Here is a 133231-nt window from a genome sequence, read left to right on the forward strand (position 1 = left end):
CATCATGCATTTACAGTTTTGAGGGGGGAAAAAAAACTCAGCCAGCTTTAATTAGATAAACTCACCTCCAAAGGTGCTTTGCCTTGATATCTAGTCACGTGATCCATTGCCGTAAATGAGAAAAGAAGTCCTACTGGGGTTGACATGCTTTTTTTCTTAAAGGGATAGTATTTTAGGTTTGCAGGCCATGTCTGTATCACAGATACATAATTCTGCTGTTTCAGTACGAAAGTAGCCATAGACAACCCACAACTGAACATGCATGGCTATGTTCCATCATCAAAAAAGGAAAAAGCTGTAACTTGGCAATCTCAGATGTAGTAGGTTGCCTCTTAGAAGTTCTGAAGACCAGAAAAACAAGAGGTGAGAAGACACCCATTAAGTTTCCAGACTACCATCAGAAAAACAAATACTTGGATTTATCACAATATCAAGTCACCTAGGGAGAGGAGACTTTATTTGCATAGACTCAAAGTGAGGCTAAGTACAGCCGACTCCATCCATTTTTCTAACTTGCACCCTGCCTATTCCCACTGAGACTACCTTGCCCTGTAGAACCAAATATATACACGTTTAGTATTTGTTTCATCTTTTTCTACCCACAGTGGGTTTAATGGGCTAGTCATGTGTGCCTTGAAGTCTGTTGTGGCAAGGGCAGAGAACCTAAGGCCCCCAGCTGAAAGCTCGATGCAGAGAACTTTACTGATGGCCTAGGGATTCCTCCATAAGACAAGATTTACATGTGGAACATGGGAGCTGGCTTCAGGAGGACCACAGAGCGGATGACAGTTCTAAGTCTCAGTCTTTGAGAGGACGCTTTCTTGACACTTAAAGCTGGTGAGACCTGAGATCTAGATCCCCGTGACCTGCAGTTCTGACATGCTGACAGGTCCTCAAAGAGCAGAGGAATACAAAGAATGGTTGTAATTAGCATTTATTGTGACAAAAAGGGCTTTGCAGACTAGGCTCTTTAACTCAGTTTACCCAAGCTCAAAGCTAATTAGAGTCAAGATTTCAAAGATCTGGCTTTGAAGACATCTATTAAATTCTGCTGTCGCTGTGATCTAATAAGGATTTCACCCTCATAGATCTGAGTGCCTACTCTGGAAGTGAGCTGGGTTATGAAAGAGAAATAGTCTTTCTCTGACCTCCAGGACATCATGTAAATTGAAAAGAAAACTTGTCCCTGATATCTGTATTTACAGGGAAAATAGTTCCAGACTAAGAAAGAGAGTTGACACTACCATTGAAATGGTTTCTTGTCCTGCTCCACAGCCTGACTTCAAAACAGAGCTCCTCTGACAAACCTTTAAATAGACTCACCAAGAATAAGAAGGGCTCAAGTAACATCAGAAATGAAAGGGACGACATTACAACTGCACCTCAGATACACAAAGGAGCCTAAGAGAGTACCACAATGAATTAGATGCCAATAACTCAATAAATTCCCAGAAACATACAACCTTCCAGGACTGAATCATGAAAAAAACAGGAAATGTGAATGGTCTAATCACTAGTAAGGACCAGGTAGCTTCACTGATGAATTCTACCAAGCGTTCAAAGTGGAATTAACACCAATCCTTCTCAAACTCTTCCAGAAATAGAAAAGGAACACTTCCAAACTCATTTTACAAGGCCAGCATTACTCTCATACCAAAACCGGACAGCAACAGGTCAATATTCCTGACAAACATACAGGCGAAAATCCTCAACAAAGGATCAGCAGACTGAAATCAACAACACATTAAAAGGTTCACACACCAGGATCAAGTGGAATTTAGTACAAGGATTTAAGAATGGTTCCATATCCACAGATCAATGTTATATTCCACGTTAACAAGATGAAAGATTTAATCATCTTAACAGATACAGAAAGCATTAGACAAAGTTCAATCAATGTTCACTTGTGATAAATGGTTATAGAGGAAACGTACCTCAACATGAAAGCCATAGATGAGAAGTCCACAGCTAACATCTTACTCAACAATGAAAACTTGAAAGCTTTGAGCAGGACAAGAAACAACTGACCAGGGTTCAATCCCTGATTAGGGAACTAATAAGACCCTGCAAGCTGCACAACACAGCCAAAAATAAGAAGACAAGGATGTTAGAGAATCCCTGTGCACTGCTGGTGAGAATGTAAACTGGAATAGCCACTGTGGAAAACAGTATGGAGGCCCCTCAAAAAACTAGAACCATATGATCCAGCAATTCCACTTGTGGGTATTTATCTGGACCAAAAAACCCACTAATCTGAAATCCCATATTCACTGCAGCATTATTTATAATAGTCAAGATACAGAAACAGCCTATGTATTATTTACAACAGCCAAGATACAGAAACAACCTAAGTATCCATCAATGGATGCATGGATAAAGAAGATGTATATATATATACAATACTATTCTGCCATAAAAATGAATGAATCTTGCTACTTGAGGCAATATGCATAGACCCTGAGGGCATTAAGTAAGACAGAGAACGACAAATACTTTACGATCTCACTAATATGTGGAATTTTAAAAATAATAATGAACAATTACAACAGGAAAGAAAACCAAGCTTATCGCTATGGAGAACAGATACGGTGGTTGCCAGAGGTGGGGTCTGGGGAGTAGGACATACAGGTGAAAGGGGGTCCAACGGTACCAACTTCTAGTTATAAAACAAGCCATGGGGGTGTAACGTAGAGCATAGTGACTATAGTTAGCAATACTGTGTCCCATACTTGAAATTTGCTAAGAGTACATGCTAAACGTCCTCATCATAAGGAAAAAAATACTTTTGTAACTATGTATGGCAATGTATAACTAACATAATGACCAAACCTAATTGACCAAGAGAAAATGGGACAAAACCTTTAGCCAAAACCTATAAAACGGTAAGTACCTGGGACAGGGTAAAGCTGCCAGTGGTAGAGGCTCAACTTATCTCCAAAGGCAGAAAAAAATCTGCACACTATATAACTGAAAGGTATAAATAAATACCAGTTTGCAGGTATAATTACCAAAACCTAGTAGAAGCTTCTTTATATGATTGCTAAAGAGTTCCAGAAAAACATCTATTTCTGCTTTATTGACTATGCCAAAAAGCCTTTGACTGTGTGGATCACAATAAACTGTGGAAAATTCTAAAAGAGATGGGAACACCAGACCACCTGACCTGCCTCTTGAGAAACCTATATGCAGGTCAGGAAGCAACAGTTAGAACTGGACATGGAACAACAGACTGGTTCCAAATAGGAAAAGGAGTACATCAAGGACGTATATGGTCACCCTGCTTATTTAACTTATATGCAGATACATCATGAGAAACGCTGGACTGGAAGAAACACCAGCTGGAATCGATTGCCGCGAGAAATATCAATAACCTCAGCTATGCAGATGACACCACCCTTATGGCAGAAAGTGAAGAGGAGCTAAAAAGCCTCTTGATGAAAGTGAAAGAGGAGAGTGAAAAAGTTGGCATAAAGCTCAACATTCAGAAAACGAAGATCATGGCATCCGGTCCCATCACTTCATGGCAAATAGATGGGGAAACAGTGGAAACAGTGTCAGACTTTATTTTTGGGGGCTCCAAAATCACTGCAGATGGTGACTGCACCCATGAAATTAAAAGACGCTTACTCCTTGTTAGAAAAGTTATGACCAACCTAGACAGCACATTGAAAAGCAGAGACATTACTTTGCCAACAAAGGCCCATCTAGTCAAGGCTATGGTTTTTCCTGTGGTCATGTATGGATGTGAGAGTTGGACTGTGAAGAAGGCTGAGCGCCGAAGAATTGATGCTTTTGAACTGTGGTGTTGGAGAAGACTCTTGAGAGTCCCTTGGACTGCAAGGAGATCCAACCAGTCCATTCTGAAGGAGATCAACCCTGGGATTTCTTTGGAAGGAATGATGCTAAAGCTGAAACTCCAGTACTTTGGCCACCTCATGCGAAGAGCTGACTCACTGGAAAGGACTCTGATGCTGGGAGGGTTGGGGGCAGGAGAAGGGGACGACAGAGGATGAGATGGCTGCATGGCATCACCAACTCGATGGACGTGAGTTTGAGTGAAGTCTGGGAGTTGGTGATGGACAGGGAGGCCTGGCATGCTGCAATTCATGGGGTCACAAAGAGTCAGACACGACTGAGCGACTGAACTGAACTGAACTGAAAGTATTGTTCTCAGCCCGTGCTGGAAAACATTTTAATGGACTCTAGGCTGGCAGGCCCCAGACACAAGTCCAAGTCTTCCCTCCAGAGGGTCTCTATTACCCACAAAAGTTGGTGCGTGGGAGAGCCCAGCACAGGGGCGGAGCTGCTCTTTCAGCAGCTGCTTCAGGCCAAGATCTTGGCTTGGCTTCTGAGGCACCTGTTGTCCAAATCAAGACCATCAGACGCTACTCCTTTGCCTCGTCCTAATGCTAGGAAAGCAGCTCAGAAATGCAGCCACTTCTGTTTAAGTCCTGAAGAAAAGTGGCTTCCCTGTGTCTTTTTCTTCCCCAGGTCTCCTGTGTTTCCCAGCTCCTCCAAGATCGCGTGAGTAGCAACTTTATTAGACCTGACATCAACACAAGAACTTGGATCCTTTCAGCAGTCTGGAATGAGGGGCCACTTACTGAGTCATCTATCAGGCAGCCTTCAGCCAGTGACTGCACTTTTATGGATGATTCCACAGAGAATGAAGCCTGAGATGCTGAGTCTGGTCTTCTGTACAGCAGGGGAACACAAAAACAGGGCCTCGGTCACCCTGCCCCCTTCCTCCCTGTATTGCCACTTAGGGCCCTGGTGAAGGGTTCAGCCGGGGGTGAACACTGACTTTACAAGGAGAGGCAGGAAGCCTTGCAGAACAGCCCCATTCCTTCTCCAAGCTGCCCAACTGGCTGTTTCCAGACACGATGAAATGTTTAGTCCCACAGACATTATGCCCCCCAGCTCAGAGAGCTGAAGACATGCCCCAGTCCCCAGAGAGACTGCTATCTGGGGTGAGAATTCACACACATGACAGCACCGGACGAGAACAAAGGCCAGGGCCCCCAGATGACACCCACACATCACCCTCTGGTCTGGATCGCTCAGCACCTACAGGAGTGTGACAGCGTGGGCAGCCCTGGTCCCTGCAGCTCTGAGCCTTGTGGGTCTAACTTGTCAGAGCAGATAGACCGCTCTGCCATTATATTTACGGGTGGCACATGGAAAGGCACTGAGTGCAGATTTTTTGGTCTGTTAATTGCCCTGGATCTTGAGTGTTTTGCCTTCCTTAAGCATGAGGTTAAAAAACAAAAACAAAAAATTTCACTTTGAAAAAAATGTCCCGCTTGGAAATTACATCCTAGGTGATGCTTCTTCGATGAATGTCTGTGTCAACATGATATGTAAATACCCTGGCCCAGTAGTAAAGCAGCCATACCACCCCTATAGGAAGAAGAATTTGGAAAACAGGACCACCTTACACTACATCAGACTTTGCAGGGTGTAGAGTACCTTGACCTTCATTATCTTATTTGGTCCTCATGAGTCTGATGAAGAAAGCAAACATGATGCCCTCTCCACTTTACAGGGGGGAAAACCGCTGATCCAGGGCAATTGCTACGGTAAATTTTAACTCTGCCCCTGCCAAAGATGAACTCAGGACCCACTGAGAATTATTTAGCACTCTGTAAGCTCCTTTCTCATAACAGGCAAGACAGCAAGAGTGACGCCAATATAACTACTGAAAGAAAGGCTTGAGAAACCAGTGGCTCTTACGTAGAAAATTTTCCCGTAAATCATGAATTCTACCAGGTAACTCCGACTCATCCTTAAAAATCTTAGCTCTAAATCACTCCCTCTAGGAAGCCTTCTCTAAAAGCTTAAGTAATAAACTCTCACAGTGCTCTGTATTTCATCTTTGTGACACTTGCTGGTTTTCATTACACATGGAAACTGAAGTAAACCAGTTTTGGTGAAGACAGGACCACGGTGTTCTTTCTCACCATAATCGACACAGTCCTAACATCCTTGGGTAATTTAAAGTACTTGTTGAATAAAAGAAGTTAAAATACTCGGTGTTCTACTCAAGTTTCTTTTTGTGTGAAGAACAGAAAGAACTAATCAAAATAAAAAGTTACTGAAAATATAAAAAAAGGATCGTTGTAAGAAGATAGGCATCACAGAACCCAACAGTAAAACAGACACACTCATTCCTCAACTATGATTACAATTAGTTCTGTTTGTGGAAAAAGAAAGAAAAAGGAGGGAGGGAGGGAAATAGGAGGGGGAGGATGGAAGAGAGGGAGGAAACTATCATAATTCACATTTTAATAAGCAGAAATCCTAACTGTATTTCTAATAATATTAAAGTAACCTTAAATATTAAGTTAGAATAGTATTGATCATATGCATTAAAGTTACAATACTGTAAATAACTGTGGGAACCAAACAGTTGATAGTACCAGTAACATCAGCATTTGTCACTTGGCAAATTTTTCAAAACTAGGCAAAATTAGGAATGTGTAGAACTCACCTTGGTTTTGTTTTTCCAAAAAATAACACAAATTTTTAAGGAAACTTATTGCAATGCAAAGACCTAAAATATGAACATCTGTAGTGATGTCACCGCTCCTGTTCCTAATAGTGGTGTTAATAATTTGCGTCCTCTCTTTCTTGCCTGGTCAGTATGGTTAGAGAATTATCACCTCTACTGATCTCTTAAGAACATACTTCTGGTTTCGCTGATTTTGTTTGTTTTCTGTTTCATTTGTTACACTCTTTATCACTTCCTTTCTTCTGCTTTTCTTTTTCTTTAAGAGGAGGCTGAGGTCATGCATTTGAGCCCTTTCATCTTTTCTAAAAGGCATTTAGTACCATTAATTTCCCTCTGTTTCTACTCTTGACCCCACTGTAGAAATGGGCACATGAGTACAGAGCTCATGTCAACAAAGATAATTCCTTTCTGAGGGAAGAGGGTACCAGGAGAAATTCAACAGCTAACAAATATCAAGTAGGTTCTGAATTTACTCTCTTCACCTTCCAGAGGCCACACAGACTCTCCTCTTGGCTTCTTGTTTCTCCATTCTCCTGCTTTCTCTGCAGTCTCTCTCTGCTTCTGACACAAGGCTCAATGGTGGTTTCAGTCCCCTGGCTTATCAATACCATCACAGACTAACTACAACTCCTCTGTTTCTTTATTTAGAATTTTAAGACAGGTAATTGATCAACAGTCTTGTATCCAGGGCTAACTAAAATCCAACTAGCCATGCATGGTTGGGGCACAGGGTAACACTATACAAAGAACTATCCTTTCCAGGGCTAAGTGAGGCAAGACAGGAGTCTCTTTGCAGGCTGGCCATTACTCTCAGTGTGGAAGTAATTTGTTTAAAGACAACTGTGCACCTGGATATATCCCTTCAATCGATGAAATACTCTGCAGAGCTCTAAGATTTACACTTAGTATTTGAAAAAAACATGGGGTGCTTGTTAAAGTAGGAGATTCTCAGGGCTTAGTATTAGCTTTGGGGTAGGGTATAGAAAAGTCTGCCTTTTAAAAATCAGCACCTATAGGTAGTCTATAAAAAAACGAGCAATAACCTCATTTTTGTCTTGAAATCTCATCTAACAGATCTTAAACACTCAGTTCAGTTAGTCAGTTCAGTCGCTCAGTCGTGTCCGACTCTTTGCAACCCCATGAATCGCAGCACACCAGGCCTCCCTGTTCATCACCATCTCCCGGAGTTCACTCAGACTCACATCCATCGAATCCATGATGCCATCCAGCCATCTCATCCTCGGTCGTCCCTTTCTCCTACTGCCCCCAATCCCTCCCAGCATCAGAGTCTTTTCCAATGAGTCAGCTCTTCACACGAGGTGGCCAAAGTACTGGAGTTTCAGCTTCAGCATCATTTCCTCCAAAGAAATCCCAGGGCTGATCTCCTTCAGAATGGACTGGTTGGATCTCCTTGCAGTCCAAGGGACTCTCAAGAGTCTTCTCCAACACCACAGTTCGAAAGCATCAATTCTTCGGCGCTCAGCCTTCTTCACTGTCCAGCTCTCACATTCATACATGACCACAGGAAAAACCATAGCCTTGACTAGATGGACCTTAGTCGGCAAAGTAATGTCCCTGCTTTTCAATATACTATCTAGGTTGGTCATAACTTTTCTTCCAAGGAGTAAGCGTCTTAATTTCATGGCTGCAATCACCATCTGCGGTGATTTTGGAGCCCCAAAAAATAAAGTCTGACACTGTTTTCACTGTTTCCCCGTCTATTTGCCATGAAGTGATGGGACCGGATGCCATGATCTTCGTTTTCTGAATGTTGAGCTTTAAGCCAACTTTTTCACTCTCCTCTTTCACTTTCATCAAGAGGCTTTTTAGCTCCTCTTCACTTTCTGCCATAAGGGTAGTGTCATCTGCATATCTGAGGTTATTGAACACTACTTGGAACATTTTCCTTGGGCGATCACACATGCATGAAAAAGATGTGAATTCAAGCTGTCACCTCCCAGCCCATAATTCAAGGATTCTAACTTTTGCCAAGACACCTCAGGGTGCTGCTCCAGAATGACTAGAACTTTAGCAAATTTTCTGTCATTTGAAAATCAGAACTCTGGTTCAGAGTCCCATAGAACTCCAGAGGAAAGGAACGGCACAGGGTTTAATCAATCTCCTGTGTCGACACTGGGTGGCTAAAGCAAGGGGAGGGTACACACGCCAGGCCACAAGCAGACCTGTGGCTGCTGAAGACAGAGGAGCATCCACGGTAAGCCTCGTTGCCTAGAAAGATCAAAACCAACTCTCCTGGATAAAGGGACTCCCTCCCAGACACAAAGCCCAAACCCAACTTCTTTTAAGTTTACAAAGGGTCCTGATACTTTCTGTTTGTGTGCAAACGTTTAAAAATGCCAATACTCACCTTTCTCAGAAAGAGGAAGAGGAGCTTTCTGAGTTTAACTGCCACCAAGTGAGTCACAAGTGCCTTGGGAAACTAATACGAAGATTAGAAGGTCTGTCATCTACCTGGTCAGCCTCACCTTATAGAATTAGAGAAAGATCTGCCAAAAAACAAACCTGAAATGAAACCCCGAACTTACCAACCTCTAAAAATCCAAAAACCAGGAAAAATTTAAAAACCAAAAAAATCCTACAGATAGAATTAATACATTCAACTGACAGCTATTTAATCTGCCCACTTCTTTCCACCACCACCCCTTGGCCCATTTCTCACCCCTTCCTTATACAAACCTGTTTTCTTAATTAAGGAAGCAGTGATTCACACCAGGCAAATGTACACTTTCAAGAATTTGCATACTTAGTTTCCCGTGTTTCTTTGGAGAGGCTCCTCCTTGATGAGGGAGCAAAACTCCAGCCTTCACAAGCATTTAGTGGTTCCTGGGAACTGTGACTTCTTGAAGCTATTCCTCTAGTGGATCCAGGGAATTATCTTACTAATTGCAGTGAGAACATGAGGTTCAGTTACCTACCCTGTCAGCTTCTTGCACGCAACAGAACCTGTAAATGAAAACACAGGTAGGCATCTCCTTCTCTGTAACTTAGTATAACCACGTAAATGGAAAGCTAAGTGAACAACAACAAAAGGACGATAAAGCGCTCTGACACCAAGCCTGTCACCTTCCATTTCCCACAGATCCCAACTCTACTAACAGGCCTGATTTCAGCTGAACTGCCCACTACCGGCATTCTGATGGGCCCTTATCAGGCAGCTTTACTGAAAAACAGGGTAGCCCTTACAGGGAAAGCTGGTGCACAGGAAGGGTCACCTTTCATTCGCTCACAGAGTGGCCATGGGCAAGCTGCTGGACTTCGATGGGTTTCTGTCTCCTCATCTGTAAAATGAGAGTGTTGACAATACCTACTTCATGGGGAGAAACTGAGTTAATACATATTAAACTTGTTAGAATAATGCCTAGAACATCGTAAGCACTATGTCTGAATTTGCTATTACAGTACGGAAGGTCCCCAACTTAACAATAGTTTGACTAGCGGTTTCTTGACTACGATAGAGTGAAAGTGGTATGCGTTCACTAGAAAATGTACTTGGGATTTTGAATTGTGATCTTTTCCCAGGCTAGTGATTTTTTTTTGTTTGTTTATGAAGGTAAACAACCAATATACTTACAACATTCTGGGGAGAAAAAAAAACATTCCGTACCCAGCCATTCTGTTTTCCGCTTTCAGGAGAGTATTCAATAAATTACATGAGATATTCAACACTTAACACACTTTGTGTCAGATGACCTTGCCTGACTGGAGGCTAATGCATGTGTTCCGGGCAGGTTTCAGGTAGGCTAAGCAGAACTAGGATGTTTGGGAGAGGATGTGTATGAACGCATTTTTGACTTACTATGTATTTCCAACTTATGACGGGTTTATCAGAACATAACCCCACGGTCAATCAATGAAAATCTGTATATGGGGCTTCCCTGATGGCTCAGTGGTGAAGAATCCACCTGAAAATGCAGAAGACTCGGGTTTGATCCCTGATCTGGGAAGATCCCACATCCCACGAAGCAGCTAAGCCCACGTGCCGCAACTATTCAGCCTGTGCTCCAGAGCCCAGGAGCTGCGACTACCGAAGCCTGTGCCCCCTGCCTCCTGTGCCCCACAGCAAGAGAAGCCACTGCAATGAGGAAGCCAGACCCCACAGCTGGTGAGCAGCTCCTGCTCAGCACAACTAGAGAAGAGCCTGTGCAGCAACGAAGACCCAGTGCAGCCAAAAATAAACAAAAATTATGTATATGAAATATATATATACACACACATATATAAAAGATCTGTATATAGACTCCTCCTTTCATTCAAACACTCAAAAACAGAAAAATTCCTAATTAGGATCACATGACAAAGTCCCAAAACAATGTACAAATCCTTGAGAAGTAACTTTGCAACATAGGAATATTCATTTAATTATCAACTGATGACAAATTCCTTGGGCAAGAAGCTAACTCCCTTAAAGGGATAAAGATTCCCAGACATTCCCAACGGCACCTTGGGTAGTAACCCAGGCCGAACTTCTAAACTAGATTCTTCAGGTTATTTTTGTGAAAAAGACCTATACTGAGCCATCATTTCTATCATAATATTTTCACTTGCGAAGCAGGTATGGCACTTAAATGTTTTCCCCTTCACCAACTGGTACAGCTTTGCACCTACTTCCCCACCTCCTCTAGGGGTCTGTGCAGTAGTAAAATCACCTGTCTCCACCAGGCTTGGAAGCCTATGAAGAGTAGCAGTTGTGCACCCAATCCCGTGAGAGACAGTCACAGTGACTCAAAAAGCAGAGATAATGTAACGTTGAAAGTGGTCTATTTTAAGAGTGAGAGGGGATTTCCCTGGTGGTCCAGTGGTTAGGAATCCACCTGCCAATTCAAGGGACACGGGTTGGGGCCCTGGTCTGGGAAGACTCCACATGCTGGGGGACAACTAAGCCTGTGTGCCCCAGCTACGGAGCCCATGCACTGCCACCACTGGAGTCCACGCTCTGCAACAAGGGGCACCACCACGACGGGAAGCCCACGCGCCACAGCTAGAGAAGGCCTGCACACAGCAGCAAGGCCCATGCAGCCAGCAGTGGGGGGTCTCAGGGAAGGGACGGGTGGAGAAGGGGAAGATGTGCTAGGGAAGGGACAATGTTTTCCCTTGGTAGTGGTCACAGGGCAGCCACTTTATAATGAGTCTTTATTCATCTGCTTCATACACTTGTATGTATACCCTTCATACTCTTCTAAACATATGTATATTTCACTGTTTCAGGAACGTGGGCAGACACTCACCTCCAGTTATCTTCCCCAGATGCTAAGGCAAAGGCAAAGTGACATTTGGAAGAACAAATGTGAACCATACAAACCTACTGAAAATTGTCACATTTCAGCCCCTGTCCACAATTATCTTCAAAAGCAGTTCCTCCCACTCCCATGACCTTCTTTTCTTTTATCCAGCATATTACCATAAATAAAAACACACAAACATCAACTAACAACTTCAACTTTTAATGATGGAAACAATTTGCCATTCCAGAAACAATTTTAGGGAAAAAAAACTCTTCCCCATAAAAATAAACTTAAACTCATGAAAATTATAAATATTATAATTTTTTTTACTTCTGTGATTTAAAATGCTCCCCTGCAATACCACCCCTTCATTTAACCTCGTTCCTGTACCATCACATACTGAAGAGAAAACAGTATTACAGCAAAGCTTAGATAGTTAAATTTAACATAAGAATTTGTACAATAATTTTTAAAAATCTTTTGGCCTCGGTGGCCTCTTACACATTAAAAATGCTGCAGTCACCAGTGTTCAGGAGAGACCATTGGTCTTCAAGAATCATGAACCGACAGGACTTCAACACAGTAAGTTTTCCAAATTGAAACCTGTAGTGCATGTGACAATGAGCGAGGTCCTGGATCACACAGACGAGGATGCCTAATTCAGACAGTCTACTTCAAGTAAAAAAAAAAAAAAAAAAACTTTCACAGATACCCATCAGGTACTACTTTAAGGTTCGAACAGTGTCAATCTGAGAAACAAAGGTTTCACAAAATATGAGCTTACTGGGGTGGGTAATTAAAAGACCAGGTGGTTGATAACAGTACACTCACACCTAAGCCATAGTCTGAAGAGTAAAACCAGTATAAAAATCATGAAGGCATTCCCTGAACAATGAAGGTAAAGTATTGGTTGACAATGTCACTAAAACCTCACTGAGGCACTAAAAGGAACTTACATGCAAAATTAAACAAGATGTGCCATACATATTTTATAGCTAGTTCTACTTTTTGGGGTTTCTTTCCAACTTTCCTTAAAAAGCTTAGGAAGATATGATTGTCTCGGTAATGTGTGTGGCATAGCAGAAGCAACACATCTGCCTCCAACAAGACAGGCGTTCTCTGAAAAGTCAGAAGAGCCACCAAGAAGGGGACAGAAACGCAATTTTTAAAAAAGGCACAGTTCACTTAGGAGGCAAAGAACTGAAGCACCTTGGAATTTCAAAAAGACTCCATTAGGTGTCACCAAAGTGTTAACAATTCCTTGGGAATTTATAAACACTATCTAGACTGCACAGACTGCAAGGCCCCTCTAGGAGCACAACACACCTTTCCTGCTGGCTTCAGACTAACCACTGCGCAAAATGAGACTATCTAACCTGGCTGAGGGAAGGCTCCTATTGCACATGCACTTCTTTGGTCTGCAGCAGCATGCACTTTTGTTAAAAGGCTAAGAACCCGCTCCTCTGTGGTCCGCTGGGAGTGGACGCGGGGGGGCCCCTCCCCCACTTTACAGTCACTTTGGAACTGAGGATCTGATGGTCCCGTCCTGTGCCTCCTTAATCCACACCCCTGTTCTACATCAAGTCTACTTCAATTTATAAGACAAAGGGAGAAGGGAGAGCAGTGAGGGGAGCGAAGGAGGAAGAAGGGAGGGGAAGATTAAAGGGAAAGGAGGGAGTGATTGTCAAAAGAGTGCTGAGAGCTCCTCACTCTACAAAAGTCCCGGGGGCGGGGGGTGGGGGGGAGGGGTTGGGTTGGAGGGTACACTGCCTCCTCCAGAAACTCCTTTTCCACTTTGAAAAACAACCTCAGGGGGAAACTGTAACTTCACAGGGGTCATAGCTGATGCTCACCACCCAGAGAAGCTGTACCACTCAGACCTTCCGCTCCGGGAGGGCGGGGAGGGCGGGGAGGGCGCTGATTCACCAAGATGGGGCTCCTCCTGCCTCCCCTGGTCCGCGGCAGTCAGTTCCTCCTCTGCGCCTAGCTCCTACTTTCTTTGGTTTCCGTGCCCACATTTTACTCACCAGGAAATCAAGCAGTATGACAATGGAGTTAATGTCTCTAAACTGAAAGCTTTTAACCCCTTAACAAGCAAGTTCACCTCCTTCTCTACCATCCACTTACCCAAACCTCCTTCCAGTTAGCACTCTCCACCTCCACCCTCCACCTTCTTCCATACTTCCTCTTTTCTCTCTTTACCAGACTCCTCCAAAATCCTTCACCAGCTCCTCAGCATCCCTAGCTTCCTGTGCCCTTCAATTCACATGAATTGTTTCCTCTGACATTAAAAACAAAACAAAAAAAACCCAGTAACAGACAGGTAGTTTCAACATAAGACAAGTATTCAGAAAGAGTCCTTGTTAAGCTTTTAAAAAATCATTTGCACAACCTTAAGCTTAACATCATCATATATTTAACTAAAAGAAAATAAGGAAAAATAAAAAACCTCAAAGTCCATGCTTCAAAGCACTCTAGAATGCTCCAGATGAGACCACAGGTTCACAGCTTGCCAAGAGGTAACACCGTGGTGCTGTTAACAGAACAAGCTTGCAGAATCCCTGACAGAGGACGCCCAAGCTGCAGGATGCTGCGTGACCAGTTTGGGGGAACTAGATCTAGAGATTTGTAAAGAGGAAAGGCCCTAGCATCATAGGGCAAGAAAACCGCCCTCCGACAAGAGAGACCCTGGCCGCCGGTGCACACGCAGGTCCCGTGCCGTCCCTGAGGGGCAGGGAGCCCCACACTTTACCCCGGTTTCCACGCCTGGCTGAGGGCTTCTTCCAGCTTGTGTCTGTAGGCCGCGTAGCGCTCCTTCAGGTTCTGTAACTGCTCGTCTTCTTCCTTGTCCAAGATCCTCAAGAAATTCTGTAGCTCTGGCAGGCTGAAGGCTTCCCACTGTGAGGGAACACAAAAATGAAAAATGCCAGGTGTTTATTAATTCAAGACTTAGGAACAAGGAGGGCGGGGAGCACAGGGGGCTGACTGCCTTCCCCTCCTGACTCACACTGCCCAACGCTGCCCGGCCTTCTCAGAAGTCCTGGTGGACGAGAGCTGAGCCTCCTGACGAGCCTTACATCCCTACCTCAGCTCACTCCCACTCCCCGCTGCTGCCCTCCTCCCAGCGTCCTCCGAAAGGGCTCTAAGAGCAAACACCTACCTCCATTAGACACTAACCCACAGAAGCATGAAACGCAACTCCACACTCCCTCCACCCTCCTTCTCCGTGGGGTCCTTGTCATCACTGCCTTCTTCCCCAGTTCCCACTGTCAATGTCACCCCCTCCTATCCACCACCACCCTCCCCTCCAACCCTGGGATAGCCTCCTAGCTCCACTTTCCCATTCTCTAATCTGTTCCCCCAAACAGCCAGCCTGAATACTCTCTCTAGAACGCCAATCTAGGCATGACCCTCCATGTCTGGAGTTATTCAATGGCTTCCCGTGGTTGTTTCTGCTATGTCTGAAAGACCCTCCCCTCTCCAGTCCCATCTCTGTCCCTGTGCCCCTCACTCATTACCCTGTGTGGCTTTGCACATGCTCTCCCCTCCTCCACTCTGCCTGGCAAACTCCTCCTCAACCTTCAAGTCCCAGATTCAACGCCACTCTCTCTAAGAAGCCTTCCATGATTTCCTCCCTTTCTCTGTCAGTCAGGATTATGTCTTTTAGAAACTTTCACTGAGCACTGGAAGCCTTGATCACTGCCTGATCACAAAGATCTAAACAGTGTTATAATTATTTGCTTAGCATTTCTCTTGTCTGCACTGCATCTGCTGTGCTTCCAACTACGTGGGCTTTGTCTTTGGCCGTTGAGCTTCTGACTTCATTTTCCCTAATAGCACCTGGTATTTGGCAGGCACAAAATGTTCATGGTATTTAAAAAAAAAAAAAAATTGTTTTTAAGAAGTAAATATCAAGAAGGGTATGTGGCATCACCTGGGAGGTTTCTTTCCAAACTACATGTCCTCCCCTCCCAAAAGGAGGCCCTCAGTCCTGGGCTGAGCACCACTATCTCGGCCAAGAGCAAGGTCTGATGGGGGACTCCCGGGGCACGTGGGGTAGGGAAAAACAGGATAACCTATCACAAGTGCAGAGAGAGGAGACAGAATAAAATCACCAAGCGGACTGATGATTGAAAGAGATTGGCTCTTGGAGACTGATTGAGCTAGTTACTAAAGAAAATGAGAAGTGAAGCAGGAGAACAGAACTGTCTACATTAGAATACTCTGTTAATTTGAAAATTAACAATTTATTTTTCACATAAGTTCTCCAAAATAAAGAGAGTATAAAATAGCATCTCCCCCCCACTCTCTGACACCTATGGAAAGTTTCTTCTCTCAATTCATTTAACCTCAAAAGACTTGAGACACAAGCATACCATAGAGAGGTCAGAAAAGCAATCTGGAACATTAGAACACAACGTAAAGTGAATTTCAAATCTAAGCCAACATAATTCCCTCCCAGACAATGCAGCTCCAATTACACTAACTAAACTATGTGCAACACTCAGAAACCAGCACCGAGAAAGGTAAGATGCGGACAAGGCTATGCTGATATGTCTGACTTGGGTTTGCAGAGGGTAGACTATCGTGTGCCAACCAATACCTCAAATTTTAGGCTTTTGTAACCAAGCTCTCTCTTCAAAATGAGAGTGGATTTTAAAGATTTCAAAACATAAAGATCAAAAGAAACTTCCAAAATGTCCCAAATCACTGTCTTCCTGAAACTCCCCTAAATAAAGTTCCAATTTACACTGACATATAAACATGCTCCTTACCAAGCATGTTTACATACATTTCTAATTTGTGACTCAAAACCACCTTTTCAAGTCCCACTTTACAGATTTTAAAACTGAAGACTGAAAAGAGGAGATTTACCCAAGGTTGTACTCCTAATCTGGTAAAAGGAATGGCAGGAAGCAGGGTCTTGGTTTTTTAACTTTTAACCTAGAACTATTCTCACTGCATCACAAAATGTTCTACATGGACAATTCATGCCATTTCCAATTCTAGACGAAAGGCTGAGACCCAGAGCTTGAGAGATGTACTCATCTGACACTTGATCTAGAAGGACAGTCTGAAGTGCCTTTTCCCTCAACTGAACTGACCTAAATACAATCCTTCTTGGAGAGAAAATGGCAAATAATGCATGTATAGACATAAATCCTTAAATCATCTGGGCAAAGAGGAAAGGAAGAGTCTAGAAAGTTTAATGGTTTTCATAGTAAAGAGACTGTGTTTCCCTTTATCCCCTTTAGAGCAAAGGAGCCTGGAGACTCTGATTACCAGCAAACATACGGAGAGTGTCGACTTCCAAAGCTCAGCTGGATTAGAGTAATTTGGAGGTGGAAGGGGTGAAAATGAGACTGGATGGTGATCAGGTTTTAAAAAAAGTGTATATCCTTCCACCTCTGAAAATTACAGACCAAAATAATGAGTGTTACAAGAAAATTATATTGTAGACTAACTCTGGGTTCATTTCTGACAATTCAAAAACACCCTGCCTCCACAGGACCACCTCTCCTCCCATGACAGGCAGACACACACAGACACACACATTCCCCCTCCCCTCCCCACCCCTCCTCCTCCGCAGTCAGTGGTAGAGTCACCAGACCAGAGCGATAAAACAGGACCAGCTGGTCTGCAGAGTTTAAAGCAAGAATGAACAATCACTTACCTCTCCAATTTCATGTTCGCGAAGAACAAAACTGAGTGTGTCTGTTCTGGGACCTGCTACCAAACGCAGGTAGAGTGGATGTTCCCGGTCCGAGAGCTTGCAGGCGTAGACTGGTGAGAACGAGAGGCATGTCACAAGCACAACACAACATCATTGCCCTCCCCACCCCCAGATCAACGCAACAGTGTGATCACCTCAGCCACCTGGGCACCACCCTCCTCATCTTGTCACCAATAAACAGCCCACAGTGGAATGAATTCTATACGATTTCCATTCTATCTGCATAATGTAAACTGGGCCTTGATTTAAAAAGGAAATAATTCTTGAGAATGAATTTAAATGAGTATCACTCTCAAAATGGGCTTATAATTAATCCCACTCCTCCTTTTAGAAAGCAAGATAAACTTTAAAAAGGATCTGTAATCCCTCCAACAATAAAAATATACCTTCCCAAGAACATGAAATCAGAACTCTAGAAGCAAATCTTCCTACAGATTAATTTAGAATCAGCAGGCACAAACAAAGCAGTCTGTCTGAATGCTAGCTCTGCATACACACACACACACACTCTCTCTCTCTCTCTCTCTCTCTGCTTTGTAGAGTTGAAAGATTTGCCATGTGGGTACTAAGTTGGTAGGATGCTATTACTGTTAGATTATGCAGCTAAAGACCAGGTAGGGCAGGCAAAGAAGGTGGCAAGACAAAATGCCACCTGAATTGATCTGTTTTATTTTCTCCTTTCCGGATACCACTGCATTATACATCATATATACATCTTCCCTGGAGATGTAAACTTCCCCCACTGCTGAGGGCCTGTGGCCTCTGAAGGATGGGAACCTCGGCCTATTCATCCCTGTATTCTGCAGGCTCAGCCCACAGTATGTGTTGAAGAAAGGTGAGCATACTCAGCATCTAGCTGGGTTTCATCCCTAGGCAACCAAGGGACTTTCCCATCATGCCAAGGTGAGTGGATTTTCGGCCACAGCTGCTATAGGCTCAACTCAGAAAAACTAGGGAAAGCATAAATGTTCACATATATACGCCATTTTCAAATCAGTACTTAGTGAATCACTAAACCCCTGCTGTCCACCATCAGTATCAATTTCTGTTCAGTGATGACCTGATCTGGAATATCTTATTCTGTTTCATGCAGTAATTTAAGATTCTTTTTAATCCACTGACTGTGGGTATTAAGTTCAGACAGGTAGACCTCAGATCAAAATGTTATTCATCCACTGCATGAGCCCCTGGGGGGGTGGGCAGGGTGCCAACCCATCCCAGGGTCACACCTTGCATGAGACAGGCTAAGGGAAAAGGAGAGCCTAGGACTGTGCCATTGACAGAAGCCTGCAAGTTCACCAATCACATCCAATGTCAATGTGCTACTGAAAACGTCAGCACAAAGGCATTCTTCTTTGTGCTGGGTGGGGTGGTAGGGGCAAGGAGGAGGGTGAAAGTGAAAGTGAAAGTAAAGTCGCTTAGTCGTGTCTGACTCTTTGCGACCCCATGGACTGTAGCCTACCAGACTCCTCAGTCCATGGGATTTTCCAGGCAAGAATACTGGAGTGGGTTTCCTTCTCCAGGGGATCTTTCCGACCCAGGGATCAAACCCAGGTCTCCCACATTGTAGGCAGATGCTTTACCATCTGAGCTACCGGGAAAGCCCAGGAGGAGGGAGGCTATCCCATAAATCCTCCATAAATACCCATCACATAATTCACATACAAATACCTCGGGGCTCGCAGACCGAGAGCTGTCGACCTGAAAAACACGGACAGCCAGGACGCATTCACCATTTATTTCAGAATATGTCCCTGGGCTCTGACATAACTGATACAGGTACATCCACCAGTCTTCCATGAATAAAGTCAAAAGACAGAAACAAAAGCAGGGACCATTTTCATTTCAAGCATGGTACCTTGATCTTCCCTGTGACACCGCTTATAAAGTGCAAACTTGGTAGGGCTCTCGGTCACAAGAAACTTCTTAAGCAGAGCCTCTATCACTTCGCCAACCGTGTTTGTGCTGCTGATGTGAAGGGTGTTCATACAGCCATTGCTACTGGGAGCGGGTTTTCCAGCAGCCTGGGAAGGTTTGCATAGTTCCATCTGTACTTTAATGAAGCCAGTGTAAATCCCATTTGAATTCTGAGGCAGGAAGAAGAACACACACATGAGCTGGGCATTTTAGGGAAGGAGCGTATCAAGACAACAACAGAAAAGGAAGGTGAAACACTCCCTCTCTTGTTCTCTTCTTTTATGGCTTTGCGGCAGAGGCTCACTCAAGACGGCCCCTCAGGAGATGACCTCGGAAAGGTTAACACACTCCAGCGAAGTGCTTCTCAGGCAAGGTCTGCAGGGCAGATGTGGGGACCAAAGCCTGCAAAGCTGCATGTGAAAGGTCGGGGCCCACGGGTGAGCCTCCCATCCCCTGGCACAGATGCTGGCCAAACCACAGGGCTTGTTAAAGCTTGGGGCCATGTGCAGGCTAACTGCTCAAAGGAAACAACATCTCCAACTGATGACCAGCTATTACACAAAAAGGAAAGTCACAATTAGGACTCTGAAATACTCAAATAACAAGAAGCAGACGGGAAGAAAACAAGCTATTTTCATTCCTAGTGGCTCCTATGTACCAGCTATTATCAATTTTGCATAAACTATTTTATATAGCGTAGGATTTCCCACTAAGCATGGGATACACAATGAGGCACTTCAGACACCTCAAGCAGCAATATTTTTACAACAAATTCAAGTTACAATGTAAACCACAGACATTATGATACAAACACTTGTGTTTCCTTTTGTTTTTTTGTTTGGCCAGGCCACGCAGCATGCAGGATCCTAATATCCTAACCAGGGCCTCCTGTAGTAGAAACGTGGAGTCCTAACCACTGGACCACAGGTGGTAGAATAACAGGTGGTGTCTTAACTGGCGGTAGAATATTTTAGTTGCTACAAATAGTTATAATGGTCTGGTCTTCACTTTTAACTTCTAGTATATTCAGAAAAAAACAAATATTGTAATGGTTTATTTAAATGAGCCTTCAGGTTAAGTTATATATAAATGACAGTTAACACAGAACATGAAAAATCTCCTTTATGGGCCATTGTTTTTCTTCCTTTCCACAAGATCAATTTATAATACTAATTCACTCATTTGTGGAAAGTATTATACAACATTTCACTTTTTCTTTTTAATCTTTGAAATGACATGGAAATTTGATCTGTTTTAATCTCCAAGGAGGAGAGAATGTTCTGCTTTGATAAAAACCATGTTTGAAAAAGAAGTAAGACTGGGAATAAAGAAAAATAATCTTGAGATTATCTGCTGTCTCCCTTTTTGGGCGGAATCCCACCAGACAGGAATCCTTTCTCACAAGCGTTTTTTTAAAAGCTCCTCCCCAAGGATCACAGAATTCAGTCGGACCTGTTCTAACCAGGTCGCCCTATCCTTTGCAGAGCTCTATCAGTTCAGGGTCGCTAGACGGCCAGGCAGGGCTTCAGGGCCCTGGACACTGGCACCGAGGCGTGGCAGGTGCCTTGAGGAAGGCCATCAAGTGGTAGGGGAAGGCCAGACCAGCAAGAGGAACCCGCAGAGGGCTCTGCTATTGTCTTCCCTTCCTGTGTCACCAAGCCTGGGCTTCTCTCTCCTATACCCTCGCTCCCCACTGAGCTTCAAACAGCTCCGGCACAAAGTTGCAGAAAACACAAAGTTGAAACAACAGTGTAGGAAGCTGAGTATTATTAATACACGCTCCGTCTTACACCCACAACCAGCTGAGAAAACTCCGAGCTCAATTATATCCCAATCCGTGGTGACAAAATTCTTTTCCTGACACTTCCAGATTTATTTGCATAAGGTAAAACTTATCTAAGGCCTTGTTAGAATCTGAGTCACCACCCCTGTGTTAAACAGGCAAGGATTACACTCAATGCTAAGAACCCTTTGGAGGTCATAACATCTTTCAAAATAAAATTTTAGGACTTGTTGACTGATTTTGAGATAAAGCAATTTCAAAATACAGCTTTCATTTGAAAGATGCAGAAATATCTGGTTTTCCAGTTCTATATACCTTAATCTTTAAATTTCTGCAAGCGTGATTCAGACATTTTAAAACATACAGACAGTGGTACCAACAACTTATAATTGTCCTTTGACACTTTCAAGCTAAACAGTATTATTAGCATGGGTGCTCACCAAGGTCATCTTCAACTTGTCTGTGACTGCTAAGTTGTATTTATGAACTTTCTCTTTGATTTCCTCTTTGCTGAGGTAATTGTGGGTTTCCTTCTCTTTCTCCACATCCTAGAAGAAAAATAAGCCAAACCATCCATGAGCAATCACAGGAAAAAATGCAGAAAAGCCAGGATTCTTTTCACATGCCACATAACAATAACTATGAGCACTTTACCTTCGCACACACACACACACACACACACACACATGCACACACGCACACAAACACACATCCTATGAACTTTACAATTTTTATAGCTTTACAGTCTTTATCAGCAAAAGGTATGGTAGTTAGTAAGTGTTAAACTGGCACTAATCACTGACCTGTCAAATTCAACACAACTGCCAGAAGGTAATTTAATCTTCCGTAGGAAGATACAAGTAGCCAGACTTCCTGGACCCACCCACTCTCAACCCCCACTCCTCCAGTCTCTCCCCCCACACTCTGGAGGGGAGGATTTTAGTGAAGTCCTCTCTTGACTGTGAAAATTTCACTAACTGTTTTGTCTATAGAGCTCAACCAGTGCATGATGTCATGTGACAGCTGATGTCAATCACCGATGGCCACACTCCAGAGTACTGGGGCCCCTGAAACCAGGCATGCCAGGCACCTGACTTAAACGGCATTTGCTTCTCCCAACAACCTAACCAAGCAGGCATTTTAACTTCCGTTTCTAGATGAGATCAAGTTCTAAGACATAAACTAATCTACCAATAAAAACTGCTCTGTAGAAGTGTTGGCACTTACCTGAAAACCTGATCCCAAAGCCCACCCACCCTCAGTAACTCCAAGTACTTCCACCCGGGGTCCTCATTTAATCTTCGTCAGCATCCCCATGTTACAAAAACACTGAGGCTAACAGAGGTCAAGTGGCTTGCCAGGGACAACCCAACTGGTTAAGAGACCAAGCTCGATTCTAATCCGGGTCCTCATGCTGTTTCCACTAAACTGAACAGGCCCCCACCATTCCTGTGTGGGAGTTTGCAAACTTAAAGAAAGGGCGCATAATCAGATTCAAGCCTGGGAAATAAACTCAAAAAAGAGAAGGGTCCTAATAACCTTCAAGATAGAGAGAAGATCTGATGATTTAATAACCCCCTAAATAAAACCTTTAAAAAGTACCTCTTTTCCAGCCAGATACATCACCCCATCCTTGCAGCTGCAGGCTATCCGAGTAGGCATTTGCGCCCAACAGGCACTGTGAGCTAGTGTGATAAACACACCCCCACCAGCGAGGAAAGAACTTTAAGGGCATCAAATCCATTCAGGTCTCAAGTTCCTTGACTGGAGACCCAGAGAGAGTTGTGCTGACTATAAGTCATCTCAGGAACTTTTCGATTCCAGTGCTGTCCTAGTGAGGTCTGACAGGTCAGTGCTGGGAGGCCAGCGTGGTCACTGCCCAGCTTTGGAAGCAAACCTCAAGTCCCTTGGGGAGCATTCTATCTGCCAGTGTCAAGTCCCAGAGCAATCTTATTTTTGGTGTCAATGGTTAGGGAAGGAAAAAGCTGTAGATTAAAGTAACTTTTCAGGCGCTTCAGTGACTATTTCCAAAGAAATTTAAAACATGTCTCTCACATCTCTTTGCCTGACCTGCTCTTTCCAGTCCACAATTAGCCAGCTACAGGTCATGGCTGAAGCAGAAAATGAGTCTTCCAGCATTCATTATTCACTATGAACTACCCAAAGACTCTTCAAAGCATACCCTAAAAAGTATACAATAAGAGGGGGAAGGATAAACTAGGAATTTGGGATTAACAGATACACACTAATAAATATTAAAGATAAACACCAAGGATCTACTGTATAGTAGAGGGAACTATATTCAATATCTTCCAACAATTTATAATGGAAAAGAACCTGAAAAAGAATCTATCTATTTGAAACAGAACCACTTTGCTGTATACCTGAAACACAGTAAATCAACTACACCTCAATTGAGGAAAAAAAAAAAAAAAAATTATGAGATACAATACATGATACTTCCCTGGAGGTCCAGTGGTTAAGACTGCGTTTCCACTGCTGGGGACGAGCATTCAATCCCGGGTTGGGAATCCCAACTAAGATCCCACATGCCACACACTGCGGCCAAAAATTAAATTAAACAAAATATATGTATGTAACATTTTTAAAATAAAAGTATACAATAAGAGACTTTCCGTTTCATGGGTATGGGATGTGATGCTGGCAGGGCAAAGGGTGCTGGGAAAGCGCCCCATTCCAACCAGACTTGGGACTAGGCCAGGTCACCAAAGCTAATGGTGTGCCCTGGGCTACTAACCTGAGTCTGCTCTCTCATTTCCTATCAAATAAGAAATGATACTGGAGTAGACGTCTCCAAAGTGTTTCCCAGCTTTCTGTTTGCAAAAATGTGCTTCCACTAGTGTGACCAATGAGACAGGATGGCTCCACTCAAGGAATCAAGGAAACCAAAGGCTCACCATTAAAAATACACACAAATAGTGAACTGTCTGAATACTGGAGCATACATGTGATCTAGGGGCTTACTGCATGAAGAAAGGAGAAAAGGAGAGAAAGGCTGGGGGAGTGCACAGAGCGACGGGCAGGTGCTCAGACCATTTCGGTCAGTCCTTGGTCACAGGTTTTGCTGATGACACTGGACTTGGCACCCACCTTGAGGCCCCCTCGGGTCAGCATTCCCAGGAGCTTTAGTCAAAGGAGCAGGCCAGTCTGGGAAGAGAAACTTGACCCGGGTCGTCCACACATGCATAACTGAGACATGCCTGTGTAAACCACTTAGCCGACTTTCTCAGAGATTAAAAACCTAGCAAACATAGGAAGCAACAACAGAAAAGAGCTGGATCCAAAGGTCTTCAAGATCTCTTCCAAACCTAAAATCTCATTATTAAAAGATCAACTGCAAAGCAAATCCCAGAGAAGCAACTAAACCCTCAAGGGCTGTGAGCTTGTATTTTCTTTAAATACCTATATATACTTATAAATCAAGTATAATTGATTTACAATATTATAACAGTTTAAGGTATATAACATAGTAGGCTTCCCAGGTGGTGATAGTGGTAAAGAACCCGCCTGCTAATGCAGGAGACACAGAAGACTCAGGTTCAATCCCTGGTTCAGGAAGATCCCCTAGAGGGGGGCATGGCAAGCCACTCCAATATTCTTGCCTGGAGAATCCCTTGGACAGAGGAGCCTGGCAGGCTACAGTTTATAGGGTCGCAGAGTTGGACACGACTAAAGTGACTTTGACATGTAACATCCTGTTTGTTTCAAGTGTAAAACATAATCACTTTATATGTACATAAAAATGGTCACCAAAATAAGTTTAGTTTACATTCATCACCACCCATAGTTTTTTTTTTCCTTCTGATAAGAGTCTAAGATCTACACTCTTCTGTGATCTTGCATTTTTCAGTCAACTGAGGTAGCAACTGTTCACCAAGGCCTACTCATGCAGCAAGTATTTTCTGAACAGAAGCTGTGGGCCAGACCTTGCCCCATGAGGGAACGTCACACAGCACCTCCATCTTCATGTGAGTGAGGAATGCCAGAGAAAAAAGACTTCCAGGAGGTTAGCTAAGCTCAGTTCCTCCGAGTAAAGGAGTCTGGCAGCAAAGGGAAAGGCCTAGGAGCTGCCTGTGAGGCCCTGGATTGGAGGACACTGGTTTCTCTTAGTGTCGGAACTGGGGAAAGTCTCCTGATTAGGGAAACGTCTAGATTATTTAACCCTTTAAAAGAGGACACCCTCGCCCTTCTTCTCAAACCAGGAAGAATTCTCCTGCCTGTCCTCCTAGCACAATGCATGCCTATGGGCTTCCCGGGTGGTTCAGATGGTAAAGAATCTGCCTGCGATGCAGAAGACCTAGGTTTGATCCCTGGTTCGGGAAGATCCCCTGGAGGAGGGCATGGCAACCCACTCCAGTATTTTTGCCTGGAGAATCCCATGGACAGAGAAGCCTGACAGGCTACAGTCCATGGGGTCTCAAAGAGTCAGACATGACTAAGCTATTAACACTACTACTATACTAGCAGAACAGAACCCAGAAGGGAAAAAGTAGATTTCATGAGTACAAAGGTGATAGCAAGGAGAGGGTTAAAAAAAAAAAAAAAAACGTGGCGGGCGTGGAGCAGAGAGCATGGAGCATAAACATTCATCTGTAATTGCATGGCGAGGAGGAAATGGCATGGTCGCAGGAGTCTGTGAACGCATCCGCTATTGTTCTTGGCAGCTGAGGAGGGTATGGCGCCACGCCTGAGAGTGTCTGTTTGGGAAGTTAGTTACCAGTCATCTTTTTTATAAGCCACTTTTCTTTTTACATTCCCCAAACCCTCCAGTTTCTCAGAGGGTGAGCTCTTCCATGCAAAACTATAAACCTTAGACTCTTTGCTCATATTTACACCTAGCAATCTCTGGACAGCTGCTCTTGGGTTTGCCTCAGTTCCTGGGTGAGGTCACACTGCTGTTTTTACACCGACCTTTCAAAAGGGGCACGCCCTACCTCCCAGACACACAGGAATCCCAGGCAGCGTGGCTCAGACGGTGTGAAGGCAGTGTGGCCCAGCTCCAGGTTGGAGGGGCTCACAACCCAACTGTCCAAGAATATACAGACCCTTGCAAACCTGGACACTGCTTATACCCTTCCTGTCATATTTTTTGTCTAATTCTGAAATCATATCACAATTAAAGTTTTATCTTCCAGTTTTATTGAGATATAATTGACAACAGCACTGTATAAAATACAGCATAATTTCTTGAGTTAAAAATATAACAATTAAAAAAAATCCTAAACAAAGTATAAAGCATCTGAGAATAACTACGAGGAGGGAGCAGGGAGAAAGGGAGAGAGGTGGGAGGGCAGAGGGAGGGAGCAGGAGAGAAGATGAATATGGCCCTACTGCTCCTTCTGTTTCAGCCTAGTGAAGGCAGGTGGTCTAAGGCTTAGGCATACTTAGGTCTGAATCATGGCTCTGCCACATTCTAGCTGCGGGACCAAAGGTGAGTTATTTAACCTGAGTCTCAGTTTTCTCATCTTTTAAAAATGTACAGAACAATATGAACTTTATACAACTGTTTTGAAAATAACAGTCGTGTCTGACTCTTTGTGACCCATGAGCAATACAACCCATTATTCAATAACTACTTATTACATGCCTTCTGGTGCCCAGCTGTGTACCAAGCACTTAAAACTGGCAGAGACCACTCTGGTCCCAGCCCTTCTGCCTTTTCTTGGTTCTCAGCCTAGTCATGACTTCCCTGGTGGCTCAGACAGTAAAGTGTCTGTCTACAATGCGAGAGACCCAGGTTTGATCCCTGGGTTGGGAAGATCCGCTGGAGAAGGAAATGGCAATCCACTCCAGTACTATTGCCTGGAAAATCCCATGGACAGAGGAGCCTGGTAGGCTACAGCCCATGGGGTCGCAAAGAGTCGGACACGACTGAGCGACTTCATTCATTCTTTCAGCCTAGTCGAGTCTGTCTTACTCCCTGCCCCATCCCCTTGCATGTGTGGCATTGTTTTATTTGCATCACAGACTTCTCCAAGAAACAACTGACTCTAAAAATTGCAAATAGCCCAGATTCCTAGGTTGAGTGGAGGACAATACATATCGGCATCATGCCAAGACAGGAGTAAAGAGCGTCATCACCTCCCCACTGGTGGTCCTGTGGCTCTCATGGGGAGCAGCTCTGACTCCTGACCAGTCTGGGGACCAGCCTCCCTCAGTGGAGGAGGATAAACTTATCAAGTCAACAGGTGCCTTCTCTAAGTGAGGTTCCATTCCAAACTCATAAATTCCTACTTTTCATCTCCTCTCCAGCTGAAGAAACAGGCAGTGACCTACTGATGTCCCTAGAAGACTGGGATGCTGGGTACAATTACAGCTGGAACAGGTGCCAGCCTTGTATTGCGCAGGGCATAAAACACCAAGCGCCCTCCTTCCTGAGACTACACTTCCCTGGACCAGTTGGCCATGCTGCAAATGGAATTCACAGATAGCTTGAGAGAAACGTAGTCTAGGTAAAGACTTCACACGTCTTCCTTCCAGGTTCTGTTCCAACAAAGACATCATATAAAGTATTGTGGACCTAAGCAAAATAGAAAAGTCTCCTCCAGGAGAGATTCTTCTACTGCAATCAAGGAGGAACCTATAAGCAATCCAAAGCAGGTCTGCACATAAAAGCACAGGATGAAGCAGTGATTTCCAGGAACTAGTGAGCAAGCCGTTTGCAGGGCTCAGAAGACACTTTGAGCAAGTCAGATGCGATGCTCCTGAGCTGTATTTTAAAGCATCAGATTAGCAGGTAGGAAAACAGTGTCCCGAGATGTCCTTTACATGTGCAAAGCGGAAACCCTGTGATGAATACAGAAACGCTGTCACACAAAGCTAAGCCTGCAAAGTCCCAAGAGGGTCAATTCAGGAGCCGCAGGAGCCTCAGGTTCGATCCCTGGGTCCAGAAGATCCCCTGCAGGAGGAAATGGCAACCCACTCCAGTACTCTTGCCTGGAAGGTCCCATGGACAGAGGACCCTGGCAGGCTACAGTCCAAAGGGTCGCCAAGAGTCGGACACGACTGAGCAGACACACAAAATGCCTTGCTCAATCCTGATGAGTGCTCACAAGAAAGTCCATGGGGGACAGTCAACATCTGTCAGACATTCCTCGCTTGCGGTACCACACCTCTAAGTGTTCAAGTAGGTAAAGGTGTTGTGGGAACTCAGAAAGTTCCATCCAACAGCATGATCTGAAATGATGGAAATGTTCTATATCTGCATTGTCCAAAACAGAACAAGCCACACATGGCACCTGAGAGTTTGAAATGGGGAACTGAGTTTTAAATTTTATTTCATTTTAAATAGTTTAAGTGTACACAGTCTCAGGCAGCTAGGGGAACTCCAGTGGACAGTGGGAAGCTGAACTGCAACGTGGGCAGGTGTAATGAACGAGGGAGGAAAACCCACAAGAAAGCAAAGCAAAATACATTACAGTAAAAAGACAATTGTTCTGGAATAGTGGAAGTGTTACTCAGCTGTGTCCAACTCTTTGTGACCCCATGGACTGTAGTCCACCAAGCTCGTCTGGCCATGGGATTTCCCAGGCAAGAACACTGGAGAGGGTAGCCATTCCCTTCTCCAGGAAATCTTCCCAAACCAGGGATCAAACCCGCGTCTCCTGCACTGCAGGCAGATTCCGGAGTAAGGAAGAGTCTATTCCCGAAGGAAAGAACCAGAACACTTGTTTCTGGAAGGTTGGGTGCTGCTGTTTTTTATTTTCTGTTTGTCTGTTTTGTTTATTTGGGTTTTTTGGCCATGTGACAGGGCATGCGGGATCTTAGTTCCTAGCTCCCCGAACAGGGATGGAACCTGTACCGCCTGCATTGGAAGCACAGAGTCTTAAGCACTGGAGTACCAGGGAAGTCCCAGGTGCTGTTCTGACCTTGAAAGCACAGCGTGATGCTTGCTGCCTCATTCTCACGGCACCAGGGTTGACTGGTGCCACGTCAACAGACGTCTGGCCATGGCTCACTGCTTCATTCTGGCCCCTCTCAGGTTGTATCCCCTACCACACAGGAAGATGTTTTTCTTTGTTTAGTGGCAGGATATAGAGCTAGGACTCTATTTCCATTTATATGAGGATTCAGGGACTCATCTTGCCCAAATTTAGCTTCTAGGCAACTCTTCTATGCAGCCGTCTGTTTGCCGCTCCAACAGCAAAGAAGAAGGAAGCGGGGATGTAACAGCCCCCTCAACTCCCTTGGTTCAAGAGATGCATCACTACTGTCTTAAGGCGGGAAAACTAAATGGACCAAATGGAGGGCAGCTGAGGGTGCAAGGGCAACGCACAAAACACTGTCAAACAGCACTGCTAATCCTCCAGGATGTCAGCAAGGGCCGTCCCCCACCTCCTCCTCTACTCCCCCTCACTGATTCCCAAAGAACTTCAGGATGCTGAAGTCTCTGAGAAGCCCTGCAGGTGCGAAACCAGCATATGTACACACACAGCATGGAGACTTGAAGAGAACAGATCTTTAATAATGTTTTAAGTGTGACGTTCACTAATTATGAACAAATGGGTACATTATACAGGAACAGACATTTCTTTTCCCATCCATTATTCACTTAGCGACTAGATTGTGTATTCATCAGAGGGTATCAGCATACCCAAACCACATCTGTTGAACTCGATATTTCAAACAACCTCTTTGTCCCCAAGGCTATTTGTTTTTGTTTTTTGTTTTTTCCAAGGCTACTTGTTAAACAACAACAAAGAGTACAGCAGAAGGGAATCTAGAGGTATTTTAGAGGACTTCTGGAAAAAAAAAAGAGGGGGGTGGCAAAAACAGAACTGGGCAGCAGCCTTATAAGGATGCAATACTGTACTAGCTTCTCTCACACACTTGTAGAAGACAGACATGGATAGAGCAAGGTGTGCCATCTATAGGCCAGCCTCACCCCTAACCACGACACCACCCTCCCCGCCCCCGACTCCCAACATTCACCCTGTGACCCTCCGGATCAAGGCCACCCCACCCAGGAAGCCATTCTAACCACTGCAGCCTCAGGAACCCTGGCACCACCCCATCAATTCGGATTTCTCATCACAGCACCTTCTCTGGTTTGGTGTTTCCTGTATTTCACTCTTGCCTCCCAACAACTCATGTTTTTAAATCTTTTGCTCCCGGAGCTGTCACGAGCCGGATGCTGAGCACCAAGGAGGAGGCTCCCTCCCTTTTCAGCTGATTCTGTCTGGTCCCAGAGCCCACAGCTACAAGACCACATTTAAAACCCACTCTCTTTTGTACATCTTATCAATCTGCATCAAGTTTTGTTTGCTTCTCAAAATGGAATGCATCTGCACGGGCACACAAAAGGCCTTTCTGGTACCAGTCTGATACGCTTCTGTTATCCATCTGTACCATCAAAGAAAACAGTCCTTCAAAGCATGCCCCTCCAATACCCCTGATCACCCGGGGCAGGGTGAGCAGCCCCAGCCCAGCGTGTTAATAAGATTAATTGCAGTTGTGATACACATTAAAAGCATTTCATCTGGGCCTTCCATGACCTCGCTCCTTCAACCGCCCCCCACTCAGTTACCAGCCTGCCATACCCTATATGGTTGTGCTTTTAAAACCGGGTCGCGTGCCAATCGTCAAACAGTCACTCATTTGTTTGGAGCCAGAAAACAAACTTGGAGGTGGACCAGTCTCCCCAGCGTGCCCCAGCTGGAGGTCTCAACCTCAAGGCATACCAGATTACACGGTGTACTTAAAAAAATCCCAGTTTGACATGTTTTCAAAGGGAGTCAATTAAGATGCTATCCCTTTCTGAAAGGTGATACATTTCACAACTGGCTTAACTTTCTTTAAATTCTAAGGCAACAAAGAAAGGAGATTATGAGAGGCCTCAGGGCCAAGCACAACCAAATCCCACTAATCAGCTGTGATCATTAAAAAAGAATGTGGCCCTAGATGAGCCAGCACTCCTGCCCTGGCCCAATCCACTGGGAAGCCCATTTCGCTGAGGTCTCTATCAGAACGGACTCAGGTTTCCAAAAGAAGGCATGGCCTCAAAAACTCAGTTTCCTTGATTAAGAGGGCACTGGATCATGGTCCCTTTCAGCAGTAACTTTTCTAAGATTTTGTACCATCTACTGCTGCTAAGTCGCTTCAGTCGTGTCCGACCCTCAGCGACCCCATGGACTACAGCCTACCAGGCTCCTCCGTCCAGGGGATTTTCCAGGCAAGAGTACTGGAGTGGGGTGCCATCGCCTTCCACCACCCTAATCAAATACAATGCTTACAAAGTCCACTGGGCAGTAGGAAAATTAATGGGAAAAATACATATCAGAGGTGACCAAGAAACCAAGAGGGAAAAGAGACAAGACGCTACAATGGGGAACGTGACACAGCATCAGCCCTAAATTTTAGATTAAAACCTGTCACTGCTCACGGCTCTAGAGGTCGTCTGACAGCCATCCATCTCCTTCAACAGCAATTACAGCTGTGGCCACAGTCCCCTGATTGAGATTACCCCAAGGATACTACAGACTCAAAGGTCAGAGTTTGGAGGTCAGGTCTGGTGACCACCGTACCCTTGATGAAACCTTTGAACCCTGGCAATAAGGGGAGATTCCGGAGAAAGGAAATGAGCAGGCTCATTTGGAGGGGCACCAGACAGGAAGCACAAAGGAACATGGCAGGAGGCAGGCGGAGCCCATCTGGGAACCTCCAGGCTCCAGCTCCGCCAACAGCAGGAGTCAGAAAGCCAGGGGCAGAGACTGCAAACCAATGGGGCTGTCACCCTGAAAACAAATTTCAGCTGCCAGCTCAAAGCAAATCTGAACAGAAGACGGAGAGTCCCAAGCAAATAAGAAATGTCTGTAGACAAGCACTCCAAGGAAAACTGTCAGAAGCAAGCTTGGTATCTTCTTCCCTGCCAATTATCGTAAGGAGTCTAAGCTGCCGTCACACTATAACAGGATTAAAAGCAACTTAGGTTCTCCATTTTCAGGTGACATAGAGCTTAAAAATGTAGATGACGACACCTTCTTCAAGTTGATAATGTCCAGTGAGACAGTCACATACAGCTCCTGGAAGGCGTGGATTTGTACATCTTCAGTTTTTACTTGGTGCAGCCTTGCTAATGCACCAGTTAAAAACATGTTTGCATAGCTTGCTCTCAACCAACTGAGGTGCAGAGATGGCACCACAGGTGTAGGGAGAGAACTGGCAGTCTTCCAAGTCACATGTCCAGACTGAACATTTTTTTTTGCGGGTGTTGGGGAGGTGAGGACCCTGCCTTGTGGTATAAGAAGCATGTGGGATCTTAGTTACCTGACCAGCGACTGAACCTGTGTCCCTTGCAATGGAAGTGCAGAGTCTTAACCACTGCACACTGCACCACCAGGGAATTCCCCAGACTCTGAACAATTGTTTAACATTCAAGTGGAAAGTCTGAAGGAGCCCATGAGGAGTTAAGCTGTTTTGTATCACCCATGCTCCTATTAATTCAATCCACTGCCTTGGCCTGAAGTCTCCTCCCCTCCATGCTCCACTGCACTCAAGATGGTTCTTCTGATTAAGCTTCTTCATAGCCCTTAAAAGGCATGGCTGAAGTACCAAATGTACAAGGCCTCATTCTTCTCTGTCTGTGTATTCTTCACTAGCCCTCCACTTTCAGAAGGAGAATGATCTGTGCAGAAAATGGGCATATGAAGAACATTTACAGATTCCTCCAGTACTCTGGAGGAATTAAAAGAAAAGTTACAGCAATTGATACAAAAATCTGGGAGATAAGGGCCTTGAAGAGTCTCACATAAGCCATCCTTTTTTAAATTTACTCACTGATGTTTTGGCTGTGCTGGGTTCTCGTTACCGTGTGCAGGCTTTCTCCAGCTGCGGTGCTCAGGTTTCTCACTGCGGTAGCTTCTCTTGTTTTGGAGCATGGGCTCTGGAGTGTGGGCCCAGTAGTTGCAGCCCATGGGTTTACGTGCCCTGAGGCATGCGGCATCTGCCCAGACCAGGGATCAAACCCACGGTCCCCATTTGCAGGAGGATTCTTAACCACTGGGCCGCCAGTGAAGTTCCTACAATTTCTAAAGATACTATTTTGCACGGGATTTGCTCCTTGCCCTCCTGCTTGGTTATGGATAAGCTGAGGAACAGGAAAGTCATCACGAGAACCTTAAGGCTTGGGGTGAGTTGGGAGTCACCAACAGAAAGACCAGAAGGGGAGAGACTAGGAAGGCAGACCCCCTGCCAGGAGAACAGGCAAGGGCCTGGTGACCCTGGCCCATGCCTCCCACCCCACGAGCCCAGCCAGGGATCCCAGACACCCTGTTCTGAGGGTTCAGGCAGTGCTGAAACAAACACTTTAACTTTATACTGAGAGTGTGGAAGTCACTCAGTCGTGTCCGACTCTTTGTACATGGAATTCTCCAGGCCAGAATACTGGAGTGGGTTAGACTTTCCCTTCTCCAGGGCATCTTCCCCACCCAGGAATCAAACCGGGGTCTCTTGTGTTACAGGTGGATTCTTCACCAACTGACCTATCAGGGAAGCCCTTATACTGAGAACAGGAAGAAAAATCTTATCAATAAACCTCCCCCATTTTGCTTCCCTATTCTCTCTGTTCTTATTCCAAAACCAGACGGGCAAAATTAGCCAACCTGAAGGCTGCTGGAGGTGGTGGCAGCTGCATCACCCAGGTCAGACCCCCCCCACCACCACACCCTTCACACCCGACTCAGAACTCATTTATAACAACTTGTTTTGAGGAATCATTCTTATCCCTATTCTGCAAATAGGAAAATGGAGGTTCCGAAGAATTCACATGGCGAGGGCATGCAGTTCGTGCAGGGGCTGAGGTCACAGTAGGTCTGTCTGACTCAAAGCCCATTCAGCCAAGAAAGGAGGAGAAGGAAGGAAGGGACCGTGGAGGAGGTGAAAGCTCGTCGACAGACCATCAGGTCTGTGCATCGCTAGCTTCCAGAGGGTGAGGCGGTTGATACACAACCTATTTTGGAGGGTGAGGTACTAACACAACTAGCAATTACCAGGGGCACTGGTCACCGGGCTGAGTCTACAGAGAATTAGTTAAAAATCACAAACTATATGCCCAGTGTTAGGGAAATGGCTCAATGCACTCATATACCTTAAGAGTGGACCATACAGACGCTCTTAACATGATGCTTACAGAGAGATATTAATGGGAGACAAACAAAACAAAAAGTCAGGAGAAACTGCACATCCAGCGTAACAAACCATGTGCCTGAAGACAAGAAGGAAATATTTCAAAATGTTAAGTGTTTATGTTTGATTGGTAAGATCTGAGGCTTTAATTCTCTTTCCATACAAAATTTTGACAAAATTTTCAAAAACTTCTCTGGTCTGTATGACTGTTAACTGGGGTGCAAAGTGTGCTGAAAATGTTAGCTGGTCCGTCGTGTCTGACTCTTTGTGACCCCATGGACTGTAGCCCGTCAGGCTCCTCCGTCCACGGGATTCTTCCAGGGGTGGAGGTGGGGAATAAAATCTAGGGAGGGGAAAAAAAAAAGATGTCCACGTATTTAAAAAAAATTTAAAACAGGCAAGGAAACAGTCAGCACAAAGTAGTCCAGCACCCTGGCAGAGTAACTGAACAAACTTTGATGTGCCGGCCACCCCCGACAGGCGAGCCACCCCCGGGAAACGACTCTGACAGTGAGAAGAAGCACGAAAGCAGCCGAGCTCACGCCTGCAGCCAAACGCATTAACAGAGGTCAACGTACGGAAGCTGCCAGAAGAGAGCGGACTAGAGATCTAGGTGATAAAGAAGGCTTCTTCTAGCGACTAAACAACAACCACCACCTGCTATCCCAAGGACTGACCAAAGCAAAGGAAAAGTCGCTTTTTAAACATCACCCTATTCGTGGACCAATTTATAAATAAAAGCTACACGCCGGTCACCCTGGAAACTTGAATAGCCGTTGGCAGTGGGGGGTAATTTACAAGCAACTTGGATTTTCTTTGTTGTGCAGGAATGTTTCTGTCACTTCCAAGACCAGAGGGCTCACACACCCTCCGGCTCCGCTTTCCTCCCTGTGAGCACAGGAAGTCCAAGGCCTGGAGGAAGCGCCCTCCCGCCCCACCTTTCCTCAGTGCTAGAGGTCAGCAGCCTGGCCGGGCAGCCACCCCCACACCCGGAGCCAGATGGGGGAGGCAAGGGCGGGTGGAGGTGCTGCTCAGCTAGGAGGTGTGGACTACAAAGTAAAAGGCTTGATTTGAAGGGGAAGACAGAAGAGAAACTGAATTTAATCAATGTGTTGGCATTAGGGGTCTGAAACAAACATGTGGATCAAAGTTGTGTGGACCTCACTAAACTGAAGATCTGGACAGGAAGCAAATAGCAGACACTCAAAGTGGAGGGTCAATGCCAGTATTCAACACAGGATATGGGCCGGCTTAGAGCTGCATCCCTGTGCCCACGTGGGGCACTGCCTGAAACAACAGTGTCCCAGAGGGCACAGGGAACTGCTTCATCCGATGCGTCTAAGGAAACGTGAAGACAGAAACCACACCACACCACAATGTACAAGCTCTGGGCCAGATCCCTGGCACGAAGATTGCTTCACCTTTGCACCCCTTCACTTGGGCCACTGGTGTGTGCATCACCCCCTACCCCACCCCCAACACCGAACAAAACAAAACTCTTCAAACTGCTACTTAAAGAAAGTCCTAGAAAAGAAACGTGAATATTTAGATTTGAAAGACGTTAGCAGAACGCCCTGGAGGTCCAGTGGTTAGGACTCCACGCTTTCACTGCTAAGGGTCCGGGTCCAATCCCCGGTTGGGGAACTAACATCCCACAAGCCATGTGGTGCAGCCAAAATAAATACGCTGGCTTCCCAAAGTTAAACAGGCCACTTTCAATTCCTGACTATATATAAAGTAAATTCTAGGTATGAAGCAAGTTTTTCTAGGGTGAGTAGGACATGTACATTTCTTTCAATTTAGGACATAGGGAAGTTAGGGACAATTTTTATTTTCCTTCTAAAACATCAAAATCCCCTAACCACCAAGTTTTCTGAGGCTCCACGCCAGATTTTAAAAAGAAAAAAAAAGAACTAGAGGATTGATAAATGACCCAGTCTTGCAGGCTGACGCGTGTGATGCTCATTTAAAGAAACAGAACACTGGCTAGCTTACTTAATACGGGTTAGAGCTCATGTAACCCTAAAAAGCCCTGAGGCAGAAAGTTTAACCCCACTGTACAGATGCGTAGACCCAGGCAAAGGTCACAGAGGTAGCATGTGAACACAAATCCTGGCCAGTTCCCAAACCATGTTCTTTCTATGCGTACCAAATGACCTCCAGAGTCCAGGAGAAAAATCTGTTGCCAACTAGCTGGGTGACTTTAAGAAAGTACATAACCTTTCTGGGTGTCATTTTCTTATCATTTAAAAGGGAGAGAAGGCATCCTCTCTCTACCCCAGGGAGCAGTGGGTCTGGAAGGAGAAAGTGGGGATGTGTGCACAGTCAGCCCCTAGCATCCTGCTCTGACCCTGTAGGGGGGTCTTCACCAGCTCAGCACAGGGAGTCAGCCTCAGGAAGGCCCCTTGCCCACAGGGATAAGCTACATTCTCCGTATCAGCTCCAAACCAGCAGTGAAGTAAATTTTGGTCTCTATCCTCCTCAATCCAGTCTTCTCAACTGATTTAGAACTCAATGGCTTTGCAGCCAATTAAGCCGACTGTGCTCTTTTCCCCATGGGGGCCCAGTGTGCAATGGCTGCAAATAGCAGGCTCCTTGGTAGTGTATGCAACCTGTTGCCTGTACAGGTTGCCCTAAGGGACCTTGGAGACAACTCTTCCTAGTGGGCATTCATGACTGGCCTGCTGTTTCCCAATCTAGACTCCAGACAGGTATGCGTGGTGCCTTTGGAAAGCCCCAGGGCACAGTGGCCAGGGTCCACATTGGCCAGGTCATAATGTCCATCCGCACCAAGCTGCAGAACAAGGAACATGTGATTGAAGCCCTCCGCCGGGCCAAGTTCAAGTTCCCTGGCCGCCAGAAGATCCACATCTCTAAGAAGTGGGGATTTACCAAATTCAACGCGGATGAATTTGAGAACATGGTGGCAGAAAAGCGACTCATCCCAGATGGCTGTGGGGTCAAATACATCCCTAATTGTGGTCCCCTGGACAAATGGCGGGCCCTGCACTCATGAGCATCAGCGCTGTCCCCTCCTTAATCTTGCTCACCAATAAATGCTATTTCCTGTCAAAAAAAAAAAAAAAAAAAGAACTCAATGGGATGAAGTCTGGTCCTCTAAAATGGGAACATGTCTAAGACAGAAATTCTATTGGCCTAAAATAGAAGTTATAACCCCCTTGTCTCAAGGAACTGTGCTGCGCTTAGTCACTGGCGTGACTGACTCTTTGCGACCCCACAGGCTATAGCCCTTTTCATACTGTTCATGGCGTTCTCAGTATGCAAAGGGCTATAATCCATGAGATTGTAAAGAGTTCGACACAAATCTCACTGTCTCATTGGGAGGACTGATGCTGAAGCTGAAACTTCAATACTCTGGCCACCTGATGTGAAGAACTGAATCATTGCCAAAGACCCTGATGCTGGGAAAGATTGAAGGCAGGAGGAGAAGGGGACATCAGAGGATGAGATGGTTGGATGGCATCACCAACTCGATGGACATGAGTTTGAGTAAACTCCAGGAGTTGGTGACAGACAGGGAAGCATGTCTTGCTGCTGTCCACGGGGTCACAAAGATTCAGATACAACTGAGCGACTGAACTGAACTGGACTACAGCCCACCAGGCTCCTCTGTCTGTGGGGATTTTCTCCAGGCATGAATACTGGAGTGGGTTGCCATGCCCTTCTCCAGGGGATCTTCCCAACCCAGGGATTGAACCCAGGTCTCCCGCATTGCTTCCCTGGTGGCTCAGAGGTTAAAGCGCCTGCCTGCAATGCGGGAGACCTGGGTTCGATCCCTGGGTTGGGAAGATCCCCTGGAGAAGGAAATGGCAACCCACTCCAGTATTCTTGCCTGGAGAATCCCATGGACAGAGGAGCCTGGTGGGCTACAGTCCACGGGGTCGCAAACAGTCGGATACGACTGAGCGACTTCACTCACTCACTCCTGCATTGCAGGCAGATTCTCAGATTCTTTACCATCTGAGCCACCAGGGAAGCCTCTCAAGGAACTAGTGATAGATAGAAAATACACACATATCCCACACGCCAACTAAAAAACATTTCCAGATACTTAGCAAATGGAATCTGTTTAGTAAGTACACATATTTTCATAAAAATAAATGTCATTTCCCAATCAAAGCAGGTAAATGGTATTTTTGAAAGCACATTGTTTTAAAAACAAAACACACCTTACTACTGTCCAAAGCCATCTAGAGGGCTCAGGCAGAGGAGGAGGGGCAAGCAGTAGCTGTCTCTGCCACACCCCTCTTCCAGGCACAGGGCTTCTCCCACCACATCCTGACCTTGTCAACACTTCTGAGCCACTCCCATTTCAACTAGTTTCTCTCCCACTCTCTTTTCTGTCCCCACTTCCTTCTGGATAAGACTCTTTGTCAAGACTGCCAACAAATACTTTCCTTTCTATATGCTTAGCCAATGAACCAATTTTAGCATTCAACAAATATATGTTCAGCACCTAAATATTTGAGAGCCAACTGGTGGCTCAGACAGTAAAGAATCTGCCTGCAATGCAAGAGACCTGGGTTCAATCCCTGAGTTGGGGAAGATCCCCTGAGAAGGGAATAGCTACCCACTCCAATATTCTTGCCTGGAGAATTCCATCGACAGAGGAGCCTGGTGGGCTTCTGACCATGGGTCACAAAGAATTAGACATGACTGAGCGACTAACACTTTCACTAAATATTTAACCAACAGCTGTGTGAGGCACTGATGACAGTGGGCAGAGCACAGGGTGTGCCCTTCAGGGCAGGTTGGGACATGAAAAGTGGTACTAGTGGAGGTTACAGTGTCAGAGCGGTCAGAAACGAGTGCAGCAGAGAAAAATCTCAGGAGGGCTTCCTGGAGGAGGTGAGATCTAAGCCAGAACCTGCCTCAGGTGTTTGTAAATTCTGCTTCCCCATCAAAACTGTTATGGAGAGCTCTTAAAACCAGGGACGAGGAGCTGGAGAATCTACTGGAAGGCTTTGGAAAACCAGAGCGCCCAGCTCAAATCAGCTAATTTTAGACAAAGAAAAAATACATTAGCATGCTGCTAAAGAGTATTTTTAGAGTCTATTTCAGTTAACTACTCTGATTTCTCAGTAGTTAGGGAAAGAAGAAAAATAGATTTCAAATTTGTAACAAGTAAAAAGTTGTTTTCCCTTTTGGGTCCCATTTCTTTCATCCTAAAACAGAAAATACACAATCGACATTAGGCATTCTGTAACTAATTCCATTCAATGCCTGAATACCGTAATCATGTTCTTAGTACTTGGGGAAGAAAGTTGACTACGGCCTGAATTTTCTCACTGCATATCTTGTAAAACACATATGAACAATAGGCAATCAATCTGGACAAATTGCTAAGTTTTCCTTCCATTCTCAATACCACCCAACAAGGGGCATTTAAATGCATTTCAAAACCTGAGAGCAGCTGTAGGTTTACCGTAGGCTCTTAAAACTTAAAAACTAGTCCAGCCTAAGACTAAACCAAATTCCAAAGTTAAGGATGGGACGTTCCAGAAAGCTCAGCTTTCATGATGCACAATGGCACCTGCTCATTTTCTGCACAAATACTTGGGGTTTTCAGCTGTATCACCCAGTGCCCTGCAGCTCCTTCTTCAGATCTGTTACTTTAATAACTCAGCCTCACTTCCCTGAAAACAACCCCCAAGAACTAGACAGATTTCCCCCTCATCCTTGCATTTCTGCAGGTCCGCAAGTCTGCAAGGGAAAAGTAACCGACTTTCAGGTGGCCACTGCTATTCTTACTAGTTCAGCATTTTTCCCATTCCTCCAACAGAGATTAATGAAAGCCAGCACTGTGCAAGGTGCTTGGGGGAAGATTCAAAGACCTGAAGGAGCTCAGTGTGGGGGAAGGGACAGAGGTGGCTGGCTGTGCAGGCTGGTTTCTCTGTAATGAATTCCCACTTGGCAAATACTGTGCAGCTACATGTTCAGGTACTGGTTCTGGTGCAGGCTCTGCCCTCTGAGAGTTTAATCTCACCCCTCTGTGTAGGGAGCGAGTTTCACTTTTTGCAGAATCATCTCTAAACTGCAGACATGATGACATCCTACCCCTTCATACTTAAGCATGAATCTCTCAAGAATAAGGCCATTCTGCTGCATAATCAAAACATCCTTATTATCATACCTAAGAAAATCAATAATTTCATATAGTTATCCAGTATCAAGTCCATATTCAGAGTTCCTTATTTGTCCCACAAATATCATTTATAGCTGTTTTTGATCCAATCAAGGTTCTTATCTTGGGTTTATCACGTCCATTTGGACTTATTTTCATAACACTCTGAGATCAATACAACTTCTCTGCAAATTCACTAAACTGCCGGCATCCAAACAGAGAAATAAGCACAAATATAAGCATAAGGGGAGAATTCCACATTCTAGAACTTTGTATTTTTCATTGTGGAGCTGGAGTATGGAGGGTATTAAGAGTTCTAAATTTAATGACAGGCAACTGCTGATTCACCACAAATTCCCAGCTGCCTGGTTAGCCTCAGCATCAGAAATCCCACAGGAAGACAGAAAGTGACAGAAATCACGCACCTTTCAGGGCTTCCCTGGTGGCTCAGCAGGAAGGAACCCACCTGCTAATGCAGGTTCGATCCCCCCATCCGGATGATGCCAAGGAGCAACTGAGTACCACAACTATTGAGACTGTGTTCTAGAGCCTGGGAGCTGCAACTACTGAAGTCTGAGAGCTCTCGAGTCCATGCTCGGAAACAAAAGAGGCCACCACAACGAGAAGCCTAATCACCATAACTAGAGATTACCCTCTATCAACTAGAGGAAAAGGCTGCAGAGTAACAAAGACCCAGCACAGCCAAAAATAAAAGAATAAAAGTTAGAAAAAAGAAGTAAAGCACAGTTCAGCTTCATCACCAGGCACCCTGGGCAGACCTATCTATTGTGGTTTTCCAACCTATTTCCTTCCCTGCAAAACAGAAGTTTCAGGCTGGACTCTCATTCCAGCGGGAACTGAGAGTAATCAGCAGTAATCCAGTTATTTCTCAGGTGAACAGATCCGTTGACAGCAAAGTAAAGTTACACACTTCTGGGAATTTTCAGGAAGGCAATGTCAATACACCAAACCTTTAGGATTCCATTCATTCGGATTTCAAAGGGCCAGTACTTATGTGTGAAATGAACAGTGGTTCCATGTTACAGCCACAGGAGGTCTGGGCTTCTACCCTGCAAAAGGCTGAATTGCTTCAAAATGCTATCTTATGTAAGCAATCTCCCAAGACTTTTCAACTCAAATGTTATCTTAATCAATAAAAAGTGATCTTTTAAGGTAACATTTTTCTTTCCTTACTTTCTAAATCTCTTAATCTCACAAAACCTCAGTTTCTTGTCAGCAAAATGAACATAATACAAATACTTGCTCTCAAGTAGTCCCTGTTCAGAGTAACCAAAACAACACACACAAAAGCACCTTATAATGATGGCCGTTACCATCATTATTATTACTATTATTACTAGTTAGTGCTTAATTATTACATTAAGTGAAAATCTAACACGAAGAAGTAATGTCTGTCAATCAGGCGGTCTGACTGGGGCTTTCAAAATCAATATTTTAATTGATCCCCTGGCCAGGGAACTAGATCCTACAGCTAGGAGTTCGCATCCCACAACTAAAGATCACAGATTCTAAGTGCTGCAAGTAAGACCCAGCACTTGGAATCTGTTTAAGACACTTAAACATTTTTTAAAAACCCGTTAGCATCTACTTTGTACCAAACACATATAGATGCCATTTAATCACCATAACGACAACTCTGTGAGATAATAATTTCACATGTAAGAAAACTGAGATGCAGAGACTAATCTGCCCAAATCGTTTCATTACTGGTTGAAAGAAGAGCTGATATTCTAACCCAGATCCATGCAAATTCTACACTTTCCACAAAACTTCGTTGCTTTTCTGATTTTAGAAGATCGTTTAGTCCACAAAATACCTTAACCAACAGCAACCCCTGTTCCTTTTAATTCTGGATCTCTGATTTTTTAAGCAGGGGTGGTTTCTGGTATTTTCTAGTGGAGGCCTACTTGTTTTACTTTTTGGTCGCGCTGGGTCTTGCTGCACTTGGGCGTTCTCTAGCTGCGCGCAGGCGTCTCACTGCAGCGGCTCCTCTTCCTGCAGAACACGGGCTCTAGGGTGCGTGGACGTCAGTAGCTGCAGCTCGCAGGGTCTCGGGCACAGGTTCAGCAGTGGTGGGGCACGGGTTTAATTCAGGTCCAGCAGTTGTGGGGCACGGGTTTAATTGCTTCCGGACCAGAGAGCGAACCTGTTTTCCCCTGCATTGGCAGGCCGATTTTTATCCACTGCATCACCAGGGAAGTCTGGTGGTTTAGTTGCTAAGTTGTGTCCGACTCTTGTGACCCCATGGATTGCAGCCCACCAGGCACTTCTGTCCATGAGATTTTCCAGGCAAGAATATTGGAGTGGGTTGCCATTTTCTTCTCCAGGGGAACTTCCCAACTCAGGGATCGAACCCAGTCTCCTGTATTGCACACAGATTCTTTACCGACTGAGGTACCAGGGAAGCCCAGAGAGGCCTGAGCCCTACTATTAAAGTGTTTTGGTGACCACTGTTAATACTGAGGTACTCACACTGCACAGAAAATTCAAATAATTAGGAGTAGCCATCAATAAATTTTCTGAAGTATAACTTTTAAAACCAGTAATGGAATCCATATTCCTTAAACTAAAAAGCATCACTGAGAGAGAAGTAATGAGAAATTGCAGGTACAAACCACATTGAACAAGCTTGCACTTTGGAATGGAGTTCCGTAGTTTCTAAGACCCACACTCAGCCACTAAATAAGATATGGCCAGGGTTTAGGAAAGCTTTTTTTTATTTTCATCAATCAGCACACACCACATCTTTAGCAGATTCTTATCCTCTTCCCTTTATCCATGTACATTTTTAGAGACCTGATTATTCTTTGAAGAGCTTCTTCCTTTTGCCTGTTGACTGAGTAGATTATCACACAAGGCGGCCTATATGCTAACTGTAGTTCCTTCCTTAAAACCTTCTTTCTCCAAAATGGCCTCAAGGGATGAAAGGAGGAGAAGGACAGAATATGCAGTATGTGAAAAAGAGAAGTGCCAGTGTGGGAAAGATTGGGGGGCGGGGGGCAGTGTGCCAACATTACGTCTCTGCTCCAAATCTGGCACTTACGTCATTACTGCTTCTGGCACTGGGCACTTTTTCCAAGAAAGTGGCCCCTCCAGTTTCTATTTAAAACTTTGAGTTTTATAACAGAAACACACACACACACACACACACACACACACACACACACACACACACACACACACACACACCTACCTCTCAAACTCCAAACCTTGTTGTGGAGCCCTCATTTCCAGCCAGGCAATATCCAGAACCTACATGCTCCCAGAAACAGCATTCCAGGGACAGAGAGGAAGTCCTACTCAACAGAGGGGTGAGTACTTGCCCCCAGCTGGAGCATAAAGATGCATTACAAGGCTTCCCTGGTGTCTCATCGGTAAAGAACCTGCCTGCCAATACAGGAGACCCCAGTTGGATCCTTGATCCTGGAAGATCCCACATGCCAGTGAACAACTAAGCCTGTGTGCCAAAACTATAGAGCCTGTGCTCCGCAACAAGAGAAGCCCTTGCAACGCAACTAGAAAGCAGCTCCTGCTCCAACTAGAGAAAAGCCACACAGCAACCAAGACCACCCAGCAGAGCCAAATACACATAAATAAAATACGTAAAAGAAAAAATTTTAAAGACTCATTACATAGTGAAATTATACATAGCTACGTTACAAGCTAAATAAGTCAATGTTCCTTCTCTACCAGTGTATACACACACACCCCCCCCCATATCTCCCTTTCCATGCTTTCCTCCTTAGCGCTTCAGTTCAGTCGCTCAGTCATGTCCGACTCTGCGACCCCATGAATCGCAGCACGCCAGGCCTCCCTGTCCATCACCAACTTACCACTATTTAAAATACCATATATTTAGTCCTTATCTATTACTGTCTCCTGGGTCGGTAAGTTTCCCTGGAAGAGGGCATGGCAACCTACTCCAGTATTCTTACCTGGAGAATTCCATGGACAGAGGAGCCTGGCGGGTTACAGTTTATAGTGTCGCAAAGAGTCAGACACGACTGAAGCAATTTAGCACCTCCCCCACAAAAATCTGAGCTCCCTGAAGAAAAAGATTTTTCTGTTGTGGGATCCATTCCTAAGGTGGTACTCAGTAAACATTTGTGAATGAAAGAAACAAAAAGGTTTTGGTGGGCATAATATCCATGGAAAGAATTCTGAGAACTTGCTATGTACCAGATAAATCAGATAATCTGACCTGAAAAATTTTGTTACCACCGTGGAGGAAGAAATTTCTCTGCCATATCAGTAAACAAAGTATGCTGTGGCCAGCCACCCCCCAGTGGTGGACCCTGAGGGGACACAGGACGAGAAAGAATAGGACACTGGTTCTAGCATCCTATTCATATTTGATATGCTAAGGTGCATATCAAGGGAAAGATGTCAGCGAGCCCAGACTCTTCCATCTTCTCACACATCGAAAAGTGCTAAATTCATTAACCTGAGGTTTCTGGTTTTCTTAACTAACAGTAATCTTTTTTTATTTTTATTTATTTTTGGCCGTGGTGAGTCTTCATTGCTGCACACACATTTTCTCTAGTTGCGGCGAGCGAGGGCTACCCTCTAGCTGCAGTGCGCAGCTTATTAAGGCGGCTTCTCTTATTGCAGCTTGTGGGTGCTAAAGCATAGGTTCAGTAGTTGTGCAGAGACTTAGTTGTTCCACAGCATGTGGGGTCTTGGATTGAACCTGTGTCCCATGCACTGGAAGGTGGGTTCTTAAAATACTGGAACAAGGAAAGTCTCAAGAGTAATCTTTTGGTATTCTGACTACTTGGGGTTTGTTTTTTTTCCTTTGCAAAAACCTCCTATATATTCTGGTCCCTCCCTTACCTCTCCAGAGCAGTCCCGCAGGCCTATTCTGAGAGACTGCCTCCCAGGCTTAAGTCCTCAGAATACCACCAAATAAAAGATAATTCTCAACTTTCAGGTTGTGCCATTTTTTCAGTCGCAGCTACAGTTCTACAGAGAGGGCTTCCTTGGTGGTTCCGATGGTAAAGAATCTGCCTGCAATGCAGGAGACCCAGGTTCCATCGCTGCGTCAGGAAGATCCCCTGGAGAAGGGAATGGCAACCTACTCTGGTATTCTTGCCTGTAAATTCCATAGACAGAGGAGCCTGGTGAGCTACAGTCCACAGGGTCGCAAAGAGTTGGACACGACTGAATGATTCTCACACCATACACAGTTCAACTGAGAAGTGGGGCAGAGTGTGGACCCAGTGTCTCCTGCACAAGGGGTCTTTTTCCTCAGCAAGATCCGTTCTGATCGTCAAGCCTCAGTCTCAGAGACAAGCCCTAGTGACTCGTGTTCACAAGTATGGGGCCACCAAGGATGTTCCATTAACCAGTTTACAGATTTCAGCGTTTAACATGAAAGACAGGAAGTGGATGTGGGGAGAAAGCCAGGTGATTGCCTTCCAAGTCCTCCCAATGCAAGAGACCAGAGTGGAGGCAGAAAGGACAGCTGTGTCCTTGACAAGCCCTCCATGAAGGAGATTCCAAACCAGAAAGATCTGCTGGGATGAGAAAAAGGCAAGTCAGCAGAAACACAGATTGCTCAAAATAAAGTCAATCGTTTCCCTGAAAGGGATAGGTTTTCCCGAAATTTCTCTAACTTTTCTAATTTTTTCTACTTCCAAGTTGTCTGCATTGAGTATATGTTATTTTAGTCACTGGGGAAAATCTATTGTAAGAAGAAATTCCCTAGCCTTTATGAGGAAAAACAAATGATAATGTCACCACCTATTTTTTAAATATACATATATTTGTGACCTACTCCTTAAAGATCAAGAAAGTAGAATAATGACAAAGTATTAGCCTTTGTCCCCCAGAGCTGACAGCACCAAGCCAGGTTCAGGCAGCAGTTTTCTCATACTATAGGCCAACACAAACTCTTCAGTATTCACAGCTTTAAACAAAAGGAGATAGCATTTTATTAGTTTCCTTTAAAATGCCTATTACAGGGACCTCCCTGCTGGTTCAAGGGTTAAGACTTCACCTGCCAATGCAGGGGACAGAGTTTCAATCCCTGCTCAGGGAGCCAAGACGCCACACGCCTGGGGGCCAATAAAACATAAAACAGAAGCAATACTGTAACAAATTCAATAAAAACTTTAAAAAATGGTTCACATTTTTTAAAATAAAAAAAATTAAGAAAAATTAAATTAAAGTGAAGATGTCAAAGTGTCAGTCGCTTAGTCCTGTCCAACTCTTTGTGACCCCGTGGACCATAGCCTGCCAGGCTCTACTGCCCATGGAATTTTCCAGGCCAGAACACTGAAGTGGGTTGCCATTTCCTTCTCCATGGGAACTTCCTGACTCAGGGATTGAACCTGGGCCTCCAGCATTGCAGGCAGATTCTTTACCCTCTGAGCTACCAGGGATAAATTCCAAAAATGCCTATTACAATGACTTTTAAATGTAACTGGTTAACAAGAATGGAATGTGAGCATGTAGAAAGAAAGAGGTATCACTAATCTAATTATTTTCTAGTTTTCTTTTTCTGGGGAAAAAAAAAAAAAAAAGCAGAGGACTTGTTTCCAGCCACATTAGGCTAATAATTCTTAGTATTTGATTTTTCTAAACTTCCTTTTAAATTTTGTTATACTCTGAATTGTTGCAAACCACTCCCTCACCCTGCCACGTGTACACAGTGGAAAACTGACAGGAAAGTAAAAGACTATGAGTTACTTTTATTGTGAAATTCACAAACAAATCTCAAATCAAAACCAGGTACGCTAAGGAATTTGAGGTCAGCAGATGCAAAGTGGTAGACATAGAATGGATAAGCAACAAGGTCCTACTGTACAGCACAGGGAACTATGTTCACTCTTCTGTGGTAAACCACAATGGATAGGAATATTAAAAAGAATGGCTGTACATGAATAAGTGAACCACTTGGCTGTACAACAGAAATTAACACAACATTGTAAATCAACTATGCTTCAATAAAAAAAGTTTTTGAGAAAAAAAATACGTTATTCCACAAAAACAGATTCCCTCCCTTATCCCAAAGCCAACTCTCTCGAGTGTGCTCAGGACACACCTCAGAACTGAGCACAACAGCTAGGAAGCCAGATCATTCCAGCTTATCCACTTTCGACTTTTTCCTTAGTAAGAGCATGACCACACTGCAGATTTAACTTAGGAGGAAATTAATCTTATCAGGAAGTTACTTAGTATCTCAAACTGTTACAAAAATATCACATCCTTGCCCCACTTCACCTCTACTCCACCTCCTCCCTAGTAAAGAATCTATTTAACAGATGAGGGCTGCCTCTGCAACCTCTCTCTAAAAACATTAAATGTGTTTTGAAAGTGGATTTTCCTAGCTAGAGGTTGTGGTCCCTGACCCACCTGACTTTCACACATCTCCTCTTGTTTAATTTGTCCTTAATAAATTAATTGTCAGTTACTTATATACTGTTCTGTACTAGACTGACTGCATCTTCCCAAGGTTCCGATGTTGAAGTCCTAATCTCCAAAGTCATGCTATTAGGAGGTAGAGTGCTGGAGAAGTTGTTGGTTAATCATGAGGGTGGAGCCCTCATGAATGGGATCAGTGCCCTTATAAAAGAGACCCCTAGACAGCTCCCTCACCCCTTCTGCAAACACCAGGAAGTGGGCTCCACCAGACACCGAATTTGCTGGCACCTCGATCTTGGACTTCCAAGCCTCCAGAACTGTGAGAAATAAACTTCTGTGGCTTATACATCACCCAGTCAACAGTATTTTGTTATAGCACGTGAACAGACTAAGACACCCTGTAAAAATGACCTGCTTCATATTTGTACTTTAGTCTCCTCCACAGCTCCTTAAGAACTTAGCTGTGTCTTTCTTCTGCTGCCTCAGGAAACAGTAGCCATGAAATAGATTGTCTCATCCCTATCCTGGTGGCTCTTCTAGCACCATAAGGAATTCGTTCTTCCGTAAAGAAATTTTTAAGTGATAGACAAAGTCATTTTACTCTTCTTGGGAAACACTGCTTTTTCAAAGAGTTCATCTGCAAGTATCAACTTTCAGTCACATGGTGATTTTACTACTTTAAATTAGGTTTCTGGACATCTCACTGTCACTCCCACCCATCCTATCCCCCCGCCCAAGTAACACCTCAATAGTGCCACCGACACTTCAAACCAATGAGCACAACACAATGTCACGATCTCTTTTGGAAAAAAGCAAATGCATCTCTCCCAACCTCCTACATTATAAATGCCTCTTTCCCCAGTGCCCAGCCCAGTTTCTGGAACACAGGCAATGCTCCATGAGTGACTGGTGGAAGGACGGGAAAGAAGGTGGAGCAGGTAAGAGGCCTCACTAAGCACTCTGGCTGTCTCTCATACACACACACACACACACACACACACACACACACACGACAGCAGCAGAAGCAAGGCCACCAAAAGAGGTGTCCAGTCTAGTAAAGAATCCAAATACCCTGTCCCCTTTTTCCTCTAAGTAATTTTACGTTTTTTTTTTTTTTTTTATTGTGGTAGACATAACATTGAACTCATAACATTATAACATTTTTTTTTGGTAGGTAGGCAGGGAGCTGTGCGGCATGCAGAATCTTAGTTCCCTGACCAGAGATCAAACCCATGGCCCCTGCATTGGAAGTGTGGAGTCTTAATCACTGGACCACCAGGGAAGTTTCCATTCTAACCATTTTTAAACGGTCAGTGGAGTTAAGCACATTCACATTGTTGTGTAACCATCATCACCATCCATCTCCACAATTTCTTCATCTTGAAACTCCGTACCTAGTAAACACTAACTCCCCAGACCCTGGCAACCCCTGTTCTACTTGCTGTGTCTATGAATTTCACAACTCTAGGTACCTCATGGAGGTGGAGTCACATTGTATTTGACCTTCTGTGACTGGCATATTTCATTTAGTGTTGTTTAGTTGCTAAATCATGTCCAACTCATGGGGCAACCTCATGAACTGCAGCATGCCAGGCTTCCCTGTCCTTCACTATCTCCCAGAGTTTGCTCAAACTCATGTCCATTGAGTTGGTGATGCTATCTAACCATTTCATTCTCTGCTGCCCCCTTCTCCTCTTGCCCTCAACCAAACCCAGCATCAGGGTCTTTTCCAATGAGCCAGCTTTTCACATCAAATGGCTAAAGTATTGGAGCTTCAGCATCAGTCTTCCCAATGAATATTCAGAAATGATTTCCTTTAGGATTGACTGTTTGATCTTCTTGCTGTCCAAAGGACTCTCAAGAGTCTTCTCCAACACCACAGTTCAAAAGCATCGATTCTTCAGTGTTCAGCCTTCTTTATGGTCCAACTCTCACATCCATACATGACTACTGGAAAAACCATAGCTTTGACTTTGGACCTTAGTCAGCAAAGTGATGTCTCTGCTTTTTATTTTTAATATGCTGTCTAGCTTTGTCATAGTTTTTCTTCTAAGGAGCAAAAGTCTTTTCATTTCATGGCTGCAATCACCATCCACAGTGACTTTGGAGCCCAATAAAATAAAATAAAATCTGTCCCTGATTGCACTTTTTCCCCATGTATTTGCCATGAAGGGATGAGACCGGATGCCATGATCTTAGTTTTCCGAATGCTGAATTTTAAGCCAGCTTTTTCACTCTTCTTTCACCTTCATCAAGAGGCTCTTCAGTTCCTGTTCACTTTCTGCCGTGAGGGCGATGTCATCTGTGTACCTGAGGCTGTTGATATCTCCACCGGTAATCAGGGTTCCTCCATGTTGTTGCCTGTGCCACAATCTCACTTTTACTTTGCACTACTACTTAGTTGACAGCCTAGCTTTGTCCACAAATTATGGGACCAAGTTTCAGGAAATCTCAGATTTCCCGGGGAGCAGACAGGCCCATTCTCTGGTCAGTTTTTGCCCAAGTGGGCCTTCGGCCTGGTTTTCCTTATCTCTGGGCTCACAGCCTCAAAGCTTGTGTAAACAACTTTCCCTGTACAGGTCTGGGGCCACTCACTCACATGTCCCCATCACAGAAGGGAAGAGTGTTTGGTCTTCTTTATCTTTCATTTCAACTACTTTCAGAGAGATGGAGAATGGAAAAAGGAAAGCAGGAAGTCAAAGGCAATTCTGGAATCTTCACTGTGAATTCATTAATAAGATCTTTTTCAAAAACACCCTTATTAAGATATAACTCACATACCATAAAATTCATCCATTTGAAGCACACAAGTCAATGATGTTAGTATAGTCACAAGGCTGTACAACCATCCCCAGGTTCCAGATTTACAGCTTCACCAACCCTAACAGAAACCCTGTACCCGTTAGAGCCGTACCTTACTCCTTACGGTCTTAAACTCTGTACCTAGTTGTTAGTCTTATATCCCTTCCACATCTCCCAAACTACTCAGCAGGTACTTGAAATTCCCATAAATACTAATCTATGACCATATATATGTATATCACCATTAACCTCAAAAATAACTTCCTCCAGTAACACTGTCAGAAATTTTGTTGCTAGACATATCCCAAGATCTCTCCCCCCACCTGCCCACTAACTTGAGATTCTAGTTAAGAATAAAGGAATTTATAATTCTTAAAAAGTATGTTCCTAAGGAAGAAACTTTTGTCTTGTTTATAATTAAATAATTTTAAAGCAGTAACAGGTGGCATTAGTGGTAAAGAATCTGCCTACCAGTGCAGAGATGCAAGAGATGTGGGTTCGATTCCTGGGTCAGGAAGATCCCCTGAAGTAGGAAATGGCAACCCCTCCAGTATTCTTGTCTGGAAAATTCCACAAACAGAGGAGGCTTGTGGGCTACAGTCCACGGGGTGGCGAAGAATCGGACACAACTGAGCACATGCAAAGCACTAACAGTGGCTAAGATGAGCACTGCAGGAGAGGCTTCTCCTCTGCGGAACACCCGGGGTTCTTCTCCGGCCCTGCCTCACCAGCACAGCGGAAGGCTAGATACGCGTCTGTTCTGTGGAGAATCCAGCCTCTTCCCATCAACAACGATACCGGCTATGAAATGACACTTCGGTTAGTCATGTGCTTTAAAACTCTGATGCTACATCCTCTTAAATAAAACAGGATCAATATCACAGCTTTAAAAAAAGGCAAATTGCGTACTCATAATTACAGATGAACTAAATACTAAATAAAAACCTTGTGAGCATTTTGTGAATTTCAAAACCTTCTGTGATCTACAACTGAGTTGCTTAGAGGAAAGCACGGGCTTTCTCTGTGAACCAGTTTTGAATTTAAAATCCCCTCACCTTCATTTTTCTTGGGACCTGATTTCTCCTAGGACAGGTATGGTGTGTCATTTGCTCTTGACAGTCAATAAGTCATAGCATACAAGAAATGTTTTAAAATAGCCGTCACTGAAGTTAATGCTCTAACAAAGGAGACCATGACGTTTACTGAAATCATTTACTTGGAAATAAGAGAAGGCAATCTCAGTAAATTCATTCCGGGTGGAATATAGCATGTTAATTAAAAACTAGTCAGATTGGGACTTCCCTGGTGATCCAGTGGTTAAGAATACCCCTGCCAATGCAGGGGACATGGGTTCGATCCCTGGTTGACGAAGATCCCCCTTGCCCCCGGGGCTACTGAGCCCGTGTGCCACAACTTCGGAGCTGGTGCTCTAGAGCGTGAGTGCCACAACTACTGAGACCGCCTCACACAACTACTGAAGCCTTCGTGCCCTAGGGCTTGTGCTTCACAACAAGAGAAGCCACCACAGTGAGAAGCCCACGCACGGCAACTAAAGAAAGCCGGAGCGCAGCAACGAAGACCCAGCGCAACCATAAAAAACAATCTATTGTAATTCTATGTACTAGCAATAAAAAAAAATTAGACTATTGGCAAGATCCACCTGTGCCAAGGTAGAAATGACTCTTCCCAGAGCTACCAACCGGACAAGGCAATGGCACCCCACTCCAGTACTCTTGCCTGGAGAATCCCAGGGACAGGGGAGCCTGGTGGGCTGCAGTCCATGGGGTCACACAGAGTCAGACACGACTGAGCGACTTAGCAGCAGCAGTGCTACAACTGATAGAGGAAAAACTGCCATCTGTCAACGGAGCAGGCAGATCCTTTCCCCAAAGGAACTTGCTCATGATCCAGAAAAGCAGCCCCACTGACAACCGCCCTCTACCAACCTGATGATGCCTGGGTCAACCTGAGCCGGGGTCCACAGTCATCCTCTCAGACATCACTCCACAGGCATGCTACTGGGGGTCGCTGAAGATGCCAGACTTCAAAGACAGGAGAGTTATATACTGAAGTTCTCCAAGCACCACATAATTCAATAAAGTAACTATGTGATCCCTATGGTCACCTTGATATAATTCCATCATACATTCATCAGGCCCTCTCCTGGAGTAAAAGGCAGCAAAGGGCTAAGTGAAGAGCATAAAGGCCTCATTCACCTCAGTACTGGATGGGCCCTGAATCTGAGGGCCGCTCAAGCACTGGCCCAGGCAAAATAAACTAATGTTTTCTCTAAAAATGAACATAAAGCCGATAAATTATGGGATGTATGTTTTAAAAACAGTCTGAGCACCTGCCATGAAGAAAAACACTATGCTATATATACAGCAACAGTGAAAGACGAGCGTATTAGTAGCTCAGTGGTGTCTGACTCTTGGCAACCCCACGGACTATAGCTCTCCAGGCTCCTCTGTCCATGGGATTCTCCAAGCAAGAATACTGGAGTGGGTAGCCATTCCCTTTTCCAGGGGATCTTCCTGACCCAGGAAATGACCTCGTGTTTCCTGCACAGCATCAACTCAATGGACATGAGTTTGAGCAAACTCCAGGAGGTACTGAATGACAGGGAAGCCTGGCGTGCTGCAGTCCATGGAGTCCCAGAGCCGGACAGGACTGAGTGGCTGAACAGCTCTTGCACTGCCGCAGATTCTTTACCATCTAAGCCACCAGGGAAGTCCCAGTGAAAGATACAGAAGTTTTAAAATATAGGTTTAAAAATGGACAGCGTCTTTAAAGAAGTCACAAATAGGGTTCTATAAAGCAAAATAAAAATACACTATTCAGAAAGTTACATTATTCAGGAAATTGTAAGGTTACAATGTTTATTCTGCTTATTCCTCTAATTTATAGCTAACATACCACCCTTCCTCATCTCTATTCAATAAGTGAAGAAAAGGAAATTGGTGATATGCTGAAAAGCCTGCTAATCTTTTATCTAATCAACTAGGTTTTTTGTAGCAATCTTCAAAACTACTGCCTTTGCACTTCCAATAATTCAAAGCAAGAATGTTTAGTAATTTATACATAATAATCACATCTGAGCAGACAGGCCCATCTCTCTGGTCAGTTTTTGCCTGAGTGGCCCGACACGGCATGGCTTAGTTTCACTGAGTTAGACAAGGCTGTGGTCCGTGTGAGAAGGGGACGACAGAGGATGAGATGGCTGGATGGCATCACTGACTCGATGGATGTGAGTCTGAGTGAACTCCAGGAGCTGGTGATGGACAGGGAGGCCTGGCGTGCTGTGATTCATGGGGTCGCAAAGAGTCGGACACGACTGAGCGACTGAACTGAATCACATCTATGATTAAACATTACATGGTACCTTAAAAATATCCCTCAATATATGCATCCTAAGGCACCATGGTCATTATTATTGCCTCTCCAAATATCCTGGGTTTTCAATTAGGTAAGCTGCTGCCAAAGCTCCTGACATTTAGTTAGCAGTTTAAAAAAATAAAATAAAATTGAAGGGGCATCAGAGAGAGGCACAGTCTGTCAAAAGACTGCTTTTTCTATTATTAGATTTCAGTGTCTGAAATGCAATAACATATCCTTAGTAAGTTAGCTCTGTATATGGTTACAGGGCACTTTCTAGTGCCAACCTGAAATGTATTTATATCAAATGCAGCCAGGCATATATAGCAAATACCTCTGGGACACTATTCTAAAAGCAAGTAAGAAATCAGTGTCAACAGCAGTAGAAGCAGAAGACCTAGCCATGTAAACAATCTTATACACCCAAGTCATAAAGTTTGCAGAACAGTATGACTAAAAGTAAACACCCAGTGCAGGGACTTTCCAATGCTCATAATACATTTGAAGCAGGGGTGTAAGAATCTATATAAAACACCTTCAACAGAAAATCTCTCTAGTGCAACTGCTTCTTTAAGATGCAGGAAAAGACTACCCCTCCACCCAACTCCTCTCTAGTAAACATCTCCTGGGGTGTAAAGGCCATGTTTTTGTTTTTTTTTTTTTAATGTGAACATCCCGAGGACAACGTATTAGTCAGTATTGATTAAATATTAGAATTTTATCTGTCAACTGCTAACTGAACTTACTAAGCGGGTCATGAGATAAAGACACCCAGGAGAGGCTTCCGTGGCCTGGCCTTGAGGCCTGCCTACTCTTCCACTGGGAGAGGATCACATTTGCTTACCAAACTGGCAAAATAACAGCTGGGAAGGTGGGCCAGCTAACACAGTTAAGGTCCACAGGCTCAAAGAGCAGGATGAGTCCAAGATGAAATCAAAGGTGTATTTAAGGTCTATACTTGGGGTCCCTCCATTCCTTCTCAAAAAAAATTGCAGAAGTGTTTTCTCTATTTAACAAGACAGGAATGAACAGTCCCACTCTATCTTGTGCAGGTCAAAATGCCTGGATGTGGGGAGGTCTTATTTGAAAAGCAATAGTGGATTTCCCAGGTGGTCCAATGCTTAAGACTTTGCCTTCCAATGTAGAGGGTGCAAGTTTGATCCCTGGTTGGGGAGCTAAGATCCCCCATGCTTCTACGCCAAAAAAACAAAATACAAAACAGAAGCCATCTTGTAACAAATCCAATAAAGATCTTTAAAATGATCCACAGCCAAAAAAGGAAAAAATTTTTTTAGAAAAGAAAAGCAATAGTGACAATAAGGAAGAGTTCAAAGAAGATCATAACAAAGGCTCTGAAAATGATACGAGGGTACACTGGAGGTGTTTCATCTGGGGAAAAGAAAAACTGGGTAAATGTGAAAACTGGCTTTAAAACCATAAAGAGTCAGCACCAGCCCTGTGCTCCCTGCAAGGAAGGCCCACCCTGGGAAAGCTATACAAGGAGACACTTTGGCTTACTTCACCAAAAAGCTTTTCTGATCCTCGAAATTGTCCAAAAATGGCAGCCTGGGAAGTTGGCAAGCTCTTGGCTCTGGAAATCTTTGAGCAGGAACAATGTGCCCACTTTGGAAACAAGACCTTTTTGGAGATGTTTAACGCTGCTCCCTTGACCATCAAAACAGGAAACTCTTGTCTGACTCTCCTCCCCTGAGATGTGAGTGGGTCCTAGAAGCGTCCCCATTTTCCTCACTGACACTAAACTGCAGGATGGGGAGGGAAAATGCATTAGAATAAGCAGAGGCTCCTATTAAAACCCATCCCAGAATCCATCCAATCAGAAACTCCAAGGTCGGTCCAGGCCTGTGTATCTTGAAGAGTTTTTATAAGCAATTCTGGTTAACTCCACTCCTCCAGGGAGGGACTTCCCAGGTGGTGCTAGTGGTAAAGAACCCACCTTCCAATGCAGGAGACATACGAGATGCTGGTTGGATCCCTGGGTCAGGAACATCCCCTGGAGGAGGGCATGGCAGCCCACTCCAATATTCTTACTTGGAGAATCCCATGGACAGAGGAGCCTGGCAGGTTACAGTCTATAGGGTCGCAAAGAGTCAGACACAACTGAAGACACTAGGGAGCTAGCCAGAGGCCTCCACCCACTCGCACAGCTCCTATAACCAGTTCGTGTCAGTTTCCTCCAGCCCAGGCCGCCCTGCTGACCTCCATCCCACATGGCCAACATCCTGTTGTCAACTTTTCAGAGGCTTCTCCCCCTCCACCTGCTGCCACAGTGCTGCCCAGTTCATTTTCCCAAAGCAGGAAAACACCTCGAAAAGCTTCATAGCCAGACATTTAAGAGCCTCCTTGACCTGATCAGGATCTGGTGGAGCCACGGCTCGCCAAGCATACGCCTGACACATACCTCATGTCCCACCAAACATGAGTATCTGCAACTTGGAGGCGGGAGAGCACAGATTCCATCCCATCGTCCCTGGCCCAGCCTCTAGTGCCCACAAGTCCAAAGTCCAGTCGCTTCAAAGCACAGGGCAGATATCTCCTGCACAAAGCCTGTACCTCGACAGCCACAGCTCTTCACTCATGTCATGCGCTTTCTAGCTCACGCCAGCCATGTGCATCTCTCATCGTGGGGACCACATACAGCACTGCGGAAGACTGACTGGACCCGATTCCCATTCACTGTCTTCTATATATTCCTCAGAGGGCCAAAAAACAATCCTGGGGGAAAACAAATATGGGCTTCATTCACTTTTTGCCAGTATGGGGATGAGGAGGAGAAGTTCAATTAAAAAGAAACAATTAGTAAATCATAACTATGTAGAGATCTATCACTTACTTAATGATTAAAAACTAGTAATGATAAGAAGGGAGCCTAATTTTGCTCTTTGTCAGCTAGACAGACTTGAAATTTCAGCTTCTTACTACTGGATAAACCTGGGTAAACTCCTTAACCTCTCAGGGCTTTAGTTTCCTCATCTGTAAAATGGGAACAATAACAGGAACTATACGTCACTGGGCTGTGATAAAGGATAAAGAAGCTAGGGAATATAAATCACTCAGCACAGGGCCTAGCCTAGAGGAGGCCCTCAATGAAAGCTGTAATAAGTGTTATTAGATCAACAAAATGTACTCAGACATTGTTCTTCCTGGGTCTCTCGCTCCATTTCAAGGGAAGAAATATGTGCCAGAGAAGGGAAAAATCAAACACTGATTCCTTCTGAAGTATAAGGTTTCTTAGAGACATTTTTGGAGATTTTTAAAAAATATTTCAATATGAAAACCAGAGAGGAAATGATAAGTCTCTTATCCTGAAAAAAATATAAGCATAATTGGGCTAGAATTTTGACAAAGTTGGCATAAATAAAAAGTGGATGGGTGGGGTCCAACCAACTATTTTTCAGTCACCATTGAAATAACCACTATGTCTGAAAAAGTTGCTGAGCAAGATTTTATGGCTGATTGTATATTGTTCATTTATCTTCATCCTATCCAAGCTGCAGCAATCAACATTCTCCCAAGCTCCCTCCTTAAAGATGCAGCAAAAATTCAAATGTCTACAAAAAAAAAAACAAAACCAACTGTTGGCAAGGAAATGCAGCAAAGGGAATTCCCACGTGTTGCTGGCAGGCATGTGCATTGGTCTAATCACACCGGAGCACATCTCCTAAAGCCAAACACTAACCCCACGTTGTAGCAGTTCTACTCCTAGGTATATACCCAAAAGAAATGAGGATGTATGTCCATCAAAAGATAGGCGCTACAATAATGTGCATCAAAGAAGCTGAAAACACAATCCCAATGTTCGTCAGGAAAACGGGTACCCTATGGCATATTCATCCAATGGAGTAACACACAGCAACGAGTTGCAGACACATGCAACAACGTGGATCAATGGCATGACACTGTACGGAGCAGAAGGCTGCACAGCGAGTGCACGGCTTCATTCATACGAAGCTGAAGATGAGGCAACGTTAATTTACAGTGATAAAAGTCCGAACAGCCGTTTTAGCCAAGGGGTAAGGCGCTTACTGACTGGCAATAGACACAAAGGAATCTCCTGGGGCAGCAGAATGTACTGTATTGATTTGGGTGATGGTGGTGGGGAGAGAAAGGGGCAGAGAGAGCACTACTCGCTAAACTGTACCTTTACAACTTTATGCCAGCTATGTCTCCATTTTTAACATTTAGCTATCTACACAAGTACAGATGAAGCTTCTGTGTCTGAAGACACAATATACTCCATTCTTAACCTCAGGAATAAAATCTTTTTTTGATAGATGGCAGGAGAGAGGATTAGTAATAAAAAGTGTTACTTTAAAAAATAGAAAATATCCCAAAAGTACATAAACACTTTCAAGATGAACATATTTTCTAAGAAAGGATAAATCCTTCCCTAATGTACTCCCTCCTATAAGTGAAGATGATAACCATAACACTCTTAGGATTACATATAGGGTGATAATGGTTAACTGATAATACAAGCACCCAATACAGTGCCTTTTCTTACTAATTCACTCATTCAGTACATATTCATTAATACAGTACACAGTATTTGTCACTTAATGATTATTTGCCTAAATTATTTGTCCATTACTGTCACTCCTTTTTGGCCCAACCCACAAAAATTCTCAACCCAGTGAGAGTTCAATATTTGTTGAATAAACTCACAGAAGCTCTCTCAAAGCATGCAACCCATCAATAATTCCACCTGAATCCATAAGAAAATACCCAAGTTGTGTGGGCCTTGCTTCTCATGCCAGCATCTACACAAGCCTCCAGGGGTTCCGAGGTATGCCAGAAAGTCGAAACAAATATGGCACATATGCCAGAGGCAATGTGACTTAAAATGGAAAAGAAAAGGTATTGATGTTTAAACAGGTTATTAAGGGATTTCCCTGGCAGTCCAGTGGTTAGAACTCCGTGCTTCCGCTGCAGAGGACATGGGTTCCATCTCCACTCAGGGAATTAGGATCCACGAGCCCCCAGGGAAGCCAAATAAAGAAATAAAAATGTATTTTAAAAAATAATAAACAGGTATTACAAAAACTACATTTGCTAAAATAAAACATGACTCTGCTGAGAAACGTTTCTGTTTCACTCTATCTTTACTTTAGTAACAGCTTTAACAACATGGGCACAGGGACTAGAGACCATTCTTCGCTCTCTTTGTTGTTGTTGCTGTTCAGTTGCAAAGTCATGTCTGACTCTTTAGGATCCCATGGACTGCACACCAGGCTCCTCTGTCCTTCACTATCTCGAAGAGTTTGCTCAACTGAGTCGGTGATACTATCTAACCATCTCATCCTCTGCTGCCCTCTTCTCCTTTTGCCTCCCAGCATGAGGGTCTTTTTCTCCAAAGAGTCGGCTCTTCTACCTTACTCTAATCAAAGTACACCTGGCCTTTTATGCAATTTCAACTGATGTCAGTTTCCGCTGTTTCCTTGAATTATAAACACCACTCCATCTCCCTTACAAACTCTGCAGACCAAAATATTTATTTTCAGCAATGTAGACAAGCAAAATCAAAAGAACAGGAAACTATAGTTAAGAAAAACAAAATACCACAATAAGATTAACAAACTATACACAATCTTAAGTATACCCTTAAGGAAGTTGCCTTTGTATGAAAACGTGTTTTTGACACAACTGTAGGCACGCCACAATGAACCTTAACTTTATTTAAACAATTAGTCAATCAAGGGGAACAAATGAAACTCTGAGATCAAGTGAAAAATAAAACTGTCCTTTTTAGATTAACTTGCCAGTAACCTCTGGTTATTTTTATCCAAAGACTCCGGAATAAAATTTGCATGCAATTTTTTTTTTCTATTACAAAAGAAAAACAGGGTAATTATAGGAGGGAAAAAAAGGACAGAAGCAAAATGAGACTTTTCCAATCACCCAGAGGAGATAGAGTCTGCCAGTGAAAATCTTTTCCATTTTAAAAAATTCCGTGAGTATCTGGGTATTGAATAGTTTAACAATAGCTAATGTTTGTTGGTCAAAGGGTACAAAGTTATAGTTATGCAGGATGAGTAAGTCTAGAGAGCTAATGTACAGCATGACTACAGTTAATAATACTGTCCTGAATACAGGAAATCTGCTAAAAATAGATTTCAGGTCCTCTCACATCACACACCAAAAAAATGGTACCTATGTGAGGAAAGCATGTTAATTAGCTTAACTGAGTAACCATTTCACTATGCATATGAAATCATTATAGTGTATGCCTTATATAGAATCTTTGTTTTTAAAACAAGAATATATATATACCCCTGGAGAAGAAGGAAATGGCAACCCAATCCAGTATTCTTGCCTGGAAAATGCCACAAACAGAGGAAACTGGCAGGCTACAGTCTATGGGGTTGCAAAAGAGTTGGACATGACTTAGTGATTAAAAACAACAAATACCCATATACATGTACACACTCACACATTTTATTTTTATATGAAAATAAAATAGCTAATGTATTTCACACGCTAGTAAAGTAATGCTCAAAATTCTCCAAGCCAGGCTTCAGCAATACATGAACCATGAACTTCCAGATGTTCAAGCTGGTTTTAGAAAAGGCAGAGGAACCAGAGATCAAATTGCCAACATCCGCTGGATCATCAATAAAGCAAGAGAGTTCCAGAAAAACATCTATTTCTGCTTTATTGACTATGCCAAAGCCTTTGACTGTGTGGATCACAATAAACAGTGGAAAATTCTGAAAGAGATGGGAATATCAGACCACCTGACCTGCCTCTTGAGAAATATGTATGGAGGTCAGGAAGCAAGTTAGAACTGGACATGGAACAGCAGACTGGGAAAAGGAGTGCATCAAGGCTGTATATCGTCACCCTGCTTATTTAACTTCTATGCAGAGCACATCACGAGAAACGCTGGGCTGGAGGAAGCACAAGCTGGAATCAAGATTGCCGGGAGAAATATCAAACACCTCAGATATGCAAATGATACCACCCTTATGGCAGAAAGTGAAGAGGAACTAAAGAGCCTCTTGATGAAAGTGAAAGAGGAGAGTGAAAAACTTGTCTTAAAGCTCAACATTCAGAAAACGAAGATCATGGCATCTGGTCCTATCACTTCATGGCAAATAGGTGGGGAAACAGTGGAAACAGTGTCAGACTATTTTGGGGGGCTCCAAAATCACTGCAGATGGTGATTGCAGCCATGAAATTAAAAGATGCTTATTCCTTGGAAGGAAAGTTATGACCAACCTAGATAGCATATTCAAAAGCAGAGACGTTACTTTGCCAACAAAGGTCCGTCTAGTCAAGGCTGTGGTTTTTCCAGTGGTCATGTATGGATATGAGAGCTGGACTGTGAAGAAAGCTGAGCACCGAAGAATTGATGCTTTTGAAGTGTGGTGTTGGAGAAGACTCTTGAGAGTCCCTTGGACTGCAAGGAGATGCAACCAGTCCATTCTAAAGGAGATCAGTCCTGCGTGTTCTTTGGAAGGACTGATGCTAAAGCTGAAACTCCAGTACTTTGGCTACCTCGTGCGAAGAGTTGACTCACTAGAAAAGACTTTGATGCTGGGAGGGATTGGGGGCAGGAGGAGAAGGGGACGACAGAGGATGAGATGGCTGGATGGCATCACTGACTCAATGGACGTGAGTGTGTGTGAACTCTGGGAGTTGGTGATGGACAGGGAGGCCTGGCGTGCTGCAATTCATGGGGTCGCAAAGAGTTGGACACGACTGAGCAACTGAACTGAACTGAGTATTTACTATGAACCAGTCTAGGCGGGCTTCCCTGCTGGCTCAGATGGTAAAGAATCTGCCTGCAATGCAGGAGACCTGGATTCAATCCTTGGATCAAGAAGACCCCTGGAGAAGGAAATGGCTACCCACTCCAGTATTCTTGCCTGGAGAATCCCATGGAGAGAGGAACCTGGCATACTGCTGTCCATGGGGTCTCACGCAGAGTCAGACATGACTAAGCGACTTTCACTTCACTTGACTTCAGGCACAGTCCACTGTTTTAACTTCTTTGATATCCAAAATAACCCAAAGAAAGCTGTTAACTGTTACAATGATGAATTTCACTGACTACATGACAATATGAATGCACTAATCACTTAAATGTATGCCTGAAGGGGATTAAAATGGTAAATTTTATGCTATGTATATTTTCCAATTCAAAAAATTTTTTAAAAGAAACTTGCCCAAGGTCACACAGCTCTAAGTAACAACACTAAAATTAGAATTTATACAGTCCAGATCCAGAACCTGTACTTTTAATCACTATACAAATAATTTTAAATAGTTGAATGTTAGTATACCTGAGAGGTTTGGTGTTGGGCCTTTAAGTTGTGTCCAAATTTTTCACTATTAAAAACAAGACTGTGATGGGACTTCTTGTAAGAGATCTTTCCACAGGTTTGTTGTTTTGTTTTTTGGGGTTTTTGTTTTTATTTTTGTTTTTGTTTTTAGGATAAACTTTAGTGTAAGTACTAGGTCAGAGGATAAAGCAAACAATTTAAATAACCAAGTCAGTTGATCAACTTACAAGGAAACCTCAAAAGGTAATTTGCAACAAATAATTATAATTAGATGGTTCCAAGTATAGGAATAAGAATCAGTATGTACTTTATATGACTAAAGAAATGCAGGTATTCAAGAACAGATGAACTTGAATACCCCTTGGAGTCAGTTACTTCTCAAATCCAGTATCAACAACTGCACAGTCACAGGACCCCACATCCACAGGGTTTCCCATTTGCTGTCACTCACTTGAAAGTTCCAAGTCCAAACCAGCAAGAGACAGTGGAGGCGAATATAAACGGCTCTCAAAAGACTCAGATGAAATCAGTCAAAATTTACATTAAATCCATAAATACAAAGTTTACCCTTCATTTCTTCATCACAAAAATAACAGACCATCCATGTTGCTCAAAAGGTTGCTGTCAATAAGGACACATCACAACTTGTGGCCAAGAGTCATGAGAAGCACCTCTCTTATTGATTCCTGCCAGAAGAAATAAATATTTGGAGAAACAACTAAACCATAACAGGAAATGGTTTTAGGATCTTATTGAAAAGAGTTACAAAAAAGTTTTAAAAAATAAGACATGGAAGGACTTCTCTGGTGGTCCAGTGGCTGAGACTCCGCACTTCCAGTGCAGGGAAAGCGAGTCCGATCTCTGGTCGGGAAATGAAGATCCCACATGTTGTGTAGCGCAGCCAAAAATAAAAACTTTTTTTTTTTTTTTTAAAAAGTGGAAGAAAACATGAAGGAAGTGATATTATCAGCCTAAAGCCATTCCAATGGGTATCTTGTAAGCCACAAATTCCACGTAGGCAGCTTGAGCAGGAAGAGGATGATAAGAAAACAGAACCCTCTTTCACCCAAAGAGAGCACACCAGGTCATTTCAGAGAGATTCTGTCATGACTTAGGCCATTCTTCATAATTCAGGCACCTGCTCCCTTCTACCTGATCACCCTGAGAGATAACAAGGATTTAAAAAGAGATTTTCAGGACAGCACGGTGACACTAGTTAATACTGTACTGTATACCTGAAAGTTGCTAAGAGAATGAATCTTAACTTCTCATTGCAAGGGGGAAAAAAAATTCTGTAACTATGTTTGGTGAAAAATGTTAACCAGACTACTGTGGTGGTCATTTTGTAATATATACAGATATTGAATCATGATGTTTGGACACTGAAACTAATATAATGTTGCATGTGAATTATGCCTCAATAGGATGTTTTTAAAGAGATTTTCAAGTAAACTGAAGAAAATTTAAACACCACCAAAAAACGTTATTTTCTATTCAAACGTCTCCCCTGTCCTGTCAAGTCACATTCACTCTAACTTCAGATGAGTATGTACTGGTAATCAAAGAATTAGAGTTGAAATTTTTCTTTTTTTTAAAAATAGATCCTAGGTGAAGATATGCAACCATGCATTATTCAATTAAATGGAACTTTACATAAATCACCAATAAATTAATGCATAGTAAATACTACCTATTCTGTACTCTTTTCCCCAAACCACAAGTTTCAGAGGCTCATTAAGATTATTTTTAAAAATCACTACACAAGTTAAAAAGAGATAATGTTTTAATCCTCAAGCTTCCACTTCAAAGAAGGGACTAAGGAACGAACGCAAAGGACACAAAGATGCGTTCCCTTCCCTGTAACTAAGCAGGTCCACTCCTGAGATTACAACCTACAGAAAGTCTCACGCACATGAAAGGAGACACGTAAAAATGTGCATTGCAATGTCATTTGTATTAGAGAAAAATGGGAGGAAATCATAATTAAATGTCCATCAACAGGGAAATGGATACACTATGGTGTGTCGAGCAGTTAAAAAGAATTAACTAGAGCCGAAAAAATTCTCAAAAACAAGGCAGAACAATAGAAGTGAGCGACGGACAAAAACAGGCGCTATGACACCACTGCTACAATCTTTAAAAACACGTGAAATAACACTACTGATGATGAGTATTTACACAGACACCCATGGAAAAAATACAGAATACATGGGTGGCAATAATTAAGGGAAAAAAAAACTGGAGAGAAACGAAGGGAGCGAGAAAATGAGGCCAGAAGTGAGACCAAGACACAGGCTTCAATTCTCATCTGCAATGTCTTATCTTTTAGGATGGATGGCAATTACAAAGGTATTCATATTCCTTTTATATAATTACTGTATCCAGAATTATTTTACAATAGTAAAAAGAAAAACATGCTTTCCTAGCATTCTTACCTGCGTCAAGAAATTCACATGTACTTTGACAATATAACAATTAAAAAATAATTTCCTTTTGTACTATAACCCTGGATTCTCTGGCAGAAATATCTGATTTAACAATTATGGAAAAAAGAGTGGGAAGAAACATCCCCATTTAAGACTGATTCTCTGCAATGTTTCTAGACAGTGCTCACTATACACCTACCCCCAGAGATAACCTCTATTAGAGGCACAAGGGTATTTCTGAAAATAAGTCTATAAAACTCATTATGCTTTGGAGACAATGTAAACCTTTTCAAAATGCACACCACTGCTTTTTCTTCAGAAAAATAAAAGACACACCCACTCCATCACTGCTGCTGCTAAGTCACTTCAGTCGTGTCCAACTCTGTGCGACCCCATAGACAGCAGCCCACCAGGCTCCCCCGTCCCTGGGATTCTCAGGGCAAGAACACTGGAGTGGGTTGCCATTTCCTTCTCCAATGCATGAAAGTGAAAAGTGAAAGGGAAGTCGCTCAGTTGTGTCCGACTTAGCGACCCCATGGACTGCAGCCTACCAGGCTCCTCCGTCCATGGGATTTTCCAGGCAAGAGTACTGCTTAAGCTTTTATCTTTCCAACACCCAAATCCAAATAAACGTTTACAACCTTCAGGAGTATTCTTAATTAGGTCTGCCCTTTTCTCTGTTCTGCCTCCTGGCACCCCCATACTTATCAAAAGTTTCACACATGAATAGATCAGGACTAGTATTATAACATGTTTATTTTAAATGTCTCCTCAATGTATCTGGGCTTCCCAGGTGGCTCAATGGGTAAAGAATCCGCCTAAGCAGGAGATGAGAGTTTGATTCCTGGATCAGGAAGATCCCCTGGAGGAGGGCATGGCAATCCACTCCAATATTCTTGCCTGGAGAATCCCATGGAGAGAGGAGCCTGGCATGCCACAGTCCATAGGGCTGCAAAGAATCAAGACACAACTGAAGCAACTGAGCACACACAAAATGCATTTATTTTAATCCCCTCTCCTCTATTATACTCGCTTATACAGCTGCTGTTACTGTTCACAAACTGCATCCTATTACGTAGATCTCCCCATGCAATCCCAGAGTTCCTTACAGGGAGGGAGCAGGACTCCTTCATAATGACCCAGTTACATACAGTACTAAGCTCTAAGCATGGTCTGTTCTCAGTAATCCTTACTGCAAACATCGGAGCAATCTCAGTGTGCCAATAAGGGCGAGTGGCTGACTTTAACACTTGGAACTCACCCAAGAGCCTTTAAATTTTCTTTCTGATCTGAGAGGAAGACAAACACGCAGCAATATACAACTAACCTCTTGAGGGCCTTCGTCTCCAACTCCTTGAAACAAATTTCCAAAGTTTGCTAATTACAGACTGCTCTCTAAATTACAATAAACCACGCAGAAATCCCCAACTTCTCTGGAGTTGCAAGAGACAATCATTATAATCACTGTAACTTGCACCCATGTGGTACAAGCATATTTTTTTAGCTGATAATGAGTACAACTGGGATGAAAATAAGAATGCTATAAATTCAAACCACGTCTGCTGAATGTCCACAGTAAATGTGTGACAGACATGAAACTATATTTTTAGGAATTTCATGGTAAACGATGTAAAAGGAGACACCACCTGTTTTCACAATCTGGGTCCCTCCCTCTCTCTCGCATCACCTTCCACTACTTGACTTCAAACTAGTCCATCAGGCTTAATTCATCCTTAACCTTATGATTTCTCCTCTCACCATTCCCCAACCCCCAGCCCAAGCTCCACACACTCCTCCGCTGACTTTGCACACGTGGCAGAGGCACCCTAACTAACTTCCCCTACTCTCTTCACCACTTTTTTTTTAAACTATTTATTTTTTCTATTCTTCTTAGTCTCTTTTTGTCCCCACCATGCAGCACCTTAGTTCCTCGAGCAGGGATGGAACTCACGCTCTCTGGGGTGGAAGCTCAGTCTTAAACACTGGACCGCCAGGGACGCCCCTTCACCACTTTCTTGAAGTGTCAGTTCTCACGGCAGACTGCCGTTTCTATTCCTGGTTCCTCTACTCACCAGTTACCAGTGAACCTCTCCGTGCCTCTCATGTACAAAGAGAACGACCATGCCTACTACTTCACTGGGTTAGTGTGAGGATGAACTGAAGCAATCAAGGTAAAATGCACTGTACCTGGGCCACAAACATGAGCCACTGTGGTGATCAGCCACAATGGTCTCTGAAAGGAAAACTTTTTCTGTACTCTCTGGTCCACTGCTCACAACACTGCACTTCTTTTTTTTTTTAATTTAAATTTATTTTAATTGGAGGCTAATTACTTTACAATATTGTATTGTTTTTGCCATACATCAACATGAATCTGCCACAGGTGTGCTGCTGCTGCTGCTGCTAAGTCGCTTCAGTCGTGTTCAACTCTGCGACCCCATAGACGGCAGCCCGCCAGGCTCCCCTGTCCCTGGGATTCTCCAGGTAAGAACACTGGAGTGGGTTGCCATTTCCTTCTCCAATGCATGAAAGTGAAAAGTGAAAGTGAAGTCGCTCGGTCGTGTCCGACTCTTAGCGACCCCATGGACTGCAGCCTACCAGGCTCCTCCATCCATGGGATTTTCTAGGCAAGAGTATTGGAGTGGGGTGCCATTGCCTTCTCCGGCCACGGGTGTGCACGTGTTCCCAATCCTGAACCCCCCTCCCACCTCCCTCCCTATAACACTGCACTTCTGACACCCACTACATGGGGGTTTCCCCACATACCAAGCAGATACCACCAGAGTATCCTACACTAACTCAATTCTCACATTACCTACCTGGGGTAAGCAGATTCCCTGGCTACAGAGGTCATGCCCACACAGCTTCCTTCCCACTCTGGATGTCAATGGCATGTCCAGGTTGTCACCTGTGCTAATATCCAACCAGCTGTAAATCGAGGGTTTCCACAATCCCTTATCCGGATTTGATAATTTGCTAGAATGGCTCACACAATTCACGAAAGCACTTTACTCACTATTCCCTGTTTATGACAAAGGACACAGCTCAGGAACAGGCAAATGGAAGAGAGGCATAGGACTGGGTACATGGGAAGAGGCTCAGACTGACCATGGCTCTCCATGGGTGCCATCCTCCCAGCACCTGTCCTTGCTGACCAGCCAGGGGGCTCTACAAACCCTTGCATGTAAGTTTTTACGAAGGCTTTATTACATAAGCATGATTGATTAACTCACTGGCCACCGGTGATTGAACCCAATCTCCAACCCCTCTCCCCATCCTAAACCCTCTAATCCCGTGCTTGGTTCCTCTGGCAACCAGCCCCTCAAACCTTAGGGGCTTCTCAGACTTCACCTCCTTAACAGAAACTCTAGTTGGTTGAGAGGACCTTTGTTGTTGTTCAGTCTGATCTGTGACTCCATGGACTGCAGCACACCAGGCTCCCCTGTCCTTCACCATCTCCTGGAGCTTGCTCAAACTCATGTCCACTGAGTCGGTGACGCCATCCAACCATCTCTTCCTCTGTTGTCCCCTCCTCCTCCTGCCCTCAATCTTTTCCAGAATCTGGGTCTCTTCGCCTCAAGTGGCCAAAGTATTGGAGCTTCAGAACTGATGAGCTTCAGCATCAGTTCTTCCAATGAATATTCAGGGTTGATTTCCTTTAGGAATGGCTTATTTGATCCCCTTGCTTATTATTATTATGAATAATAAAAGACACTCCTTTCACTTTTATCACTCTTAACACTTAGGACATTCCAAGGGCTTTTAGAATTTTTGCACCAAATGCATATTTCTTTTTATATCACAAATCACAACAGCTCTTTATGATTTTCCACTGGACTGTGCTGTTGAGGGAAGGAATATCGACTTATTCCTCTTTGAGTCCATCCTCAGAGCCAAGCATAGCTCTGGGTGTAAGGAAGGCACTCAACACATGTTTGTTGATACCATAAAAGCAGGCAGATTCAACTCACTTCTGAAGCATTAAGTCAAAAGGGAAGTAGTAGAGATAATTCGACAGAGAGCAGCTGGGTTTGGGAAGAATAACCACTCACATCCTTCCACAAATTCTAGAACACCCACGACACTGCTGCATATTCCAGAGATTTAAGGAATCTATTTCTGTGTAATTAACATTTCCACAGAACAGCAATATTACCCGCTTATATGTTTTCCAAAGGAAAGCAGGAAAACATAGATTTTCTGGCAGACCATCCCAAGGCAAGGTTCTACAAGTCAGTATTTAGCTAAACATAAATTGCAATCAGCCTATTTCCTGAAAAGAAGTATAAACCACTTCAGTTGCTTTCTCTTGAAATCCATCCCTGGACATTGCGTTAGATCATCTCATTAAGTATCCACTGTTGCCAAACCCAGGGAATAAAATGCAGTGATACCACACTTAACACAGTATATTTCACCTTCAAAGACTTTTCAAAAATACAACCAGCTAGCTAGTCCGCATCAGTCTTCTAATGTCTGTCTCATCAAAAAGAAAAAACAAAAGGATTGAAGAAAAAGATTTTAACAGAAGAAGAAAAAACTGTCAAGATAACAGCATTTCTAGTGAAACTTATTTCCTAACATCTTGTTGTCATGTTAATTTTGAGGTATTTCGGGGGCAGGTCCACATTCCAGTCATCAAAGGCCTTATTCTAAGAAAGATAAAAATATACTGCAGTGGTCTGAGAAGTTTACATTTACAGTTCCACATCAAGATTTATTTTTCTCTTGCTCCTTCAAATAAATCTTAACCGCCTCTAATTCAAGGATGATGATTTCATGCTGCCAAGTCTTTGCCTCTTGCCTTGGCCTCCCTCCTGAGCTCCAGAGCCCTGGTCCTGGTTGTCAGCTGGATGCTCCATAGATGTTTTGTAAATGTGCCTGAAACTGAACTGTCCCACCTCCTCACTAGACCTGTGCTGTTTCCACAACAACGCTGCCATGCTCTCAGTCACTTTCCACGCCTCCTCCTCCCTTTGCCTCCTCCCCTTCCTCTCCCTCCCTCACCTGATCAGGCAGGTGCCAGTCTACGCACTCAACTTCTGGAGTCCTCCCCTCTCCCACCACACCCGTCCTATTTCTAGCCCTAATGATGTTCACCCAGGTTATGACAACAGCCTCCCAGAGGACGGCCCTGCCCCTCTCTCAACTCTGCCATAAACTGCACATTATTCCTCCCTAAATGGCACCTCCTTACCCAGAAAACAAAGTCCAAAGTCCTCAGTCTGGCAGGCAGGCTTGTTCAGAGCCAGTCTCCCTCCCTCTTCCAGGCGTGGCTCTCACCACACCGGCGGCTGCCACGCCCACACTCCAGCCAGCACTCCCTCCTCCTGCCTCTGAGGGTTTCTGCCCATGCCTGGCCTCCATCTGTGCAAACCTCCCTCTTCCATCCAAATCCATCTGCCACCAACTCAAGTTCCTAGTCGTCTCCTGTTGTGTCTGTTGTATCATGTGCGTATTTCCAGACTTCACGGCCCCCCAACCCCGTTCTCCAGGAAGCCGTCTTTCTAAGCAGTCCCTTCCACTTCCGGTCCTTTCACTGGGAAGACAGACATCCCCTTCGACAATTCCCTCATCCTCACTGCTCATGTATTCTTCCTACTGGTCTCCAGAGACCTCCTACTGGCACCGCTCCAGTCCCTCCTTGCCTTTCTGCAGGACTTGTCCTACTGACCAAGCTCTTGTTCTTTTTATTTTTTCTTTTTAAAGTCGTTCTTTTTTAAAAATTTTAGTTGATATATAATATTACACAAATTAAAGGCATACAATATAGTGATTCACAAAGAAAAAATTTTAAAAAAAGAAAAAAACAATATAGTGATTCACAATTTTTAAAAGTAATACTCTACATTTAAAGATACACTGGCTATATTCCATGTTTTACCGTGTATTCTTGTAGCTTATTTTATGCCTAGTAGTTTGTACTTCTTACTCTTCTACCCCTATACTGCCCTCTCCCCAGTGGTAACCGTAACTCGTTCTCTATATCTTGAGTCAGCTTCTTTTTTGTTATATTCACTAGCTTGTTATATTTTTAAGATTCCTGATACAAGTGATTACATACAGTATTTGTCTTTCTCTGACTTATATCGCTTAGCATGATGTGCTCCAAATCCATCCATGTTGCTGCAAATGGCATTATTTCACTTATTTTGTATCTGAGTAGTATTTCATTGTATATATGTACCACTCTTCTTTCTCCATGCATCTGCTGATGGAGGACACTTAGGTTATTTCCACATCTTGGCTACTGAAAACAGTGCTGCTATGAACACAGGGGTATATGTATCTTTTCAAATTTCCGTTTTTATTTTTTTCAGATGTATATCCAGGAGTAGAATTTCTGGATCATATGGTAGTTCTATGTTTAAGTTTTTGAGGAACCCCCATACTGTTCTCCACGGCAGCTACACCAACTTACATTCCCACCAACAATGTAGTAGGGTTGGTTCTCTTTTCCCCACATTCTCACCAGCATTTACTATTTTGTGCTCTTTTTGATGACAGTCCTTCTGACAGGTGTGAGGTGATAGCTCCCAGTGGTTTTGATCCATATTTCCCTGATGACTAGCAATGCCAAGCTCTTGTTCTTGAGGCAGGCCCCTATCTTGGCTCCCAGGACACCCACTCTCTCTGGGTTCTCTTCCCTCCCCTCCAGCCACTCCTTGATCCATTTCCATGAACATACTCTGCTTCAACTGGCCCTTAAACCCTGGAATCCTCCATGTTTCTGGCTGAAGACCCCATGTGCATGCTAAGTTGCTTCAGTTGTGCCCAACTCTTTGCAACCCCATGAACTGTAGCCCACTAGGCGCCTCTATCCATGGGATTCTCCAGGCAAGAATACTGGAGAGGGTTACCATTCCCTTCTTCAGGGGATCTTCCCAACCCAGGGATCAAAACCAGATCTCCTGCATTGCAGGCAGATTCTTTACTGTCTGAGCCACCAGGGAAGAATGGAGTCAATATATTATCTGAATTTACCTTCCGTCCCAAATCTGATCTTTCTGCTATATTCCTTTTCTTGGTAAGTGACAGCATCATCTTCCGGTCACCCAAGCCAGAAACTCACGAATTCCTCCCTGATTCCCTTCTGTCACTGCCCCAACACATTCAACAGGACCAAATCCTCCCAAATCAGCAGTATCTCTAACCCCTCCTCCACTTTATCACCACTCTCACTCAACAGCCACTGGGGACTGGCTAGAACTGACTCCTGAGGCAGACACGACTGGATGTAACATGTTCTGACAGCCACAAAGAATGGTTTGGCGTTTCCAAGCAGCTTTTTCTTTTTATTTCTTTCTCGCAGCATGAGCTCTTAGTTGCGGCACATGCGATCTTTTAGTTGCAGCATGCAAAATCCTTAGATGCAACATGCAGGATCTAGTTCCCTGACCAGGGATTGAACCTGGGCCCCCTGCACTGGGAGCGTGAAGTCTTAGCCCCTGGACCACCAAGGAAGTCCCTCTTCCAAGTAGCTTTTGAACTTCATATTTCCATCTTTTTTGAGATATATATTTTACATCTGGGGAAAATCTACTATTTTATAGTTCTGCCCACACTTTCCCTTTTGATCACTAAAATTGTTAAAAAATCAGTGAGTGTCTAAATGAATGGAATGTCTTATGTAAATTCAGCGATACTTCAAATAACGCTTAATGACTGTAACATATAGGATCTGGAGACTCGGAGCTTTACTTGCCACAAGATGCTAACATTTTAGTTCACATAAACTATTCTGACACGATATTCATTTTTATGAGGGCAACATTTCAAATTAAAACAAACACAAAATGTGAGCAGTTAACTAAATCAATCATCTCTTCTGTTTATCACATCGCACGTTTTCCAATCCAAAAATGCACCACAAAACTTTAGGGATCTATGGTATGTTTAATGAAAAGAACAGCTGTTGCTAGAAAAATAATTTTCAATGATTTCCATGACTGAAAGCAAACCTTGATGTAATTATACATTAAGCATATTCCTTCTAGCTAAAATAATAGCCAAAAACCTCAGACTCCTCAGGTTAAAAAGACCATTCCACCTAGATTTACGTTGTTCTAAATTATCAATAATCCCTCAAATATTTAAAAACCAATTTAAGGAAATATCTTCCCCCTCAGGTTCTTGAAGAAACAACCCCTGAAGTATATATGAAATTAGAAACATATGAGAGCAAAGCTGTAAATAAACTGCCCAGATTAAAAATAATTCTTGGGAATTCCTGGCAGTCCAGTGGTTAGGATGCTGGTGCTCTCACTGCCCAGGGACTGGGTTCAATACCTGGTCAGGGAATTAAGATCCCACAAGCTGTGCAGGACAGCCACTTAAAAAAAAAAATTTCTCTGGAAAGACAATGTCTCAGTAATGAACCAACTTAATCATCACATTCATAAATCATTTGACATGGCCTCTATAGCAAAAATCCTCAGCCCCCAAGAATTTTCATTCTCGTCAGGACAGCCATATTTAAATACACATAAACCAATCAGAAGACAAGAGATTTTAAGAAATGAGCCTTAAACTGGGTATTTTAGGATCAGTGAATGGAGAGGCTGGTTAAGGCACTCCACACAGAATGTGGGCAAGAGGACAGATGCCTCTAGAAGCCTGGCATTTGGCTATGCTGTATTAGACAATAGGCTCTGAAATGTTTCATAGTAGGATTTTACTTGCTAAAAGAAGTTTTCAAGGAACATTTACCAGGCAAGAGCATGTGCAATTGGAATAAAGGAGATATTAGAAACAAAAGAAAAAATTAAAATTTCCAAAGGAAATGTATGTACTTCCTCACTCCCAAATGCCACGCCAACCCACAAGAATGCACCCTCAGTGAGCACAGTGGCTCCTGGCCTCACATTCTCAGCAAGCAGAGGACTCTCAAACATTTATCCTGCCCTGTCTTTGAGGAATGTGGCACTGCTGGTGGGTTCTTTCCTAAGTAGCTCTTGACACTATATTTATAACTCCAGCAATACAGAAGTTCAGAACAATTAAGTGTTCCCTTCAGCTTGCATGACACCCATTCTTGTTGGCACTATATATGGATGAATTAAATCCATCTTAAGAACTCCTCTGATTCTTTCCCAAGATGTTCCCTCTTCAGAAAAAGAAATAATTCTACATATTCTACTCATTTCTCAAAAAGCAATGACTAATCAATACACTTAAATTCAACCCCATCCAACCAGATAAATTCAGATAGCTGTTTCCAAACTAATTCATTTGGCATCTCAATACATTTCATGGAGTCCCTTTCAAGACTTATCTGTTACTTTCCCTCCAATAAGGAATGCAGCTCTAGTATAAATTAACTATTTGTCCCAGAACTGGACAAGACCTTTGAGGAACAAACTGAAGCCCAAAGTAGCTAAGTAATTCCCAAAGCTATCTTTGCTATTTAACAAAGAGCAAGCCTAGGAAGTCTCCATGGATCTCCTGTGGCTCAGGCAGTTGAGTCTGCCTGCAATGCAGGAGACCTGGGTTTGACTCCTGGGTCAGAAAAGATTCCCTGGAGGAGGAAATGGCAACCCACTCCAGTATTCTTGCCTAGGAAATTCCATGGACAGGGGAGCATGGCAGGCTATGGTCCATGGGGTTGCAAGAGTCAGACATGACTTTGCAATTAAACCTACCTACCTAGGAGGTCTCTACCATCCCCAGTCCAAAATACTTTCCATTTCGCCTAAAAGCTCACTTTCACATGATACAGAATCTATCGTCATTGCTTACTATTACTACTCTTTAAACCAAAAGAAATCTATTCCACTATGTCACCCAACTTCTTTTTCTTGATTATAATTCTGATGTGAGTCTGATCAAAAACAACCAGATGGCCAATCAACAAAAATCAACGGCCCCCCTCTGTGCCCTGAGCCAAGCACCACGTTAACAATGATGATACAGTGGTGAACAGGACAGAAGTGGTTCACCCTTGTAAAATTTGGTTTTGCTCAGTCAGTCAGTCATGTCTGACTCTGCATTCCCGTGGACCACAGCACACTAGGCTTCCCTGTCCTTCACCATCTCCTGGAGTCTGCGCAAACCCATGTCCATTGAGTCGGTGATGCCATCCAACCATCTCATCCTGTCGTCCCCCTTCTCCTCCTGCCTTCAATCTTTCCCAGCATCAGAGTCATAAAGTTCACAGACAGGATAATCCGGGAGGCTTAAAACTAATGAAATTTACTTGGGTCCCTGATTCATCTGACCATGAACTAGAATGTCATTTTTTCCCAAAGTATCTGAGTGCTTCCTAAGTATCACAGTCCATTCAAAGTAATTAAAACTTGCTTAGATGTAACTGTTCAAACACAAATCACCACTTTGCAGATACAGACACACATGAACGAGATGGAGGAATAAATTCATTTTTCAACAACTATTTGTCAAGTGTCACCTCTAATACCATGATAAGCTGAGAATATGTAATCAATTTAAAAGAGACAAGATATATATTAAAAATAAAAACTTTTATAGTCTCTAAACACATCTGTGAAGCTGTCATACTTACAATTATGTTACAATCTATAATCTAGGAATTATAACACACATTTTCTCATTTAACCCTTCTATGATAATTTGTTTTAAAGATTACCAAAATGATACTCAAGGAAGTTACGGAACCTGCTGCAGCTCTCAGAACTGACAGATGACAGATCCAAAAGCAAGAGCCTAATCTAATTCTAGATGCCGAGACTTTTCTATTGAACCAAACTGTCTCAATAAGAAAGTGTTAGTCACTCAGTCGTGTCCAACTCTTTCCAACCCCGTGGACTGTAGCCTGCCAGGCTCCTCTGTCCATGGCATTCTCTAGGCAAGAATACTGGAGTGGGTAACCATTCCCTTCTCCAGGGGATCTTCCTGACCCAGGGATCGAACCCGGGTCTCCTGGATTGCAGGCAGATTTTTCTACCATCTAAGCCACCACTCTGAATCAAAGCTCCTACCAAACTGTTTTAAACTGATAATGCTAATATCAGTAGAAATAATACTAGTTAATATCAGTGTATTAAACATGCACTCACATGCCAGATACTGTTGCAAGCCTTTTACACAAACTGATGATGTTATTTATGAGTACTTCAGTAGGGACTTTCCTGGTAGTCCAGTGGCTAAGACCCTGTGCTCCCAATGCAAGTGGCCCAGGTTCGATCCTGAGTCAGGGAATGAGATTCCCACATGCCACAACTAAGATCCGGTGCAGCCAAATAAATAATTTTTGTTTGTTTAAAAAAGTACTTCAGTAATACCACAGCTCAGTCAAATGAGAAGTTTTTAAAGCAATTAAAATTCTTCACAATGGTATTCAGAATTAATATAAAGCCAGTTACAGACAACCAACTAATTATAAAAAACATACAACCAAAGGGAGGGATGGTTGAGGGCAGAGAGGGAATAGCAAACCCCAAGAGGCTCATGTGGCCCAAAGAAAGAGGTTCCCCACCAGACTCTCAAACTCATACCACTTTCAGAGAGCAGAAGTGACCTCTGAAGAGTTAGCCAAATGGATCACATGACTCATCGAGTTTCTTTCATGCCTACATTCAAATTCTGCAAAAGCAAGCTTGTTTCCAAACTGCGGATGTGTTCAGCAACACAGAAATGCCTTAGAGAGGAGATAGACACTGTGGGTGGGAGGCCAGCCACAGCACATGCAACCAGGACTCTAACCACAGCGTCCCCCCTGCAGCATGTTACAAAGTTCATATGAATTACCTCATTCGGCCTGACCTTAGGAAAACCAGAAAGAAGATAGTGACTCAGTCCCTAAACGTGGAGCACAAGGCAATTTAGACCTTCTGGAGGAAAAAGGAAAGCCCCAAGAAGAAATGGAATTTGTCACCCGGTCAAGCCAGCAACCTCCAGCAAAACTGCAACTAAAACTCTGCACTCTGCGGCAGATAAAACAGGGAGATGAAAAGAAAAACGCTTTCATACTGTGTTAACGTTTACATAAAGGCTTGGGCAAAAGAAGCCCCACTCCCGTATGCCTGTTCTTCCTCCTTCCAATGGAATGGCTTGCTAAAGGAGAAAGAAGTGGGTGAAGACGTTGATGGGTGGCCTCAGGCTTAGTCAGGAGGAATCAGCCTTTTTACCAAAAAACAAAGACACCACAGTGATACAGAAGGAGGAAAAAGAAGAAAAGAAAATTAAGCCTCTGGGAATGAATGGAGCGCCTTCCTGATCAATTACATTGAGATTCCCCATTTACTTTGGTCCATAAAGCCAAAGAGAGACAACCTAATTTCCTGCTGTCTCTTATTCTTCAGCTAGATTATTAGGTTCACTTCAAATCTCTCAACCAATGTCAGTTCTCTATTCAACCTAGCATACTCAAAGTATATGATCATATATAGTAGAAGCTTCCACAAATAACAATGACTAATATTTGTTACTGCTTATTATGTGCCAGGCATGCACGTCATACACAGATGAAGAAACTGAGGCTTAAAGAGGTGCAGTGACTTGCCCACGTCAACAGGGCTAGCACTGATTTAACTCAGGCTGCCTCACACGACTGCTTGCAAGCAGTCTAGAAGAACGCTGTTTTTTAGCCCATAAAAAATCCAGTCCCTTTTTTAAAAAATAGTAATCGCTTCAGCTGAAAAGATCAAGATCCATTTTATCTTCTTAAAAATATTGAATTTATTCTTTAATTGAAGTATAGTTGATGTACAATATTCTGTAAGCTACAGGTGTATAATACAGTGATTCAAAATTTTTAAAGGTTATACTTCATTTGTAGTTATTATAAAACAGAAGCTATATTCTCTATGCTGTACAGGATATCCTTGTAGCTTATTTTATATATGATAGTTTGTACTTCTCAACCCTTAATCCCTATCTTGCTTCTCCCTGCTAAGATCCATTGTAATTAAAACTGCACAGAACTATGTGCAGTGAGAATGGCTTTCCAGTTAATTTGCTGATACTGGTGCTAGATTTGCCTTTTTGAAAAATATTCATTCTACACAACCTACCTCCAAACCCTCTCCACCAAATGTCAGGTACAGTTATGCTCTGGGTACAGTTCACAGAACAAATTCCCTCTGAGACACACAGGACAGCGAGGATCCAACCCCACACCTCAGCATGGCAGAACCATCACCCTCACACCAGCCAACTGGGCTGCATGTCCCAAACAGGTCACTGGGAAAAGCAAGAAAGGAATTCTCAAACTTCAGAAAGCTCTCAAAGGGCAGCACTTCCCCTCAAAGGAAAACTGGCAAGAAAAAGCAATCCACAAGCCCATTTAAACAAACAGAAACAGGCTTAAACAGACAAAAGTAATATTATTGTTTCTTTAAGCCACCTACATAATATTTACATTTTCCCAGAGCTGGGAAATCACTGACTACAGTCAAGTAACCCTTGAATTCACCTCTGCCATGCCATTAAACCTGGATCTGCTTAAGGCCTAAACCAATAAAACTTCTGTTTAACTTATCATCTCAAAGTTCCGCTGAAATTAAAGCCCAAATAAACCAAATGAATCTTAATTCCCTTGGAAAGCTCCTTTAACTGTAAAACATTATGGAATGTTAAACTTCATTTTAGAATGTTAAACTTCATTTTAGAATTGCTTTTTTTTTCTCCAATGCAGTGCACCCAGTTACGCTTTCTATTTTCAAAAAAAAAAAAAAAAAAAGTTTGGTTTTTGTTTGTTTTGCTGTTGGAGAACTATATCAGACAAACATAAATTTCTATGATCTAACTGGCAAAGTATCAAAAAATATTCCTCGAAACAAGCATCTGAGGGAAGTTTTCAGGGTAAATTTGAGTTGTCTAAGAATGAGGATTGAGAAGGGTTCATCATCTATCTAAAGTAAGAAATAACTCTACACAGCCTTTTATAAGATTCACTTACTTAAAATATTCTGAAAGAAGGATAAAATTAAATGAGAATAAAACAATCAGATTACAAAACATTAAGCAACAGCTTTGGACACGGGTGAACCTTACAGTGGACTATGGGGTCAGATTCCATCTAATCGCAGTTTCTCAACCAAAGACCGTACGCTTATAAGTAAACGGTATACAAATCCTCTTCCGTAGGTGGGGTTTTTACTAGTTTGTCCTAAACTTTTTTCAGTTCCCAGTACATTTATAAGATAACTTCAATTCCTCCAAATTCTACCATAGTGGTTGGAAAACTCATGCTAAACTTACTGAAATTCAAAGATAAACAGGCACTCCTAGTCACCCTTTCTCATATGATTAGTAAAAGACACATCATCGAGCTCCCCGCCCTCTATATTCTGCAGTGTATTCACAGGACGCTGATGCTGTCTTAGCAATGCTTTTCCTGCGCCATAATTATAGGAGTAAAAAGTATTTTGCTCTGAGTTTCAGTGATGTCAGCCTGAAACACATTCTAATGTATTTCAAAAGGACAGAATATGCAACCACCCTTTGGTACAAACAAAGTAAAAAATAACCTGAAGTTCAGCTGACCACAAAAAAGGGGAAGCAGCACTTACCCTGCTAAATAGACAGGAGACGCAAAGAGCAATGCTCTGCAGACTTCCACCTACCTAACAAATGGTCAAAGGCCATGAACACCGCTCACAAGAGGAAGATCCATGCAAAAGCACCAAAAAATATTAAATTCCCTGGGTTTTCATTGCCGCACACCAGCTTCTGTAGTTGTGGCACTCAGGCTGAGTTGCCCCACGGCATATGGGATCTTAGTCCCCCCACCAAGGAGCCAACCTGTGCCCCCTGCAGTGCAAGCACAGTCCTAACCACTGAGCGGCCAGGGAAGGCCCTACACTCACTATTAACCAAGGGAATGCAAATTAAATAACAATGAGGTGACTTTGCAATGTTTTTCCTCTATCTTACTGACTGCATCCAGTGCAGCCGAGGATGCAATGGAACTAGATTAAAAATAGTCTTAAACTGCAATAAATAACTACTCATAAAAATGGTTACACCCTCATGCTCAGTAAATTCTATTTTGTATATCTATCCTAAAAAAAATCCATAAATGGTAAAGGTTTCTTGCTCTTGTTCACTACAGTGTTATGTATAGTAGCAAAAATCAGAAACATCCATGTTTTCCCTATTTCGGGAATGAGAGCCTATTCAATAAAATACAATACAGACATCAAAATGATAGCTGAAGTCACACAACTATATCTCATAATTCTAAGTTTAAATAGCAGGAAATCTATCAGTACAATATTCCTCAACAAATTACAAATAGAATTTATGATTCAGCAGTGTCACTTCTCAGTACATACCTGAAATAACAGCAAAGTTTCTAAGCAATAATAATAATAAAAGCAAGATCTCTAAGAGATATCTGTACACTCCTGTTCACAACAGCAATATTCACAAGAGCCAAAAGGTGGAAGCAGCCAAATGTCCACTGACTGAGTAAATGGACAAACAAGATGAAGTATACATATATAATGGAATATTACTCAGACGTAAAGGAAGGAAATCTTGACACATGGATGAACCTTAAGAACATTATGCCAAGTGAAATAAGCCAGTCACAAAAACACGAATACTGTATGATACCACTTATGAGAGATATCAAACAGCCAAACAGAAACAAAAAGTAGGAGCTGGCCGGGAGGAGGAAAGGGGAACTGTATTGTAATTTAATGAGGACGGAGTTTCAATTCCCAAGAAAAAGTTCTGGCAATTGAATACACAACAATGTAAATACATTAACACTACTGGATACTGAAAAATGGTTTTGATGGTAAATGTTACCTGTATTAAACCACAATTTACTAGTGTTTTTTTCTTGGTGGGGCCGCACAGCTTGTGGGATCTTAGTTCCCTGACCAGGGATTGAACCTGGGCCCTCTACACAAAGTTCTAACCACTGGACTGCCAGGGAAATTCCCAAATCACAATTTTTAAAAATAACAGTACAGTAAGATTACATATGTGTAAAATAAAAAAGTGAAAAAGCCTAGAAAATAATTCTTCAAAATATTTATGTATTACTATCATCTGTGATGTGATTTTTATATCACTATTTTTAAAAATTTAGAAATATTACTCTAGCTAACCCACAAAATCTTAACATCTTTCCAGTGCAAATGATATAACGTAAGAGAAATTACTCCTTTTTTCAGCATATATATAACAAACATGGAGCCAAAGTTTGAATTAAGATCTTGCTCTTTACCATGGATAAGAACTGATCTAAGTAAACTCCCTGAGAGCAGGTTTCAATCTGTTTTGTTCACTGAATCCCCAGCAGCAGTCTAGCCCATTGTGAATATTCATAAACACTTGGGAAATGAATTTAGAAAGCTCCTTTCACAATCCACACACATACTTCGGCCAACTGGCATTAATTTCATGAAAACACTCTGCTGATTACATTCTAAATCTTTTAAATCCAAGATCTTCTAAGTCTATTCTTCTGGCTTCCAATCTCCCACCTCACCTTTTTTCCTCCTCTAATTATCTCACTTTGTTTAGTATCTGGAAAAAGAACTGAGTGTTGCAATATATAATTAGTAAATTATCTTAGCTGATGGAATCATATGTAGCAGCAGTGGGCAATTACAGTCTATAAAATGCAGATTACGCTGGCTGTTTTAATACTCTATGAAAGATGAGCGCTTGCCTCTGCACACTGAAGGCACAGTTGCAGCTAGAATGCCACTAGGATGGTTTTATCCTTTCAGTTCATAAGTGGGAAAAAAGGGAAGTCCTATATACACAAGTTTCACAACCTCAAAATGCTCATTTAGCTCATATGCGGGACCCGAGCTAAGCTAAGAAGAAACTATTCCAAATAGCAATGGGCACATTTCCCTTCACAAAGAAAAATCTTCCCAGTGGGCTTGGCAGGTACCCAATCCGTCCACCTGCAGCCATCTAGAGGATAGAGATTCACACCCTTGGCAAGAGTTCCCAGCTCTGCTTTTGCAAACAGCACTGTCCAACAGAGGTATAACACAAGCCACTGTCTTTATTATTTATTGGCTGTGCTGGGCTTTCGTTGCTGCACGTGGGCTTTCTGTAGTCGCTGTGCGTGGGCTTCTCACTGCAGCGGCTTCTCTTGCTGCAGAGCCGGGCTCTAGGGCACAGAGGCCAGTAGTTGCCGCACTCAGGCTTAGTAGCTGCGGTGCACGAGCTTAGTTGCTCCTCCGCATGTGGAGTCTTCCCAGACCGGGGATCCAAACAGTGTCTGCTGCACTGGCAGGCGAATGCTTAACCAATGGATTACCAGGGAAGTCAGTTATTTTAGGAAGTCATTAATTTTAAATTTTCCAATAGTCATGTTAAAAAACAAACATATAAAAATTAATTTTATTTAGCTCAATATACTCAGAGTATTATTTCAACATGTAACCAATAATAAAAACAAGATTTGTGATATATTTTCTCTTTCCTTTGTCTTGGAAGTACGTATTTCAGACTTAATAGCATCTCTCAAATCAGGCTAGCCACATTTAAAGTATTCAACAGCCATACCTGACTAGTAATTACCCTATGTGGGCAACACACTTTTAGAATGATGGTCACTTTTGTGACATGTTTACATTCATTTCACAAGTTAATTTTTTTTATAGGCTCTGATATCTCTTTCCTGGTGTGTAACTGGGCCCTCTCCATTAAAAGTGTGTGTATGTGTGTATATACAAGTAAGCAAAAACCATTTCAACTGGCCACTGACAGCCAAGCTAACACTAACTATAGGATGATTATATATTACAGTCCTCTACAATTTTAGGACAGATGTCAACAGAAAAATGTGGCTTGTTTTACAGGGATACACATCTCAGCCAACATTTCTATCTAAATAGACGTAATAGCTTAACCAGACTTTGCACAACAGGGGTATCCCTGAAAAAGCTGTGAACAGTTCAAAAGTTTCCTTTTACCAAAGAAGCAAACTCTTTAAAAAAATGAGAGATGCTTTATTTATTTGATAAGCTTTTAAAAAATTATTGCTAAATGAGATTAGGGACATTGTTTTTTCATTGCTCTATTCCCAGAGCCAGATTTGGGTGGAAGTGGTCATATTTTTCTCCTTACAGTTCACCTTTTTAGAGAAGTCTTTCTGAATCACTGATCTGAAACAGCCCTCTGCTCTTTCCCTTCATAGCAAAAATAAACTCAATTGTTGCATAAATGAATGAATGATTGACGCTTAAAATAAGGAAAAATAAAGTGAGCTAAACCAGCAGTAACGGTTACCACCAATATTACCCATTTTTAAATGACTGCCCTCCATCTAGTCAAGGCTATGGTTTTTCCAGTGGTCATGTATGGATGTGAGAGTTGGACTGTGAAGAAGGCTGAGCGCTGAAGAACTGATGCTTTTGAACTGTGGTGTTGGAGAAGACTCTTGAGAGTCCCTTGGCCTGCAAGGAGATCCAACCAGTCCATTCTGAAGGAGATCAGCCCTCGGATTTCTTTGGAAGGAATGATGCTAAAGCTGAAACTCCAGTACTTTGGCCACCTCATGCAAAGAGTTGACTCATTGGAAAAGACTCTGATGCTGGGAGGGATTGGGGGCAGGAGGAGAAGGGGACGACCAAGGATGAGATGGCTGGATGGCATCACGGACTCGATCGACATGAATCTGAGTGAACTCTGGGAGTTGGTGATGGACAGGGAGGCTTGGCGTGCTGCGATTCATGGGGTCACAAAGAGTCGGACACGACTGAGCGACTGAACTGAACTGAACTGACCCTCTATAAGATGCAGTGGAGGATTATGGTCTAGTTGTGAGAAGAGGGGAAATTGTGTACTTGTGTTTAAAAGAAAACTCACAGTACCTAGTACTGGGACTTTCATTCAAAATGATGAGTAGGCTTTCACTTACTCAAGCACCTACCAAGTGCCAGGCATTTATTTTAGACCCTGGGTAAACATGCTAGACTGTTCTAAACAAACTATAACAAGAGATTACAAGTTTTGCTACAAAGGGAAAGAGCAGAGTACTTTAAGAGGGAAGGGTGTCTAGTTTGGATTGGTGGTTCAGGAAGACTTCTCTGAGAAGGTGGCATGTAAGTTGACAAGGGAAGAACTAAGAGAAGCAATTCCAGGCCCGGGTTCTGTGATGGGGACTACCTTGAATCCTGAAGGGAACTGAAGAGGCTTAATAAGACTAGACTCCTAGTTATAGACTCTTAATTAACGTTGTTGCATCAGGGACTTCGCTGCTGGTCCAGTAGCTATGACTCTGCATTCCCAATGTAGGGAGCCTGGTTTCGATTCCTGGTGGAGGAACTAGATCCCACATGCCACAACTAAAGATCCCGTGTGCTGTAACTAAGATTGAGCAGAGCCAAATAAGTAAATAAATATAAACAAATATTTTTTTTAAGTTGTTGCATCAGAGAGCAAACAATGAGCTAGCTCCTCATATATAACATATATAATAACAGGCAATGCTTTGTGTGGTCAGTCACTCAGTTGTGTCTGACTCTTTGAGACCCCACAGACTACAGGACTGTAGCCTGCCTGCTTAACCAGAATAATAGCCACCTACAAGGCAACATATATCAGCTCTTCAATGAGACAAGGACAAAAATGGGCCAAGTTAGTCAAGATGTATCTTTGCAAGCATTTACCTTATTATACCCTACACTGTCTCTCACCATCCATTCCAAAGAGGGGCCCGGCTAGCCAATGACCCTGGGGCAAATTAGAAGCGAAAAGCAAGCCTCCAACGGGGGTCTTTATCAAAAGGCAGCAATTTATGTGGAAAGCTAAGAGTAAACAAGAGTTGATGCTCTAGGCGAGGAGCTGGGACACGAGAAAGCATTCGGCCAGTCTCACTTTCTTGTCCCCAAAACGAATGTTTACAGTACGACATGCACTGACTGCCAAAGGAAATCTAAGAATAACCACATTATTGGATGCGTTTAGCTTTCCTTTTTGTAAATGTTTTGTGTCACTGCTTTCCAAAGAATTCTAACTCTTGCACGTTAGCCAGAAAAAGAAATGGGGTAGAGTGTGTATTGTTCATGCTTGCTGGTATATAAGACTGGTGACTAATTTTCTTATGAAATTCAGTTAAAGGAATGTGTTTCTGTGAGTCCTGCTCACACAAACACAAAATTCCATTGGATTAACACTGTGTAAGAACAGAATATATCAGACACAGCGACGGGATGTGCAAATAACCATACACCTGCTATACGGCAAAACAACTGCTGGGAATGTTTATATTCAGTAATACAGGGACTCTGTCAGTATAAAAAGTTTAAGCAAAATACCTTTGATGTTGTAAATTAGCACTCTATCACCAAAACTTCCAATGGAAACACTGAATAAAATAGTGCAACTCATTACTGTTGGTTCTAGGTGTAAAATGCAGAGCCAGAGAAACACAAAAATATTTAAATTATAACAAGGAAAAAAACCTATGGGTGAACTTAAGATCTGTTACATGGAGTCTCACACGCTTGCCTCATTAACCCATTCTTCAGCACAACTTCTTAAAAAGTGTGGAGGGTTCAGAAGACAATTTCAAGCTCCTAAATAAGACTTCATCTTTAAAAAAATTTTTTTATTAACTCCCTTTTATTATAATTGTAATTACTTCCTAATTATTCTACCTCTAAAGCAAACACAGCATCATTTCTTATTCCTATGATGAACCCAAGGCTCAGGAAGAAAAGTGATCACCTTGGTTTAGAGAAGAAGCAGAATATGCTCTGATAGATTAATGATTTTAGTCCATTTCTACTCTTGGAAGCCTGAATATGTAGAAAAGGAAAAATTATGAGTTAACACACTGTTGACATTCTTGCTTCTGCACAAAGCCTAACAGTACATTCATAAGGATGACTTATGAACACTATAATGAAGATACATGAAAGTCAGTGTGTCAAAATGGTAAGAAACTCCTAAACTACAGATGCCCATTTTGCGAAAGTAAACTGGAATATTAAAATTATTTTTATAGCCAAGAAGCAGTGAAAAGCAGACTGGAATTTTGAGTCAGGAAAACTTGAGTTCTGCCTTTTCCCTACCTAAGTGTGGATCTTCACCAAATCACTTAACAAGGCCCAACCTTTCATTAGGTTAATGCTGCAGAGGATTCTTGGGAGAATCATAAGTCTGGGTACACTGAATACCCATAAAAAGCCAACAATTATCAAAGCAGGAAAACATTAATTCATTCAACTAATACTCACTGATGGAGGCCCTGGGGATACAGCAGTAAGTATGGCATTCAAACTTCTAGAAAAAGGCCACAATTTCTTTCCTTTGTACCTTTCAGACAAGTTTTCAGCCTTTTCCTTCTTTTTTTTTCTTAAAGAGGGCACCAATATAAAATAAGAAAGAAAAAGTTGGGCTATGTTCCTTTGCTTGGCAAGAGAAGAAAGAAATTTCTCACCCTCTCTCCCCCTTTCTCACCATCCTGCATTTACCACAGACATCTTGTTTTCCCTGGATATTTTCAAGAGTTCTAGAAACCACATTTTCCTGGCCTTTCCACCAGGTGGTATAGCACTTTTAAAAAATCACTATTATCCATAATAGATCCTTCTGGCAACACTTCTCTTTCCATCTCTTTAGAGAAAACATAAATTTCACTTCTAAACTATATGTCAGAGGTGCCTACCTAATTCTTACAATCACTGGCATAAAAAAGCAAAAAAGATTTATCTAACATTGGGTAAAAGACATGTTCTGTATTAAGACTGCTTTGCTTTAAATTTATGATAAGTTTGACTTCCTTAACTCATATCTTTTCAGGAATTTAACAGACTCACTCTTCAAATAAACCAAAATGCCCACAAAAATTCAGTTAGAACACCTTCTCCAACTGGTAAATAAGTCCTCTAACTCAGAACCCAGTAAGTGTTATTTTAGAAGGGGAAATACACAGCAATCAAGTTTCAGAATATACTTGGAAGCTCTTTAAGCAAGATCTAGGACTTACTGTTCTGATTTTCAGCACAATCTTCAAAATATATATTGATGGTAGGACAATCCTAAATACTAAATAAGTATCATTAAATGAGTATGTTATATATAGTAGATGAATATTACATAAGTTAATGAGTATAACATAGACATTCTAAGTGTATAAACCCAGGAAAAAACATTCTTACTTTTTAAAACATTAAAACATTTTCATACAAGTTCAACCTGGATACCTTGGCCCTCATAAAGGAGCATCTCATGCCTGGAGAATTCAACACCAACCTGTTTTCTGCAGCTACTAGTAGCCTCTGGGATAGGCTTCAAATGAGCACAACAGTCTCTGACAGTCTCTACTCAAAGTGTCAAATGATGACAGTGACATAAACAGAAAAAAAAAAAAAGCACAAAGTAGAGAAGAGAAAGGAAGCAGAGCCCAAGAAAGAGAAAAGCAAAGTGAAAAAAAAAAAAGGAAGGAAATGCAATTTTTCAATGCACTGACTGGAGAGGCAGGCATTCCTGACTTCCAAACTTCAGAGCAAACTCATGGCTAGAATACACTTCACTAAAAATAAGATTTCACTTGCTATGAACTGTTTACCTCTGCCCCCTACCCCTCAATTCACATGATGAAACTCTAATGTGATAAGATTTGGAGGTGGGGCCTTTGGGAGGTAATCAGGTCTTCAAGGTGGCCCATAGGATGGGATAAGTGGCCTTATAAGAAGGTGAGAGGTAGCCCTTTTCCTGGAGTAACAGCACTGCCAGATAGCTATCAGCTATCTACAGCCAGGAAGGGGCCCTCATCAGAACACAACATGCTGGGACTTCCCTGGTGATCTAATGGTCAAGACTCCTGGCTCCCACTGCCTGGGGGCAAGTGTTTGACCTCTGACTGGGGGATCCCCTGCATACCCCTAAGGCCAAAAAGAATCCAACATGCTGGCACCCACATCTCAGACATCTAGCCTCTAGAACGTTCAGAAATACGTAACTTTGTTGTTGAAGTCACCTAGCATATGTTATAGCAGCCTCAGGTTCAAGTGACTAAGCCTTAGAAACAATTGACTCAGAACTTCACTTGGGATCATCAGCTACTGAGTAAGGGCACCTGACTCTTGCCCTTCCCTACCCTTCGCCCCTTCTTCAGGTTTGGAAGTTAAGAGGTTCAAAAAACTAAAACTTCCGAATCTTAAAAAGAAATTTGACCTCCTAAAGTGGTTAAGTAAACTTAAAAGGTCTGGCAAGGAAATCCTGACACACTAATCCGTCCTCACTCCTCCCATAAGTCATCATCCGGCCCTGATTTTCCTTGCCTCTAGTCTCCAGAAAGAAGTCTGATGGCAATGTTGGGCGCGCGCCTGCTGTTTTTTAAGAGCAATCATTTTGTTCCATTCCAGCCTTCTCTAATCGGATACCAGTACGTCTGCGTTGGCAGGACTTCCCTGCTAAGGCTCCCAGGGCCAGGAGGCCGCGGGGTTCAAGCACCGGACTCAGACATCAGCCCAAGCGTCCCCTTTCGGGGCAGCCTCCTTGAAACACACAATCATGGTCGGCGAAACCAACCCAAGTTTCCTTCCAATTTTTCCCAAGTCATGCTTTCCACTGCACGCTTCCTCCAAAAAAGGAAGAAACCGACCGAAGGCTCAGCTCTCGCCGGCTGCTCCTACCTAGTACCGGAACTTGTTTGCAAAACATTAGAGGCACCTATAAACGTGACTTTACTGGAAACGCACCACCGCGACTCCTGCCGCCCAGATTTACTGAGCGCCTGCTCTGACGAGGCCCCGCGTTTCCCTCAGCGCCCCCCACCCCGCCACGAGAGGCGCTCCGACAGGGAAGGTAGGGGAGGCGGAGTCCCTACGTCCACTCCTGGCCGTTACACGGCCCCCAAAACACTCCAGGGGCCACAGGCCAATGAACGGACTAATAGAGGGGGCCGCCATGAGGACCGCGAGGGGGCGAAGGGCGTCCCCGGGCACAGAGGAAACGTGGGGAGTGGCCTGGGGACGACTCCAAGCTCTCAGAACTGCTCCCCAGCCGCCGGCCGCCCGGGGCGGAGTCGCAGAGGCCATCTGGCGCGGGAGGCGGGAGAGGGCCCTCCGCCTCCCCGCCCTTCCTCCGCTTTCCTCCCCGGTGCGCCCAGCGCAAGCCCGTAAGCCCACAGGCACCAGCTCGAGACACTACTCCGGGATCCGACAGAAGCCCCTTCTCGATGGCCTCCTCCTTCCTCGCGAGCATCCCTCGTGCACCCCGCAGAGACACGTGGAGTTGGGGTCCTGCCGCCCCGGGATTTCCCAGGAGCGACTGGGCGCCGGCTACTGCACCTACGGGCACACCACTCACTTGCTGGCCGGTGCGGAGCTTGCCCTGGGGCGCTCTCCTGAAGAAGGAGGTCCTGGCGGTGAAGAAGAAGTCCTCGGAGTCCTCCTCCAGGCTGCTGTAGCCGCTGCTCATGCTGCTGGTCCCGTCGCGCGCGGGCCACCTCCCCGGGGCGCTGGCGGCCAGGCAGGGGGTGCCGCGCCCGCCCGCCCCGCGAGGTTCCCGGCGCGCGGCCGCAAGCCGCCGGCGGGCCGTCCTGCTGCAGCTGCGGCCGCCGCTCAATCCGGCCGTCCCGGCCCCTCCCGCCGCCTCCCGGCTTCCCAGCCCGGCTCCTGGCGCGGCTGGGGCCCCAGAAACACCCAGCGACCCCGCCCCCTGGGCCTCGACCCCGCCCCAGCCCCGCCCCGCGCCCCGCGGGCCCCGCCCCGAGAGGCCTGGGACGCGCCCCAGGCGGTCTGGTCCCTCCCGGCGCAGGTGGGAGTGAGGACTATGTAGCTGGGCTGTTCTACGAGCGCTGCTCTTCCCGAGCAGTATTTGGGGAGCCCACCGGATCCCTGCTTAGACGGCTGCGTCTGTGCTTCGGGTCGCTACCCCAGCCTGCCGGAAACTGCCAATTCCTCCGAGATCAGTGCCCCCGCCCGGCTAGCTCGGGTTTGGGGGAGGGCCCAAGCAGAGCCGGAAACTTTCTCCGCCGTCTCCGCACTGCTCGCCCCTTCCCGGGGTCCCGCGGGTGAAAATTGCAGGGCGGAGGGACACCACCCCCTCAGTCCCACCCCCGAGACCCTCAGGAGTTCTGCAGTCTTTTCGCCCCGAAGAGAACTCTGGCAACCCCGCCCTCCAAAGAGGGTTAAAAGTTAGCTGAGAGGCGTGAGGAAGTAACGACTGGGTAGAGTTTATTCAAATAAAAACATCCTTTCCGGAAATTCAATTGAGCTTTGGTCTTTCTCGCCCTTCTTTCTAGTGAGGATTCATTCCGATATAAGGACGGCCAAGGTCATTCTGATCTTTCAGGCCACTTGGTGCGAAGCAGAGTGAACTAGTTCTGCAGTTCGAGTGCTTATTAATTAAACGTGTTTTTTAAATCTTCCCTTCCAAAATCCGCTTTACCTACTAGGCACGGTTTCAATCTTGGGGTGAAGGGTTCAGGGAACTCTTCACCCTCCTCAAAAAACAAGTTCCGTATTTTCTGAATCCTTCCAGTCAGCTAATCCTCTTTAAAAATGCAAAATTTTTCTCCAGGCCACCTGTGGGTGATAGTCATTTACATCTTGGTGTTATTAAATTGATTTAAACCATACTAATTCCCTTGCAGAGATCCTGACTCAAAGGTGGTTTCGAAGTTTCAGCTCTGCTGTGGTAAGCCGGCTTTAGGAGAGGTTACATTAGGAGGGGAAGAGAGGGTTAGAAAACAAAATTTTCAGCCATTATAGCTAAACTTTCTTGCATTATCTCCTTTAGTCCTGAAAACAACTGCATAAGGTAGTTAGCAGGCTTCCCTGGTGGCTCATACAGTGAACAATCTGCCTGCAATGCAGGAGACCTGGGTTCGGATCCCTAGGTGGGAGAGATCCCCTGGAGAAGAGAATGGCACCCACTCCAGTATTCTTGCCTGGAGACTTCCATGGACAAGAGGACCCTGGGGGGCTACAATCTGGGGGGGTCACAAAGAATCGGACAGGACTGAGCAACTTCAAGGTAGTTAGTACTATTTTACACTCATTTTACATGAAAATTTAAAGGAACAAGGGCTATTAATTCCCTGTAACAGTCCATGCAATACTTCTGTTTTGGTTGTAAAAAAGTCAAAGGATAATTGGAGACTTGCTTTAAGATACACACCTAATCCTTATACTTTATTGTCTGAAATTCCTGAATGAGCCAATTATTTTTCAGTCATTGATTTGAAGGATGCTTTCTAGAGTTAGCTTCCCTTGTGGCTCAGCAGGGAAATCTGCCTGCAGTGTGGGAGACCTGGGTTTGATCCCTGGGTTGGGAAGAAACCCTGGAGAAGGGAAAAGCTACTCACTCCCGAATTCTGGCCTGAAGAAATCCATGGACTGTACAGTCCATGGGGTAGCAAAGAGCTGGACGTGACTGAACGACTTTCACCTCACTGCATCTAGAGCAACTGAGGCTTAAAGAGAGAAGGGAGCTACTGTAAGGACTGGGACCGCTGTGATCTGAAGAGCTTCAGATGCCCTTCTAGGTTCTCTCCTTGGTCAGTGGTCAGCCATGTGGAATAGCTGGGAGGGAGAACTGGCCCAGAGATGACAAGAAGGGTAAAATTGGCTCCAGTCATTCTCTCCTCAGACAGAAAGAAGGCTTGCACGCCTTCAGGCTTACTCACATCCAGTTTGCAAAGTTGTCTATTAACCCAAGGGAGTCTCAGTCACCCTAGGCAGCAGGCCTTGGAATTACAGCCAGTCCACTTTAAAGATCTTAGAACATTGAAGCCTTTCCAGCCTCACAGCCACTGAATAATTAGAAACCAGATATTCTATGTTGTTTCACCCAATCTAAGCTGATCCCTGTGAAAATGTTAGTCACCCCATCATGTTCCACTCTTCTGTGACCCCATGGACTGTCGTCCACCAGGCTTCTCTGTCTATGGAATTCTCCAGGCCAGAATACTGGAGTGGGTAGCCTTTCCCTTCTCCAGGGGATCTTCCCAACCCCGGGATCAAACCCAGGTCTCCTGCATTGCAGGCAGATTTTTCACTGTATGAGCCCTAGGGAAGCCCAACCCCTGTGTGTGCCACACACATAAACTGATGTAAGGAAATCAGATGATATACTTACTTTAAGATAGACTTTGTGTCATTTGCTTTCCATTATTTCATTAATACAATCCTTATTAATTGTGCTTCCCTGGTGGGATACTCCAATTTAAATATTTAAATACTCCAATTTAAGAGTCGTGTACGTTAAAGGATTTATATAACTTGTTTGATTGTAAATGGAAAGAAGGAAATAACCACACCCAGAACAAATTGTTTTGCACAATTCCTGAATACTCTGAAGAAAGATATTAAAAGAAAAAATACATTAAAGTGCTTTGTGAGCCACCATACCATAAGTAGGATATTTTCCTGGTATTGTTTGTAAGTTCCAAAGAACAGAATTAATTTTTATATTTGTCAGCACATCATCAGAACTGGGTGTAACAAAAAGGCATAATTGAAGTAGAAGCACTGCTTTAAACAACAAAAAGCAATAAGTAAATAAAGGAAAGAAAAATTGGTATTCTGTTTCCTACATCAGCATAGTAGTCATATAGCCATATTTTTCTGATAGTATTTTTTTTAAACAGTTCGGCAAACTTTAGTATGCTTTTTTTTTTTGACCGTGCCATGTGGCTTGTGGGATCTTAGTTCCCGACCAAGAACTGAACCTCTGCAATGAGAGTGCAGAGCCCTAACTGCTTGACTGCCAGGGAATTCCTGATAGTATTCCTGAAAAAAAAAAAAATCACAAATTTAAAATTTGGTTCATGAAATTGGTGCGTGTTTGATCACTTAAGTCAGGTCTGACTCTTTTTGACCCCTGACCCCATGGACTGTAGCCTGCCAGGCTCCTCTATGCATGAAATTTTTCAGGCAAGAATACTGGAGTGGATTGCCATTTCCTCCAGGGGATCTTCCCAAACCAGGGATCGAAACTGCATATCCTGTTCTCCTGCATTGGCAAGCAAATTCTTTACTGCTGAGCCACCCGGGAAGTCACATAAAACAGGTACTTGTCTGTAAAAAATGAACATATCACATTAAGCAATTAGACTTTTTAACATTTAAAAGTCAAGGAAGGGGATGGAGTAAATAAAATGTATGTAACCAAATTCAATTTTGAATGGACTTACTATCAAATACAGAGTAGAATTTGTAAGTGGACTCTGTTATCATAAATGTCCCACTGACATAAGACCCTAATGATTGAAATTTATAGCCTAATGACCTTTTATCTCTATGCTCAATGGGGATTATATTGAAAACAATAAATACATGTAAATATTATAAACACACACAAATATTTCATAATTTTAATCATCCTGTACCATAAACCATTTTCCTTGAATTAATGCAGAAGAGGAGGCTTTTGGAACAGTTTTAACCCTTCTTGCTCACAAAATAAACAACCCAGGAGAAAAATAAATGTGATTACAAATCACAAAGTTTAAATCAGATTCTTTAAGGAGTATATATCCACAAATAGTAGAAACTCAAATATAATAAATGTAGAAAAAATTTAGACACCTCACGCTTTGACTAAGTATGCATGCGTGTGCACCAAGTCCTTTAGTTGTATCCAACTCTTTGTGACCCTTTGGACTGAGCAATTATAGGGAATTTGATTTTGCTTTTCACTCTGAGATGAGAAACCACTGGAGGTTTGAAACAGAGAAATGACATGATTTGACTTACCTTTTTAAAGGAATCCTTTGGTTGCTGGGTATAAATAAACCGTTAAGGCTTCTGAAAACTCCAGCAAATTAAAACAACAAGGTACATTGTTCACTCACGAGATTAGCGAGTATTTTCTAAAGCAGGTCATGAAACAGCATGTATGCCATGATTACATTTGTGTGATCATAATTGTAGATAGTATTCTTAGGATATGCTAAAGACTGAGATAATTTATCCAGGAGATTTATAATAAAGATCACATTGAAAAACAACTGCTTTTTGGATTCCTTTGTCATATGGAAGAAGCATGAGCATGGAGGTTAGCCTAACAGAATTTGAATAACACTGTCACTTACTCTTGAGTGATCTTTAATAATTTAATTAGCCTCTCTGCCTCAGGTTCATCATATGTAAAATAGAAATCTTTAACAATGTCCCTGTTTTAGCTCCTTTAGTTTGCTTTAAGGATGAAACAAGAGAATCCACCTAAAGCCCTTGGCATAAACCAAGGCCAAGCAAATATTAGCCTTTCTTGCCCTAAATAGACTTTGTTACATACTCAACATCCATGACTCACTTCCTTGTTAACCAAACAGGGACTTTAGTTCAGGAATCCTCTGCTCCCAGGGAAGGTGGTCCAATCCCAGCTCAGAAGGAAGGCCTGATGTTCAGTCTAGGTGCGGTGCCCCATGAGGCTTCCCGCGGTGTGGTGAGTGGGAAAGAACTCGCCTGCCAATGCAAGAGCCACAGGAGATGACCCCTGGGTCGGGAAGATGCCTTGGAGGACGAACGGCAACCCACTCCAGTGTTTTTGCCTGGAAAATCCCATGGACAGAGAGCCTGGTGGGCGACAGTCCATGGGCTCACAAAGCCCCGGACACGGCAGAGCAATTGGACACGCAGGCACGGGGTGCCCCATGGCTCTTGCAATCAACTCCTTTAGGTGTGAGCAGGGCTCCTACACACCTGCCCGCTGAGACTTTGAGACCTGAGGGAATGTTCGCTGGTAGCTTTGGGGGAAAGTTTCCTCACCTTGAAAAGAGACTCACCAAAAGAAGACTCTTCTTTCCCTGGATCTTGTCATGCCTGAATTTGGTACCTGGGAATTCTATAGCCATTTTGGAGACAAAAATTAAAGACTAAAGATGGCAAAGCAGAATGACACAAAGAACTGGCATGGGTCCTTGAATTAACCAACTTTGAAGCTGCCCTAATTAGGACTCCCTGTTATGTGAGATAAGGTTTTTTAAATTGTTTAAGCCAGTTAAGTCAGCCATATTATCATGAGATAGTCCCATCATATCTGTTTCTTTTTTCCTTGCCAGAAAAGTCCCTCTCATCATGTTTCTGCCAAGTTCTGTTCTCTGTTGACACTGGGTAGAATCAATAGAGACACAGAATCAGAAATAAGACTTTCAAAATGATGCCTTGTTCCCCTGAAAATAATTTAGAAAGGTCATTCTCTCACATTGAAACAGACAGAACTCTTCCTAAAGGACTGGTCTTTAAAAATGGCTTTAAGGTACTTCCCTGGTTGTCCAGTGGTTGAGACTCTGCTCCAAATGCAAGGGGTACGGATTCAATCCCTGGTTGGGGAACAAAGATCCCACATGCTGCACAGCGTGGCCTAAAATAATAATAATAATACTTAAAAAAAATAAAATGTCTTTTAAAAAGGACATATGCTAAATATGCTAAATTCCTTTTAAAAAGGAAATATGCTCAAATTTGTCTCAAAAATTCCATGACACTCAGATTCAAAGATGATGGCAGTTGGTTACCTCAGGGCTGATATTTAGAGGATACGCACTGGGGTAGCTACACTGGTACAATCAGTATCTCTTCTGTTTCAACACAAACAGGGCCTGTGGTATCAACGATCACTCTTGTTACTCCGGTTTTTCTCATGACAACAGAAATAAACAATATAATAACTGGAAGGCTGTGTGTTTGGTGGTTAAGTATGTGGTCTTGGAAATCAGACTGCCTAGGTTAACATGTAGCCTCAGATCACGTAACCAGCAGCACATTGTCTAACCTGGTTAAGCTTTGGTTCCATGTCTGGAAAATGGGGGAAAATAGCACTTATTTTGACGAGTTCTTACAGGGAATAGATAAGGTGAGTGTCATAATACAGTGTGCCTGGCACATAATAACAACTCAGTTAATGTTAGCTAATATGATTACAGGTAAGGATAGTATTTCCATGTTTGGGCATAGCTCCAGAGAACAATACACTCACTACCTATTATCATGAAGGTTACCTAGCTGTATGGGACACTGTGGAGGAAAAAACAAATGGTCCCTCCCATCACTAGATTTGCCAGTCCACCTAGGACCTACTAGAACAAGCCAAAATATTTCATGCAAGGAACACTATCTGCTCCATGCTTCTGGCTGAAGACCCCGTGTGCATGCTAAGTTGCTTCAGTTGTGCCCACCTCTTTGCAACATCATGGACTGTAGCCCGCCAGGCTCCTCTCCCATGGGGATTCTCCAGACAAGAATACTTGAGTGGGTTGCCATGCCCGCCTCCAGGGGATCTTCCTAATCCAGGGATTGAACCCAGGTCTCCCACATTGCAGGTGGATTCTTTACTGTGTGAACCACCAGGGAAGCCCAAGAATACTGGAGTGGGTAGCCTATCCCTTCTCCAGGGGATCTTCCTGGCCCAGGAATCAAACCTAGGTCTCCTGCATTGTAGGCAGGTTCTTTACAAGCTGAACTAGCAGGGAAGCCCAGATTTCATCTTAGGCTTTTGCATTTCCTCATTATTTGGATAAGAACAGGCCAAGGGAAAGCACATGTCTGATGAAAAAGCCCTTCATCATTATGATACTTAATCATGTTACCTTCTTTCTTCAGACCCTCAAAGCCATAGACATTAACAGGAACTCTTAAGTGACAATTACTCGTCTCCATTAAAAGACAGACAAAAGAAAGATGAGAAGGTTATGCCCCAAATATGAGAGAATGAAGGGAAGAAGAATGGAGAGCAATCTCTATCCGTAGCTGTGGCATTTATTTCTTACAGAAAAAAGACTAAAACAAATATGTTAAATATTAATAAATAGTTTATTAATATCAAGATATTGAAGAGAGTTTTTATGGTATTGTCTGTATTTTTTGTATGCCTGGAATATTCCTTAGCTTTATAACATCAAAATGAAACTAAAAGATAATAGCTGCAACTTTTTAAACAATTGAGTTTCAACACTACAAGGAACTTTTTCTACGGGTTATGGAATGGAAGAAGGGTCAGTCCTAAAACCTCTGAAAAGTTAAGTCATAATAGTAAAATAGACTCTCAATAATAACTCTGTGAAAAATATTTTATTTTAAAAAGGCAAAAACTACAAGGATAGTTTCAGTAAGCCTGAAAAATGTTGAACGTGTTAGTTGCTCAGTCTTGTCCAACTCTGTGACCCCATGTACTGTAGTGCACCAGGCCCCTCTGTCCCTGGGATTTCCCAGGCAAGAGTACTGGGGTGAGTACTCTTCTTCAGGAGATCTCCCCAACCCAGGGATCAAATGCCCAAGTCTCAGGCATTGCAGGCAAATTCTTTACCATCTGAGCCACAGGGGAGCCCCTGCTGCTGCTGCTAAGTCACTTCAGTCGTGTCCGACTCTGTGCGACCCCACAGATGGCAGCCCACTGGGCTCCTCTGTCCCTGGGATTCTCCAGGCAAGAACACTGCCATTTCCCTCTCCAAGGGAAGCCCCTAGATAGATAAAAATCTAATATGATCTTGGTTTAGACGCTCTGGGGCTTTGCGAGGGTGGTAAGAGAAGATTATGAAGACAAGAGGAAAAACATTTAGCACTTCTACACCTAAACATTTCTTTTCTCATGCAAATCTCAAAAGAAAACAAGCAAAAGTAGTCTAGAGTAAAAAGTAGTTTAAGATTGAAAAATCAAGTATAGTAACAATAAAATTTTGTTTGTTATAGCTTCATAAATTGTAAAAACCCAACACCACACAAAACCACTATGGCAGTCTAAGATGTTCATTGGTATTTTCCACATACCATTAACTGCATAGGAATCAGTTGAGAATTTTTATAAGTCGAGCTAAAAAGATGGATGTATACATGTTGAATGAAAATTTTAGAATGAAAACTCTAGTTGCCCTCGAAGAAGCAAAACAAACAAAAAAAACAAAATCAAACATTAAAAACATAGTTGCATAATTTCGGCAAAGATACAGAACTTCCAAAGGACATTTGAAGCTAAAACTTAATGAGGTGGATTGTTCCTCAAATAGTAGGGAATTTTACTGAATAAACATACTTGTTTGCCTTCATTAAAGTACTAGTTTAGTCACATTCAATGAAAGAAATCCTATAGAAAAAAACCCTGATACAATTGGTATCTCATTTTTAACTTCCAAGATATTATTACCATAGAGGATCCCTCAGACAAGGCAAAAAATAAATATAAATAAACAAGGATCAACTGTATAGCACAAGGAACTATATTCGATATCTTATAATAATTTCTAATGGAAAAGAATCTAAAAAAAAAATACCCAACAACACACCAAGCTACACTGAAACAACACTGTAAAGCAACTATACTTCAATTAAAAATAAATAAATTCATTGGACATTTATTGATCTTTCACTATGTGCCAGGCAGTATTCTGAATGCTTGGTTTGGATTAACACATTTAATCCCCAGAAGCCCCATCATTGTCCCCTGATAAAAAAGAAACATGGGGTAACTATAACAGCTGCCCTGGGTGAAGCAGTAGTAACTCCTACATTCACCCTCTTACCACTGTATAGCCTTTGAGACTTAACCCATCTAGGAAGGCTGCCTCAGAGAAGAGCCAGGTTTCTGCCAACCAGAAATGATTTGCAGTGAAATTGATTTGCAAAGCATTATAACAGAATGCATTTGTGTAAAAAAAAAAAAAAATTGCTATTTGGAGTTTTTAAATGAGAGAAATGATTATTCTTATTCTACTGACTGGGACTCTGAACTTTCCAATATTTGTTTTCACCAGTCCTTCCAAGTAGCTTAAGTCTCCACCCTACTCCCACACTTCTGCCAAGGGCTTTCAGCTCTGAGTCTTTTATTCTGAACACAGGTAGAGAGAACTTGCACTCATTCGCCATGGAATAGTCATCCTTATTATGCCCCATTCACACTGGCATCGGGGTAGGAAATGTCAACCCACTCCTGGCAGGCTACAGTCCATGGGGTCAGAAAGAGTCCGACATAACTGAGCACACCCACACACTGGCATTGTCTCTTGCAGGAGTCTCTGAAAGCAGAGCTGTGACTGGGACATTAAAAGAAAGGAATCAAGGACTTCCCTGGTGGTCCAGTGGCTAAGACTTCATGCCCCCAGTGCAGGGGGGCCTGGGTTCCATCCCTGGTCAGAGAACTAGATCCCACATGCTGCAACTAAGATCAAACATTCTGTGTGCCATGACTAAGACCTGGAGCAGCCAAATAGATAAATAAATAAAAGGAAAGGCGTCAATAAGTAGACCACTGCTGGGCCTACTTGTCAAGTGATATTATCTCTGCAGACATATTTCATTTTACAACCTATGAAGAATAAAAAGACATTTTCTGCCATTTTTGCTCGAGATTTAATTAATCTCAAGGGGCTGGGAGCTGGAGGGAGGAATGGAGATTTGGGACAGTTCTGTGGTGAAGGGGTTCAAGACAAGCCTCCTCAAAATGTGGCACTTTGGCATGTGGCTTATTTTGAGCTAAAGGTAATCAGGACCCTGTGAGCTGGAGAGAAACTTCTGCCTCTGCCTTAACTAGCAAAGAGTTTAAATTGAGGCCTTTTCCCAAAATGAGAATGATTACCAGAGATAAATTTATCTGAGTGACAACGCGCACAGAAAACGTCTCCCAAATGTCTGCCCTTCTGATTGTCCTATGACTTCCTCCTTGTGAAGACCCAGGCCCCTTTCCCATTCCTTAGCTCAGGGTGGTATATATGCCTCATTTTACCCTTCTGTCTTCCAACTGTTCCTGTCTGTGTGGTTCCCATACGTATGGAATTCAATTTTCTTTATGGGACTTTCTTGCTGGTCCATTGGGTAAGATTCCATACTCCCAATGCCCGAGGGCCTGGATTCGATCCCTAGTCAGGGAACTAGGTCCCACAGGCTCCAACTAAGATCAAGGATTCTGTGCGCTGCAGCTAAGAAATTGGTGCACCCAAATAAATATGTAAATTTTTTTTTAAAAAGCAAACAAATAAATGTGAACATTAAATAAATAAATTTGTTTTTCTCCTGTTAATCTGCCTGATGTCAATTTGATCATTAAACCAGCCAAAAGAACCTTTGAAGGATAGAGGAAGATTCTCCTCAACAGCGGCTGACTATGGAGCATTCATCACAAACAGAAGACAGCGGTCTGATGACTGTTTTTTCAGTAAATAGCACCTATTTCTAGAGCCCCAAATATCTGACTTTGAAGTCTGTGTTTTAAGATAACTGCTTTAGCTAGATATTAATGCCTTTTTTTTTTTTTTTTTTTGTCCAGGAAAGGCTCATGGTGGCTTCAGAATGTCTATAAAGGAAGCCTTAAGGGCAGCACATAAATTGTCCTGGGCTACATAAAATTGTCCACATAGAAGAGAAGAATTGCTGATGGGGACAGATTTCCAGAGCTGAGTTTGAGCTCTCCCCTGCTCTCCTCCGACGCTCTGTTACCTCCATTCTTCCGTTATGCTAAGTAACAATTCAGATCTCACTGTGTGCACAGCATCAGAGAAACCAGGTAAAGTATAAAAGAAGTGACAGGGGGGCTTCCAGGTGGCTCAGTGGTAAAGAATTCGCCTGCCAATGCAGGAGACACGACAATCCCTGATCTGGGAAGATCCCACATGCTGCAGAGCAGTTAAGCCCAGGTGTCACAACTGTTGAGCCCATGCTGTAGAGCCCGCGGGCTGCAGATTCTGAGCCCACCTGCCCTGGAGCCGTGCTCCACCACGAGAGAAGCCGCTGCGATGAGAAGCCGGCACACCACAGCTAGAGCGGCCCCGGCTCACAGCAACTAGAGAAATGCCCAAGCAGCAGCAAAGACCCAGCCCAGCCAAATACAAATAAATACAATTTACTTTTTTTTTAAAAAGTGATAGTTTCCCTGTCCTCCAAAATCTTACATTTTAGTGAAGAAAACTACAAAATCTTATATTTGGTGAGGAAAACATACGCAAAGAAACCATTACCTAACACTGGCAGACAGACAGAGAGTGCCAAGGAAATCTCTAAAGAATATGTGAAAATATAAACCGAAGATCAGAAAATGTGAAGATTTGGTGAGTCATAAAGGAGAGAGACAGGCAGAGAATAGACTGGGAATTTCAGGGACGAGAGAAAAGGTCACTAGCAAAACCTTAAGCACAGCCTATTTGATGACTGAATCAAACACCTGGAGATGAGAAAAGTTGACCTGAGAAGATGAGGGGCAAGGTGTAGAAACATAAGCCAAGGAGGTAAGACTTTCTGTGGCAGGAATTTGGAAGCTACCAGCCTGGGTTTGGCATGAAGGAGTGTTGGGGCATGGGGGCAGGGCAGGCAAGGCCATGGGGCTTGTGTTGTAATACCAGAGAAGAGAGGACAACAAGCTGACCATCTCTTGTGAAACTTCCTGTGGTTTTGTGAGGGACTCACTCAGTGCAGAAAGGATGAGCCCTGGTTTTGCATCGTGAGACAGGACTTCAAATCCTTGAACTTTGGATCAAGGACTGCTCTTGTCAAAAACAACCTAGCAAAATTCCATCTCCTGCTAAACTCAAAAAATGCAAGTGATAAGGATAGTTCGATTAATTTTGACAATTGTATACAACTGTGCAACCCACGATGACCATAATCTATATTTAGGACAGTTTCCATCACGTATCTTTGACTACTGTATTCTATTTTACCATGATTTTGTCTCCTCTCTCTCGTTTTTTAAAATGTAAATAGGTTCTTTCAACAAATTTCTCAAGATTCTTTTCTGGATTTTAAACGATCATTATACAGTCTAAAATGCACATTCTACCCAGGGAGGTAATAGGGGGAGGAAGAAATTTTTCCTCTATTTTCTTAGGTCCAGGTTCGAAGGCCCTACAAATTAAGCTGACAAAAGGATTAATAGGAAAAAAGGATTTGTTAGTAGGAGAAAATATTTGTTATATGGAGGCTTACTAGGTGGCTCGGCGGTAAAGAATCCTCCTGCCAATGCAGGAGATGCAGGTTCAATCCCTGGGTCTGGAAGATCCTCTGGAACAGAAAATGGCAACCCAGTCCAGTATTCTTGCCTGGGAAATCCCGTGGACAGAGGAGGCTGGCAGGCTACAGTCCATGGGGTTGCAAAGAGTTGCCATGACTTAGCAACTGAGCACGCACATAAGTTTGTTACATAGGCATGAGGGAGCTTTCCAGAAAAGGACTGAAATCCCAGGGCTTAAATATCTTCATATCAGTGTGAAGGGAATTTTGGACTATGGCAAGGGAGGAGGGGGAGGTTGTAGGATGGTCACCAGGTAAATAAGGGCTGTTAAGTAAGATTAGTTAAGCAGACTCAAGTCATCTTAGACAAGAGTCACTGCTCATTCTCTTTCTACAGGAGAGCAAGACGTGTACAAATGTAAATTTCCTTTATAAAAATGTAAATTTCCTTTGCAAAAGGGAAATGTATGCTCTGGTTTTAGAGTTTTTCTGGAGTTGGCTGTTCCTCAGTTGCTTTTGACTCAAAAGAATCTTTTATGCTAGAGTGGTATATTTTGCGGTGGTGTATCCTAATCCCTCTTAGTAGCGTGTTGGACATAGCAATACTACCAAAGGCCCTTTAAAGTCTGCCACATTTCTTTTGGTACCTTCAACTTACTGCTTGCCGCACAACACCTCAAATGAAAAAGAGCAATTCTATTCAGTTTTGCTTTAACAACTTTAACAAAAAAAAAAAAATGCATTTTATTAGTTATATGTGTCCTCACCTCCCCAGGTGGAATGTACCTTTAGGTTATGTAATGTTTGTTTAAAACTCAGAAAAAAATCATGAGATATTCACTGAAAGAAACAGTTTACATTAAGTCATGACTGTAGTAGCTAAAAAATAAAAAGTACAAAATCATGGCAAAATAGAACACAATGGGCAGAGTCAAAGATAAATGACAGGAACAATTCTAAATCCTGACTCTGGTCATGCTGGGTTACACAATTGTATACATTTGTCAGAACTTATTGAACTGTGCTCTACAGAGGGTGAATTCCACTGTGTATAAATTATGCCCTGATTTTTAAAATAAGGATAAGAGTAACAAACCAGGAAAAAATAATAAAAATTTTGTCAAAAACGGAAAATATCCATAATCTAAAAAACACTCCTAAACATCAAGAGCAGGAACCCAATAGAAAAGTGGGCAAAAGATAAGTTGGTTCACAGAAAAAAGAAAGTAGCCCTTAAGTCTATATAAAAAGAAGTGCAACCTCACAATAGAAATGCAAATAGAAAAGCAGAGGGGGAATTGGTTGAAGGCAATCAAAAGTTATAAACTTCTAGTTATAAGACAAGTACTAAGGATACGATGTACACGATAAGGAAAATAAACACTGCTGTGTGTTAGATGGTGAAAGTTAAGAGAGTAAATCCTAAGAGTTCTCATCACAAGGCTAAAACATTTTTTCTATTTCTTTAATTTTCTATCTGTATAAGATGATGGATGCTCACTAATCTTATTGTGGTAATCATTTCAGGTATGTGTAAGTCGAATCATTATACTGTACACCTTAAACATATGCAATGAAAGTGAAAGTCGCTCAGTCGTGTCCGACTCTTTGTGACCCCGTGGACTATAGAGTCCATGGAATCCTCCAGGCCAGAATACTGAAGTGGGTAGCCTTTCCCTTCTCCAGAGGATCTTCCCGACCCAGGGATTGGGGACTTCCCTGGTGGTCCAGTGGCTGAGAGTCTGCCTTGAGGGGCAGGGGACTTGGGTTTGATCCCTGGTCAGAGAACTAAGATCCCACATACTGCAAAGCAACTGGGCCCATGCACCACAACTAAGAGTCTGTGGACTCCAGTGAAGAATCCCACGTGCTGCAACTAAGACCCGATGTAGCTGAATAAATAAATAAATATTTTTTAAAAAGAAATAATTTTGTACCAACTATCTGGGCATCCCTCAGCCCAGTCAAGTCGATGCATAAAATTAACCACCACAGTGACTACTGTTTTATTTTTTTATAATGAGATTATTTTACACTTTTACTCGATTCTTGTCATTATATTGCATCTTCAATTATACAATCCTCTTTTAAAATTTATTTATTTATTTGAAGGATGTTAGTCCCCCAACCAGGGGTTAACCCAGGGCCCCAGCAGTAAAAGTACTGAGTCGTAACCACTGGACCATCAAGAGATTCTCTCTTTTTTAAATTACAGTATAGTTTCATTGATGTTATGTTAGTTTCAGGCATGCAGCACAGTGTTGCAGTATTTTTATAGACTTAACTCCATTTAAAGTTATTATAAGATAAAGGCTATATTTCCCTGTGATGTACATTCACATATAGTTGTTTGAATGCAAAGTGGGTATAACTCCAGCTCCAGGGGAAGATAGTCTAGCAATACCTAGCAAAATTACATATTTATTTCCTTTCACGGGAAACAATGTCAAAGACACAGGACAAAAATATTAAGTGCCTCATGGTCAAGGTTATGACTATATCATTATTTATGATAATTTAAGAAGTGGAAATAACCTAACTATTTACCAATTAGGCAATGAGCTAAATAATAAATATGTTGTAGCCCTGGAAAGAAATGAGAACAATCTCAGCACACTGCTATGAAATGCTCTCCAGGATTAACCATTCTATTAGAACAGTGTAGAACAGTTTGTCATGTGCTATCTACTTGGAGAATATTTTTGAAAAGAAGCAACAGAAGAATAAACAAAAAATAAAAAATATAATTAGTTACTTTTAGAGAGTTAGAGGGAACCAGTGGGGACACAGGGAACAGAATCACAACTATGTGAAGGCATCTTAGTATATGATTTGGATTTTGGAACTGTGTGAATGTCTACATACTTATTTAAGTTTTATCAGAAGGAGGGAAAGGCAACCCCCCTACAAACTGAAAATACATTAAGATAGATGAAACTAAGTAAGTATTTAGTATCAAAGACACACATACAAAATTGTTCTCAATGTCTTTAAAATAGTATTTTGTCTGAATGTCCCTTAGTGTGAGATGTTCTAAGTACATAAACTATTTACTAAGTAATCTTAAGCTGCAAAAGTGTTATAATAGTATTATTTTTAAATGATTATAGGAATATTTGTAGGATAAAGTAATTAAGTGATAATGACAGCATTGGTTTTGTTTGTTTGTTTTTATGTTTGTTTTGGCCATACCACAAGGCATGTGGGATCTTAGTTCCCCAATCAGGGATCAAACCCATGCCCACTGCATTGACAGCACGGAGTGTTAACCACTAGACCCCCAGGGAGTGTTAACCACTAGACCCCCAGTGAACTCCCTAAAATATGCATTATTTACTCATAATCATTGTTTTTCACGTGCATATTTCTTAGAAATATATTTTGAAAGATGTATGGATGAAATGATATGCTGTCAGGGAATTGAGCAAAAGGGAATAGATAAAGCAAGGGTGGCAAAATCTTGAATGTTCCTGATGGGTATATGAGAGCTCATCAGACAATTCATTCTCATATTAAGTTTTTTAATAAAATTTTTTTAAGATGTTAATTTTAGTAACTCCATGTGAATATAATCACTAACTCTCTCACACTATTTAAAAATAAATTCAACTGGGACGAGATCTGAACCCCTATGAAGAAATCTCTTAGCACTCTTTCATCTTCTAAGCTCTTTAAAAACCTTAAAGATATTGAGCTTCCTTGTGTCATTGAGGAGTATTTCAATTAATTGCTGTATTTCTACTTGGAGAAATTAAACAACAGGAGTATAATAATAACAGCTTGATGTATCTTGGTCCATAGTTTTGTAAATGCTAGTGGTACTTTCTCACATAGTTATCTCAGATTCTCCTGAAGGCTCTGTAATTACTGTCACTTCACAGGTGGGAGACTGAGTCTTAGAGTTTCAGCCAAACTGACACTGGGACTCGGATTTCTTACCAGCTCATTCAGCTATTTGATGAAGACTACAGAGGAAATGAAGCTAACTTCCCTGGTGGCTCAGATGGTAAAGCATCTGCCTACAATGCAGGAGACCTAGGTTCGATCCCTGGGTGGGGAAGATTCTCTGGAGAAGGAAATGGCAACCCACTCCAGTACTCCTGCCTGGAAAATCCCATGGGTGGAGGAGCGTGGTAGGCTTAGTCCATGGGCTCTCAAAGAGTCGGACACGACTGAATGACTTCACTCTCACAGAGGAAATGAACATCAAGTGATGAGATTAAAATTCATGTTATTTTAGCTTTTACTTGAGCACTTTGGTTAAATAGTATACACGTTAGAAACATCACCTCAAAACCCCAAATTTCATATGTAAAGAATAGTCTAGAACTAGTTAAAAACCTTGCTATACATTTAGGCTTTTCCGTCGTGTGTCTGTGTGTTTGTCCACCTGTATTCCTCCTGAACACTACTGTGAAATTAAGGGTGTCCCTTCCCCTTTATTTTAAAGTCAGTTTCATGGGCTTATGTCTACAAAGTAATCATAGTAGAACACCGTGGTTATTCAATGTATTCGTGCTGTCTTGGGTCCTTTCCTTTATGTATGGAAGAATTGGGCTAATAAATTAATGTTCATCAAATTGTCACAGAAAGCATTGTTACAGGGCTAATCTAGGTCTGGAACACCGTTTCCTTTATGGAGAGAAAAAGGATGTTGATTTAAATCGCACCTCTAAATGGTTTAAAATCATGCTCATGTTTATTGAAGCAATACTGGCCTATGGGAAAGCCCTAACTATAGAATGGCTGCTTTGGTCTTTAATTGTAGAGTAGCATCTTGAACTGTTCAATGATTCTGACACTTTGAATCTGAAAAAGAGAATTAACTTCCAACCATGTTGGAATTCACATGTTGTACTTGTTCTTTGATTTATGTAACAGATTTGGTATTATCTAAATACTCTGTTTTACTCTTTTTCAAAAGACAAGTGTAATTATTTCTAATTTTTCCTTCAGTTTTTAATTTTTTTAAATTATTTTTATTTAACAAATTTAACTAAGGCATAACTGATGTACAATATTGTAAGTTTCAGGTGCATAATGTAGTGATTCACAATTTTTTAAGGTTATATCCCATTTATAGTTACTATGAAATATTGGCTATATTTCACCTGTTGTAACCTGCAGTCTTTTTTTAAAAAAAATTTTGTCATTGCCACTTTTTACACATAAAAATTTTTTAAAATCACAGGAATTAAAAGGTATATAATTTTACCCCATTAAAAATATTCAATCACATTAGAAGTTACATAAAACAGGTTTTACATATGTATATTATACAGACATTAAAATCATCTTATTTAATAGCATGGAGAAATATTCACGATTTAATATCAAATAAAAAATACAGGATACAAAACTAAATATTTGACATGATCTCAATTTTTTTCTGAAAACAATTTATGCATAGAAAAAAGATTAAAGGATAGAATATTTGTTTTATTTTTAAAATTTTTAAAATTTACTGGCCACAGCACATGGCATGTGGAAACTTAGTTCCCCAACCAGGGTTTGAACCCATACCCCCTGCAGTGGAAGCCCAGAGGCTTAGTCACTGGACCACCAGGGAAATACCAGAAGGCTAAGATATTTATAAATATCATCTTAATCTGGAGGAATTATCAATAATTTTTAGTTTTTTTTCTGTTTTCTACATTTAATGGATTTTCTATAATTGATATGTATTGCTTTTATCATAAGAAAAAGTATTTTTAAATACATGTATTTTCTATGCTGGATTTTAATCTATAAGAATGAATACTTTAAACAGTGATATACCCAGCTCCCACCAACTCTATGACATGTAGAGGTGGACTACATCATGTTCAGTTGACTGGCCAGTTCATAATTCACTGTTCTGATTTTCCATCCATCACAGCAGCAAAAGACCAGATATAAAGAAATATTCCCCTGTGACGTTTTCCTCTATTCCTTTTCTTTATTCTCAGTAACCATGTTAATAAAATGTGGGATAACTTGCTCTTCCTTGATGTACTAGTTTAGCAAATGGATTTTGATAAATATAGAAACCTAAAGATGCAGCGGGTTAGGGCAGGGGAGGAGAAGCGGTGTGTGTGTGTGTGTGTGTGTGTGTGTGTGTGTGTGTGTGTGACTTTATTTAGTTAATACCATGAAAAAACCAAATATCATGGTCTTGAAAAAATATTGGGTTGAGATACCATTGTCTATGTTGAGATATTTTTAGCTACAGCTAAAATAGAACTGTTACAGTTTCCATTTTCTTCAAACAGTTACATGTTGTAAGCAGTTGGAATGATGGAAACCAACCAGGACCTCGCCTCTTGGTATAGAAGCCACAGCTGTAGCAGCTCAAGTGCCTGGCAAATACCAACAGAACCCCGCCACCCTTGAACTGGAAGCATCTGTCCCTCATCCCACATGTGAAACGGAGGGTGGAGGAGTGGGGCAGTGGAGGTGGGGCTGGGGCAGTGGGGAGGTTAGGGGGAGTCGGGGGGGACACCACCAGGCTTCAGGAACATTAGTCCTCTGGAGTCTTCTGGATGGCAAAAGTGAAAGTGAAGTTGCTCAGTCGTGTCCGACTCTCTGCGACCCCATGGACTGTAGCCTACCAGGCTCCTCCCTCCAAGGGATTCTCCAGGCAAGAGTTCTGGAGTGGTTTGCTATTTCCTTCTCCAGGGGATCTTCCCAACCCAGGGATTGAACCCAGGTCTCCCACATTCCAGGCAGATGCTTTAACCTCTGAGTCACCAGGGAATGACCCACTATCAAAACCCACTCCACTATCAAAACCCACCAGGGAAGGCCACCAAAACCCAGTCCTTTAAAATTAAATTGTAAATACAACATTATAAATCAACTATACTTCAATAAAGCAACAGTTAGAACTGGACATGGAACAACAGACTGGTTCCAAATAGGAAAAGGAGTCCATCAAGGTTGTCTATTGTCACCCTGCTTATATAACTTATATGCAGAGTACATCATGAGAAACGCTGGGCTGGAAGAAGCACAAGCTGGAATCAAGATTGCCAGGAGAAATATCAAACACCTCAGATATGCAGATGACACCACCTTTATGGCAGAAAGTGAAGAGGAACTAAAAAGTCTCTTGATGAAAGTGAAAGAGGAGAGTGAAAAAGTTGGCTTAAAGCTCAACATTCAGAAAACAAAGATCATGGCATTTGGTCCCATCACTTCATGGGAAATAGATGGGGAAACAGTGGAAACAGTGTCAGACTTTATTTTTCTGGGCTCTAAAATCACTGCAGATGGTGATTGCAGCCATGAAATTAAAAGACACTTACTCCTTGGAAAGAAAGTTATGACCAACCTAGACAGCATATTCAAAAACAGAGACATTACTTTGCCAACAAAGGTCCGTCTAGCCAAGGCTATGGTTTTTCCAGTGGTCATGTATGGATGTGAGAGTTGGACTATGAAGAAAGCTGAGCACCGAAGAATTGATGCTTTTGAAGTGTGGTGTTGGAGAAGACTCTTGAGAGTCCCTTGGACTGCAAGGAGATCCAGTCAGTCCATTCTAATGGAGATCAGTCCTGGGTGTTCTTTGGAAGGACTGATGCTGAAGTTGAAACTCCAATACTTTGGCTACCTCATGTGAAAAGTTGACTCATTGGAAAAGACCCGGATGCTGGGTGGGATTGGGGGCAGGAGGAGAAGGGGACAACAGAGGATGAGTTGGCTGGATGGCATCACTGACTCGATGGACATGAGTTTGAGTGAACTCTGGGAGTTGGTGATGGACAGGGAGGCCTGGCATGCTGCAATTCATGGGGTCACAAAGAGTCAGACACGACTGAGCAACTGAACTGAACTGATACTTCAATAAAATAATTTTTAAAAAACATAAGTAACATTAAGAACCCATGACATTGTAAATAACTACATTTCAATAAAATATAGTTTAAAGAATAAACATTAAAGTGAAAGTCGATTAGTTGTGTCCGACTCTTAGAGACTACATAGTCCATGGAATTCTCCAAGCCTGAATACTGGAGTGGGTAGCCTTTCCCTTCTCCAGGGGATCTTCCCAACCCAAAGAATAAACCCAGGTCTCCTGCACTGCAGGCAGGTTCTTCACCAGCTGAACCACAAGGGAAGCCCAAGAGTACTAGAGTGGGTAGCCTATCTCTTCTCCAGGGGATCTTCCTGACCCAGGAATCGAACAGGGGTCTCCCACGTTACAGGCAGATTCTTTACCAGCTGAGCTATCAGGGAAGCCAAATTAAATTATATATTTTACATTTCACCTAGCAATACTCTGGCCAGGCAACATAACAGTGTTATAGATAAAACAGCCACGTTAGGTTATTCTCAAACTATTAGCCATTTTTTCCCTTATCAGTCAGTTCAGTCTATCAGCTGTGTCCAACTCTTTGCGAAAGATCCCAATGACTGCAGCACGCCAGGCTTCCCTGTCCGTCACCAACTCCAGGAGCTTGCTCAAACGCATGTCCATCGAGTGGGGAAATTTTTTAAATAGGAAAAAGGTGTACACACAATCACTACCACTCCACAAAAACAGAGGAGGAGAGGGTATGGAAAGTAAGCTTATAAAAAGCATACAACTTTGGAGATAGAACATTTGGCTTTGGATAAATTATTTTACTTCTCTTGAATCTTGGTTTTCTCACCTGTAAAATGAGGATGATAATACTATTTAAAATATGGATCAGTGGTTATCTCTCAAGAATAAGTTTATGCATGATCTTCACTTTCTAATTTTTAAGTGTGTGAAAAATGCCTATTTCACAAGGTTCTAAAGAGGATCAAGTGAGACAGTGAAGGTCTCTAATACTCTTCCACGACGACGGTTAAAGACACATCTCCAAAACTCAGTAAGAGTATTGATCAAGCATTGGGGAAAGAAATATCTTATTTTTACCCTTCTTCATTTACTGGCATCTGAGTTAGGAACTATTCTGTCAAATCTTAGTGCTTGAAGCACTACAACCCCAATATAGTCTCCCCAGCCTGATGCTCAGAGAAAGAACTCTTTACAGTCTTAAGACTTCTCAGTGGTCGCCCAAGAGATCCTCAGTGGTGTCTCTAGACTTAGAGTGGCAGTTCCATCCAGCAGCAGAGCCTGAGTCCGAAGAATCCTTTTGTGCTTTCCCAGAGGGCTTGCTCCTACAGAATAATACTGCAATGGACATAGTGTAACTTGCTACACTCCAGCCAACCAAATCTTTCCTCCTTCCCAGGGATTTGCTAAGGATATAATGCTTTCCATTAGAAAGCAGTTCTCAGACTTATGGTCATACTGGGGGAGGGAGGGTTGAACAGAGACAATAGTATTGAAACCTACACGTTACCATATGTAACATAGATAGCCAGTGGGAATTTGCTATACGAGGCAGGGAACCCAAAGCAGGTGCTCTGTGATAACCTAGAGGGGTGGGAGTTGGAGGGAGATGGGAGGGAGGTTTTAGAGGGAGGGACATATGTATATCTATGGTTGATTCATGTTGACGTATCCCAGAAGCCATCACAATATTATAAAGTAATTATCTTCCAGTTAAAAATAAAATTAAATTGAAAAAAAAAGATCAATTCTCTGGAAGGCCTTTTCTTTCTTCCTAATGTTTATTTTATACTGGACTGTGGTTGATTTACAATGTTGTTTTAATTTCAGGTATACAGCGAAATGATTCAGTTATACATATACATATATCTATTCCTTTTCGAATTCTTTTCCTGAAGGGTTTTTTTCTTATAACTTCTCACCTCCGACTCCCAAGGGTGACAGTATGACTTTCTTGGCCACTTTGGTTAAATGTATTTATTGTGTGCATTTCCCCCGGAATTGATAGGAAAGGTCACAATCATAAGGATTCAAGAATTTTGAAGGGAAGGAAAGGAGGTAAGGAGTGAAGTAATTACTTGCTTTGGGGTTTTGTTGTTGTTTTTGGATCTCATTAGTAGAAGGCAGCAAGACCTCGAGGGGATGGAAAGCTGGCAGGAAAGGCCGAAAAAGAGATTTGGACTACAGAGGAGACATGAGCTCTTCACAACCAACTTTACCTCATAATTTTGTCTGACTCTGGCTCCATAAACAGAAGGTTCCTCTGCCCCTCTGGGCAAAAGAGGCAGTCAGAATAATTAAATGTTCAGGGTTTGTTAGATGTTAAGAACCTGCATTTCAGCTGAGGAAAGAACTAGTACATCAAGTGGGGATTTCTCTGTTTAGAACCGCCCCGCAGGAATCAAGCTGGCACCAAAGGCTGCTCTGTTTCCCTCCGAGTTGTGCTGCAGCCCCTAAGTTATCATCAGAGGAAGGAAACGCCCGAGAGATCTGAAGGTTTTAATTGTTGCTGAGCGCAGATGGCTCAGATTACTGCACAGCAATGCAGCTCAAGGTCAGGGTCTCTGGCTTCAATCAGCTGCCTGAATATATGGCTTTAGTTGGACAGCAGTATTTCTGAGCAAGAGCTGTACAGCAACACTGGAGCAAGATTAGAGCCTGGAACGTGGAGGGACAAAGGACAAGATGTATGCTTATCAGAAATTGATGGCAGAGATAAACCCACCCTGTTTTCCATGCAGAATAAGATCTTGCCAGCAAGGTTCAAAAGAAAATAGGAGGGACTTCCCCAGGGGAACAGTGGATAAGAATCCACCTGCCAATGCAGTGGACACGGATTTCATCCCTGGTCCAGGAAGATTCCACATGCCACACAACAACTAAGCCCATGCACCACAGCTGTTGAGCCCGTGCTCTAGAGCCTGGGAACCGTAACTACTGAGCTCACTGCTGCAGCCACAGCTACTGAAGTCTGCACATCCTAGAGCCCACGTTCCGCCACAAGAGAAGCCACGGCAATGAGAAGCCCTCCCAGCGCAACTAGAGAGTAGCCCCTACTCGCTACAAGTCCTAGCACAGCAGTGAAGACCCAGCACAGCCTACATAAATAAAGTTAAAAAAAAAAAAAAAGACAACATCTGGGGGAAAAGGACAGGATCGGGGGTCAGGAAGTCAAGGCGACTCCATGTAGGAGCCTTGGTCACTTCTGTAATAGTTTAGCACAACGAAGGCTGTCAGGATGACCTGAGGGATGGGGAGTGTGCTTGGTGTCAGCAAACATTATGTGGATGACTGAAATATAAGTCTGAGTTCCTCTAACGTAACTCAGAACGCTTGAGCTCTTTACCCCATTGCTGTTTCAGTCGCTCAGTCAGGTCCTACTCTTTTGCGACCCCACGGACAGTAGCCTGCCAGGCTCCTCTGCCCATGGGATTGCCCAGGCAAGAGTACTGGAGTGGGTTGCTATTTCCTTCTCCAGGGGATGCTCCCGACCTCAAAGATAGAACTTAGGTCTCCTTCAGGCAGACAGATCCTTCACCACTGAGCCCATAAACAGCAAGTAATTAAAGGGATTATTTTTAATTTTAGAAAAAGCCCAAACAGTACAGCTGCATTAACTATGCCAGAGGGTGGAGACCATTTTTTTCCCATTTGAGACAAAGGCTCAATACTTTGTGCTGTGTATATGTTCCCAAGTGCCTCCTGTTGCCTTGGGTAGGGAGTGGAGTGGAGGTAGGCTATAGGAAATCTCTGGAGGTCTGAAAAACTGCTCAAGTTGAAAGCAAAAAGAAAGTAGAAGGGGACTTCCCTGGTTGTCCAGTGGTTAAGAAGCTGCCTTGCAATGTACAGGCTGCTGCTGCTGCTAAGTCGCTTCAGTCATGTCCGACTCTGTGTGACCCCATGGACCACAGCCCACCAGGCTCCTCCATCCAGGGGATTTTCCAGGCAAGAGTACTGGAGTGGGGTGCCATTTCCTTCTCTGCAATGCGCAGGACAGGGGATCAATCCCTGGTTGGGAAACTAAGATCCCACATGTCATGGAGCAACTAAGCCAGTTAGCCACAACTACTGAGCTCATTTGCCACAACTAGAGAGTTTGCCAAAATTAGAGACTCCATGCATCGCAACCAAAAATCCCACGTGCTGCAACTAAGACGTGAGCAGCCAAATTAATTATGTTACTATCTACCAGCATGGATCAAGCCCTTCAAAAATGAGTGGTAGCTCAAAGTTCCTCTGTATAATCAGCCTTCCCTTGTAAAGATGAGAAAATAAGTGAGCATACAAGTGTGAAAATGTTAGTCACTCAGTCGTGTCTGACTTTTTGTGACCCTATGGACTGCAGCCCACCAGGCTCCTCTGTCCATGGGATTCTCCAGGCAAGAATAGTGGAGTGGATGGCCATGCCTTCCTCCAGGGGATCTTCCTGACCCAGGGATCCTAGCCTTCCCATGTAAAGGTGACAAAATAAACGAGCATACAAACTGGTAGTGAAATCACTGGCAGGGCCAAATCAAAACTCTGGCTTCACCCTCAGTGTTTTTCCTGACCTGCGGTCCCCAGAGCACAACCAGGAGCTACCAATGACTCCAGGGCAGGTGTGAAGGTGGGTGTCAGGGCGGCAGGTTGTTTCAGAACGAGATATTTTCAAACTCCATACCATTTTTCCTTTCCTTCTAAAATGTAGCTCCACACCTCCCCTCTAAGTCCCACCCCTCCAAGAATCTCGGCAGGGTGATGAGTTGTCACTGATAGGACTGTTTGCAGCTTGAATGTCTCAGAGACAAAAAAGGATTGTTACCTGGAGTGTCCTTCAAGATCTAACAATGATCTTCTATGAATCAAATGGTAAAGCTTTTAATGTAAAAATAGAAAGAATGATTTATTTAGAAATTACCTAAGGAAAGGTCAGACTAGGTAAACTTTTCAGGACAAAGCCTTTTCATTAGAAAGAGAAGACGGGTGCTGGCAGCCAGGTGTCTAAGTAGAGGAGGAAAAGGTGGTGAGTTTCAGAGAGCTGGGCAGGGCAGTAGCAACACGCTGAGAGATCTGTAAAGGTAAGGCTTCACAATTTTACAGGAGACCTAGATCTGTTGGTTGGGGAGCCTTTAACCTAGTTCATTTTTTCTATCTTCTACAATAAAAAGTATCTTGATCTCCTCTGAATAAGCCTTTCAGATTTTAAAAGATGCATCTTTCTTCAAGCTTTGGCAATGAGTTCTTCCTTATATGTAACATTTAAAACTTGCCTCTAAAATTTTTTGTGTGTGTATGGGGCCACACCACACAGCTCGTGGGGCTCCCCTGGTACCTCAGCTGGTAAAGAATCTGCCTGCAATGCAGGAGTCCCTGGTTTGATTCCTGGGTTGGGAAAATCCCCTAGAGAAAAGCTACCCACTCCACTCCAGTATTCTTGGGCTTCCCTGGTAGCTCAGACAGTAATGAATCCACCTGCAACTCAGGCAACCTGGGTTTGATTTCTGGGATGGGAAGATCCCCTGGAGGAGGGCATGGCAACCCATTCCAGTATTCTTGCCTGGAGAATCCCCATGGACAGGGAAGCCTGGTGGGCTAGTCTATGGGGTCGCAAAGAGTCAGACATGACTGAGCAACTAAGCACAACACACAGCTTGTGGGAATCTTAGTTCCCTGATTAGAAATTAAACTCAGGCCCTTGGCAGTGAAAGTGCCAAGTTTTAACCACTGGACCACTGGGGAGTTCCCAAAACTGATTTAAAAATTTTTTCCATCACTAAATGTGACTGCTTTCTGGTATTATACTTTTATATAACAATGTTAATTATTATTATATGGAAGTTGTTCAGTCGCTCAGTCCTGTATATTGTTGTAATTATCATTTTTATTTCCATATTATACATTGTTCTGAAAGAGCACTTTATCTGTAACCACTGCTACAAAAAAACCTAACCTGATGATTCAAGGTGCTCTGTTAGATCTCGTGTTAGCTGTGTATACAACCCTAATAAGTTCTTCCCTGATAAAAGAACTGTCAACAATCAGGACTGTCCATAGACCCACAGGGTATCTACTGAGGTGCTCAGCCTCTTCTGATGGGCTCCATGTGGACCCTAGTACTGTTGTCAATATATTACAGAAAAGTTAAGAACAGGATGACTGGTTAAACAGTGTTTATCAAGCTGTTTCTTTTTTAATCACAACTAATATTAAGTACATTTAACACTGTGACTCAGCACACAGGCTTTAAATATATATGATTGTTTTAGATTAAACTGTGTCCACCCTCCCACTCCCGCCAAAGATATATTGAAGTTGGAACCCCCAGTAGCTGTGAAGGTGACTTTATTTGGAAATAGGGTATTGTATATGTAATCAAGTTAAGATGAAGTCATTAGGGTGGACCCTTATCCAGTATGACTGGTGTCATAATGAGAACAGGGGAGTTTGGATACAGGCATGTGTACAAACACATAGAGAGAACGCCATGTAACCCCAGAAGCAAAGATGAGCAGCTGTAAGCCAAGGAACGCTAAGGGTTTCTCGGTACCACAGGAAACTAGGAAGAGGAAAGGCAGCTTTCTACCCAGAGTTTCAGAGGGAGCATGGCCTTACTGACTGATGCCTTGAATTTGGACTTCCAGTTTCTAAAACTGTGAGAATAAATTTCTCCCATCCAAGTACTAACCAAGCCCGACCCTGCTTAGCTTCCAAGATCAGATGAGATTGGGTGCGTTCAGGGTGGCAGGAACATAGATAAGAATAAATTTCCATTGCTTTAAGCCTTCTAGTTTGTAGTACTTGATTATGGTAGCCCTATGCACCCAAAGTGAAAGTGAAGTCACTCAGTCGTGTCCGACTCTTTGCGACCCCATGGACTGTAGCCTACCACACTCCTCCGTCCATGGGATTTTCCAGACAAGAGTACTGGAGTGGGCTGCCATTTCCTTCTCCAGAGGATCTTCCCAATCCAGGGATCGAACCTGGGTCTCTCTCATTGTAGGCAGACGCTTTACCGTCTGAGCCACCAGGGAAGTCCCAATATAATAATTAAAACATGGGCTTCCCTGGTGCCTCAGATGGAAAAGAAATCTCCTGCAGTGCAGGAGATTCAACAAATCTCTTGCAATGCAAGTTTGATTCCAGCGTCAGGAAGATCCTCTGGAGAAGGAAATGGCAACCCACTCCAGTAATAAAACAAGTTTTTGCTAAATAATACGTATCTTTACCGTGTGCAACTTTATCCTAGTCTGTTTTACTTGTTGAAAATGTTTGTCATAACCTAGTCCCTTGATTTCACAACCCACAGTATTAAAAATACTGGACTAGACGTGCCCTTTAGGCTCTTTTAAAACACTAGAGTCTAACTCTATGGTGCATAACTAGGGTATAGATCAGAAGAACCAGAAGACATAGTTTTGTACTCCATTCACAGCATAATCAAAATTCACCCTATAATTCCTTACAGATCCTGGAAAAAAATTTAATCTTGGACAACATAAAGTTAGAACACTAAGAAGAGTTGTTTTTTTTTTAACATTTTGCTATGACTCATGACTCTCTTCCCCAAATAACATATTAAAACACCTAATTATAACTTAAACACTATTTTTTTTATCACAATATTCTAGATCACAATTCCAGAGCTGTTGGTCAATGGATACAAACTTTCAGTTAGAATCATTGAAAGACTGCAAGCTCCCTGAAGGCTTGATTCAGACATCTTTTATTCCGCTGAATAACTTTGACACAATACCTTGTGCAGGGCAGTTGTGCAATAATATTGGTTGAAGGAGTTCACTTCTGACACCACTCCTACTTGCTTCTTTCTCCTTCATAAATATCGCCGATTTCTCAAAGGAAGACTAATCTGATACGCCACAATGAACTTCATGGGCATTAAATGTACCTCATTAATGTAAATGGCAGCAGCAAGTGGAACTGTTCTCAACTTCAAAGATGGGAAAAACTTAAAGGACCTGCATGAACTCCATCATCTGTCTGTCAGCAGGGCTGAAAATAGAAGCTAGCATTCCTGACCACACAACCCCTAAGGGACAGACTAGTCCTTTTAAAAGAAACTCATCAGAGTAGAGCTTTACAAACTACAGTACATTTCTTGGGGGAATGGGACTTCTCAAGGGGAAGAAAGGCTTTCCTTTTATTTTTTTCTTTTTTTAATTAAAAAACCAAACCAGAACATTTTGGCTGCACCACAAGGCATGTAGAATCTTAGTTTCCTGACCAGTGATCAAACCCATGCCCCTGCATTGGAAGCATAGGGTCTTAACCACTATACTGCCAGGGAAGTCCCCTTCCCTTCTTTTGTCATTCATAGAAAGACCATGCAACAAATTTAGGAATTGTTTGGGAAAAAGAAAAAAATTATCACTACCAGCTATTTTTGCTTTTGCAAAATACTTTTCAGTCCTTGCTCAGAGGCATGCACACTTCACATATCTGTCACTATCGCCTGCGTGCCTCCGTGCATCCTGCATCCTTCACTTTGGAAAAAAAACATGCATTCTTTTCCAGGTTCCTACACTTCATTAGAAATATTATTATTATTTTGGCTATGCTGTGTGGCTTGCAATTCCTCAACCAAGGGTTAAACCCAGGTCAAGGCAGTGAAAGTATGGAATCCTAACTACTAGATCATCAAGGAACTCTCTTGATTAGGAATTTCTTGATCTTGATTTCCCTAACAATGTTGAGCACATTTTAACATATGTATTAACCAGGGAATTCCCTGGCAGTCCAGTGGTTAGGACTCTATGCTTCCACTGCAGGGAGGGAAGTGTTGAATTCCTGGTCAGGGAACTAAGATTCTGCAAGCCCCCATCAGTTTAGTTCAGTTCAGTCGCTCAGCCGTCTTTGGCTCTTTGCAACCCCATGAACCGCAGCACGCCAGGCCTCCCTGTCCATCACCAACTCCCAGAGTTTACCCAAACTCATGTCCATAGAGTCGGTGATGCCATCCAGCCATCTCATCCTCTGTTGTCCCCTTCTCCTGCCCTCAATCTTTCCCACCATCAGGGTCTTTTCAAATGAGTCAGCTCTTTGTATCAGGTGGCCAAAGTATTGGAGTTTAAGCTTCAACATTAGTCCTTCCAATGAACACCCAGAACTGATCTGCTTTAGCATGGACTGGCTGGATCTCCTTGCAGTCCAAGGGACTCTCAAGAGTCTTCTCCAACACCACACTTCAAAAGCATCAATTCTTCGGTGCTCAGCTTTCTTTATAGTCCAACTCTCACATCCATACATGACCACTGGAAAAACCATAGCTTTGTTACATGGACCTTTATTGGCAAAGTAATGTCTCTGCTTTTGAATATGCTATCTAGGTTGGTCATCTTTCCTTCCAAGAAGTAAGCGTCTTTTAATTTCATGGCTGCAGTCACCATCTGCGGTGATTTTGGAGCCCCAAAAAATAAAGTCTGACACTGTTTCCACTGTTTCCCCATCTATTTGCCATGAAGTGATGGGACCGAATGCCATGATCTTAGTTTTCTGAATGTTGAGCTTTAAGCCAAACTTTTCACTCTCCTCTTTCACTTTCATCAAGAGGCTCTTTAGTTCTTCTTCACTTTCTGCCATAAGAGTGGTGTCATCTGCATATCTGAGGTGATTGATATTTCTCCCGGCAATCTTGATTCCAGCTTGTGCATCTTCCAGTCCAGCGTTTCTCATGATGTACTCTGCATATAAGTTCAATAAGCAGAGTGACCATATACATCCTTGACGTACTCCTTTTCCTATTTGGAACCAGTCTGTTGTTCCATGTTCAGTTCTAACTCTTGCTTCCTGACCTGCATACAGATTTTTCAAGAGGCAGGTCAGGTGGTCTGGTATTCCCATCTCCTTCAGAATTTTCCACAGTTTATTGTGATCCACACAGTCAAAGGCTTTGGCATAGTCAATAAAGTAGAAATAGGCATTTTTCTGGAACTCTCTTGCTTTTTCGATGATCCAGCAAGCCCCCATAGATGGCCAAAAAAAAGAGATGTGTTGGCCATTCTTCTTTTGCGAGACAAGTACCTAGTCATCTCTTTATCCCATTTTTCTATTGAGCTTTTTTGTTATTAATTTCTTGGCATGCAGTATACATTTTAGATAGGAGACCTTTGTCAGTTATATACATTTTTCCCACTCTGAGACTTGCCTTTTTACCTTCTTAGTGATGCTCTTCAATGACCTGAAATTCCTATTTTTAATTTAGTCTAATTCAGGGGTTGGCAAACTTTCTGAAAGGGACCACATAGTAAATATTTTAGGCTTTGTGGGCCATTAGATCTCTTATACAGCCACTCAGGTCTGCCATTGTATCATGAAAGCAGCCATAGATAATATGTAAATGACTGGGCATAGCTGTCTGCCAGTAAAACTTTATTTACAAAAAAAGTGTCCAGATTTGACCTATGGGCTGTAGTTTACCAGTCTCTCATTTGTTTATCAATTATTTCCTTTACAGTTACTGTGTTTTTTTTTTTTTCTTACATCTTATTCAACAAATCTTTACCTACCCCCAGATCCTGGGAACATCTTTGATACCTTCTAGAAACATTATTGTTTCCGTGTTCACATTTAGATCAGTAACCTAGCTGGAATTTATTTTTTGTGTAACACTAAAATAAGAGTCCAGCTACTTTTTTCATACAGATAGCCAACTGACCCAGAAATATTTATCTTAAAGACTGTTCAGAGCATCACATTTGTCCTAAATTAAATATCCGTAAATGTGTGAGTCTGTTTCTGGGCTCTCAGTTCTATTCCATTGGTTTATTTTCTTGTGCTTGAGACAAAAAGCCACACAGCCTTAATTATATTGATTTTTTTCTGAGGAAAAAAAGTTTCCTCACTGTTTTATTCAAGATGGTTTTAGCTATTCTTGGCCCTTTGTGTTTCCAAATAAATTTTGAAACCAATATGTAAATTTTCACAAAAGTCTTGTTGAGAATTCTATTGGGATTGCACTGGGGGGATCAGTTTGGGGATAACTGATGTATTTACCATCCATGAACACAACATAGTCCTTCTGTTTTCTTTTATGGTAGTTTCTTTAATTTCTCTCAATAGTCTCTGTACAGAGATGTTGAAAATCTTTTGTTTTATTGCTGGCACATAGAAATACAGTTGTTTCTGTATACTGACTTTGAATCTAGTGACCTAGATAAATTTACTTACTAATTCTGATCATGGATTTGAAGATTCTTTTGGATTGTATGTGTACACAGATCATCTGCAAATTAGGACAACTATTTTTTTATTTCTATTCTTCTTTTATTTCCATTTCTTGCCTTTTTGCACTGGTGAAAATGCCCAGACCAAGTTAAAAAGAAGTATGAATTGCAGTCAAACTTAAGAAATTTCTAGTCTCAGAGGAAAACTTTTAACATATCACTCTTAAGCTGATATTTGCTGGTGGTAGCTTTATAGATAACCTGAATAAGTCACCTTTTACTGCATAACAAAAGAACCACAAAAACCCCAGTGGCATATAATAATAGACACGTCTTACAGATTTGTGGTAGTCAGCTGATCTGAGCTGAGCTTCACTGGATTGTTGTGCTGGTCTTAGATGGGTTCACACACGCATATACACGTCACTTGGGGCTCTGTTCTCACCTGGGTTTGACTGTATACTTTAGCTGGGGTAGCTGTGTTCCACCTGTTTCTCATCTCCTTATGGAGCCAGTGGGATAGCCTGCTTAGGTCTTTCTCATGGCGAATTGCAGAAGAACAAAAGAGCAACCCCCAATAGGCAGTCTCATTTCAGAACACTGTTGGCATCACATCTGTTAATATGCCAAATATTTTAATGGCAATATATGGCCAAAGTGAGTCATATGGCTGAGTCCAGAGTCCACAATAATCTTGCCCATGATGGGAGGCCACCATAAACTCACATGGCAAAGGGTGTGGTACAGGAAGGGTGAGGACGTCAGGGTGTTAATGCAATCTATCACATGTTTTTATCAGAATGAGACCAATCACTTTCATTTCTAGCTCTTGTCATCAGTAATGTCACATTTTATCAAATACTTGGTTTTCTTAAAAAATCTATTGAGGTGATCATCCTTTTCTTCTTTGTTATATTAATGTGGTTAATACACTAATTTGGGGTTATTAAACTAATCTTGCTGTGGTTGGCAGATTCTAGGATGACCTGTCATCCCTGTCTCCTGTTACTCACACCCTTGTGTAATCCTCTCTCATTGAGTGTGGGCTGGACTTAATGGCTCACGACTAATGAATAGAAAATGACAGGACTTGCCCGGTGGTCCAGTGGTTAAGACTCTGCTCCTACTGCAGGGGGCCTGGGCTCAATCCCTGGTCAGGGAACTAGATCCCACATAGCTCAACAAAGACCCGGTGCAGCCAGATAAATTAAAAACAAGTGTTTATTAAAAAATGATAATAATGATGTGACAGGAAATCACCCCTGAGATTATGTTACAAAGACTTTAACTTCTTTAACTTCTGTCTCTCTCTCTGTCTGTATCTCTCAGGCATTGCTCTCAGAAGAGCGAGGTGCCATGCTGTGAGCCTGCTATGGAGAGGCCTATTTAGCGAGGAGCTGGCTCTGGCCAACAGTGAGTAAAAGACATGAGTCCTGACAAATTCCCATGGCCAAGCCTGAAAGTGGGTCCTCCCCTAGTCAAGTCTTGATAATTAAATTATGAATGGAGGTAAAACGTGTAGAAATGCTTTGGCATATAGTAAAAGCTCAACACAACTGAGTAATATTATCTCTGAGCTTGTCTTTCCTATCTGTTCAATGGAAATGCTAAGACCTATTTCATAAATGAAATAATATATTGAAAGCACTTAATGAATAGTCACTACTTTTCTCTTATCAGTTTAACTGCTACTTTTTAACAGTAGGAATATTGAATTTTAGCCATCTTAGAGTTCCTTAACACAACAGAATACATGTTTAATCAATACTTTAGAATTAATTGACAAACTCAATCTGTCTTCATACATGTGAAATCAAAAAAAGCTTCATAGACTTGAACAAACCATTTAACTTCTGTATCTTCATCTATTGAATGATGGCGCTAGACTTATTGTCTATGATTTCTTTCAGCTCCATTCATTAATCATCCATCCATTCATTTACTTGTTCACTAGTTTAATAAATATTGATTGGACTCCCACCATATGCCCGTCTCTGTGTTTAGTGCTGGGAGTCAGTCACGAGGAGAGCAGATAGGACTCCTGCTCTCATAAAGCTGACAGTCTAACGAGAGGAAGACACAAATAATCACACCCACACAAATCTAGTCACAAACTGTGAGAGGAGCTGTGAGAGGCAGGTTCAGGGAGCCATAGGAGAAATCCAGCGGGGAACTGGGCCTAATTCAGGGTGACAGGAAGTCTATAAGCATCATAAACTACAAAGTCTCAGCTTGGTAGGAGGACATTTGCCCTTTGCCTATCAGAAAGGATAGAGTGAGTGATTCTGGAATCTCGAAACTCACTCTGCTTGCTCCCACCGTCCTCACCAGCACGCCTTGGTTTGCATGCACAGCCATTTATGGTTAGGCTGGCCAGCGTGCGGGAACCTGACAGGAAGAGAGGGTAGACCGTTTGAACAGAATTCATCTCCCAATTTTCATGAGTGCCTTGAAGCCAAAAGGGTTTCCCTTGTGTCTCAGCTGGTAAAGAATCCACCTGCAATGCTGGAGACCTGTATGGAACCATGTAGAGAAGATGCCACAAATCTCTCCACAGAACATCTACAATGGGAAGATAATGGCTGGAAATAGCCTCTGTGATGCTGTGAATACCAGGTCTGAGGAGGTTGCCAAAACCTCCCTGGCTCTCCCTGCTCAGGGTAGCCAAAAAACACAGGTGTCTTAAAGAAAGTGCAGAAGAAAATGTTGATTGATCAGGAAACTCATTAGGCCTGAAGCCTGAGCCCATCTCCAGCCAGAACTCACGGCAGCAGCATTCTCCTCCATTGCCAGGTAAGACTGAGGCTGCAGAGCTGCCTTCAGGATGGAAGGAGGGTGTTCTCACTTCCGGTTGCTGGGTGGCCTCCCAGTCTTCTGAAGCCTTTGTCTTGAAGAGCTGACAGCCCTTCTGCTCTGTGTCAGAGGTCAGGGCCCAGTATCTGCAGCGTGTCGTAATAAAGCACAGAGCAGGCAGATAGTGATGACATTCCCCAGACACCTCTTCCACAGGCCAGTTAACATCTGGAGGCCTGACTTTCAGGTACTGCCTGTTTCACACCCACCCTCCCTCTCTATTCCTGTAGCCGTTTTCCTGTTACGGGTTATTCCTGTTGCTGGAATTCAAAATTTTCTTCTTGCTTAGGTAAAACCTGGTCTCCCCTCAGAGCGTCCCATGAGTTATGCGTTACTTCCACAGAGCTCACACTGGTGTACGCCTTTCTGGAGTCAGAGTCCCTCGAGGTACAAATATTTTCATGCTTCAGGAAAATGCTTCCAGATGAAGCCACTGCCAACTCCTTGAACCTATCCTGTGTAGTGTCTAAGGAGCCGAGAAGCAGGCTGATTAAAAGGACATAACCTTGAGCGAGGTTTCTGGAAGCATCTTAACCTGGAGTCTGGCTTGGCAGATGCCTTGAGACCCATTCAAGACCCTCCCCTGTGGCAGGCTCCCTCAAGACCCAGGCTTCAAGGTGCTGTGATGAACCATGCTGAAATCACAGAGCCCCCACTTTTTCAACGCTAAACAGACCGCTGTGAGAAATGCCATGACTGACATTAATACAAAAGCAGCTGGATTCTTGCGGGGGTTGTTCATATAGGAGGGGGCGTGGGACAGTGTGGGCATGGAAAAGCGGACAGCTAAATAGCTCTTCAGACAGACAATTTTTCCCTTTGTTTCTGGCTACCAGCTAGAAGTGTGTTTCAGTTTTCTAGTCAGCAAGTTAAGCCAGAGGCACACATGGTATCTTGACAAGAAAGAGGCCAGTATGAAAAGATATTAAAATTCAAAACACTTCAGAGACGGCTTTCTGCTCAAACTGCATGGTTGCAGGGAGAATTCCTAGAACAGAAATGAGGTCAAGTGGTGGTGCTGAGCTCAGCTTTGTCTGTCCCTTGGTATTAATATGATACACAGATGAGAAATGCCCAGGATAAAAGGCTAAGGTAAAACTTCTAACCTCCTAGCCCAGCAGCTACTAAACATCAGCTTTAGGCTGGCACCAAGCAAGCATTCCAAAAGGAGACATGAGATCATCAGCATCTGTCCACTTTTAAAAAACTATTTATTTATTGACGGCTGTGCTTGGCCTTCATTGCTATACACAGGCTTCCTCTAGTTTTGGCGCGCGGCAGCTTCGCTTCATTACAGTGAGTACGCTTCTCACTGCGGTGGCTTCTCTTGTTGGAGACCACGGGCTCAGCAGTTGTGGTGCACAGGCTGAGTCACTCCAAGGCAATATGGAATATTCCTGGACCAGGGACCGTGTCCCCTGCATTGGCAGGCAGATTCTTAACCAGTGGACCACCAGGGAAGCCCTGTCCACTTTTTAATTAAGTCAATCATGTACAAAGATACCTCCCGTGCTTGGAGTTCAAGTTACAAAGGAGATCCTACAAGCAGAAATCTGTTCTTCAAAGCCTGCACAACTTGTGGGGCAGAGTCTGGAGCCACAATCAAATCTGAGCCAGCTAAGGCCAAAGTAAGTCAGCCATAGCCATTCACAAGCCTGAGGGTGAGAAGAAGAAAGTAGCCTACACCACAGGTCCTGTGTTTCTCATGGGCAGATTGTCCCCTAAAGACTTATTTTTCTAAGGCCAAGGTGGCATTAGTGGTAAAGAACCTGCCTGCCAACGCAGGAGACATAAGAGACACAGGTTTGATCCTTGGGTCGGGAAGATCCCCTATAGGGGGGCGTGGAAACCCACTCCAGTATTCTTGCCTGGGAAATCCCATAGATAGAGAAGCCTGGCAGACTATGGTCCATGGGGTCACAAAGAGTCTGATACAACTGAAGCGACTTAGCATGACACTTTTCATTTTATTTTTTGGCCATGCCACGTGACTTGTGGGATCTCGGACTCATGGCAGTGAAAGTCCTCGACCACCAGAGAATTCCCTGTTTCTCAGTTTTGATGGCTACGAAGTCCAAGATCAAGGTGTCTGCTGATTTAGTCCTGGTGAGGGTCCGCTAAGATATATTTTTAAGTTGATAGTTGGAAAAGACCTAGGGATACATTTCCCCATAGGAACAATGGCGTCAAGGTAGTAGTGGTCTCTGATCGGTCCACAGCCTTCTGCTTGGCACAGTGTGACTAAAATCACCTCTGGCTACCTTAAAATCCCCATGCCTGTGCCTCTGAGCCCCTAGGGGTGACAGTGATGAGCTGGGGGAGGGAGGAACTGGTTATTTAAGACTCGTGGTAGAACTTCCCAGGTAGCACAGTGCTTAAGACTCGATGCTTTCACTGCCAGGCCCAGGGTTTGACCCCTGGTAGGCGGAAGTGAGATCCCACATTCTGCACAGTACAGCCAAAAAATAATAATAAAAGTAGAAAATATAACTCGTGGCAATGTTTGGGGGAAGACGCCATCAGCCAGGTGGAAGGGTCCGGGGGAATACTGTACACCCCTGGCTGAAACCAGGCAGAGGCTGGGATCCAGCCCCCTCTCTACCAGCCAAGCTGGGGCACCTGTGGCTGCCAGAGGAGGAGCCTTGTTCTAATTTGTGCTCAAAAGCGATGCCCCAAAAGAACTCTGGAGGCTTCAATAGCAACAGTGCAAGACAGCTTTTCTAGAAGGCGTGTCAAGAGAGGGAAGAAATTTGGGCAGAAGAGGACATCACTCGGGGAGGGGCAAGAGAGAAACTGCCACCCACATATGCAGTTCTGTGTCTGGGTCACTGAATGCTGGGGTGGGTGTGAACATGTCCTAACCAGAGCCTGTTCTGGGAGCAACACTTAGGCCTCATCAACTGTCCTCACATTCCACTGCGAGACTTCCTTGGTGACCTTACAGCTTAGGGCTGGTGCTATGGGGTGAATGAAAATGACACACCTTTGGGATTTTCTACACAGCTGGACACCCAAAGAGGTGAGAAAAGGCATGCCTGCCCTCCTGCTGGGGTGGAGTCCAGAGGCTGTTCTGGAAACACAGAAGGGTTAGGAGGAAAGGCCACTATGTGTTGGGGGTCGTGTGAGGAAAAGTGGCTGTGAAAAAGGACCCCATCCCAACTCCAACAGGGAGAAGTGATCTTCCAAAGGCCTAGGGCCCTCCCTCTGTTGTAACAGCAAGAAGAAAAACAAGCAAGACTGGTTAAAATGGCAAATTTTATATCTTGATTCATGAAGCATTTAGGGACCTTGTTATTTTAACGTAGTTAAATATCCAGAGGTTCATTGTTTCATTAGGTAAAGCCTAGATATTTCTGGGAAAAAAGATAGAATATCAAATATGTGTGTGCATGTTTATTTTTTTTTAACTTTCTATTTTTCTATTGGAGTATAGCCAATTGACAATATTGTGATAGTTTCAGGTGGACAGCAAAGGAACTCAGCCATACATATACCTGTATCCATTCTGCCCCAAACTCCCCTCCCCTAGAGGCTGCCACATGATATTGAGCAGAGTTCCCTGTGTAAAATAGCAAATTTTATGTTATACACACTCACACACAAACCTAAAAAAACAAGCAAACACACACAGAGACATAGACACAGACATACTTGGGCACAGCCCAGATTGTGAGGGGAAAGGCAAGAGGGTCTGTCCAAAGACTTGCGGCATCAACTCGAGCTGCAATCTGGGAAGCAGGCTCACAAACAGAGGCCAGGAAGCCCTGTGGAGCCAGCATGCAGAAGGCCAGTGTCTGGTGTATGGAGACCCAACTCCTAGACCAGCAGCTCCCTCAGTGACTTTGTGAGACTTTCAGGGGACAGGGTTTCCAGCAGATGCAGTTCCAGAAGGGTGTTATGCAGGTTATGTTAACCATCACGTGTGAGTATGTGCCGTGTCCGACTCTTTGAGACCCTGTGGACTGTGTAGCCCAGCAGGCTCCTCTGTCCGTAGGATTCTCCAGGCAAGAATACTGGATGGGTTGCCATCTCCTCCTCTAAGAGTTCTTCCTGACCCAGGGCTTGAAACTGCATCTCCTGCCTTTCCTGCACTGGCAGGAGGATTCTTTTACCACTGAGCCACCTGGGAAGCAGAATATTAGTCAGCCATCATAGGGAACCCCCAAATCCTAGTCCCCCTGCCTATGGATGGGCAGTCATTCAGGGGCCCAGGTTCCTGTCACTCCTGGCTCCAGCATCCCTGGGTTTCCCAAAGTCCTCTCTGTTCAGCCAGCGGATGAGGAGTGAGGGCTGGTTGCAAGTGAGGCCAGGCCTGACGGTGGCCAACAGCACCTCCACGACATTTCCTGGGCAGGAACTCAGGTATCTGGGAAAGAAGGCAGCCACGTGCCTGGGAAGAAAACCAGGGCATGGACACGTGAGTATGGCTGGTCCCTGTCTCTCTGCACAGAGGAAGTTCTAGTTTGTGGCCCGTGGTGGGGTTGGGAGGTGTTCCTTTCATTGCTTTATACTTGCACCTGTTCAAGCAAGAAAGTTGCTCCAGTCGCTGTGACTGGTAAAGGCAGGACCAAGAACCAGGGTGTAACTCTCACTCTCTCAGCTTCAGGTGAAATGTCACCCAGGTTCTCCCCTGGGAATTGCACCCAAGCCTTTGTCTCCAGCCCAGCTCCTGCCACAGGCGTCTTCTCCCTACGCCTCATTTGAAATTGATCTGCCACAACAGTTGCAAACCCCAGCTGCTCTCTTACTCCTTGACTAGTAGCAAGAGGATCAGTTATCACTGCCCTCAGTGAACTGCAGCGTCTGCTGATCTGCCCGAGGGTAGGATTCAAGGTCTCAGCCTCCGCCCATAAAGCTGTACTTAATCTGGACCTAATCACTCCAACAACTGCTTTTTATCCTGGTCCCCACCTGGCAACAACAAAACAGCACCTCAGACTTTCAAGAGTCTAGGATCCCTAGCCCTTAGGGAGGATGGGGCAGGCACACATACTAAGGTCCTTGTTACAGATGCAACGTGCACAGAAGGGGTAGAAAAGCAAAGTCCTGTTTGTCAGCAGCAAACTGGCTGCCATCTTTACATTTAGGTCTCACTATGGGCTTCCAGTGAACTGTGGTGTTGGAGAAGACTCTTGAGAGTCCCTTGGAATGCAAGGAGATCCAACCAGTCCCATTCTGAAGGAGATCAGCCCTGGGATTTCTTTGGAAGGAATGATGCTGAAGCTGAAGCTCCAGTACTTTGGCCACCTCATGCCAAGAGTTGACTCATTGGAAAAGACTCTGATGCTGGGAGGGATTGGGGGCAGGAGGAGAAGGGGACGACATTGGATGAGATGGCAGGATGGCATCACGGACTCGATGGACGTGAGTCTGAGTGAACTCCAGAAGTTGGTGATGGACAGGGAGGCCTGGCGTGCTGAGATTCATGGGGTCGCAGAGAGTCAGACACGACTGAGCTACTGAACTGAACTGAACTGAGGGCTTCCAGCAGCAATAGCCTGTGGTCTATTGGTCTCCGTCTGGGAACATTCCTGGTGCCTGCACGTGGAACCCTCAATTCATATTTGATTAGAGTTGTCAGTATTGCCATTTTAGGATGTGTTTACTACCATCTCAGTCCCCTCCACTTCCACTTACCCTCTTGGTAGTTTTGGCAATGAACTCATCAATGAGTCATTGGGAATTGGGGCTCTGTCTCCTCTCAGGACCCTCTCAGGACTTCTGGCCTGGTTAATATGCTGAAGCTGAAGCTCTAGTACTTTGGCCACCTGATGCGAAGAGCCAACTTTTTAGAAAAGACCCTGATGCTGGGAAAGATTGAGGGCAGAAGGAGAAGAAGGCGACAGAGGATGACATGGCTGGATGGCATCACTGACTCAACGGACATGAGTTTGAACAGATTCTAGGAGGTAGTGAAGGAGAGGGAAGCCTGGCATGCTGTAGTCCACGGGGTTGCAAAGAGTTGGACACAACTGAGCAACAACACAACATACTTACTGAGTGCTCCCTAGGTGCCGGGCACTGCTGGACACTGAATTTTGAGCTCAGTGTCCTTACTTCCAATGAGTTCTGCTTTGGAATGTGTTTTTCAGTTGCTCTGCAACAGTGCCATGCAAATGGATTAAATGATAAAATAAAAAATGTAAAACAAGATAGTTCAAATTCCTTGGGGGGAATAAAATGAGAAATGTCTAGGATGGTGAGCATTCTTAGAGAAGTTTCTCTCCTCTCTTATTCTGGATAGAGTTCCAGCAGTAAGACTTTAGTCCTTTGGGGACTGGTGACTAGTATAAAAAGAGGTTCCTCCAGTGTTCTCCTAACACACACACCATGCTGAAGCAAGAACACTTCTCTGCTTATGAACCGGACTTCTGTTTCTGGTGTGCAGGATAGTTGTAGTTTACCTTCTTTCATGTATGCACAATTTAGTTTTGAGGTTAAAAATGTATGAAAGAGAATTCCCTGGCAGCCCAGTGGTTAGGACTTTGGGCTTTCACTGCTGAGCGCCCAGGTTCAATCCCTGGTTGGGGAACTAAGATCCCACACGCCATGTGGCATCGCTCCCCCAGAAAAAAAAACAACGTATGGAAATATATTGAGAGAAGACCAATCGTGTATGTCTAAAACATGCTTGTTTCTCTCTTAGAGATGGCAACTTGTAGAAACGTGATGAGGAAGAGGAGGCATTTACTATATTTAGGGCCTTCCTGGGTCAGGAAGATCCACTGGAGAAGGGATAGGCTACCCATTCTAGTATTCTTGGGCTTCCCTGGTGTAGCTGGTAAAGAATCTGCCTGCAGTACAGGAGACCTGGGTTTGATCCTTGGGTTAGGAAGATCCCTTGGAAAAGGGAATAGCCACCCACTCCATTATTCTAGTATTCTGACCTGGAGAATTCCATGGACTGCGTAGTCCATGGGGTTGCAAAGGGTCAGACAGGACTAAGTGACTTTTACTTTCACCCAAGAAGAATTAGCCTCCAACCTAATAAAGATACCACAGAAGTTATTAGAGGGCAAGGGCTCCTCACTTGTCTATAAAAAATTGTTTTGAAATTACACACTTCCAGAGTCAAATAGCCAATGTTGTCTGTCAGTTGAAAGTTGAAGTCAATATTGACAATTGTCAGTGTTTAACACAACAACCCCACCATTTGGGAAGTTATATATATTGAAAGTCAAAAGGTCTAGTCAGTTGACTGGAATCGATGACTGTGTACATCAGGGTATTATTGATATTTTTGAGAACATAATCTGCAGGATGAGATGGGCATGAGGGATGCAGCCATGAACGAAACAGAGTCCCTCCTCTCATGAAACTTACATCCTACAAAAACTAAACAAAATAAAGTCAGATGATGGTGTGTGACATGAAGAAAATAAAACAGGGTAATATGTTATAGTATAATGGTGGGGGGGGGAGGTTTTATTTAGTTTGGGTGGTTAAGTAAGGCCTCACTGAGAAAGTGATATTTGATCTGAGTCCTAGATCAAGGAGCCAGCTAGGACATACCTGGGGGGAGATATTCTAGGCAGAAAGAACAGCAGAGGAACTCAGGACTGAGCTTGGGCCATTTAAGAGATGGAGCAGGAGTCCGGGGAGCTAGTTTACAGTTGCTGAGTGAGGCAGTGATGTGAGCCATGGCAGCAGAGGCGGCAGGGGCTGGATCACAGGCCACGGACGGCCTGGTAAATACGGTAAAGAGGGCACATTTTAGGGACTTCCCTGCTAGTCCAGTGGTTAAGACTGTGCTTCCACTGTGGGAGGCATGAGTTTGGGGCAACTAAGATCCTGTCCAAAAATAAAAGAATGTATATTTTATTCTAAGGGTAGTAGGTGTTTAAATAGGTATGTGATATAATCTGGGTTATATTTATAAGACCAGATACTGAAAAACTTTTAGAGGAAAATATATGCAGAACATTCTTTGACATAAGTTGCAGCAAAATCTTTTTGGATCCACCTCCTAGAGAAATAACAATAAAAACAAAAATAAATGGGACCTAAGTAAACTTATTTAATTAAACTTTTTAAACTTAAAAGACCTAATCTTTTGCACAGCAAAGGAAACCATAAACAAAACAAAAAGACAACTCACAGAATAGGAGAAAGCTTTTGCAAACAAAGATACCAACAAGGGATTAATGTCCAAATGTATAAACACTTATGCAGCTCAATATCGAAAAAACAAACAACCCAATCAAAAAATGGGCAAAAGATCTAAAGAGCCATTTCTCCAAAAAAAACATACAGGTGGCCAAAAGGCACATGAAAATATGTTCAATATTGCTAATTATGAGAGAAACACAAATCAAAATTATGAGGTATCACTTCACACCAGTCAGAATGGCCATCACCAAAAAATCTATAAGCAATAAATGCTGGAGATGGTGTAGAGAAAAGGGAACCCTCCCACACTACTGGTGGGAATGTAAATTGGTACAACCACTATGGAGAACAGTCATGGAGGTTCCTTAAAAACTAAAAATAAAACTACCATGTGATCCAGCAATCCCATTTCTGGGAATATATCTAGAGAAAACCATAATTTGAAAACATACATGCACCCCAGTGTTCACTGCAACACTGTTTACAATAGCTAAGACAATGGAAGCAACCTAAATGTCCATGGGATAAGGAAGATACGGTACCTATACACAATGAAATATGACTCAGCTGTGAAAGAGGATGAAATAATTCCATTTGCAACAACATGGATGGACCCAGATACTATTATTCTAAGTGAAGTACCTCAGACAGAGAAAGACAAATACCATATGATATCACTTATATGTGGAATCTAAAAAACAAAAAAAAAGGTACAAATGAACTTATTTACAAAACAGAAACAGACTCGCACACAGAGAAAATAAACTTATGGCTACCAAAGGGGAAAGGTGTGCGGGAGGGATAAGTTAGAAGTTTGGGATTAACATAAACGTACTACTATATATAAAACAGACTGATTAACAAGGACCTACCGCATAGCACAGGGAACTCTACTCAATATTCTGTAATAACCTACATGGGGAAAGAATCTAAAAAGAATGGATAGATGTGTGACTGGATCACTTTGCTGTATACCTGAAACTAATATAACATTGCAAATAAACTATATTCCAAATTAAAGAAAAGTTTAATGAAGAATAAACCTGGTTTACATTTTGAAAGATATTCTCAGGCTGCTATGTTCCCCAGCAGAGAACACAGGAGGTATCATAGTGCTGCAAAACAGGTGATGATGGCTTGGACAGGGTGGCGGCAGGGGACGTAGAGGAGAGTAGATGGATATTTGTTATGTTCTGGAGACAGAGCCGACTGAATCTGTTCTTTGGATGTGGGGAGGAAGAGAAGAATTGAGGAAGGTTGCCAGGCTTTTAACTTGAACAATTAGCTGCAGGGAAGTGTCACACACTTAGAAGGGAAAGATGAGAGAAGAGGTGGGAAGGATGGAGCCTTATGGGGAAAGGATGGAAAAGCCACAGTTTGGCTTTGAGGTACTTTTCACTCACTTGTGAAGCAATATGAAGAATGCAAGTTGAACTAAGCACAGCATTACCTAGAATGGTCCTCCTCACCAGCAAGTCTAAGGAGCATTTATGTAAAAGACAAATGCTATCAAGGTTTCCCTGGTGGCTCAGTGGTAAAGAATTGGCCTGCAATGCAGGAGACGCAGGTTCAATCCCTGGGTCAGGAAGATTTCCTTGAGAAGGAATTGGCAACCCACTACAATAGTCTTGCCTGGGAAATCCCTCGGACAGAGGAGCCTGGCAGGCTGCAGTCCATGGGGTTGCAAAAGTGTCAGACATGACTTAGCAACTAAACCACCACCATAAAATGCTATCAAGATGCAGAAGCA

General features: G+C 43.1%; 1 protein-coding gene and 2 non-coding genes across 3 annotated transcripts; 2 read left to right on the forward strand and 1 right to left on the reverse strand.

The window, feature by feature from the left end:
• Window positions 1-12047: 12047 nt before the first annotated feature.
• RASSF3 (Ras association domain family member 3) lies at window positions 12048-89098 on the reverse strand. Its single transcript, XM_068970564.1, has 5 exons — window positions 88988-89098; window positions 21629-21736; window positions 19347-19575; window positions 17429-17538; window positions 12048-14652 (listed from the first exon to the last, which is right to left on the reverse strand). Exons 1-5 carry the CDS (start codon window positions 89096-89098, stop codon window positions 14503-14505), a joined length of 708 nt encoding a protein of 235 aa, XP_068826665.1. The 3' UTR covers window positions 12048-14502.
• On the forward strand, window positions 36852-36986 carry LOC138079408 (small nucleolar RNA SNORA70). Its single transcript, XR_011144880.1, has one exon. It is a non-coding gene; the product is annotated as a small nucleolar RNA SNORA70 (small nucleolar RNA).
• A 16446-nt stretch (window positions 89099-105544) lies between the features above and the next one.
• Window positions 105545-105616, forward strand: TRNAC-ACA (transfer RNA cysteine (anticodon ACA)). The gene has a single exon. It is a non-coding gene; the product is annotated as a tRNA-Cys (tRNA).
• The last annotated feature ends 27615 nt before the right edge of the window (window positions 105617-133231 follow it).

The sequence above is a fragment of the Capricornis sumatraensis genome, chromosome 4 (genome assembly GCF_032405125.1).
Source record: "Capricornis sumatraensis isolate serow.1 chromosome 4, serow.2, whole genome shotgun sequence".
NCBI classification, from domain to species: domain Eukaryota; kingdom Metazoa; phylum Chordata; class Mammalia; order Artiodactyla; family Bovidae; genus Capricornis; species Capricornis sumatraensis.

What these genes read in the sequence shown, in the direction of transcription:
- RASSF3 (XM_068970564.1), bottom strand. Translation starts at nt 89,098, where the DNA reads ATGAGCAGCGGCTACAGCAGCCTGGAGGAGGACTCCGAGGACTTCTTC. An exon ending in ACAAGTTGAAGATGACCTTG is followed by an intron (nt 19,576 to 21,628) that starts GTGAGCACCCAT and finishes TTCCTGCCTCAG; the next exon opens with AATTCAAATGGGATTTACAC. An exon ending in GCGAACATGAAATTGGAGAG is followed by an intron (nt 14,653 to 17,428) that starts GTAAGTGATTGT and finishes GTTCCCTCACAG; the next exon opens with TGGGAAGCCTTCAGCCTGCC.